Source organism: Sus scrofa, chromosome 2 (genome assembly GCF_000003025.6).
Source record: "Sus scrofa isolate TJ Tabasco breed Duroc chromosome 2, Sscrofa11.1, whole genome shotgun sequence".
Lineage (NCBI taxonomy): Eukaryota > Metazoa > Chordata > Mammalia > Artiodactyla > Suidae > Sus > Sus scrofa.
Genome location: NC_010444.4, coordinates 59,613,440 through 59,737,212, shown reverse-complemented (window position 1 = coordinate 59,737,212; position 123,773 = coordinate 59,613,440). Strand labels below are relative to the sequence as shown.

Below are 123,773 nucleotides of genomic sequence, written 5' to 3'. Positions count from 1 at the left end.
CCTGTCTACTTTGGGCCCTGCCACTGTCCAAGCCTCCTTCTCAGGCTGGCACCCAGCCCTAAGGAATGAGGAGGGCTGATCCTCAAGGGAGGGCTTATCTGGTGGAGGGTACGCCTTGAGCAAAAGCTGGGAGGTGACAAATCCAAGGGATGGAACACTCGCAGAACAGTGAGCAGCCACTGTAGCCGGGGCACTGGCCAAGTCTTTTGTTTCCCCATCTAGATGCATAGATGGGGAAACTGAGGGCCGCCCCCCCGCAAAGGGGAAGGGCCTTCCGGCCCTATTGCCTGCCAGACATCCCTCACTCTCATCGCCTTTCGCCACAAAATTCCGTGGTTCTGGGTTTTAATCCCCCGCCCTCATCTAAAACCGGAAAAGTCTGTTTTGCAAACTCCCTGGGAGGTGGGAGGGTGCTGGGCGGGCTGAGCCTGAGAGATACGCGCCGCTGCTGCCACCTGGTGGTCACGGGAGGAATCCGAGACAACACGTTTAAGCACGAAGGGCTGTCGGGGGAGGCGGGTAGAGGAAGCCCGTGGATTCAGGGTGTATCTGGGGGGGCAGAGGTCCTGCTGCGGGGTGTTGTGTGTTAGGACATGGGAAGAACCCCACGTCCCTACCTGAGCTTTGGGCGGAGGGGCGGGGCTGGGGGATAACCAAGCCTCCTGCTATGAGGGGACTCAGCCCCACTCCCCCTCTGGGCCTGTCCATTCTTCCAGTCCCCTACCCTTCGACATCGTATGCCCACCTCCCAGTCCTAACTTCGCAGAATTCTGAGTGATCATCCAGTTTTGTCTCCCTCCTATTGGGTGCTCCTGAGGGCACCCAAAGGCAGCGATTGGTAAATGTGTATGAAATGAGTTAATTTTCAGGCTCCTACAGGGGTGGGGGGCAGGGAGTTGTGGGTGGGTTGAGCAGCACATTCAGGCTTCAGTCAAGGGAAAGGTTTATTTGCTTTTTTTTCTTTCTTTTTTTTTAGGGCTACACCTGCAGCATGTGGAGGTTCCCTTGCTTGGGGTCGAATTGGAGCTACAACTGCTGGCCACAGCCACAGCCACAGCAATGTAGGATCCTAGCTGTGTCTTGCTCACAGCAACACCAGATCCTTAACCCACTGAGCAAGGCCAGGGGTCGAACCCGCAACCTCATGGTTCCTGTTGGATTCGTTTCTGCTGAGCCACAATGAGAACTCCAGGGGAAAAATTTATTAAGCCTTACATCTCCCCCATCTCTGTGAGGTCAACATTATCCTCAGGCCCATTTTACAGAGAAGGAGACTGAGGCCAGGGAGGAGCTATCACCTCCCTCAGAATGCTTTGAGCCCCACTTCTTTTCCCTAAACCTAGATCCTCCAAGCCTGGAGACCCTGCGATGTGGCCGAGGACGCTGTGCACCCAGATTCCCCATCCAGTGCTTCTGGTACAGGATGCCCAGCCCAGGACCACCATGAACCCCTTTGAGCCTCCCTCTAGTCTATCCCCATGGGTGCCAGGCCCTGGCTTGGGGTAGCAGCTTCCATTTCATGGTGGTTTCTAGGGTTCCCACCACAGGATGTGTGACAGCAGGACAGAGTAGGTGTGAATGGAAGCAGTGGCCAGGGTCGGAGTCACTCCGCCTAGGTTCGACTTATGCACCTGCTGTGTAGCCATAGGCAAGGCACTCACTCACCCTCTCTGAGCCTCGGTGAGACTCAGAGAAATAGGTAAATAGGACAGCCTCATACCTCAAGGCAGTTATGGGGATTCAGGGCATAACATGAGTGTCTGGGCGGCACAGGCTGGGTATGCAGTAAGTGCTTAATAACCAGCCATCGTGATTGCAATCATCAGTCTTCCTCTATGTAAGAGGAGGCAGATGTTCCCCTTTCTCCCTGGGAACCAAACCTGGGAGTCTGCCTTAGATCTCCCAGGAGCAGCAGGAGTCCAGCTGTCTGGGCAGGGCTGCCCTCCAGACCACCGTGCCACCCAGACCTCAGAGTCCCAGGCTCAGGGTGTCCTTGCGCCTGTCTCCTGTGCTCCAAGGGCAGCTCCATGTCTAGGGCCGGCTCAGGGGCATCCAGAGGCAGCTCCATCTTCTCCTTGAGAGGCCCAGGTGTGTCTGGGTCAACCCCCTCGCCTTTGTCCCAGGACATGTTCACCACCAGGGCTTCTTGGGGGGACACCTCCTCCGGGAAGTCTGCTGGGCTGGTCCACTGCCAAACCTGGAGAAGAAGGGCGGGGTCAAGGCTGTGGGTGGGGCCATATTTCTTTCTTTCTTTTTTTTTTCTGTCATTTTAGGGCGGAGCCCAAAGCATGTGGAAGTTCCTGGGCTAGGGGTCAAACTGGAGCTGAAGCTGCTGGCCTATGCCGCACTGGCTAAATTCTTTAAAAACCTGAGACCAATTTAAAAAGCAAGTGGAACGGCCACCATTTTTTTTCAGAAAATTCCCCTTCCTCTTCTCATAGTTGATGTGGTTGGGCAGGGAAGGAGCCCCGCGTCAGCTCTAGGATGGGCTTCTGATCCTGGCCCAGCCAATCAAAGCACTCCAGCTCCCTGGTTCCAGTGATAGGCTCAGGAATGGGCATGTGACCCAAGCTGGGCCAATCAGTGATGGCCCTGAGAATTTTGCCCCAGTTAATGGGAAAAACGGATACCCTGCTTCCACCGGCTGAAGGCTGAGACTGCCTGGGAGAGGAGCCTGCGGGAAGGATGGCATTGCAGAGAGATGGAATCCTAGTTCCTGGATCCAGCCATGTCTGAAGCCCAGCACCCCGGGATTTTTCTATCAGGTTCTTTTGTGGAAGTTACTTTCACTGTTTCTGCTACTAGGAAATGACACACACAAGGCTCCCCTTTGGGTTTCTGTTGTCTGTATGTAAAATAGGACAGGTTTTAGGAGTCCTTACATCAATTGGGGGGGGGATAAAATGAGTTAATGCATGGTCATTACTCTTCAGAGCCCTGGCCCAAATATGGACCCAATAAACAGGACCTGGAATTAGAAAAGGAGCCCTTACCTGCTTCCCCTGGCTGTCAGAGAACTCAACGGCAGTGCTGGCACAAGGTGTGGGCAGGGGCGGGCACAGATGCCTTACAACCCTGGGGGTGGGGTGGGGAGGAAAACCAGTCAGTGCTTCTGTGTGTTCTTCCTTTTTCCTTTTCTTCTTCTTTTTTTTTTTTAAGAGCCGAATCTGAGGCTTATGTAAGTTCCTAGGCTAGGGGTCGAATGGGAGCTGTAGCTGCCAGCCTACACCACAGCCACAGCAACACCAGATCTGAGCCACATCTGCAACCTACACCACAGCTCACGCAATGCCAGATTCCCCCACCCACTGAGCAAGGCTAGGGATCAAACCCACGTGCTCATGGATACTAGTCAGGTTTGTTACCACTGTGCCACCACAGGAAATCCTGTTCTTATTTTTTAATTGTTCTGAATAAGTCGTTGTTCTCACTTATTTTTTTCATCTCCGTTAGGTTATAAGGGGAGCAAGCATATGGATTAGGGGATGGGGTGTGGGAGTCTGACAGACCCAGGTTCACATCACAGCTCTGTTTTCACTGCCAGTTGCCCTGGGCCTGCCTCCCTGGGCCTCAGTTTCCTCATCTCTAAAGTAGACATCAAAACCTACTTGGGGAGTTCCCGCTATGACACAGTGGATTAAGAACCTGACTGCAGCAGCTTGGGTTGCTGCAGAGGTACAGTGGGTTAAAGGATCCAGGTGCAGCATAGGTTTCAGCTGTGGCTCAGATTCAATCCATGACCTGGGAACTTCCATGAGCTGCAGGTGTGACCATTAAAAAAACAAAACAGGGAGTTCCCGTTGTGGCGCAGTGGAAACAAATCCGACTAGTATCCCTGAGGATTCAGGTTTGATCCCTGGCCTCACTCAGTGGGCTGGGATCCAGCGTTGCTGTGAGCTGTGTTGTAGGCTGGCAGCTGTAGCTCCGATTTGAGCCCTCGCATGGGAACTTCCATACGCCTCGGGTAGGGCCCTAAAAAAGTCAAAACAAAACAAAAACAAAAAGCGAAACAAAACCAACAACCTGCTTGGTGTGAGTAATTATTACTATTCTTACTATCACTAGATCATCTTGGGGGAGAGGGTGCAAGTTACCTGTTCAAGCCAAGGTACCCAAAGACTCCCAGGAGAAGGATGCTCATGAAGCTCCCCAAAGATGCCAGGAAGATGGACAAATCGCGCAACTCAGAAACAGGGACTTCTGGGGGCAGAAGAGCTTGGGTTGGGGGAGGGGCACCTCCGGCCTCTCATAGAGGAGGGAGTTGGGAGGATCGGGCCCTCCACTGACTCCTGCTGCTGACCCTGGCACATCCTGGGTCCCTTGTGCCTCAGTTTTCTCCTCTGTAAAGTGGGAGACCAAGGACCTGCCTTTCTTGTGACTACGGGGTGAATCCCGGGTGCGCAACAAGTGCTCAGGACACTGGAGCTCCAAGCGCCTGCAGGTTAGGTACTTGTGGTTCCCCTGGACCCAGACCTGCTCCCTGCACACCCAGTCTGACCCATTGATTCTCTTGGGATCATATTTCACTGGTAGGACAACAGGCAGGGACAACTATGGCAGGAACAGGGATTATTTGGTCTCCAAATCTCTTTGCCACACACCCCAAGAGAACGGAGGCCGCCTCCTTATATTTGTGATGAGAGTTATTCATTCATTCATACACATTCATTGGCTCAGTAAGTAGCCATCCCTGCTCCCTCCCTTTCCCCAGGAACATCAAGGCTGGGGAAGACAGAGACCGAACAGACACTCCCACCCACTCTCAGGAGGTCAGGCCAGGTAGGCAGGACAGTCACTGCTAGGGGGAGGGGGCACCCAGGGAAGCCTGGAAGCCTTCCTGGAAGAGAGAGCTTTCGAGGTGAGTTTTGACGGATGAATAGGAGTTGGACAAGGAGACCAAACATTCCAGGCATAGAGGCCAAAGGAGTATGAGAGAAAGTTCATGAAGGGAGGAAACTACAGTGAGGAAGATAGCGAAGGAGGCGGGAGCTGGTCAGCCTGGGACTCTCCCCTGAGGCTGATGCACATGCACAGGAAGCCAGAAAGGATGGAGGGCTGGGGGGGGGCACTGCTGGCAGACGAGTGGGATGGGGCAGTGCATGCTGGGTAAATACATGGTGCTGCCCCCTCACTCACCGATGCTGAAGCGCAGGGGCTGGCTCCAGGAGCCCTGCCACTTGGCTGTGTCTGCTCGAACCTGCACCATGTAGGCTGCGCCAGCCCGCAGGCCTTGAAGGGTGACCCGGGTCTCTGTTGGCTTCACTGGCAGCTCTGTGGGTGGGAGGCAGCCATGCATCCCTGGACCCCCTTTACTCTGGGCTCATAGACATTTTGCTGAAAACTCTTCCCTAAATGTACCCATTCACCTCAAGCTTTTGTCAATTTTTATTTTTTGTCTTTCTGTCTTTTTAGGGCCACACCTGTGGCAAATGGAGGTTCTCAGGTTAGGGGTCTAATCAGAGCTATAGCTGCCGACTTACGCCACAGCCACAGCAATGCCAGATCTGAGCTGCATTTGTGACCAACACCACAGCTCAAGGCAATGCTGCATCCTTAACCCACTGAGCGAGGCCGGGGATCAAACCCGCAACCTCATGGTTCCTAGTCAGATTCATTTCCACTGTGCCACAATGGGAACTCCCACCTCAAGCTTATTTGGAAAAATATTCTTCATCAAACTATTCAGTGAATGATGCTGTTTTTCTCAAATTCTGACCAGTTTGTCCTCCACTGGCTCCTAGCCTACTCCCTTCTGGCCACATCTGCCTTCTTTTTTTTTTTTTTTTTTTTTGTCTTTTTGCTATTTCTTGGGCTGCTCCTGCAGCATATGGAGGTTCCCAGGCTAGGGGTCGAATCAGATCTGTAGCTGCCAGCCTACGCCAGAGCCACAGCAACTCGGGATCCGAGCCGCGTCTGCGACCTACACCACAGCTCACGGCAACGCCGGATCCTTAACCCACTGAGCAAGGCCAGGGACCGAACCTGCAACCTCATGGTTCCTAGTCGGATTCGTTAACCACTGTGCCACGACGGGAACTCCCCACATCTGCCTTCTCACACCCTAAAAGCACCAGGTTCAATCCCAGAACCTCAGGGCCTTTGCTCTGGCTATCCCCGCCACCCTCCCCCCACCTGGTTCAGACACACCTACATGGTTTCCTCCCTCACTTCTTTCCCATTTTTAAGGCCAAGGTCAAGGTTAACTTTGTCTAAGTTGTTCCCTCAGTGTGCCCAGCACCTCAGCACACAGTAGGACCTCAGAAAGTGTTTGTGGTATTGGATGACTTTAAAAAATAAAAGACCCCATGGAGTTCCCATCGTGGTGCAGCAGAAACAAATCCGACTAGGAACCATGAGGTTACCAGTTTGATCCCTGACCTCGCTCAGTGGGTTAAGAATCCATCGTTGCTGTGAGCTGTGGTGTAGGTTGCAGATGCAGCTCGAATCCCGCATTGCTGTGGCTCTGGTGTAGGCCAGAGGCTATGCTTCCAATTGGACCCCTAGCCTGGGAACCTCCATATATAGTGGGTGCGGCCCTAGAAAAGACAAAAAATAAAAAATAAAATAAAAAATAAAAGACCCCATAGGGAGTTCCCATTGTAGCTCAGTGGTAATGAATCGGGCTAGCATCCATGAGGATGTGGATTCCATCCCTGGGCCCACTCAGGGGGTTAAGGATACAGCATTGCCATGAGCTGTGGCATAGGTTGCAGGTGCAGTTCTGATCCTGTGTTGCTGTGGCTGTGGTTTAGGCCAGCATCTGCAGCTCCAATTCGACACCTAGCCTGCAGGAACTTCCATATGCCACAGGTGCAGGCCTAAAAAAAAAAAAGAATATAATTGAAGAGGAGGGAGGGATAAATTAGGAGTTTGGGACTAACAGATACACAACACTATACATAAAATAAACCACAGGAGTTCTCGTCATGGCGCAGTGGTTAATGAATCTGACTAGGAACCATGAGGTTGTGGGTTTGATCCCTGGCCTTGCTCAGTGGGTTAAGGATCCGGCATTGCCCTGAGCTGTGATGTAGGTGGTAGATGCAGCTCAGATCCCGCATTGCTGTGGCTCTGGCGTAGGCCGGTGGCTACAGCTCGGATTCGACCCCTAGCCTGGGAACCTCCATATGCCGCGGAAGTGGCACAAGAAGTGGCAAAAAGACAAATAAATAAATAAATAAATAAATTGAATGAAATAAAATAAACCACAAAAACTGACTGGATAGCACAGGGAACTATATTGAATATCTCAGGGTAATCTATATATTCTTTTACAGATTCTTTTCAGTTACATATATAATTATGTTATATACATTTACATGTTATATGTCATACATGTGTGTGTATATGTATATATATATAAAACTGAATCACTTTGCTGTATACCAGAAACTAATATAACATTGTTAATCAACCATATTTCAATTTAAAAAATGAGACACAGTTGTTGGTTGTTCACAAGAAGAAAAACATTCTGGAACCCCAAATCCATATTCTTTGTATCTATTCAAGAAGAATACTTTTCCAAAGAAATTTTAGGGAGATTGGTACATTTGGCTGAATGCAGAATGGGCATTTGGTGTTTTCATCTACAGCAATTTGACTTTTGGCAAATTGGTTTCCAGCAAATGGGCTGCTGCCAGCTGTGCCCCCCTGAATAAGTCACTATCTCCCACATGGCCTCATTCACCCCCTCTGAACAACATAGGGTGACCAAGCTGATGGCAGGACAGATCCCAACCCCCACCCCCTTGCCATCCGTACCCCTGTGCTGGGGGCATCCGGAGAGAAGGCAGGATGTAAACTCATGGTCTCATAGGCCTGGCCTGTTGCTACGGGAGGTGGGTGAGTGAGGCTGTGCCCACAAGGCTGTGTTAACTAGTGGGGAGGTCCCCAAACTGTGAAATGACAGGACATTCCAGCCCTGGTGAAACCTGCTCCTACATTTTCATTTCTTTCTCTCCTATGGGGGCAGGAAGGGGCACCTAACTGAGCTTAAGTGCAAGCTTGTTCAACCCTTGGGCAGGTGGCTCCCTCTCCAGGCCTCAGTTTCCCCATCTGTAGAATGTAGAGAGTCATCCATGCTGCATAGGGGTTGGGGTCTAGAGGCACAATCAGGAACCTTGAATCCAACTCTGTTGTTTTATGAGTGGAAAAACCAAGGCCCAGAGAGGGACAGCGAGGTGCCTGGGGTCACACAGCAAAGCAGAACCAAGCCCAGACACTTCCTCCCTCACCTACCGAATACTTGGTCGCTGTCCTCATCATGGCAGCGCACAATGTACTCCTTCAGGACGCCGGGGCAGGCACTCAGCAGAGATGGTGTCCAGTCCACAGACACGGAATCCTGGTTGAGTCTCTTCACCGACACATGCTGTGGGCTCCCGGCTCCTGAGGCTGCATTAATACCATTGCCACAGTCAACGCCAAGGGCACTGACTCAGCGCTTTCTGTCTGCTCAGCCCAGTGCTGTCCAGAGACCCAGGAACCGGGGTTCATATCCTGGTTCCACCACTCCGGTGCCATCACTTCCTCCCTCTGAGCCTCAGTTCTCCTATCTATAAAATGGGGCAATGCCTCTTGAGGTGTTTTAGGGGTTGACTAAGCTGACTGCTATGTGTTTGACTTCTGGACAGGGCCCGATATCCACTAGTTGCCTCTAAATAGAATATTCCCCCTACCTGACACTCAAGGACACTGCCCAGTCCCCTGAGGAGACCACCCTGCAGGTTTGGGCCACTCACCATTGCCTGCAAAGTAGTAGGTTGATGAGACTGTGGACCATGACGTGGGCTTCTCTGGACGTGCAGAGGCAAAGATGGTGATGCGATAACACACCTTCTGCCCCATTGCCCCAAGTGCTTGGCTCCAGCTGTAGGCTGCTAGAAGGATTAGCAAGGGCCAAACCAGTAAATAGATTCTGTCTGTCCACTTCCCCACCCCCTGCCCTGCACATGTGCCATCTTCCAGGAACTCCTAGAGAACTCCTACTCATGCTTCAAAGTCCTTGCCCCAATATCCCCTCCTTCAGGATTCCTTCTCTATGCACCCCGCAACCCATCCCCACCCCTTTCAGTCCAGCCCCTACTCCATGATGCTGGGGTGTCTGTATCCAGCTCTGTATCTCCTGGCTGGGAGCTCTCTGAGGGCCAGGCTGAGGCTTCCTGGGGTCCTGGCCAGGAGCAGGGCAGGAAATGGGAGACTGAGAGGCTGCCTGGGCCACTCGGTACCACCCCTTTTCCCTCCAGAGGCCTCATTAATTTGCCACCAGCATCTTGCTAGCTGCCACCTTTCTTGGCATGGGTGAATGTTTAACAAACACCCTGGGATGTGAGACTCATCACTCACTGGGGTGCAATCTGCCCAGGGATAAGCCCTGCCACCCCAGGATCCCTGTAGGAGGCTCCAGACCTGCATGGGTGGGAGAGTCTGAGTCTTGGCCTGTCCCCACCACTTTGTGGATGGGGACATCCACTTTGTGGATAACCCCCGATGGATGATGCCTGTAGGTCTGAGCTGACCAGGAGCTCTAATGAAGGAGGCAGAGGCAGAGACAGGGAAACTAATATTATGATACCCATTCCAGCAGGGTCCTGGTCCTTGGGTGTCATCAAGGTACAGTTGACAAGGCTGTCATCCTGGCCCTGGGGCTGCCACTCAATGCAGTACGTCAGGCCCTGGGCCAGGACTGGCCAATGCATGGTGGTCCTATTGGCTCCAACACTGATATTCAGAGTCCCTGGTCCTGGAAGGAGACAAGGGAAGAACATCAGGCTCACTGCCTCACTCTCACCACTACCCAAGGCTCCTACAGCCCCTGTCCCAGCCCGGGAGTGTCTGTGTCTGTCTCTGCCTCCCCACTCTGGGTACAATGGGGACAGGAGAGATGCAGTTTGAATGAAACTGCCTGACCCAGCCTGACTGCCGTGGTGTCCCCACTAGGCTTCCCACCATCAGTGCTTCCTATACTGCCCACCACTACCCTACCAGCCTGGTGGGCATCTCCTGCTCTGGCAGGTGCCTGGTCTTCTACCACTTGCCTCACTGTGGTGCAGGAGAGGCTTCTAGCCTGACTAGAGCTCAGAGGGCCAAGGACGCACCCACTCGGCCCCCTGGGCTCATCTCTCCCCTCACTATAACCAAGGCATTGGCAACAACCTCGGAGAGGTGGGTACTGCTTCCAGCTCTAGGGACATTGACTATCACTGGTTTTTTCTATTCTTCTGCCACTCCTGCAGCATGTGGAATTTCCCAGGCAGGGACTGAATCTGAGCCACAACTGCAACCTATGCCATGGCTGCCACAATACTAGATCCTTAACCCACTGTGCTGCAGTGGGAACTCCAACTCCAACTATCATTTATTTATTAAGTTCCCACTGTATGCGCCAAGCCAGTGCCAGGCATTTTACAAGTGCCACTTCCTATGAAGTGGGACCATGATCACCCCAGTGATTAAAAAATGAGGCTCATGGGAATTCCTAGAAGTTAGGGATCCATCATTGTCACTGCTGTGGGCTCTGGTCACTGTGGAGGCATAGGTTCGATCCCTGGCCTGGGAACTTCTACATACCAAAAACAAACAAACAAACCGAGGATCAAAGAGAGCCACCAGCCCAAGGTCACACAGAAAACCAGACCAAGAGCTGACAGACTCACTGCTCTGCCATCCTGGCAAGTGGCTTCATCTGTCTGAGCCTCAATTGTCTCATCTCTAAAATGGGCATCGTAGCAACAGCCCTGCTATGTGCTCAGCAGGACTGGGACTGAGGTGAAGCAAGCAGGGCGCTTATATTAGGCATGAAATTTAAAGAGGCACCAAAGAACTCAATCATCAAGACAAACCCCATTTTGGGGAGTTCCTGTCATTGCTCAGTGATAATGAACCTGACTAGGATCCAGGAGGATTCAGGTTCGAAACTTGGCCTCGCTCAGTGGGTTAAGGATCTGGTGTTGCCGTGAGCTGTGGTGTAGGTGGCAGATGCGACTCAGATTCCATGTTGCTGTGGCTGTGGAGTAGGCCAGTGGCTGCAGCTCCGATTCGACCCCTAGCCTGGGAACCTCCACATGCCACATGTGTGGCCCTAAAAAAAGACCAGAAAAAAAAAAAGATAAACCCTGTTTTACAACATTTTTTAAAAGTTGAAGTGAATGTAAAGATATGTACTGAGTGAAGTTCCCACTGTGGCTCAACAGGATCAACAGTCAGGAGTGCTGGGACACCAGTTGGATCCCTGGCCTGGTACAGTGGGTTAAGGATCCAGCATTGCTGCAGTGGCAGCCTAGGTGGCAACTACAGCTCAGATCTGATCCCTGGCCCAGAAACTCTATATGCTGTGGGGCGGGCAAAAAAGGAGGAAAAATGATATGTACTGAATAAAATTCATGGTCAACAGCTCAAATGGGTCCATCAGTGGATAAACAGACAAAATGTGGCCCATCCACCCAATGGAATATTACTCAGTCATAACAAGGAATGAAGTACTGACACATGCCTCGACATAGATGAACTCTGAAAACATCATACTGAGAGAAGCCAGACACAAAAGCCTACATAGTGTGTGACCATTGTCTATGAAATGTCCATAATAGGCAAATCCACAGAGACAGAAAGCAGATTGGTGGTTGTCAGGACCTGGGGAAGAGGGAGTGGGGAGTGACTGCTCATGGGGATGGGTCTCCCAGCGTGATGAAAATGTTCTGGAACTAGAGAAATGTGGCAAATGCACAACATTGTGAATGTACCAAATGCACCAAATTGTGCATGTTAAAATGATTTTTTTGTATGTTTGTTTGTTTGTTTGTTTGTTTAACGGCTGCAACCGCAGCATATGGAGTTTCTCAGGCTAAAGATGGTATCCAAGCAACAGCTGCGACCTACACCAGAGCTACAGCAATGCTAGATCCTTAACCTTCCTCACCACGGTGGGAACTCCAAAATGGTTCATTTTGCTATGTGAATTTTACCCCAATAAAATATATGTGGGGAGTTCCTGTTGTGCCTCATCGGTAACGAACCCAACCAGTATACATAAGGATGTGAGTTCGATCCCTGGACATATTTAGTGGGTTAAGGATCCGGCATTGCTGTGAGCTGTGGTGTAGGTCATGGACACGACTCAGATCTGGCATTGCTGTGGCTGTGGCATAGGCGGCAGCTGTAGCTCCAATTTGACCCCTACCTGGGAACTTCCATATGCTGAAGTTGTGGCTCTAAAAGGAAAACAAAAACAAAAACCAAAAAACAGTGTGTATATACCTACATAGAAATCTTAATTTAAAAAATTTTAGATTTATTTTTTATTGAGATAACATTGGCTTCTATTATGTTTCATGTATACATTACATTTTGACTCCTGAATATCCTACAATGGGCTCATCACCAAAAATGTAGTTTCCATCTATCACTGTGCAGTTGACTCCCTTTACGCATTTCACCCTCTCCTCCTCCTGCCCGCTCCTCTGGTAACCACTACTCTGTCCTCTCTATCTTTGTGTTCATTTTGGTTTGTCCATTTATTAATTTTGATTGTTTTTTGTCTGTTTCTTTGATTGGTTGCTTTGGTTTTTATATTCCACATATAAGTGAAATCATAGTATTTGTCTTTTTCTGTCTGACTTATTTCACTTAGCAGAACAACCTCAAGGTCATGCATGGTGTCTCAAATGGCAAAATTCTGTTCCTTTTTATAGCTGAGTAGTATTCCATTGTATATATACACCACGTCTTTTTTTATCCATTCATCCATTGATGGACATACATTTAGATTCTTTCGGTATCTTGGCTATTGTGACTAATGCTGCAATGAAGATAGGGGTGCATATATTTTTTCTAGTTTTGTTTTCCTTTTCTTTAGGTAAATACCCAGAAGTGGAATTGCTGAATGGTATGATAGTTCTATTCTTAATTTTTTGAGGAATCTCTATCCTAGTTTTCCATAGTCGCTCCACCAGTTTACAGTCCCACCAGGAGTATATGGGGGTTCCCTTTTCTCCACATCCTCACCATTGATTTTTTCATTACATATGAATATTTGTGTGTGTATATATATACATATATATATATATATACACATGTATAAAATGAGCAAAATATCCAGATTTTAAATGAAGAGAGGAGCAACCCTGTACTTGCACAACCCTGCCTCACTTGCCACACCCTGATCCTGGCCCTGGTCCCAATAAAACTTTATTTACAAAAACGGGTGTTCAGCCAGGACTGTAGTTTTTTCAGTGAGAATTTGTTGTAACTATTGCATTTTAACACTATGTATTTTGATTACTGACTTTTGATACACTCCTAAATTAGACACCCCCTTACATTTTTGTGCCTCACCCTAATCTAGCTGAGGCTCAGAGTACATACCCAGCTCTGAGGGGCCCTCCCACTGCCCTCCCCAGCTGGAGGCACCTGAATGGTTATAGGCAGGAAGGTGCCATGTCTGGTTGGGGCCAAGGCCAAAGCGATTCCGGGAAATGAGAGCCAGGTCATAGGCAGCGCCTGAGAGGACGAGCTTTTTCCTTAGGCGCAGAGTCCTTGTGGCCTTGGCCTTACAAGGGCAGGACAGCATGTGCAGGTGAACATGGTAGGTCATTTCCACTCCAGAGTTGTTCCCAAGGCAGCCTTCCGGAAGCTCAAGCTGGGGCAGCTGTCATGAGTGTGAGAGATGGTTTTTGAGGTTGTGAACATGCTCATTGTCCCCATGGGAACAGATGCAGCCCGTGAACACAGACACATCCACGGACCACAGCTGATGACATATGCAAAAAATTTAAAAAATAATAAACTTCAGTGCTAGCAAGGCTGCTGAGAAGATGACACATTCACTGCTCATTGGTTTCGGGGGAAAGGGAGAATAATTTGGCAAAACCCACAGAAAGCCAGAAAAAAAAATGTTTCCATCTTTCAGTTACCTCAAGCCTGAAAGTTTTTCTTAAGAAAAGGAATTCAGGGAGTTCCCGTCGTGGTGCAGTGGTTAACGAATCCGACTAGGAACCATGAGGTTGCGGGTTCGGTCCCTGCCCCTGCTCAGTGGGTTAACGATCCGGCGTTGCCGTGAGCTGTGGTGTAGGTTGCAGACTCGGCTCGGATCCCGCGTTGCAGTGGCTCTGGCGTAGGCCAGTGGCTACAGCTCCGATTCGACCCCTAGCCTGGGAACCTCCATATGCTGTGGGAGCGGCCCAACAAAATAGCAAAAAGACAAAAATAAATAAATAAATAAATAAATAAAATAAATAAAAAAGAAAAGGAATTCAGGAGTTCTCATAATGGCTCAGTGGTTAACAAATCCGACTAGGAACCATGAGATTGCAGGTTGAATCCCTGGCCTTGCTCAGTGGGCTAAGGATCCGGCATTGCCGTGAGCTGTGCTGTAGGTTGCAGATGTGGCTCGGATCCTGCGTTGCTGTGGCTCTGGTGTAGGCTGGTGGCTACAGCTCCAATTAGACCCCTAGCCTGGGAACTTCCATATACCGTGGGGGCGGCCCTAGAAAAGGCAAAAAGACAAAAAAAAAAAAAAAAAAAAAAAAAAAAAAAAAAGGAATTCAAATTACAAGAAACTTGGGAAGAGAAAGAGCTTCAATATAGCCCTTATTGCGATAGCCCATTGGGAACAGAGCTGAATCAATTATGGTGAAGCCAGTGGGGGAAATATTTAGTGATTTTGCTCCCAACTCAGGCAGGATATTTTCCCTCTCTGCCTCAGTTTCTTCCTCTGTCAAATGGATTCATTAGACTGTACTTAATGAGTTGTTTGGGGGGCTTGATAGAAATCATTTCCCACCCAAACCAACACAGTTGACCCCTTTCTAACCTTTCAGCTTCCACCTGAGCCCCACACAGTCTTCTCCCCCTAAGGCAGCAGAGGGATCCTATGAACACCTGAGTCCAGCCATATCCTTCCTCTGCTCACACACCATCCATGGCTCCCTATTACCTTCAGAGTTCAACTCACAGTCCTCCCAGTTCCTACCACCTCCATGGCTCATCTCCCTCCTTTTATGTACTTCCACTCTAACCTCTTGTCTCCTTTTCTCTGTCCCCAGGTCACCTCACAGCCCTGCAACAGTCCCGTTACCTGCTCATTCAAGGTCACCTGCCTCCTCCCATCTGAGCGGAGCTGCTCCACTGAGAAATTCGCCTTGGCCTGTGGGGGGTTTTCTGCAAAGAGACAGCAAGATGGTTATGATGGGGGTGGTACCCTTGCTGACAACATCCTGCGGATGTTGGGGACCTGGGACCTTTTCCTTCACTCCCATGAAACAAGATTCCATAGGCTGTTCAGTAGTTTTCAAAATCTGCAAACTTGGAGCTCCATTCCACAAGAGGGTGAATATACTTAATGCAATTGGCTAAAAATAGTAAAAATGGTAAATTTTATATTATGTCCTTTTTTTTGCCACTCCCACCACATTCCTGGGCCAGGGATTGAACCTATGACATAGCAGTGACCCAAGCCACAGCAGTGACAGCACCAGATCCTTAACCCATTGAACCACCTGGGAACTCCTGTTATGCCTTTTTTTTTTTTTTTTTTCACTACAATTAAAAAAAATCTGAAAACAACCATTGGGGTTGTTTCCCAGCAGATATGCATTTGGGCAGGGATGAGGAAACTTCAGCTCACAGGGTGGGGGGGACAAAAGTTGACAGTCATCCTATCTCTCTCTCCCATCCCTGGGCCACATCTCCACTCTGGAGCTGCCCAGGCTCCATCTTCCTGCGTCATGTGGCAAAATCTATCTTCATGACACAGTCACTTGCAACTCCTTGTTTAGCTTTAAAAGAACAAAACCAGGAGTTCCTGTCGTGGAACAGTGGTTAACGAATCCGATTAGGAACCATGAGGTTGAGAGTTAGATCCCTGACCTCGCTCAGTGGGTTAAGAATCCGGCATTGCCGTGAGCTGTGGTGTGGGTCATAGATGTGGCTCGGATCCCACATTGCTGTGGCTCTGGCGTAGGCCGGTGGCTATAGATCTGATTAGACCCCTAGCCTGGGAACCTCCATATGCCACGGGAGCAGCCCTAGAAAAGACAAATAAAAATAAATAAATAAATAAATAAAAGAACAAAACCAGGAGTTCCCGTCATGGCTCAGTGGTTAAGGAACCCGACTAGTATCCACGGGGATGTGGGTTCCATCCCTGGCCTTGCTCAGTGGGTTAAGTATCTAGCTGTGGTGTAGGTTGCAGACGCGGCTCAGATCCCATGTTGTTGTGGCTGTGGTGTAGGCTGGCAGCTGCAGCTCTGATTCAACCCCTAGCCTGGGAGCCTCTATATGCCACGGATGTAGCCTTAAAGAGAGCAAAAAAAAAAAAAAAAGAAAAGAACAAAACCAACCAAACTATTTGCAATGAGGGAAAGACTAAGAAATATCTTCTTTTTATTTTAATCCTTTAAAAAATTATTTATGTATATAAGGCCGTACTGCGGCATATGGAAGTTCACAGCCTAGGGGTTGGATCGGAACTGCAGCTGCTGGCCTACACCACAGCCACTGCAATGTGGGATCCAAGCCACATCTGAGACCTACACTGGATCCTTAATCCACTGAGTGAGGCCAGGGATTGAACCTGCACCTCATAGACACTATGTCGGGTTCTTAGCCCCCTGAGCCACAATGGGAATTCCAAAATGTCTTCTTTTTAGATTACATACTGGCCACATCTTACGAAATGAAACTCGATCCCTGTCCTGCCACATTTCTTTTTTTCTTTCTTTTTTTTTTTTGGCCACACTCATGGCATGAGGAAGCTCCCAGGCTGGGGATCTGAGTCACAGCAATGACAGCGCCAACTCCTTAGCCACTAGGCCACCAGGGAACTCCCTTGCCCTGCCACCTTGCACTAATTTTCCCTAATTTCTCCTCCCGCCTTATTTCTAACACCCATCACCTGATTGCTAATCCTCACCGCCTTATTTCTAATACCACCACCATCTTTCTAATGCCTATCTCCTTTCCTATGGCCCATGGTGCTCTTACCAGGGGGGATGCACACAGAGCTGCTCCAGCTGCTCCAGGGACCTCCTGGGACCCCTGGCCCCTGGTGTCGTCGTCGTCGCAGCTGGAATTCTTGGGCCATGTCCATCTCCAGGGGGCATAGGCATGACTCTGAGGAGAAGCAGATAAAACATCAAGATGAAGGCTGTCCCACACCTGGGAGTGCTCAGGGCTTTGCACTGGCCACTTAGCCATCATGCGCTTGTTGAGTGCCAACTGTGTGCATGCACTTATTGAGCGCCAAATGCATATGTGCACTTATTGAGAGTTGGTTGTGTGCTGGGCCCTGGGAATGTAGCCTGAATGGGCCAGGTCCTGTGCTCTTGAGTTTCAAGGATCACCCACTTCTACTGCTCTCTGGGGTTTGAGTCTCAGCAAGGCCATCTCCTGGGAATTGACCTTGGCCAATGGCGTCTTGACCCCAAGTCTTTGTTTCCTCACCTGCAAAATGGGAATAATCCAGTACTAAATTACAGGGAGGTGCAAACAAGCCTACGAAGAATTTAGCGTTGGGCCTGGCACACAGTTGGTGCTCAATTAATGCTAGCTTGCTGCTGTTGTCATTGTTGATATTATTCTTACCGAAGCCAGCGTCATCATCCTGACGTCCACAGTCGCCCTAAAATGAGACCATGTTTATATATTGTTTTATGTTTGGGTGTCAAAAATCTTAGCTTTGTTGAAATTTCCAACAATTATTTTGCTAACTGCAATGTGGAACCCTGGTTTGAGTTGTTGTGGTTTTTTTTTTTTTTTTTTTTTTTTTTTTGGCTGCATGTGGAAGTTCCCAGGCTAGGGAACCAACCCAAGCCACAACAGTTACCTAAGCTGCTGCAGTGACCACGCTGGATCCTTAACCCACTGAGCCACAGGATAACTCTGGAACCCTGGTTTGGATTTGAGAACAGAAAGAGGACATTCTTGAAAAAACAGGTGATAATCCAAATAAATTTTGGAGTTTAGTTTGCAGCAAGGGACCAGGGACATAAACTCAGAAACATAAGCCGTTAACCTGTGGGGAAACCAGGTGAAGGCTTTACAGGAACCCTCTGTACCTCTTTGTAACTTTTCTGAAAATCTAAGATTACTCCAAAATAAAAAGTTTTTTTTAAAGAATTATTTTAGGAGTTCCCATTGTGGCTCAGTGGTAACGAACCCGACTAGTATCCATAAGGATATGGGTTCAATCCCTGGTCCTGCTCAGTGGGTTAAGGATCTGGCATGGCTATGAAAACCTATATGGCTCAGATGTGGTATGGCTGTGGCTGTGGCAGAGGTCAGCAGCTACAGCTCCAATTCGACCCCTAGCCTGAGAACTTCCATATGCTCCAGGTGTAGCCCTAAAAAAATTTTTTTAAATTACTTTAGGAGACAAAATTATTGTATTTTCTTTAAAAATTATTATTATTAATTTTTGGCTGGGAGTTCCTGTCATGGCGCAGTGGAAACAAATCTGACTGGGAACCAAGAGGTTGCAGGTTCCATCCCTGGCCTCACTCAGTGGGTTAAGAATCCGGGATTGCTGTGAGCTATGGTGTAGGTTGCAGACGGGGCTCGGATGCAGCGTTGCTGTGGCTGTGGTGTAGGCCGGCAGCTGTAGCTCTGATTAACCCCTAGCCTGGGAACCTCCATAGGCCATGGATGTGGCCCTAAAAAGACAAAAAAAAAATTTTTTTTTTTGTTGCACCCACTGCATGGGGAAGTTCCTGGGCCAGGGATCAAACCCAAGCCACAATAGCAGCCTGGGCTGTTGCAGTGATGATGCTGGATCCTTAAACCTCTGAGCCACAAGAGAACTCCAATGTAATTTCCAAATAAATTATTTTTTCTTTTTTTTAGGTCCGTACCTGCGGCTTATGGAAGTTTCCGGGACTAGGAGTTGAATCAGAACTGCAGCTGTTGGCCTACACCACAGCCACAGCAATGCCAGATCCAAGCTGCATCTGGAACCTGCACGGTAGCTCACAGCAATACCAGACCCTTAACCCACTGAGCGAGGCCAGGGAAGGAATCAGAATCCTCCTGGATATTAGTCCGGTTCTTAACCAACTGAGCCACAACGATAACGTCCTAAACATTATTTTAAGGGATCAAACATCTCTGTCTGTGGTGTTAGGGGTCAGGAGAGCCAAGTTTAGGACTCAGCTAGCCCCACAGACTCCGGGTGACTCTAAGTCCCTGGACATTCTGAGCCTCGGTTTCCTCATCTGTAAAGGGGGCTGAGAGCATCCACTACAGAGTATGCTTAGGGGCTGGAGATGAAACATAAAGAGATGTCTCTCCCCAGCAATGGTCCCTCATCACCTGCCTCTGGCTGATCCAAATCCATTCACCTGATGGGGAAACTGAGACTCAAGGAGGGGCACAAACAACATTTGGAAGGAAGATGGGATTGAAGCTGAGGCAGCTCCCTGGCCTCAAGATGCCTTCAGTCTGAGGGAGGAAAAGACACCACTGTTCAGAAGCTAGAGGTCCCTGTCTCTCCCAAACAAGGGATTCCTTGGGGACTAGGTCAAGGCTGAGGTTTCTTACAAGCCTAGGCTTGCTCTGCCTGCGGGGGACAGAAGAGAGAAGAGAATAGCTAAAGAATGGATGAAGGGGTGTTCCCATTGTGGCTCAGCAGATTAAAAACCCAACTAGTATCCATGAGGATGCAGGTTCCATCCCTTGCCTCTTCAGTGAGTTGAGGATCTGGCATTGCCGCAAGTCGTAGCATTGGTTGCAGATGCGGCTTGCATGTGGCGTTTCTGCAGCTGTGGCATAAGTAGCAGCTGCAGCTCTGATTGGACCCCTGGCCTGGGTATTTCCATATGCCACAGGTGTGGCCATAAAAAGAAAAAAAAAAAAAAGAATGAATGACATTTCCAAGAAGACATACGGGTGACCAACATGTACGTGAAAATGTGCTCAGCATCACTAACAACCAGGAAAATGCAAATCAAAACCACAAAGAGAGCTTACCTCACACCTGTCAGAACACCTGTCAGAATGGCTATCATCAAAAAAGATGATAACAATTGTTGGCAAGGATGTAGGAAAAAGGGAACCTGGGCACTGTTGTTGGGAATGTAAATTGCTGCAGTCACTATGGAAAAACAGGGTGGAAGTTCCTCAAAATATTAAAAATAGAATTACTGGATGATCCGGTAATTCCACTTCTGAGTATGTATTTGAAGAAAACCAAAGCACTAAGTGGAAAAGATCCATACACATCCATTGCAGCATTTTTACAATAGCCAAGATATAAAAGCAGCTGAGTGTCCATCGATGGATAAAGCAAATGCGGTGTACGTATACAATAGACTATTATTCAGCCACAAAAAGAAGAATATCTGGAGTTCTCTTATGGTGCAGCGGGTTAAGGATCTGGCATTGTCACTGCTGTGGTGTGTGTTCGATCCTTGGCCTGGGAACTGCCACATGCTGTGGGCGTGCCCCCCCTCCCCCGCAAAAAAAGAAGAAGAAGGAAATTCTACCATTTGCAACAACATGGATGAAACTTGAGGTCATTATGTTAAGTGAAACAAGCCTGACAGAAAAAGATAAATACTGTATGATCTTTCTTACATGCAAATTTTTAACAAACAAAGTCATAGATACAGAGAAGAAATTGGTAGTTGCCAGAGGTGGGGGGTAGGGGGTGAGGTGAAATGGGTGAGGGTGGTCAAAAGGTACAAACTTCCAGTTATAAAATAGATCCTGGAGTTCCCATCATGGTGCAGCGGAAATGAATCCGACTAGGAACCATGAGGTTTTGGGTTTGATCCCTGGCCTTGTTCAGTGGGTTAAGGATCCGGCATTGCCATGAGCTGTGGTGTAGGCTGGTAGCTACAGCTCTGATTTGACCCCTAGCTTGAGAACCTCCATGTGCCACTGTTGCAACCCTAAAAAAAGGACTAAAATAAAATAAAATAAAATAAAATAAAATAAAATAAAAAGATCCCAAGGATGGTAATGTACTGCGTTGTGACTATAATTAACAATACTGAGGAGTTCCCATCGTGGCTCAGTGGTAACGAATTTGACTAGTATCCGTGAGGACACAGGTTTGATCCCTGGCCTTGCTCAGTGGGTTAAGGATCCTATGTTGCTGTGGCTGTGGTGTAGGCTAGCAGCTACAACTCCAATTCGACCCCTAGCCTGGGAACTTCCACATGCCATGGGTGCAGCCCTAAAAAAACAAAAAGAAAAAAAACTGAATTGTATATTTGAAAATTGCTAAGAGGGTAGATTTAAGAGTTCGCATTACAAGAAAAAAAAATCTGGATCCATGTGTAGTGATGGATGTTAAATAGATTTATTGTGGTGATCATCTCATCATGATACAAATATCAAATCATTATGTTGTACAACTGAAACTAATACAATGGGAGTTTTGTGGTTGTTTGTTTTTTTGCTTTTTAGGGCCACACTCATGGTGTACGGAGGTTCCCAGGCTAGGGGTCCAATCAGAGCTGCAGCTGCTGGCCTACACCACAGCTACAGCCACATGGGATCCGAGCCGTGTCTATGACCTACTCCATAGTTCACGGCAACGCCAGATCTTTAACCCACTGAGCGAGGCCAGGGATCGAATCCTCAACCTCGTGGTTCCTAGTCAGATTCATTTCCTCTGCACCATGACGGAAACACCTATAATGGGTTTTTTTTGATAGGCAAGGAATAGATTTATTAAGACAGGATGTTTGTGAGAGATGCAAGTGGGCAGGCACGGAGGCTCTGCCTTATAAATATTACATGTCAATTACATGTGAATAAAAAAAGGAAAGGAGGGAAGGAGGAATAAGTGGAAAGATAGCTTCTTGAAAAGGCAGCCCTTGAGCTGGACGCTGAAGGTGGGCTAGATTCACATGTGTTCAGGTGGAAAGGAGATTGTGCAGGTGGAGGGAACTGCACATGCAAAGGTGAAGAGGCTGGAAATCCAGGCAAAGAATAATGGCCTTTCAGAAAGGGACCAGAAGAAGCATGAGGCAAGTGAAGGGACCGAGGGCTGGCTGAGGACCAGGATGCCCTCCTGAGGGTGATGGGGAGCCATAGAGGGTGTGTGAGCAAGGGAGGTCACAGTCAGATCTTCATGTTGGAGTGACCCCAGAGGCTAAATACAGGGCAAGAGTGAAGGCCAGGTGGGAGAGGTGACAAACATAGAGATGGCCAAACTGATGGGGTGGGGTGAAGATGCCCTGTGCCTTGTGAAAACCCTTGATCTGGGAAACAAACTCACCAGCATCCACGGGCTTCCAGGTGTCCGGTGTCGGAACTGTATCTCAGCACCATCCTGGCGGGTTGGGGTCTCCCACTCCATGTGCAGCTGCCCTGCTGACCTTGATACCTTGATGTTTCCTGGGGGAGGGTCGTATTTAACTGGAAGCAGAGACGGGGGTTGGGGAGGGGAAGCCAGCATGAGTGTGAGTTGTTGGCCCCCAAAATTCTGGAAAATCTGCCCGTGATCCTCCTGGCTCAGAGTAATGAACTAAGCCCCCCAAATGTGAACCAGGAACACACTTGCAGGTCCCATCTAAGCCCAGGATTCTATGGGTCAAAGAGTCAAGATTTATACATACGATCCTATTAGTAAAATCTTTTTGAAATATTAATACTCATTGCTGGCAAAGCTGTGGTGAGATAGGCACTTTTGTAAATTGCTGATGAGAGAGTAATTAACTGATTCTAATTTTCTGGAGGACAGTTAGGGAAATCTTACTAACTTTTTTTTTTGGACCACCCCCAAGGCACATGGAGTGGGGCCCAGGGATCAGATCCAAGCTGCAGTTTTGACCTATACCACAGATGTGGCAACCTTAACCCACTGTGCTAGATGGCAATCGAACCTGCCTCCCAGCTCTCCACGATGCCACTGATCCTGTGGCACCTCAGCAGGAACTCCTCTTACTAACTTTTTAAACCCACCACAAGGAATCTGACCTAAGGAGAGACACTTATCATTCGCTCTGCATCTTGGTCATACTGTGCCTGATTCTACCTCAGGGCCTTTGCCCTTGCTGTAACCTCTGCCTGGACTATACCTCCTCACCTTTATTCCTGATGGATTCTTTTTTTTTTTTTTTTTTTTTTTTTGTCTTTTTGCCATTTCTTGGGCCGCTCCCACGGCATATGGAGGTTCCCAAGCTAGGGGTCCAATCGGAGCTGCAGCCCCCGGCCTACACCAGAGCCACAGCAACTCGGGATCCGAGCCGCGTCTGCGACCTACACTACAGCTCACAGCAATGCCAGATCGTTAACCCACTGAGCAAGGGCAGGGATCGAACCCGCTACCTCATGGTTCCTAGTTGGATTCGTTAACCACTGCGCCACAACGAGAACTCCTGATGGATTCTTTTTATCCTTCAGGGTTCAGCTTAAGCTAGAGGCCTCCCCGACCTCCCAACTGTGTCTCATCATGTGTAATGATCGTGCCTTGTCCATCATTACACTTGAATCTGGATTCCATGAGGGCAGGAACAGAGCTGGGACTAGGGTGAGGAGAGTGAGGCAAGATTGTACAAAAACAGGGTCATATTCTTTCTTCCTTCCTTTCTTTCCTCCTTTCTCCTTCCTTCCTTCCTTCCTTCCTTCCTTCCTTCCTTCCTTCCTTCCTTCTTTCTTTCTTTCTTGCCACGCCCATGGCATGTAGAAGTTCCTGGGCCAGGGATTGAACATACACCACAGCAGTGACCCAAGCCACTGCAGGGAGAACACCAGGTCCTTAACCCACTGCACCACAAGAGAACTCCCAGATCCTCTCTTTTTTTTTTCTCTCTCTCTCTCTTTATTTAAAATTTTGATACTTTGTCATGGCTATTTTTTTGGCATTAATATTGATTTTTTAAAAAAAATATTGCATTGTGATACTGTTTATATTGATTTCCGAGGTTTTTTAGCAACCCCCCCTTAAAACTTTGTGGCCAAGGAGGGCACGTCATTCACCTCACCCTAGTCCCAAGTCCTGGGCTGTAACCTCTACTGGTCTTGCTCATGTTCCCTATGACCGAGCATGGCATACAGTAGCAGGTCAGAGAGAACAAGCAAAGTGTATGTTGCTGATTCATGAAAAGAGATTTTTTTGGGGGGGTTGCTGTCCCCATGGCATGTGGAAGTTCCCAGGCCAGGGATCAAACCTGAGCCATAGCAGCGACTCAAGTCACAGTAGCGACAATGCTGGATCTGTAAACTGCTGAGCCACAGGGAACTCCATGAAAACAGATTATATATATATATTTTTTTTTTTCATCTTTTTGCCATTTTTTGGGCCGCTCCCGCAGCATATGGAGGTTCCCAGGCTAGGGGTCTAATTGGAGCTGTAGCCGCCGGCCTACGCTAGAGCCACAGCAACGCAGGATCCGAGCTGCATCTGCCACAGCTCACGGCAACACTGGATCGTCAACCCACTGAGCAAGGGCAGGGATGGAACCCGCAACCTCATGGTTCCTAGTCAGATTTGTCAACCACTGCGCCACGACGGGAACTCCTTATATTTTATATTATATTATATTATATTATATTTATTTATTTTATTCATTTTTGCTTTTTAGGGCTGCACCCACGGCATATGGAAGTTTCCAGGCTAGAGGTCGAATCGGAGCTCTAACTGCTGGCCTAGACCACAGCCACAGTAATGCAGGTTCCAAACTGTATCTGCAACCTACACCACAGCTCAAGGCAATGCTGCATCCTTAACCCACTGAATGAGGCCAGGGATTGAACCTGCATCCTTATGGGTCCTAATTGGGTTTGTTACGGCTGAGCCACAACAGGAACACCCAAAACAGATTTGAAAGACCCAACAGGGACTTGGCAGCATTACAGTATCAAGGAGAAACCAGAAGCTACCAAAGTGTCCAGCAGTAGGGGATCAGTAAGGGACCCATGGAAGAATCTGCCAAGTCACACAACAGTGTTGGGTGTGAAAATGGCTGACATTATCTAACCCCTTGCCAGGGTCCCAGAATCCTTACAGATCTGTCTAGGCTTAGAGACCCAGGCATCTCTGGGTTAGGAAGGGGTAGGGAGGAAGAGAACAGAATGCTGACCAGAGCTGTAGAGATTCAAGGTAACCATGGGGGACTTCTCCGTCTTGTTGGCAGCCCGGGATTCCACCCAGAGAGTGACAGCATTGAGCACGTCTACGCCATCCTGGTCGGAAAACTGCAGTGTGGTGGCTGAGCCTGTGGCAAAGTAGCAACAGCGCCCAGACTTGAGGCTGTGGGAAGGAGGGTGTTTGTGCTGAGTCTGGGATCCTAATGAACCCCAGAGCATCTCAGTGGCCATAGCAGATGATGTGCATCGCATCCCAGCATCATTTTCTGCCCCTTTGCCTCCCCCTCCCCACCCCAGGGGTTTCTTGGGAATCAGCCTGGGACTAAGGGGTTTGGAGGACCCCAGAATCTCCCAACATGGGCTGACACAGAGGGAAGAAAGAAATGAATAGATGGATGAATGTGTAGACAGATGGACGAATACGTGAGAGGTTGAGAATGAAGGAAGTACTAGAGGGATCTTAACTGCCACCCATATTGGATGCCCACCCAGGCTGACTGTCCCTCACCACAACACACAGCACAGATCCCCAATGCTTACTACTTTTTTTTTTTTTTTTTGCTTTTTAGAGCTGCACCTGAAGCACATGGAGGTTCTCAGGCTAGGGGTTGAATCGGGGCTGCATCTGCCAGCTTATGCCACAGCCACAGCCACTGGGGATCTGAGCTGCATTTGTGACCTACGCCACACCTCATGGCAATGCCAGATCCTTAACCCACTGAGCGAAGACAGGGATCAAACCCATATCCTCATGGATACTAGTAGTTGGGTTGGTACCCTGCTGAACCACAACAGGAACACTCCCCCCACCCTTTTTTTAATGGCTATGTTCTCAGCATGCAAAAATTCCCGGGCCAGGGATCAAACCCATACCACAGCAGAGACCTGAGTTGGCTCCTTGACCTGCTAGGCTCCCAGGGAACTCCCCCCAACCCTTCCTTCTGACATGAGAAAACTGAGGCCAAAGAAGGGACAAAGACGCTGTCAAGGCCATATATCTGAGAGCATGGGCGTGGGGTCAGGAGCAAGGGCAGGATCCTTACCAGCATCTCAGGAAGTGGCTGACCCCAGCTGTGGGGCCCTCATACTCCCAGGAACATTCATAACCAGCTCTGTTGAATATCCGGTAGCAGTTTAGGTCCCTGGGGCCAGAAGCTGAGCCTAAAGATCCCAGAGGTTTGAGACTAGATTAGAGTGAAAGGGTCCCCAAACTGACACACCCCAGGGAGGAATTTTTCTGACACTTATGTAATCCAGTGTCACTTCAGCCTAAACACGCTGTGGCTTCCAGCACCTACCTATGCCCTTCCCACCTGTCTCCTGCCATCTCCTCTGCACCTCCTGCTCCAGCCACTTCAGTCTCCTCACTGGTCCTCAAACACACCAGGCTCACTCCTACCTCAGGGTCTTTGTATGTGCTATGCCCTCTGCCTGGAATCCCCCAGATCCTGACATTCCCATTTCTCCTTCAGCGTTACCTCCTCAACCACTAGCCAACCAGAATCAGTCCCAGCCTCTCCATCCCTCACCCTGCTCTGATTTTTCATGGTTCCTCATTGTAGGCAGTGCATGCGTTTGTTTGCTTCCTGTCCAACTCCTGCATTTGGCTGTGATCCCAGGCTTGCAGCTGATTCCTTCATGGCTAAAACTGTGTCTGCAAGTATTAAGTGCTTGGTAAAAAAAAAAAAATTTTTTTTTTTTTGGCTGTGCCTGAAGCATGTGGAAGTTCTGGGACTAGGGAATCAAACCTTTGCCACAGCAGCGACCCAAGCCACTGTAGTGACAATGATGGATCCTTAACCTGATGTGCCACAAAGAAATTCCTTGGTAAATATTTCTTTTTTTTTTTTCTTTTTAGGGCCACAACTGTGGCACATGGAAGTTCCCAGGCTAGGGGTTGAATTGGAGCTGCAGCTGTTAGCCTACACCACAGCCACAGCAACACCAGATCCAAGCTGAGTCTGCAACCTACACTGCAGTTTATGGCAACACTGGATCCTTAACCCACTGAGCAAGGGCAGGGATCAAATCTGCATCCTCATAGATTCGAATCAGGTTCTTTCTTTCTTTATTTTGTTTTTAGGGCCGCATCTGCAGCATATGGAAGTTCCAGGATAGGGGTCTAATCAGAGCTGCAGTGGCTGGCCTATGCCACAGCTATAACAACGCCAGGTGTGAACCTCATATGCGACATATACCACAGCTCATGGCAGTGCTGGATCCTAACCCACTGATTAAGTTCAGGGATGGAACCTGCATCCTCATGGATACTAGTCAGGATCATTACCTCTGAGCCACAATGGGAACTCCAAAACAAACCCTTTTTTTTTTAAATTTTTTTTTTGGCCGAGCCCACAGCATGCACCAGGGATTGAACTCATGCCATAGCAGAGACAATGCCAAGTCCTTAACCACTAGGCCACCAAGGAACTCAATATTTCTTGAAACAAAGAATAGATGAAACATCTACCCAGTGGCAGATTAGTGAGTGTGTTACAAGCATGAATGTTGCAGCCATGCTTGACTCCTGGCAACTTCAAAATATTTGAATATGTGCTTAGCACCTCCATGCTGACTAATCATAACAGACACAGACACCTGCCTTGTGACCCTGTTAGGGAGGAGATGAGGCTTACAGAGGTGGGTGATTGCTCCAGAACACGAGTTTGGTGAGCACAGATGGTCAGGCTGTCTGGTAGGGCGTCCCTAGATCTCAGGTGGGTCTGAGTCTTGGGATAGGTAGGAGGGAGATGAGGGAGGGGCTGCTAGGGATGGGTTAATCAGAGCCCAGCACCTTCCCTCCCTCCCAAGATGGGAAACTGCCTCAGACCTGAGTCTGCATCCGGATATGGCGGGTCCTGGAAACAGCACCTGCTGGTACTGCAGGCTTCAGCTGCAAAGGCAATGAGGAGATAATGACAGTCTCAGCCTTTCACTACTTGGGGAGAGGGGCATGCCCAGTGACCATCCACACACTCGCCCACTTTTCCACTATGCACCCATCCACCTACCCATCATTCCACCAGTCCACCTATCCATCCTTCCACCCATCCACCTATCCATCCACCCATCCACCCATCCACCTATCCACCCATCCACTCATCCATCCATTGATCCATCCATCCACTCATGCATCCACCTATCCACCCATCCATCCATCCATCCATCCATCCACCTATCCATCCATCCACTCATCCATCCATCCACCTATCCATCCATCCATCCATCCACCTATCCAACCAGACATCCAGCCAGCCAGCCAGCCAGCCAGCCATCCACCCTCCTACTCATGCATGTATGTATGCATCCATCCAATCCATCCAACCATCCATCCATCCACCCATCCACTCATCTATCCATCCATCCATCCATGCATCCACCTACCCATTCTTGTCTCTAGCTGGCTCCTCTAAATCAACCCAGGGCTTCCAATCCCACTCCCTTTTGCTGTCCTGACCTTTGGAAACCCTGAAACATTGCTGATCCAGTTTACAGAAAAGGAAACTGAGGCATGGAGGGCAGAGAAGTTGCCCGAGGTCATGCATCAACTGAGCTGGAATTAGAGTCCAAAGCCAGTCATCCTCAGGTGGCTGGGCCCCTTTCCATTCAATTCTATAAGATGGAGAGAGTATGTAGATAGATAGAGAGATGGATAGATGGATGGATGGATAGATAGATAGATAGATAGATAGATAGATAGATAGAGAGAGAGAGAGAGAGATAAGATAGACATAGGACTATATTATATATATCTATCATATATCTATTTGTTATTTATCCCTTCCTTAGCTATTTCTCACTGAACTCTGGGAGACAGGAAACATTCAAAGCTTCAGCCAACTCCACGGAAGATAAAATCAAGATTGGAGAGGAGATACCCAAGTCTGACCCCAAAAGCCATGCTTACTGACCTCATATTTGACAAGAGGGAAAGACTAAGGCACAGAGACACAGAACCAACCCTGGAACCTGGGTCCCCAGCCCTCCACATACACTCACATAGCCCACCTCCCTGCCAAGAGAGCCACAGTGCCAGGGTAACAGACTCACCACCCTGCCTCGGGAACAGGAGGAGGAAGAGGGGGACCAGCCTGGTCACTCGTTGCCACATCCGGTCCTTGCAGAGATCAGCAGCTCCAGACAAGCTTCTGTGCTACCAGCAAGGCCCCCAGCCAACCAGTCCTCACCCAGGAACACGCTGAAGCTGTGCAAGAAAGACCGAAAAGATTAAAAAAAAAAAAAAAAAAAAAAGTAGGTGTCATGGCTCCTCCCAGGGCACGTCAAAGTGAAAGAGAAACCCAGGAAGTCAGCACGGTGGTGGTGACCTCACCCAGGCCTCAAACCCACCCAAGGGGCAAGTTGGACCCTGAGTTCCAGATCTGGGGATGGAGGGTCCTGCTCTGCTGGCTCCAGACTGCACCTGGACACTGGGTGTGAGTCCCTTGGGCGGCCTGGGGCTCTTCGCCCTTGGCCAGGTCTCTAGCCCTCTCTGGCCCACTTCTGAGACTCAGGAGCCTAATGGGAGGCCAGGGTCTTTGGATGTCAGAGTTCACTCTCCCAACAAATTGTCATGAAGCCCTCGCTGCATGCTGAGCCCCTCAAAAATGTCCACCTCCCCGCTTCCCAAACTCTAGCCTGAAGGCAACTTGTGTCTCAGGTCTGGAAGAGTCTCCTTGCTTTCTTTAGATTCAGCTTAGTCTTTTCTCTGTGTCTGTTTCTCGGCCAGAAATGGGGAGGGGGTCGGAGGGAGGAGTGTTCTTCAGTTTCTGTCTGATTTGTGGGAGTTCCTGTTGTGGTGCAGAGGTAATGAACCAGGCTAGTATCCATGAGGATGAGGGTTCAATCCCTGGCTTCGCTCAGTGGGTTGACGATCCGGTGTTGCCATGAGCTTCGGTGTAAGTCACAGAAGCGGCTTGGATCCTGTGTTGCTGTGGCTCTGGCATAGGCCGGCAGCTATAGCTTTGATTAGACCCCTAGCCTGGGAACCTCCATACGCCACGAGTGTGGCCCTAAAAACAACAACAACAACAACAACAAAGAAGAAGAAGAAGAAGAATTGATTCACGCTGTAAAGAGACTGGACCCCGAAACATCATGCTGAGCAAAAGAAGTTGGACCCAGCAGCCCACATGTTCTGTGATGATTCTATGTATATGAAACACAAATCCATAGAAACAGAAGGAAGATTAGTGGTTGCCAGGGGCTGGGGGAGGGAGCTGGGGAGTGACTGTTCATGGGGATGTGGTTGCCTTCTGGGGTGATGGAAATGTTCTAGAACTAGATAGAGGTGGTGGTTGTACAATATAGTGACTATTCTAAATGCCGCTGAATTGCGTACATTAAAATGGTTAATTTTATGTTATGTGATTTTCACCTAAAAAAAAAATTCTTGGCAGTTCTCGCTGTGGTGCAGTGGGTAAGGGGGCCAGCGCTGTCTCTGTGGCAGCGTAGATTTATCTCTGGCTAGGCACAGTGAGTTAAGGATCCAGCAGGGGCGTAGGTGGCAGCTGTGGCTGGGGTTCGATTTGATCCCTGGCTGGGAAATTCCATATGCGAAAAAAAATTTTTTTCTCAGATCGCAGGAGGGCAAAGGACAGGGGAACAGGGTAAGGGTGTCTCCAGGGGGAAACTTCTGGGGCCACTGAGGCCCCAGGGGCAGGGCGGGGGGGGGTGGGTTTGGTGGCGGAAGGAAGCCCCTTCTCTGAGAGCCAGCTGGTCCTGAAGGGCAGCTGGGCTGGCCAGGGTCAGGCGCCCAGCAGGCCATGAAGTCAGAGTCATGGGAACAAAGAGGCAGTGTTCCAGGCCTGGCACAGTGGGGACGGGGACCCTGTGACCCTGCACAGAGCAGCCTTCATGGGCAGCAGGGCCCCAACCAGGCCAGGAGTGGGGTGGGGTGGGTGGGAGTGGGTTTGAGGCCTGGGGGAGGGGCAGAGATAGAAAGACAGAGGAACAAATGGAGAGAAATAAAAAGATGAAAGCTATCATCAGAGATAGGTGCAAACCCATGGCCCCCCTCTCAATGGCAGAGTCTCCTGGTCTCCCTACCCCAGGTGCCCCATTTCACCGATGGAGAAACTGAGCCCAGAGACACCCAGACACCTCAGGGCCCTGGCTGGAGGTGAAGATATGGATGCAAACCCTGAGACGGAGCCCACCTCAGTGGGACTGAGCTTTGCACCTTCTGGAGCAAGGCCCATGCCCTAGGCTTCCCCCTACCTCCTGCGCTCACTAAAGTCAGCCCTCCCGGGGCCTCATTTTCCCCATCTGCAAAATGGGCTGTAGTGGGGATGAAAGAGGGTAGCTACCCACCAGAGAGTCGGTATGATTAGCCATTGTTTGGGGGGCCCCCAGTGGCCTCTGCTCTTTTGTGTTCGTGTGCGTATGTGTGTGTGTATGTCTTTTTAAGGCCGCACCTGTGGCACATGGAAGTTCCCAGGTTAGGGGCCAAATTGGAGCTACAGCTGCCAGCCTACTCCACAGCTGCAGAAATGCAGGATCCAAGCCACATCTGCAACCTACACCACAGCTCATGGTAACACCAGATCCTTAAGCCACTGAGCAAGGCCAGGGGTCGAACTCGCATCTTCTTGGATGCTAGTGGGGTTTGTTACCCCTGAGCAACAATGGGAACTCCTGGCCTCTGCTCTCATCATGCCATTCCCCTAAAGTGAGAGCAGCCACTGGAAAACCATCAAGGGAGGTGAGGGCAGAGCTAGACACAGATGCCCCCAGTTCTCTGGGGTCAGGGACTGGATGCAGGGAGGGGAAGAAGTTGGGAGGGTTCTTAGGGGAAGCAGGGAAGCCTGCCCAGAAAAGGGAGGTCTGGGACTGGGTTTATAGAATTAAAGGGCATTCCTGGCAGAGGTCACAGCAGAGGCAAAAGGTGGGGGGACACCAAGATGAACATGGCAGGTCTGGGGCTCCATGGGAGAGAAGACAGTGGGGTGGGCCACGGCCATGAGTGCTGGGCTGAAGGGCTGGGCTTTTCCCCAAGGGCACTGGGGAGCCACAGCAGGTGTGTGAGCAGGATTCTAGCCACACGTGAGATGGTGTTTCTACCCTTATTGGGGTCACAGTCTGAGACTCAACCTGAGGTTCACCACAGCCCACTTTCCCCATGTCAAATCTTCATATACCCAACTCTCTTCGCCTGCCTGCCACCTACTCCAGGAAGCCCTCCCAGCTGCCCCAGAAGCACAGCTGCACTATGTCCTCAGAGCTGTCCCACTTTCAGATACGCCACAACCTGGAGGGAGGGGGAGGCAGGAAGAGTTATAGGCCCCCCTCCCCAGGAAATGGTAACCACAGAACTTCCCCACCACTTCAGCTTCCGCCTTCTGTGGGGCGTGGGGCGGGGGGGGGGGGGGAGAGTGACCTTCAGCTCCGAAAGGGCTGAGCTTTCACCCATGTGGTCTGACCTGATGCCTCTGAGGGGCACCTAAGAAGGATGTTGAAGGGCGAGTAGGAGTTGGCAAGGAGAAAGTCCATTAGTTCATTTAACATGCGCATTTATAGGCATCATTCACATAAGAACATTGTTCATTCATTCAACCAGGACTTTCTGGTGCTTCGAAAGGATCACTGAGGATGTTTTAAAGAATATATAGTGGTGGAGTTCCCCTCTTGGCTCAGCGGAAACAAATATGACTAGCATCCATGAGGATGGAGGTTTGATCCCTGGCCTTGCTCAGTGGGTTAAGGATCCAGTGTTGCCGTGACCTGTGGTATAGCTCAAAGATGCGGCTCAGATCTGGCATTGCTGTGGCTGTGACATGGGACAGCAGCTACAGCTCTGATTCGGCCCCTAACCTGGGAAACTCCATATGCCACGGGTGTGGTCCTAAAAAGAAAAAAAAAAAAAGAATACATAGTGGTGATCGTTTTGTAAGGTATAGAAACATCTATCAAATCAATACATTGTGCACTTGGAAAAAACATAATGTCCTAGGTCAGTTATAATTCAATTTATAAAAAAAAGAATACGTAGGTTGCCAAGAAAAGAACTCATTCATTCACTCCCTGATGCCCCTCGTGGAGATATTTGAAGATGGTTTTTTTGCTGTTGTTTTTATTTGCTTTTTAGGGACGCACCTTCGGCATATGGAAGTTCCCAGACTAGGGGTCAAATCGGAGCTGTAGCTGCTGGCCTACGTCACAGCCACAGCATCTCAGGATCCGAGCCGCATCTGTGACCTACACCACAGCTCATGGCAACGCCAGATCCTTAACCCACTAAGCAAGGCCAGGGATCGAACCTGCAACCTCATGGTTCCTCGTTGGATTCGTTTCCACTGCACCATGACGGGAACTCCTTGAAGAGATTTTTGATGGATGTATAGGAGTACACAAGGAAAAAAATCTATTCACTCAGAAAATGTTCTCTGAAGCTTCTCAAAAATCTGAAATGGATTTTGAAGGATAGGTGTTCATCATAGAAAAACTACATTCAGAAAATTCCCTTGTGCCGCAGTGGGTTGAGGATCTGGCGTGGTCACTGCAGCAGCCTGGATTGCTGCTATGGGATGAATTTGATCTCTGGCCTAGGAACTTCCACATGCCATGGGCAGAGCCAAAAAAAAGGAAAAATTGCATTCAGTCAACCCATCCATTGGTCAGTCAATGAATGCTCCCTATTGCCCACTGAAGAGGCCATTTGGGAAGGAGTTCTGTGAAAGAGTTCTCTGGATGGATTGCAGTCATGTAAGATCACTCTAGTGGCTCCACTTCCAGTAGCTCACCATCTGCCCAGCCCAACCACCTCTGGTACAGGGAACCTCTCTTTCCCCAGGATTCTAGCCAAAGCCCCAGGGAAGACTCTGATTGGCTAGACCTGAGTCACATCTCCATTTTGAACCAATCACAGTGGCTGAGGTGGATGAAAGACTCTAGGTCACAAGTCCACCTCAGCCTCCAAGCTGAATAGAACTTTTAGGCAAAACTAGCCAGAGACAGAAAGTTGGCCATTGTAGGGCATGAGCTTACCATCATCTGGGGTATGCAAGCTCCAACTGAAGTCTTTTTAGTATAGGGTTGTCAGATAAAATACATGACACCAAGTTAAATCTGAATTTCAGATAAACGGCACATAGCTTTTTAGCTTATCTATGTTCCAATTATTACACGGGATATATACTGAAAAAATATTCATCCTTTAGCTGAAATTAAATTCAACCAGGTATCTGTATTACTTTGGTAGGCCTGCCATAACAAAGTATCATAGATGGTGGTTTCAACAACAGAAATTAATTTCCTTATAGTTCTGGAGGCTAGAAGTTGAAGATCAAGGTGTCAGCAGGTGTAATTTCCTCTGGGGTCTCTCAATGGCTTGAAGATAGTATCCCTTCCTGCGTCTTCACATGTCTTCCTTTACAGTGTTTGTGTGCTAATCTCTTCTTCTTATAAAGACACCAGTCATATTAGCTTAGGATCCACCCATATGACCTCATTTTACTTTAGTTACGTCTTTTTTTTTTTTTGTCTTTTTAGGGCCACACCCTTGGCATATGGAGGTTCCCAGGCTAGGGGTCAAGTTGGAGCTACAGCAGCTGGCCTACATCACAGCCACAGCCACAGCAGCACAGGATCTGAGCCGAATCTGTGACCCACACCACAGCTCACGGCAATGCCGGATCCTTAACCCACTGAGCAAGGCCAGGGATTGAGCCCTCGTTCTCATGGATCCTAGTCAGGTTCGTTAACCACTGAGCCATGATGAGAACTCTTACTTTACTTACTTATTTAAAGGCCTTGTGGGAGTTCCCATCGTGGCTCGGCATTTAACGAATCTGACTAGGATCCATGAGGATGAGGGTTCGATCCCTGGCCTCCTCAGTGGGTTAAGGATCCGCAGTTGCTGTGATCTGCGGTGGAGGTCACAGACATTACTCAGATCTGACGTTGCTGTGGCTGTGGTGTAGGCCAGCAGCTGTAGCTCCAATTCGACCCCCTAGTCTGGGAATTTCCATATGCAGAGGGTGTAGCCCTAAAAAGCAAAACATAAATAAATAAATAAATAAATAAATAAAGGCCTTGTCTCCAAAATTCAATTACATTCTGAGGTACTGAGGGTGGAGGATTTCACCTTATCAATTTTGGGAGAACACAATTCAACCCATAACAGTGGCTGCTTTGGAAAATAGTCTGGTAGTTTCTGAAAATATTAAAAACTCAGGAATTCCAGGAGTTCCCTTTGTGGCTCAGTAGTTAACAAGCTGACTAGGAACCATGAGGTTGTGGGTTCAATCCCTGGACTCACTCAGTGGGTTAAGGATCTGGCATTGCCATGAGCTGTGGTGTAGATCACAGACACAGCTTGGATCTGGCTTTGCTGTGGCTGTTGGTATAGACCGTCAGCTACAGCTCCGATTAAACCCCTAGCCTGGGAACTCTATATACTGCTGGTGCAGCCCTAGAAAAGGCAAAAAGACAAACAAAACAAAACAAAAAAACTCAGAAATTCCACTGCTAGGTATATACCCAAGAGAACTGGAAGTATATATCCACACAAAAACTTGCACATGAATGTTCGCAGAAGCACTATTCGCAACAGCCAAAAAGTGGAAAACTCAAATGTCTGTTAATGGATCACAAAACAGACAATAGACAAAACATGTCTATCCAGGCATTGAAATACTATTTAGCCATAAAAAAAAATGAAGTAGCGGCATTTGCTGCAATGTAAACAAATCTTGAAAACATCATGATGAGTGAAAAAAGCCAGACACAAAAGGCCACAGGTTTGCATGAGTCCATTTATGTGAAATGTCCAGCACTGGCGAATTCATAGAGAGAGAAATCAGATTGCTGGTTACCAGGGACTAGGGGAGGGACAGAATGGAGGAGTGGCTGCTCACCAGTATAGGGTTCTTTGTTTGTTTTGTTTTGCTTTGTTTTTGTTTTTTTAGGGCCACACCTGTAGCATATGGACATTCCCTGGCTAAGGGTCGAACTGGAGCTGCAGCTGCTGGCCTACACCACAGCCACAGCAATGCCAGATCTTTAACCCACTGAGCAAGGCTAGGGATCGAACCCACATTCTCATAGATACTAGTAGGGTTAGTTAACTGCTCAGCCACGAAAGCAAGTCACAGTATAGGTTTTCTTTAGGGGCTGATGAAAGTGTTCTAAATTTAGATGATTGCACAAGAGGGCTGTGAACATTAAAAACCACAGAACTGTGTACTTTAAAAAGGTGATTTTTTTTTTTTGGTCTCTTAGGGCCACAACCATGGCATAAGGAGGTTCCCAGGCTAGGGGTCTAACCAGAGCTGTAGCTGCCGGCCTACACCACAGCCAGAGCAACACCAGATCCTTAATCCACTGACCAAGGCCAGGGATCGAACCTACAACCTCATGGTTCCTAGTCGGTTTTGTTTCCACTGCGCCTCCCGAAACTCCCTAAAATGGTGAATTTTATGGTAGGTGAATTACAAGTCAATTTCATGGATGAGATAAACAAGTTTTGTCTTGAAGTCTTGATTTTGATGTCCTCAATCTGGCCACTATAACTTGGTGGGATCCTACAGTACCTCACAGGTCATTAGCCAGAGACCCTACCTAGGGTTCCCTCCAATGTAAGAACATTCTCTAATGTCTGGTCAGAACAGGGCGGTAAAGGAGGAAAATTGCAGCTGCAGAGACAGTGGGGCCCTAGTGAAAGAGAGAATGTGAGTGCCATCCTGGGACTTTGGACTTTTCCCAGCCTCCCTTTCCCTTCTGCCAAGTCAGACTGAACAATGATGGTCAAATACCTGTGAGAGGTCTTCATGAGGCACTTGGCTGGGTGCTCAGCTGGCACTCAGCAAAAGCAGTTATCCTCAAAACAAACAAACAAACAAACAAACAAACAAACAAACAAACAAAAAAAACCTAACAACTACAGTGGCAATCTATTCTTGTTAATAAAGATTTATTGGAACAAGGACCAGGATAGGGATGAGACAAGGGAGGCAAAGACATGCAAGGGCAGAGTCTGATCCTCTCATTTAATTAACTTGTTTATTTGGCCGTCGGGCTTATGGACTTCCCCAGGACAGGGATCAGATCCCAGCTGCAATAGCGACCTACCCAGATTAGGCAAGGATCCTATAACCCACTGTGCAGGGCGGGGATTGAACACGTGTCCTGGCATTACAGAGACATTCCTGATCTGGTTGCACCACAGCTAATCCGGTCGCGCCACAGCGGAACTCTTGATCCTGTCTTTACTTAAAATGTTGATGTTTAGCTCATTATGCATTTTTGCATTAGTTTTGATTCTTTAAAATGTTGTATTAAAATACTATATATCTTTTTTTTTTTTTTTTTTGGCCGCCCCTGGGGCATGTGGAAGTTCCTGGGGCCAAGGATAGAACCGTTGCCAAAGTTTGAGCGACCCATGCTGCTGCAGTGACAACGCCAGATCCTTAACCCGCTCCGCCACAAGAGAACTCCAAAATATTATATATCTTGATTACCGATTTATTTGCGGGCCCTTAAATATTGCATGGAGGTGAGTGCCCCACACTCTTCACCCTTGTTGCGGGCCCAGGGCACATGGATTAACTTCTCTGAACCTCAGTTTCCTCATTGGCAAAAGAGTTTTTTTTTTTTTAAATCAGGTGTTTACCTGGTAAAAAGATTTCTAAAATCTGGGAAGATTCATTGAAAAATGTTTACTTCTGGGCTGGAGGGGTGGGGAGGGGCCTGGAAGGGCGGGGCAGGCTCGCCCAAAGTGGGCGGACCTTTCGAGAAAAGCTCTCAAGGAGGGGCGGGGTCACAGCTCGTCAGCTGACCGGCTTGACCAATGGCGCGGGGTGGCGGGGCCTGGCAGGCTGAGGCGGGGCCGGGCGCCGGCCAGCAGTGCGGACTAGCGGGCCATGGACGAGCCAAGTCTCCTGCGACGCCGTGGGCTCCAGGTGAGGCACCAGCGCGGGCGGGAGGAGGGCGCTGGCGGAGTGAACCCAGCCTTCGTGTCGGGGTGGGGGCTTTGGCTGGCCAGGGGCAACTGAGGCAGAGGGCGGGAAGCGCTCTGGAGGCTCCCGCTCGCATCTCAAAGTGCTTTTCGTATGATGGGAAGAGGGTATGCCTATTTGACATACGGAGAAAGTGAGGCTCCGTTGGAGAAAGGGGCTGAGGGTTTCGCTCTCTCCACCAGCAGCATTTGAGCGCTCACCATATATTCATTGTTGTATTAATCATTTTACTAGTGATATATTAAGACTAATTAATGTTTATTAAAACTTGCCTCCTGCCTTCGCAGCGCCACCGCACCCTGCCTCAGCTCAACCCTTAACACAAGCTGGGGAGATTGGGGCTATCCAGACACCCATTCGTCAGTTAAGGAAACAGGCTCAAGTCTAGGAAAGTCACAAACCTTAGGTGGCCCAGCAGGGATTCAGTCCAGCGCCCTTAATCAGCTCTCTGGCGCACAAACCATTGCCAAGTGGCTGTGTGGCTTGGGAAGGGAGCGGCGTTGGCGGGAGGCCCTCTTGCTTCCTTGAACCTCAGTTTCCCCATTCACTATAAGGGCCTTTTCTGACCTGTAACCTCGGGTTTATGTTTGGGAGGCAGTGCCACCAGGAGATAAGAACATAGGCGTTAGGGCTAGCAGAGGCTGATATTCGAACCCACGTGACCGCGGGCGGCAACTTCTTTGACTTCACTGGGCCTCAGTTTTCCCATCTGTGCAATGGGAAGTTAGACATTCTAGCCATTTCCTTCTGAGGTTTAGACGACACTTAAGAAGCCACCATTTGCAAGCAGAGGGCATCCGGGATTCAACATTTACCCGACAAACATTTATTAAGTGCCTGCTGTATGCCCCCTCCCCTCACTCTGGAGAGGCAGGGCAGGGGAGGAGGGGTTCACCCTCTGGAACTCCCTTCCTGGATCCCCCAGCCTGTTGGGGGAGATGGTCCCCTGAGCAGCAGTGGCACTGTAGAGGATCTGCTGTGATGGGCACACTCAGGCACCCCTGGAGAAGGCACATGAACCAAGGGTTGCTGGGTAGCATTGGGACAGAAGAGGCAGCCACTGGTGGCAGGGCAGGGGATAGGTGTTTGGGGAAATGAAAGAGGCTGAAAAAAGCTAGAACCTAGTAAGGACAGGGGTGAAGCTGATGCGGGAGGGGAAAGGTGGCTTTTGAACCCGGGTTGTAGGACTGCAAACTTCTCCAGAGGTAAAGGGCAGCTGCATGTGTTTGGGTTCAAGGTCAGGGAGAATGAAGGTAGAGCTCCAAGGAAGAGACACACACACACACACACACACACACACACACACACACACACACACCACCAACCAGGACATTCGGCGCAGAAAGGGAGGGCTGGGTGTCAGAGACAGCAGTGGGGGCCTGAGCCTAGAGGAGGAGGTGCAGCAGGACTGGTGAGCAGTCGGGTGTTGTGGGGAAACAGGCCCCGCCTGGAGCCCCAGATAGACTTGAGCCCCGCCTGCAGCCTCTTAAAATAGAGAAACTGCCTTCGGGTAGGCGAATGGGGGTGCAGCTGACGTCAGAAAGTGGGGGCCGTTCCATGGCGAAGAGGCACCCATTCCTTAATGATGAGTCCCATGTTACAAAAGGGGAAACTGAGGCTCAGAATCATAGCCACTGTCTACACAGTTGTCACAGAGTATAGGTGACAGTCAGGATCTGGCTTTCCCTCCAGACCAACTCCACACTGGCAGGCCTCCATCCAGATGAATGAGGGCATTCTGGGCAGAAGGAACAGCATGTGCAAGTGCCCAGAGGTATGCAACCATATGTGTTTATGGGGAAGCCATTTCTTAGCAGCAGTAGAACTGGGAGTGTGAGATGGGACCTCCTGCTTTCAGGGCTTCCAGCGCTGATTTTGAAGAGGTCAGACTTTGTCCCAGGGTGATTGGGAGCTATGGAAGGTGCTGGAGCAGGGGAGGACATGTCAGATCTGAGGGCTTTGGAAGACTCCTCTGGAGCAGGTGGGGCCGAGAAGGGGGCCATAAACCAGGGAGGCACCTAGAGTAAAGGACCACATAAGAGACACAGTGAAAATATTTTAAAAATAACAGTAGAAGTACAAATAACTGCTCACATTAAGGAGCATCTACAAATACTAAGCACTGTATATACATCTAATTCTCCAATAGCCCATACGATTATTAGCCTCATTTTTCAAAGGGGGAAACTGAGGCTGAGAGACAGTAAGTGACAGCCAGAAAGTCGAAGGGTTGGAATTCTAACTGGCCTGGTGCTTGAGGGTGCAAAGATATTGAAGGCCTCTCTTTGGGGCATTAGCCACACCCTTCTTTAACTGGAGCCCCCAGGCGCCACCAGCCCATCAGGTGGCAGCCTGCTGGTCAGAGCCAATAAAATATCCTGGAAGCTGATCTTGTGGAAGATCAAAGAGTCAATTCTTGAAAGCTTGAGGAAACTAGGGAACTGGAGCCAGGTGCTGATTGGCTGGTCCAGACAATAGCTGGGGGTATCCTGGCCAATCTGATTATGGCAATGAAAAGTATACAGTTGGCCGAATACTAGGAGGACATAAACCAGACTTGGCTTGGCCGGCGGGCCACCAGTTTGCATTGGTAAGGGGAAGAGGTAGCAACTGGCTCTTCCTAGTTTGGGTTAAGCTCAGTCTTCCGTGTAGCATTTGTAGATGCCAGTTAATGAAAGCTGTCATTACTACAACTACTGCCACTATTATTTTATCATTATTTTTATCATCTCCCACTTGGACCCTTGCTTCACAAATGACAGAATTTTAAAACTCCAGATCCCCAAACAGCATCCAAAGACAGAGAAGGTGGCCAGTTTGTGTCTGGACTTTGTGTCCACTGCTGCTGGGGAGGCTCCCTGGAAAAGTCCATCTGGCATCCTTATGGCCCAGTTCCAACTATTCTCCTCCTCCAGGAAGCCCTCTGGCTGGTGCCATGTGGCTCCTGCTGACTTCTCTCTTCGCTCCAACTGCCAACATCCCACGAGGCTTGGTGCCCACCAGGCAAAGTCCTACCCCCACCCTACTGTTTCCCGCTAGCCTGCTGGCCCACCTGAAGCCCCCCCTCCAGGAAGTCTTTTGGTTCCCACCTCCCTCCAGCTCCTTCTCTCCCTCTGGGTTCCTGCTAATGCCTCTAGTACGGGGGTGTCCATGCCCTACCCTGTCTCCTCCAGACTGGATTCCTCAGAGCTGAGGCTTCTGGTGAAGAGGCAACATCACCCAGCCCTGTCAAACCTAAAAGAGGATGCCATAAATATTATCTTTAAAGGGCATTTACAGGGGGTCTGACCCACCCCCATCCCCACCCCACCCCCTTGCTAGGCAGGAGCCACTCCCTGTGGAACAGCTGGCAAAGAGGGGGCTGAAGGCGGATAAACAGATGGTGCAGGGAGCGGAGGGTCCGGGGGTGGTGCCGGGAGATTTCCATGTGGGCCCAGCTTTCCACCAAGCCTTTGCAGGGGACTGCTGACCTTCCCTCACCTCTCTGTGCCACTTTATATCTCTTTGTGTTTTGAAAGTAAATTAAAATTTGTGGTTAAATTGGTGGTTATTACCCTCACAGAATCATTCTCTTGGCTCCCATTCATCAAAGCATCCCCCAGCACCAGACCCTGCGCCTGCTACTTGATTCCCTCCAGGGCCCTATGTAACCGAACCATTTTCCAAAAGAGGAAACTGAAGCCCAGAGGGTGAAGTTGTTTGGCGAGGGTCACATAGCCCACATAGGGGGAGCTGGACTCTGAGATTGTCAGGGCTTTAGAAGGAAATGGCTGAGATGGTATGTGTGTGTATATGTGGTACCCCTGAGTTCAGATCCCAGCTCCTCACTGTTTCTCGGGTTCATAGGGGAGGAGGAAGCTGGCATAAGATCTCATAACAATTGGAGGGGGCCAAAAAAGACCATAGTGATGATGGTGGTGGCTTCTGAGTCTATGACTGCTTGCCCTGAATGATAGTGAGTTCTCCTCAAGCAAACCAGGAGACCTCACGGTGGAAGGTCAGCCTCCTCCCATCTCGAAGGGCTCTGACTCGATTTTCTGAGCTCAAGGTAGCTGGGGTCCAGCCTCAGGGCGACACCCCACCCCCGCAGATCTTCCGCTTCCCCTGCCTGGAGACCCTGTCAATCCTTCCCAGCCCTGTCATCCCGCACCCGCAGCTTCCGGCCCCCTCCAATTGGTTGCGGGGGCTGATGACGTCATTGGTTGCCATGACGAACGCCCAGCTCTGGATGTGGGCAGTCCTGAGCCCACCAAGGTAAAAATAGTCGTGTGTCCTCGACGCAACTGCCCCGGCCTGTGTGTGCGTGTGTGTGTGTGTGTGTGTGTGTGTGTGTGTGTGTGTGTGTGTGTGTGTGTGTGTGTGTCGTCCAGAGTCCTGGATTCCCGGGCTATCTCCGTCAAGAGATGCAGGCAGCTGCTGCCCTCTGGGCCTCAGTTTCCCCTGTGAAAAGACCTCTGCATAGTAGCAACTCAGTAAATGTGAGTAAAATTTAGCAAATACTGCAGTAATCTGCGTAGGCCTGTGCTGAGTTCAACAATAACACAAAAACACACAACAATAATGATTTCTGACCATTACGTTTTTTTCCAAGTTATAGATGGGGAAACTAAAGCACAGGCGTACCATTAGTCACTTGCTCAAGGCCCCAGGGCCATGAAGAAACAGATAATAGATCTGAACCCAGATCTGAGTGTCCTCAGATTCTAAACTTGTGCTGCATAGCTTTTGTTGTTGTTGTTGCTTTTTCACGGCCACACCTTGGGCATATGGAGTTCCCAGACTAGGGTTTGGAGCTGCAGTTGCCAGCCTGTACTACAGCCACAGCAACGCCAGATCTGAGCCGCATCTGCAATCTACCACAGCTCATGGCAAGGCCAGATCCTTAACCCACTGAGCGAGGCCAGGGATCAAACCCACATCCTCATGGATGTTCATTGGGTTCTTTACTGCTGAGCCACAATGGGAACTCCATGCTACACAGCCTTTTGAGAATTTAAGAATCCTCAGGGCAAGCCACATTTGAGGATGGACTCTGGGGTCACAGTGGACCCCAAGCACAAGGTTTTCTGCTTTATATGTGGTGAGGACATCCAGGGTTGGTGCAGAGCAGCTTGCTAAGCTCTAAAAGAGTCTTCAGTAGGGAGTCACTGGCGAGTGCCCCCATCCTCCACCAGTGCCCAGGACCCAAACCTACATGGATTCTGCAGAGTGAGTAGGGAGTGGCTTTCAGATCTGGGAGGAGACAGGGGGAGGATGATTCAGGAATCTCTCTTTCCTCAACAGATTATTAGTATTTCCCCACTATTGACATACTTCTTTTTAACATAACTAATTTATTTTAAATAATGAAATTAAAAAAAATCTTTTTAGGGCTGCACCTGAGGCATATGGAAATTGAAGGGGTCAAATTGATGCTGCAGCTGCCAGCCTACACCACAGCCACAGCAACAGCAGAACTGAGCCATGTCTGTGACATACACCATGGCTCATGGCAACACCAGATCCTTAACCCACTGAGTGAGGCCAGGGATCGAACCTGCATCCTCATGGATATTGGTTGAGTTCTGAACCCACTGAGCCACAATGGGTACTCCTGAAATTATATTATTATTATTTTTTTGTGTATGTCTTTTTGCCATTTCTTGGGCCACTCCCGTGGCATATGGAGGTTCCCAGGCTAGGGGTCCAATTGAAGCTGTAGCTGCCGGCCTACGCCAGAGCCACGGCAACATGGGATCTGAGCCACGTGTGCGACCTACACCCCAGCTCACGGCAATGCCGGATCATTAACCCACTGAGCAAGGCCAGGGCTTGAACCCACAACCTCATGGTTCCTAGTCAGATTCGTTAACCACTGAGCCACGACGGAAACTCCACTCCTGAAGTTATTTTTAATGTAAGCAGAAGAGCTGAGTGGGGTGGTGATTGGGAGTCTGAGAGGGCTTCCTGGAGGAAGGTTTGCTTGAGCTGAGAACTGAGGGATGGGAGGGAGGGAAAGTGGTCCTGGCAGAGGAGAGCTGGTGCAAAGGCCCTGAGGCAGGGCTGAATCCAGTGTGTGGCATGAGTGGAAAAGAAGCAATGTTCAAAACATGGTAAGCGGGGGCCAGCTGGGAGATGAGGTGGATGGAAGGCCAGTGATGATAAGGGCTTGTCTCTTTGGGAATGACCCCTGTTTTCTTCTCATTTCAGAAGGAGCTGAGCCTACCACGCCGGGGACGCGGGTGAGTTCACCTGTGGCCAGTGGGCTGGGTGGGGCCCTGAGGTCCTGAGCACAGATATTTCAGCAGCAGCCCCCAAATTGTGAATTTTTTAAATAATTACTACAAGAGTTCCCACTGTGGCGCAGTGGGATCAGCAACATCTCCGTAGCATCACAATGCAGATTCAATCCCTAGCCCCACACAGTGGGTTTAGGATCCAGCATTGCCACAGCTGCAGCCACCCAGATCTGATACCTGGTCTGGGAACTCCATATGCTGCAGGGTGGCCAAAAGAGGAAAAAAAATTACTACAAAGCTGCTCTCCTTTATCGTGCCCCTGGTGTTTGCAAAGGACTTCATAGGCACCTTACTTGTCCCTGACCGACAGGCTGGGAGATGAGGTACAAACCATGCCAGTTTGGGGAGTTCCTATTGTGGCTCAGCGGAAATGAATCTGACTAGCATCTGTGAGGACGCAGGTTCCGATCCCTGGCCTTGCTCCGTGGGTTAAGGATCCTGTGTTGCTATGAGCTGTGGTGTAGGTTGAAGACCAGCTTGGATCCTGTGTTGCTGTGGCTGTGGTGTAGGCCAGTGGCTACAGCTCCAATTAGACCCCTAGCCTGGGAACCTCCATATGCCATGGATGGGGCCCTAAAAAAAAAAAAGTACCAGTTTGCAAATGAGGAAACTGAGGTACATCACTGGCTCAAAGGCACTCAAGTTGGAAGGGTGGTATCCAGAATCCAGACTATAAAATTCCAACCAAGTATCCTAGAACTAGCTTGCATGCCTCCCATGACAGGAAGTTCACCCTCTTTCAGGGAACGCCAGTAGAAAATTGTGCCCTTCAGGGTCACATTAGTGTTCCTGGAAGTTGGCAGTTTGGGATCTCAACAGTTCAAAGAATATCTGTTCAGTTCTTTTACCAGTTTACAGATGGGGAATCCAAAGCCCAGGAAGGGATGGGGTTTGTCTTATGCTGATGGTCTGGGGGAGTGTTGAGTGCCACCCTCTTTGGGATTGCCTTTGCCTGAGTTAGGGGTGGGAATTCTCTTGCACCTCAGTGAAATCACTCACTCAGCAGACTTTATTTGAGGGCTTGCTGTGTGCTGGGCCCTGTCCCAGGCACAAGGGACAAGGTGACAAGTCAATGCTGGACCCTGCCCATGAAGCTCGTACTCTCTTGGGGAGAGTGATGAAGAGATGTCATACAGGGAGAAATTTAAACAATAGAGACAGGAGTTCCCATTGTGGCTCAGTGTTAATGAATCCCACTAGTATCCATGAGGATGTGGGTTCAATTCTTGGCCTCAGTGGGGTAAGGATCTGGCATTGCTGTGGCTGTGGTGTAGGTCACAGATGTGGCTTGGATCCCACGTTGCTGTAGCTGTGGTGTAGGCCAGTAGCTGCAGCTCCAATTCCACTCCTAGCCTGGGAACTTCCATATGCCATGGGTGAGGCCCTAAAAGACAGTAAACAAACAAACAGAGAGACAGAGGAGGCTGGAGGGTGGCTTTAGCCCTGAGGATGTGGGGTCTCTTAGAGGAGGTGACATTTGAGACTACATCTGGAAGAGGAGGAAGAGGCCAAGGAGAGTCTGGAGGGAACAGCCTTCCAGGCAGAGGAACATGGGCAAAGGTCCCAAGGTACAAACTAGCCTGGCATTGGGAGAACAGCATGGAGACAAGGGTAGCTGGGGTAAAGTGAGCATCGGAGAGCTGGAGGGAGAGGAGAAGGGGGAGGGCCTGAGGGTTGGATGAGAGTTTGAAATCTTATGGTGGGGCTGGGGTCGCAGTAGCCCCCAAGCCCAGATAACCTCCTTGTTGAACTAGGGATAGTATAGCTGGTGGGGTGGGGCCTGAGAGCCCCAGTAGGGGCGGAGCTTGGTCATTGCCTGGAAGGCGGCCACTGTCCCTAGCCTTTGCCCAGGCTGGGGGTGGGGTGGTGGACGGTGGAACAGAACAAACCATTGAGGGCAAAGTCCCGGGCCACAGAGTAGGACCAGGACACAGACACCCTGAAGCGAGTCTGCTCTTTGCTGCACCTGACTGCGTGCAAGCAGGGTTTCATGAGGCGATGGCCAAACACAGACAACCCCAGACCTTCAGGGTTTGAGCTGGGCAGGAGGGAGGGCGAGGCCCAGGGTGCCAGGGCTCGACGTGTAGGCTTCGGCTTCGTGGAGGAGGGCTGGCGAAGCTGAAGTAGGATATGAATGAGGGGGACGACGTTCCTGGCAGAGGGAACCCAGGGAAGCAAAGGCCTGGGGGCGTGGTCGGGGCTTCTGGTTTGCTCCGGGATGCTGACACCCGCCGCTGAGTGGCTGCGGTTCGAGAAAAGGGGCGGTCCGAGAGACCCCGGGGGCGGGGATGGGCCACAGATCCCCAGCCGAGGCCTGGAGGGAGCGGGGCCCGTTGATGGAGCAATAAAATGGGTCCAGAAGGCGGTGACCACCTTTTGGGCGGTACAAGTTAGGGGCTCGAGCCCCGGCACCCCGCCGCTCCCTCTTCAAGCAAACCGACCTTTCCTGCCCAGCTGGGCCTGCGCGCAGGTGCGGGGCTCAGAGCCCCGCCCCGAGGCGGAGAGAGCCCGCCCCCCTGCGCCCCCGGCGGCCCAGCCCCCACTCCGCGTCTGCCGCGCCTGCCGGGCGTGCTGTCCCAGAGTCCACGTCTGTCTGTGCGTCCGATTGCACCAAGATCAGGGCTTGGGGGCCTCGAAGGGGGCGTCAGTACCCGGCTGCGTAGACGTGGCCCCGGCCTCGGCATGAAGTCCCGCAGGGACAAGCTGCACATCCCGGCGCTGACCCTCGAGTGAGTGCTTCTTGGCCCCAGAAGGGGAGAGTTGGGGAGGGAGAGGGGCAAGCTGACAACCACCTTTCTTCTGTGTCACTCTTCAAGTCGCCCCGCCGCCTCCTCCGGGGAGCCCTCTTAGGTCATCAGTCTGGCCCCGCCCTCGCGGCCTGCCCGAGACCCAGTATCCCCAGCCCCGGCCCCTTCTCCCAAAGGAAACTTCAGCCCTGGTTCCATCTCCGGATATGGCCACGCGTAGAGGCCACTGCCAGGTTCACCGTCCCCGGCCTCTTTCTTTGCAGTCTGTCTCCAAGCAGCCAGAGCCCGTCCTTGCTGAGCCCCAGCAGCCCCTGCAGCCCCTGCAGCCCCTCGCTGGGCCTGCACCCCTGGAGGTAAGTGACAGTGCGAGGGGGCGGGGCACGGACATCGCCCTGGCACCCCAGAGACTTGGAAGCTGCCCAGACTCAGCTCCCTCCCCAAGGTACTGCGCGCTGGTGAAATCGCCTTTCTGAGTCTCAGTCTCTCCATAAAATGTCACTGTGATCCACACTAGAGCCTTGATGGGAAAACTCCATATTCAGTCATAGGCTGTAGGTCCCCCTTCTGACAGATGGCTAGGGCGAGACCAGAACTTGAGCTGTTGCCCAAGGACTTCCTTGAGACAGGTGCTGGGTTCCCAGCCTGCTCGGGGCCCTGCTGAATTGGCCTGGCCTCCTGGGCTGTGACCCAGCTCGGCTGGTGGGAAAGTTCCTCTCTCTGAATGTACACACACGAACACACAAACACAAGGCTGAGAGTCCACCATTAGGGCTCCATGTGCTGAGCTTGGCCAGGCAAAGTGGTATATAGAGAAAAGAACCAGCTTGACAGAGCATCAGCTCTCTATGAAGTGCCTTCTATTTCCCCTCCCCCCCCCCACAATCCTGGAGGAGGAACACCCTTCTTGACCCCATTTCCCAGTGGAGGAAACTGAGGCTCAGAGAGGAGATACCAGTTCTCCTGGATTAGTACATCTGGGACCCAAGTGTCAGAGCCAGCTTTACTGTCAGAGTCTATTGAGCGTTTAAGCCACCCTTGGTGACTGGGGAGTCTCAGGGTCTTGTCCCTTTATGGGAACATCAGAGTTTTAGTAGGCTCTTCACATAACTTGGGCAAAAGTTCAGGGAAGACAGATGTACAGGTCAGTGATGTTGAGAATTTGATGGCCCATCAACCATTTACACCTTAGTATGAATGAGCTGCTCAGACTTCCCACTGGCCTTTAATGGGAAGAAGAAAGAACAACTTGGAGCCCACGCCAGGTGCTGGGCAGCAGGCAATACTTTCATTAAGTAGGCATCTACTGGGTCCTAGGTGCTAAGGGCATAGCTGTGAACAAAATGAACATCGTTTCTCTCTCAGGCAGTTCTCAGAAAGTAAGCAATGAACAAGTGAATAGACAAACTAGATACATTCAGACAGGGACCTCTTAATGTGGTGTTTGATCCAAGGCCTGGGCAGAGCAAGGGGAAAGGAGGTACCAAGCAGTGGGAACTGTATGTGGAAAGGTCCTGAGGCAGGACCAAGATTTTTAAAGCCTCTGTGGCTCCTGTTGGGGAAGAAAGGGCTGCTGGGGACAGGGGACAGGAATGGAGGTGGCAATGGCAGGGAGGTGGCTAGGGCAACATCCAGGGAGGATATGGTGAGGCCTGGACCAGGCTAGGGTGTCCAATGGGAGTCAGAGACTGCTGTCACCCCCCCTTTGAGCAGAGGAGGAAACTAGGTCATAGGACCTCAGAGTGTATTGTCCAGGGGCACTGTGGGAGGGAGTGTCAGGCCAGATCTGACTCTGAGACCTTGGCCTCAACCCCAAATGAGGACAGGATGAGGGGAGGGACCTGTTGAGAGCAAATAAGCGGTTTTACTGGGAGGAAATGGAGGCAGAGTTTAGGGCTTTTGAGTCCTCTGACCCCCTTACATGCCACCAGGGGGCAGCAGAGCCACATTGCCTTGGGCCAGGTGAGGAAATGGGTCCCTGCCTCCCCTGCTCCAAGCACCTTAGGAATTGGTCCACATTTGTCCCCTCAGCTTCCAAGGCCCTGTGGGTCTAGCCTCTGGAACACCAGCCCCCCCACGCCTCCTCCCATCCAGCTCTCCAGTGTTCACCCTACTCTAGCCATGCACCTTCCTAGATTGCCAGAATACAAACTGGTCCCACCTGAGGCATTTGCACTTGCTGTCCCCTCTGCCCAGAGCTCTATTTTCCCCATTTGCTCCTTTATTTATTTTGTTATTTTTATTTTTGGCCACCTGTGGCATATAAAGTTCCCAGGCTAGGAATCAAATCCGAGCAGAGCTGCAACCTAGGCCACAGGTGTGGCAACACTGGATCCTTAACCCATTGCACCATTGATCCCGTTGCCCCACAGCAGGAACCCCTGCTCCTTTATTCATTTGTCAAGGCTCCATCAAGCCCTCAAATAGGAAGCCTTTCCTGACCAACGCTCCCGCCCCTACCCACCTCAGGGCTCCCAAGCCCCAGTATATCCATTATGTTCATCCGTTTCCCTTATTGTGACCCCATCATGGGTGTGACTTCCATATTTTCTTGTGTGATTTTTGGGCTGTTTTTCTTACCAGAGGTTTGGGAGCCCCTTGAGGGCCTGACTCGGATCTGTCCTGGTCATCTTATATCTTCAGGCAGGGCCTGGTATACAGCAGGTGCTCAGTTAATGCTTGTGGCACAGACAAATGGGAAACAGCTGGGAGGGCTCTACCGGTGGTGATGATGGGGAGGGGCTTGAAGAGAAGGGCATGAGTTGGGTCCATATGGAAAGGGGACAACAAAGAGGCTGTTCTAAGTGGGAATAGCATTGTCAGCGTGTTCCCTCTGGGGCTTTGGACAGAGAAAGGTAGAAAGAATTTCTGTTTTCTGCTGAGGACACTGGGAGCCACACCAGTATGGGCCTTGGAGGGGCGTGGACAGCTGATGGGCAGATAGAAAGGGCTGGGGTGGTCAGGCCAATGCAGGGTCAGCAGTGGGGGTGTGTATGTCCACATGGGGCTTTGCTTTTCACACAGACTCTGGCATGAGCAGAGCAAGACAAAGTCCGAGGCCCTGACAGAGTTAGCATCTGAACTCCAGGAAAGGGATTCACACAGGAATGTGCTTTTGCTGTAAAACCAGGAGCAGTGGAGGGTTGTGAGCGGGGGAGGGGTGTGACCTGGTGGGCAGTGGGCTGGCGCCAGAGGTTAGTAGCTCACCCAGCCTTTCACAAGACGTCTTTGCTATAGCCACAGGCCCTCTGGATTGTCAGCTGTAGCCCTGTTCTGCAGAGGAGAAAACTGAGGCCAGATGGGCGTGGGAGCAGCAGCTGCTGGGGATGCCAGCACACAGTGGGCATGATGGGAGGCATGTAGGCAGTGCAGGCTGGGAATGAGGGGCAGCTCCTTTACTGGGTGCTGAAGTGTCCCTGGCACACATGGTGGGAGGAGCCCATGGGCACAGCATGTCAGCATATGGTGACACGAGACCATGGCTTCATCCCTACTTGGGTCCCAGACCTGCGGGACTTCAAATTCCTCCCAGGCAGGAGGCTCTGTTCCCTGAATATGGTTTATAGGTGATTCTCAGGACCTGATGATCACAAGGACCACTATCTCTCTTTTTCTCTCTCTTTCTTTTTTACTCTTTTTTTTTTTTTTTTTTTTCTTGGCTGCCCCACAGTGTATGGAAGTTCCTGGACCAGGGATCAGACCTAAGCCACAGTTGTGACCTATGCCGCAGCTGTGGTAACGTCAGATTCTTAACCCACTCTGCCAGGCTGGGGATCGAACCTGTGTCCCAGCCCTCCAGAGACGCTGCTAAACCCATTGTGCCACAGCAGGAACTCCTCGTGAGGACCACTCTTATCCTCATCTCCACATCTGCCCCTGCAGCCGGACCTCAGAATAACTCTGGCCCCACTCTGGTCCAGGCCCCAGTGTCCCCCTCCTAGACCCAGTTATAACCCCTCACTAGCCTCCTGCCACCTCTACTCCTGCCCCCAACAGCTGCTGTTCCTCATGGCAGACCTGGGGAAGTGTTTTACAGGCATCGGCCAGATCACACCCTTCCCCTGCTCACACATCCTCCATGGCACCCTATTGCTCCTACAGTAAAACTGCTGTTATCCCTGCAGCCCACAAGGCCCGCATGGTGAGTCTTGCCAGCATCTTCCCCTCAGTCATACCTCAGGGCCTTTGCATGAGCTGTACTTTCTGCCTGGGATGCTCTTTCTCCATGGCTGGCTTCTCTTCCTTCTCACTATCTGGCTGAAATGTCACCTGCTAGAGGATTCCTGGCTAAAGTTGTCCTTTGCCAGTATTACTCCTGTTCTTTTCCTTCCCCGACTTCAGTGTTTGAAGTTAACTTGTTTATTTGGTTGTTTCTTGTTGACTTTCTGCCTCTCTCACTGGACTGGGGACCCCTGAGGGTAGGGATTATTTGTAGCTCATGTTCCTGGAGTTCAGTACAAGGGCAGGTACACAGTAGATGCTTAGTTTGTGGAGTGAATGAATAGCCAGATATGGGTGTTTGAGCCCCGTTCTGGGGGGCCTGGAGAGCAGACCTGGGGAGACACTCAGTAGATAAATGGGCTGCAGGGTGTAGGCCACCTGAAAGTGATACTGGGCTTGGAGAGGTCAAGGTGGGGAATCTGAGAGAGACTTGAGAAACAGAATCAGTGGCAAGGTAGATGGGCAGGGTTAGGGCCTACACATCCGTCAACAGCACCCCCTACATTCCCCAGTTTTCTCTTAGAGGTGAGGGCTGGGCTCCAGGTCAGGCCTGGGCAAGTTCCCATAGTGTCATGTGGCCTGTGAAGGGTCTATCCTCAGGGTGACAGTGTCCCCAACTTCCTAGGGCTGTCATGAGAGGAGGAAGCATTAATTCACAGTCTACTGTGTGAGGCATTCCTCCTTCCACAGTGGAGATGAACTGTGCCCTCTGCCCTGACCAGGCACTTTCTGTTCCTCCAATTTTATTCCACTTTCGCAAGGGGACATGTATAGATGGGCAAACAGAGGCTGGGAAGTTATTAAGACTAACATTTATCAAACATTTACCAGGCACTGTTGGAGGCACAGTGTAATTTTCACATTGGCCCCATTTGTCCTTCCATTCTACAGTTGAGAATTATGAGGCTTGAGAAGTTAAAGCAGGCATTTGATTCCTGATAGTAGACAGGCTGATGGCCTTTCCCATCACACAAACAGGAAGAGCATATCAGATGCCCTGACTCAGTTTGCTAAACATTCTGTGCTGGAAGATGCTAGGAAGATGCCAAGTCTGGGGAAAGTAGAGCTGGACAGACATAAGAGAAGGCTTCCTGGAGGAGGGAATGGTGGATTTTGCCAGGCAGGAAAGGCATTCCTAGGAGTGGAGCCAGCGTAGGCGCGATAGCTTGAGCCGGGCCAGGCCGCTGGATGGGACTTGAGTGCCGCTCTCAAAAGAGGTTACCGCCGAGTGAGGGGGGCAAAGGGGGCGTGATCTGATTTACATTTTGAGGGATGTGAGTCTAGTTCCCTTCCAGGTGCCGCCAACGCCCCGCCCCCGCCGCCCGCAACCCTGGCAACGCCCCGCCCCTCCGCCCGCGGCCCTGGAAACGTCCCGCCCTCCGCCCGCGGCCCTGGAAACGCCCCGCCCACTCGCCCGCACGCGGGTCCACCAGCCTTGCTTCCGCGTCGCTCGCCCCACCCCTCCAGGCCAGGCCCCGCCCCCGATCTGTCCTGGGCGGGGTTCCCGGCCTCGCTCCCTTGCGCGCGCTTCCTCCTCGCCCCCTACCCCTAGCCCGGCGAGGCTCCCACCTGCCCCTAGCTGCGGGGCTGCGGGGGCCGATCCCGCCGAGAAGGTTCGCGCCCCGCCGCCGCTGGTTGCCCCCCCGCGCCTCTCGGGCCTCTGGCGGCGGCGGCGGCACAAAGGGAAGCAGCATGTCCGACCCCAGCTACTGGACGGCGGTGGCGGCGCCCGGCCACCGGAGCCGCCTGGCCAAGGGCGCACTGCTGCAGCGCTCCAAGAGGTAGGGGGCTCCGCGTGGGCAAAGGTGCAGCGGCCGACCTGAGCAGACACGACTTTCCAGAAGTGTGTCTCGGCAGCGTGGCGAGGGCCACTGCGTGTGGCTGTAGGGGGAAGTGGGAGGATGCTTTGGCATCCAGGTATCCCCAGGGGTCCCAGGAACCCTCCTTTCACCGCTTCTCACCTGGACTTGGGGTCTGTCCGCCGGTGTCGCAGCTCCAGTGATGACAGGCAGCAGGGAGTTGGGACTGAAATCAGGATGCGAACCTGGGCCTGTCCTATGGACAGACACAGAGAGGACCTTCTTGGAAAAACTGAAGCTGTTCAGTCCCTGGGGCCCAGTCAGTGGAAATGTTGGTTCAGAAGCAAATATTTGCTGCTGGGGGCTGGTGTGCCTGTCGGGTATCAGAGGGGGAAATCACAGTGTTCCATCCAGAGTAAAGTAGAGTCTCATTTTACCCTTCTGAAAGACAGAGAAGCTTAGGGCTGTGGGCTCCACTGGACCTGCGTACAAATTCCATCTCAGCCACTTCCAGGCTGTGTGATCTCAGGCAGTTCCTTAACCTCTCTGAGCTTGGGTATCTCGTTAGTGCTTGGTTGGAGCATGCCCAGAGGGGAGTACAGGCAAACACTGGGCAGTGGGCAAAGACTGCTGGAGGACCTGGAATGCCTCATCCAAGGTTTCGGCTCTTCTGACAGAACCAGGGGAGCCCCAGAAGGCTTATGGGCACCTCAGGGATCAGCTGCAGTAAAGTGGGCTCAAGCCCCCCTTTTTTGACATAATTCTCACTCTGTTGTACCACAGGGGTGGTTATTGAAACACTGTCCTGGGCCTTCTCCAGGGAGGGCTGAGCAAATAGTTGGTGCTCAGTAAAGGCTCTGGAAGTGAGCAGATAATGCCCTGTTCCTCTTTGAGATCTCAGATGTGGAAATCAGGCAGGACCTGAGAGCGGGGTGGGGGGTGGGGGAAGAATGGGGGGAGGGAGTGCTTTTCCCAAATGCTGTTAGAAGTGAAAAATGATGTGTATGCAGGCTCAGCTGGGGAGTGAGGAGCCAGGTGAGGGGCTAGAAGAGGATGTGGGCTCTCAAATGTGTGTGTGTGTTGGGGGGGAGGACAGGAAGTTTTGCAGGAACCTGTGGGTTTCACTTTTGCTTTTGCACCCCAGGCTGGAGGACAGTCTTTGTGGCTGTTGACATCTGTGGCCTCAGTTTCCCTGGCTGGAAAATGGGTACAGCTGGTCTCTCCCTCCTCCAGGCTCGTTGGTATTGGCAAATGTTGGTGATTTAACTCACTGGAGAGGTGTTGCCTGCTCTCCCACCAGGCACCAAGCCCTGTCAACAATGGTGGGAGAAAGATGACAATATCCAAAGCCACCACCGTTTACTTGGTGCCAGGCCTGAAGCACTGTGTATGCACTTGCAAGGTCTACAGATGGGGAAACTGAGGCTCAGAGGAGCAGCTGTACATAAAACCATGGATAGGCTGAACCCCTCCTCCCTGCACACCTTGTCTCCTGCTGCTGACCATGCCCTCCTTGGCCTGCACTGTGCCCTCTGCCTAGGACACCATTCCTGGTCTTGTGAGGCCCTGAAGTTTCATCTCTCCCTCCGTGTGCAGTGCTCCCCGCCGAGGCTGGGCTGCGTCGGCGGCGGGCGGCTCGGGCTGTGTGGGCTGATGCTCTTGCCGAGCAAGCAGAGCCGTTGCTGGGCGACTGCTCTGGGGTTGGGGGGGGGTGTTGTTGCTCCCAACTTCCCTCTGCCAGGGCGGGGGCTGGGGCCAGGGCACAGATGGGAGAGACAGGGCAAGGGCGGCGAGCCTGGGCCAGGAGTCTGGCAGCCTGCAGGGAGCTGAGTTCGAGGGAGGGAAACATGTGGGAAAAAGTTCAGCAGAATGACAGGACCCAACTGTGCAAGATGCTGGCTTTAGGGTTTCTAAGGGTTAGATTGGTGTTCTGGGGGGATCCTGGGGTGGGGGCTTGCTAAGAGATTGGAGCAGTGGCCCTGGGCAAAGGTACAACCCACCTGTGGACTCACAGGGGCCTCTCCACCCTCTGCCCTATTTGCCAATGTGGTGACCACAACATGGGCAGCATTTGGGGGTGGGGGGAGTTCCCACTGTGGCACAACGGGATCAGCAGCATCTTGGGAGTGCTAGGATGCAGAATTGATCCCCAGCCCATCACAGTGGATTAAGGGTCTGGCCATTGCTGCAGCTATGGCTTAGGTTGCGAATGTGGTTCAGATCTGATCCCTGGCCTGGGAACTCCATATGCTGCAGGGTGACGAAAAAAGAACAAAAAAAAGATTGTGGGGGTGGGGTTATGAACTCAGAAGCCTACAAAACTGGGCCAGGGGCTCCTGGGCCGAGCTAAGGGCCGTGGGGGAGTCTGCCTGGGGAGCAGAGAGGGAAAAGGCATGCCCCCAAGCTGACACCCATTTGCCCCCAGATGGGCACATGGTCCTCTGCGCCAGGAGACCTGGACTTGACCTTGTCCCCACCTTCCTCTACAGTTGCCGCAGTGGGAACCGCAAGAGCCTAGTGGTAGGAACACCTTCACCGACCCTTTCCAGGCCCCTCTCGCCACTGTCAGTTCCAACGGGTGAGTGTGGGGGCAGTCCGGTGGGGTTGAGGCATCCTCGTGTCACCCCCGCCACCCCTGCCGACTCCATTTCTCCCACCTCCTCCCCAGCAGGCAGCAGCCCTCTAGACAGTCCTCGGAACTTCTCAGCTGCATCCGCTGTCAACTTCCCTTTTGCCAGGAGGTGAGCGGTCCCCGGCTTTGGGGGATGATGTTGGCATGATGGGCAAGGGGACAGGCAGGGGCATGCGCTTGGTGGCTGGACCTGCCTCCTCATTGGCCTTTTCCCCTCCCCGCCGGCCTCTGCCCTGTGGCCCCGTCTCTCCCTCTGGCTCCCACCCCTGGCAAATGCATGGCCTCCTGCAGTCACATCCCACGCACAGACAGGTAATTTCTCTGAGCCCTGAGGGAGGGGGAGGAGGCGGGGGTGGCATGGCCCTGTCCAAGAATGGTTCATTCGCTAAAAGTTATTAATTCACTTAACAAGAGCTGATGGAGGACCTGTTGTGTGCCAAGCACGTAAACATGGCTTTTTCATTCAACGTTGTTTATTGAGTGCCTGCTGGGTGCCGTGCCCTATGCTGGAGGCTAAGGAAAGGGAGGCTGGACTTTGGCCCTCAAGGGGATCTTCATTCTCGTGGGAGTGGCCAGCGTGTACCCCAGCAGCTGCAACTCCAAGAGTGGCTTTGACGGGGGACCGAACTGGCAGCTGGCATCAGGGAGGACATCCCGGAGGAGGCATCTGAAGAACAAGGAGAAAATACGCAGTGGACTTACTCAAACTGTATCCCCATTCTCGGCCTTTTCAGAAGGCCCTTCCTCCCATGGGGCCAGAATCTGCCAGCCACAGTGCCTGCCCTTGGTCCCCACAAACCGCAGGGGCCGTGCCTTCCTTCCAACTTGTCATTCTCCTCTCCAGGGCTGACGGCAGAAGATGGTCCCTTGCATCCCTCCCGTCTTCTGGCTATGGAACCAACACGCCCAGCTCTACTCTCTCGGTATCCGCAGTCCCACCTTGGCAGGCAGGCAGGGGAGTGCCGGGTTGGGGTGGGAGAGACCTGTCTTTGGATTTTTTTTTTTTTTTTTTTGTCCTTTTGCCATTTCTTGGGCCGCTCCTGTGGCATATGGAGGTACCCAGGCTAGGGGTCTAATCCTAGCTGTAGCCGCCAGCCTACACCACAGCCACAGCAATGCGGGATCCAAGCTGCGTCTACAACCTATGGCTCACGGCAACGCCAGATCCTTAACCCACTGAGCAAGGCCAGGGATCGAACTTGCAACCTAATAGTTCCTAGTTGGATTTGTTAACCACAGCCACGATGGGAACTCCTGGATTTTTTTTTAAGGTGTTAGATAGTTGTCTAGTCAGCAAACATTCTGGCTGCCCCCTCTGTGCCCATTTTGGGCAATGAGGGCATCCCTGAGGACCCAGCCTTGGCCCCAAGGAGCTCCCTGTCTGGGGTACACAGACCCTCATCTTTGTGTGGTTGAAGAGAGTCTTGAGGCTACCGAGGGAGCAGGTAGGGAGGGCTTCCTGGAGGAGGGGGCATCAAAGCTAGAGTTTTATTTTTATTTATTTATTTATTTATTTTTGTCTTTTTGCCATTTCTTGGGCTGCTCCTGCGGCATATGGAGGTTCCCAGGCTAGGGGTCGAATCAGAGCTATAGCCGCTGGCCTACACCAGAGCCACAGCAACACGGGATCCAAGCCGCGTCTGCAACCTACACCACAGCTCACAGCGACTCCAGATCCTTAACCCACTGAGCAAGGCTAGGGATCGAACCCACAACTTCATGGTTCCTAGTCAGATTCATTAACCACTGAATCACGTCGGGAACTCCAAAGCTGGAGTTTTAAATGATGTATAGGAGTCAGACAGGAGAGCTACCATCCAATGACCAGCAGACAGCCTGGGCCTTAAGGGTAATGCTGGGGTCCTGGCTGTAGCACTGACCGTGAACCCATGGCCCTAATACCCTTTCCTGCCAGTCGAGCTCATCCTCCCGGGAGCGGCTCCACCAGCTTCCTTTCCAACCGACGCCAGACGAACTGTGCTTCCTGTCCAAGCATTTCCGCAGCTCAGAGAGTGTGGCTGATGAGGAGGGCGGCCACCGCTCACCTCGCCTTCGCCCCCGCTCCCGCAGCCTCAGGTGGGCCTCGACCTCTAACCCCAGCTGCAGCCCTTCCCTGGGCTGCCATTGGGAACCACATCACAGCTCCCCCTCCCACCTTGGGTCCTGACCCTGCCCAAGCCCGGCCTCTGGCCCTGGGCCCTCAGTCCTGGCTCAGCCGCCCTTCCCTGGGCTGTGTTTTGGGTCCCATGTCACAAGCCAGTTGTCCCCTCCTTCAGCCCTGGACGCACAACAGGGACCTTCGACAATGAGATCGTCATGATGAATCATGTGTACCGGGAAAGATTCCCCAAGGTGGGCAACGCCTGGTGGCCGGACCAGCCCCAGCTCCCCTCCGTGTTGCCATCCCTCCATGGTCCTCTCTTTCTTCCTGGATGTGTCCTCTTATCTGTCCATTTCTGTTTTTCCCTCTCTATCTCTGTCTTGATGCCCTCCCCCTACCCACCTCTATACTCGTTGCTTCTTCCCCTTCAGTCCTTGGACCCCCTCTGTCTGCAAGACAGTCTCGCCCTCCCCCATCTGTGCATGTTGCTCCCGAGCCGCATCCAGTGACCAGGTCACCCTGTCTCCCCCATCTCCCCCTGCCCAGGCCACGGCACAGATGGAGGGCCGTCTGCAGGAGTTCCTGGCCACCTTCTCGCCTGGCGCCCGGCTGGCACTGGCTGATGGCGTGCTGGGTTTCATCCACCACCAAATCATCGAGCTGGCCCGCGACTGCCTAGCCAAGTCTGGAGAGGCGCTTGTCACCTCCCGCTACTTCCTGGAGATGCAGGAGAAGCTGGAGAGGCTGCTGCAGGATGTGCGTGATTGGCTGGGGAGCGGGGTAGACTTGGGGTTTGGGGGGCCCCAGGCAGGGCAAGGTGGGACCAAGGGCCTGTGTGTGATGCTACCACCCATCTGCCCCCAGGCCCACGAGCGCTCAGACAGTGAGGAAGTTGGCTTCATTGTCCAGCTTGTCCGGAAGCTGCTGATCATCATCTCAAGGCCGGCGAGGCTCCTTGAATGCCTGGTGAGTGTCTTGGCACACGGCGGGGTGCAAAGTCCTTGGCAGGGCTGAGACCAGGCCTCCAACAATCCTGCCGAGGTACAAGAGACAGTCCCCATGGCATAGGGCTTTGAGAGGGACACGTGGCTGCCAGGCTGGGATGGGCTTCCCAGAGAGGGAGCCAGGAGCTGAGATCCGGGGGACAAGTTGGAGCCACTGGTGAGGATGCTCCAGACGGGGAGCGGCAGGAGCAAAGGCCTCGGCTAACCAACCCCTCTGTACCCCCAGGAGTTTGACCCTGAGGAGTTTTACCACCTGCTGGAGGCTGCCGAGGGCCAGGCCCGCGAGGGCCAGGGCATCAAGACGGACCTGCCGCAGTACATCATTGGGCAGCTGGGCCTGGCTAAGGACCCCCTCCAGGGTGAGCTGGGGTGGGGGTGGGGCAGAAAGAGGAAACTGGGGTGAGACTAGGGTGGGGCGGAGATTCCAACCCACGCTCATCTGACTGTGGGGCCGCCACACAGTCCTTCCTCTCTCTTTGGCGGCCCTGTTCTCTGCCACCTGCAGGGTACATTATGGGGAAAGTGCCTGGGATTCTGGGGGAAAGTTGCCACAGACAGGTTGGACCCCCTGACCTCCCAGCTGCCTTGGAGCCTCAGTGTCCTCAAAGGCTAAATTGAGGGGTTCCCGCTGTGGCGTAGCAAAATCAAATCCTACTAGGAACCATGAGGTTGCGGGTTCGATCCCTGGCCTCACTCAGTGGGTTAAGAATCCAGCATTGGAGTTCCCTTTATGGTGCAGCGGAAATGAATCCGACTAGGAACCATGAGGTTGTGGGTTCGATCCCTGGCCTCGCTCAGTGGGTTAAAGATCTGGCGTAGCCTTGAGCTATGGTGTAGGTCACAGATGCGGCTCAAATCTGACATTGTTGCGACTGTGACATAGGCCAGTGACTACAACTCTGATTTGACCCCTAGCCTGGGACCCTCCATGTGCTGCAGTTATGGCCCTAAAAAGGAAAAAAAAAAAAAAAAAAAAAAAAAAACTAAATTAAGTTGAGTTGAGCCAGGGGACTAGGGGACCACGAACCCTTTCCCAGTTTCATCTGACTGGGACCCAGAGTCAGACAAGGCAAGCCATGGGCACTATCTAGGTGGTCAAGACAGCTGGGACATGGTGCTAGGGAGAGCATTGAACTTGAAGCTGGCCTGGTTCAGGGCTGGTTAAGGAAGCTCTGGGAAGAGAAGATGTTCAGGCTGTGGCCAGAAAGTGGAGAGGTGACCAGGCGCAGATCTGGGGGAGAGAGAAGGTGAGCCAGGCAGGGATAATGGCAAAGGCAGAGGTCCTGAGGTGGTTCTGTGCCTGGTGTGTTGGAAGAGCAGCAAGGAAGGTGTGTGGCTGAGGAAGGAGGGCAGCCGGGGGAGGCAATGGGGTCAGTATCATAGGCTATGCTAACCCTGGGACTGGGCTGTCATTGTCCTCATTCAAAGCTGGAGAGGCTGGAGTTCCCAGTGTGGTTCATTGGGTTAAGAACCCAACTAGTATCCATGAGGATGTGAGTTTGAACGCTAGCCTCTCGATCAGTGGGTTAAGGATCCAGCATTGCAAGGATCCTACCAAGCTTCCGCATAGGTCACAGATGCAGCTCAGATCTGGCATTGCCATGACTGTGGCACAGGCTGGCATTTGCAGCTCCGATTCGACCCCTACCTGGGAAATTCCATATGCTGCAGGTGCAGCCATTAAAATAAAAAGTCTGGAGGAGTTCCCATCGTGGCGCAGCAGAAACAAGTCAGACTAAGAACCATGAGGTTGCGAGTTTAATCCTGGCCTCGCTCAGTGGGTTAAGGATCTGGCATTGCCATGAGCTGTGGTGTAGGTCACAGACGCGGCTGGGATCTGATGTGGCTGTGGCATAGGCCAGCAGCTGTAGCTCCAATTTTATCCCTAGCCTGGGAATGTTCATATGCCATGGGTGTGGCCCTAAAAAGCCAAAAAAAAAAAAAAAAACAAACCTGGAGAGACTGAGGCTCCAGGTAGATGAGGTTGAGCTGAGGTTCAAGCCCAGATGTGCCTGAGACCACATCGCCCATGGACTGGCTGTGTGGCCACAGCCATCCTCCGGCCTGTCTGACGAAGATGGCGCAATTGGTACTGTGGGTGGGCCCGGGTGTCAGCGGAAGCAGGAAGTGGCCAGGCAGGCAGGTGGCAGCAGATCATCTCCCCAGCACTGTGTGGGGGTGGGGGCCACCAAGAGCAGGTGGGGCTGCATCTGAACCTGGCCCTCCCTCACCCTGAGGCTCACTGCCCCATCCCAGCCTCACTCTGTCACCACAGGACACTGTCTTCATTGCCACCATCACTGCTGACATTCGCCAACTGCTCACTCTCACTCTTAGCCACCCCCTCTGCCAAGCCCTGGGGCTGGAAACCAAAGGGGCTGCCCCTGGCCGTGCCCTGAACTGAGGAGGATGTTAGGAGCTGTCACCCGTAGGGCCATGTCACAGCTGGTGTTCATGGGCCCAAGGCTTGGAGCCAGGGTTGGATGAAGACTGAGCAGTCCTATCCTAGGCTTCCCACTGGCCCTTCTAGAAGATTCCTCAGTCGTCACTCAGTCCAGCCTCCTGGTTTAGACCAAGACCTGGACACAGGAGGGGCTCAGGGACAGTATCATGGGAGCTAATCAAGCCCCAGCCCAGGATGAGTCTTGAAGGCCTCAGGAAGTCTCTGGGTGATGGTGAGGCAGGGCTCAGAAACCCCATTTGAGGCTCCTCCCTCATCTTACAGAGATGGTGCCTCTGAGTCACCTTGATGACAGTGGAGGGCAGCCCCCAGCACCCGAGTCCCCAGAGGTAAGTTGAAGAGCTTTAGCGCCCCCACCTGTCTAGATCTTTAGATGGTAAACAAGGGGCTGCCTTTGCTCTTTGTTGAAGTTTTGCATGTAGTAGGTGCTTAATAAATGCCTATGACTTTGGGGGGAAGTGGGGGCAAGTGAGAGTGCTCTGTCCTCTTGGAGATTGGACAGGGAAGAGTTGGAGGGGGGCACTGGAAGGGGGGTTTTGCAGGATGTATAGGAGTTTTCTGGAAGGAGAGCACACACTGCTTGACCAAAACTTCAGAAACTTGGAAGCTGAGTTTAATAAGTTTATACAGGAGAGGAAGGAGCGTCAGGTGCCAGGGCCAGTGCCAGGACCAGTGGAACTTGGGGGCAGGACAAACCCAGCCTGCCCTGCCCTGAAGTGGGGCAGCACCCTGACTCACCCTCTCGCCCCCCAGAGTCGTGCCCTGGTCGGCCCTTCACGGAGGAAACCATGTGAGAGTGACTTTGAGACTATCAAACTGATTAGCAATGGAGCTTATGGGTGAGTCCTCGGGTCCCCTGTGGACCCATTTCTCAGATGCACAGAGAGCTGAAGCCCATGCGGGCCCTGAGGGTGCAGACAAGGAAAGTGAGGCCTGCAGAGAGAAGTGGAGACACCCGGCAGCAGACACCCAGGGCATGGCCTTGGAAGGGTTTGTCCATGATCTCGACCCTTACTTGCCCCAGAGGTAGGAGGTTCTAGAAATTTGGGGACTGATCAAGGAAAAAGGTGGCCACTGGATGGCAATAGCAGGCAGTGAGCATTGTTTAAGTACCACTTTGACAGATTTGCATTGGGGGGAGGGGGGAGGAGAGGGGAATCCCTTACAGCATAAGACCACGAGGGTGGTGAGGAGTTCCCTTCGTGGCATAGTGGAAACGAATCCAACTAGGAACCATGAGGTTGCGGGTTTGCTCCCTGGCCTCACTCAGTGGGTTAAGGATCCGGTATTGCCATGATCTGTGGTGTAGGTCGCAGATGCAACTCAGATCTGATGTTGCTGTGGCTGCGGCATAGGCTGGCAGCTGTAGCTCCAATTTGACCTCTAGCCTGGGACCTCCATATGCCCGGGTGTGGCCCTAAAAAGCAAAAAAAAAAAAGAAAGAAAGAAAAAGACAGAGACCATGGGGTGTGAGGGGATTGTGGAGGAGGCTTTTGTGTCAGCTGTACAGTGGGGATTCTTTGGGGCTGAGAGTTTGAGCAGCTTTGGGTCTTTATAGCCCCAGCGTTTATCTTATCTGCAGAGTATGCAAACCCTCAGGCTCTAAATGGCTAAAACTCTGCTTGTTTGAGCTATATTTAAAGCAATTTGAGTTCGAGCCAGAGGAGCTTTTGAGCTAATGGGTCTCAGCCAGCTGTGAAGAAATAACCTAGGGGACATCTTTGGCTCTTTATATGATACCAGGGAGGGTGGCTTAAGGCTTAAATCCAGGGGCTGGCTGCTTTGGGAGAAGGGCTAGGTAAGGAGAACAGGTGCCCTGGGTGGATGGCGCAGCACAGGCAGAGGCACAGGAGCTTGGGTTCTGGGTCCAGATCAGATCCCGGTGCTTGCCGGGCCCTGGATCTCCGGCTTCAAGGAGCCTGGCCCCCTCCAGGGCTGTCTACCTGGTGCGGCACCGGGACACCAGGCAGCGCTTCGCCATCAAGAAGATCAACAAGCAGAACCTGATCCTGCGCAACCAGATCCAGCAGGTCTTCGTGGAGCGCGACATCCTCACCTTTGCCGAGAATCCCTTTGTGGTCAGCATGTTCTGCTCCTTTGAGACCCGGCGCCACTTATGCATGGTCATGGAGTATGTGGAAGGTGCGGTCACTGGGGGCTTACATGCCTCCAGCAATGGAGAGCTCATCCCTTATCCAGGAAAAAGTCCCTCCTTTGACCAAGCTAGGGGCTGCTGGGGTCCTCCATGGGGTCCCAGCCTGCCGGGGGGGGCCTCAGTCTGTGGTGGGGGAGCTAGCCTGGGGGGACTGGAGCTGGGGGAGCCCAAAGAGTGCTCTAGGGGCAGGATGGACAGCCCAGGCAGAGGGGACTGGTAGGTAGAGGCTTGGAGGCTAGCATAAAAGCAGGCTAGGGAGGGAGGTACCGGTGGGAAGGGCCAGGTTGGGCTGGGGGCCAGGGTGAGGAGTTGTGGGATCGCATTTGTAGTTCAGGAAAGAGAAGAGCCTTCAGGTAAGTGTAGGGATGTTCATTTACCCAGGTGCTTCCAGGTAAGGAGAGGGAGGAGGCACTTAGGAGGCACCAGCTGTGTGCAGCGGGAGGGACTGTTTGCTTACAAAAGCTGCTGCCCTGCCAGGAGGAAATCAGAAGGCAGGGTGTGCCCACCCTCCCGCTCCCAGTTCCTGATTCAGGACAGATTGGGGCTGCTTTGCAGGAGGTCGGGAGGTCATGCAGGCACAGGTCTTGGGCACGCACAGCCAAGGGTCTCTCTAAGCACATCCGCCTCTCTGCAGGTGGGGACTGTGCCACCCTCCTAAAGAACATGGGCCCGCTGCCCGTGGACATGGCCCGCATGTACTTTGCGGAGACGGTGCTGGCGCTGGAGTACCTGCATAACTACGGGATTGTGCACCGGGACCTCAAGCCTGACAAGTGAGCCTCGCGGGGCGGGGCCTTGGGGGCGGGGCTCAGAGTGGCCTGGGGGCGGGGCCTCTGCGTGGGCCAGGAGCTGCTCAGGAGCACCCTCATCTGGATTCTGCTGGCATCTCGGGGCCCTTGCTGACTGAAGGCAAGGATCTTGGCAATGTTGAGCACCTGTTGTGTACAGAGGAAAGTAGGTACTTAGAGGCGCCTGCTATGTGCAGGGAAAGGACAGTGCACTTATGGAGGCGCTGCCAGGCAAAGAGGATGCACAGACTGGACGAGGGAGGGGACCAGGCACTCAGAGAGCTGCTGCCACACAAGGGAAGTGAACATGCACTTATGAGACAGCAGCTTTGGAAAAATTGATATGTGAGGAAAGGGACTATGCATGCCCTGAGCACCTACTATGTATTAGTGCAGGGAAGAAGGAGGGTGTTGGGATGTTTATTTCATCCTAGCATCTAGTAAGCACCTACTGGGTGCATGTCCTCTGTGGGTGGGTGGAAAACACAAGTGTGAGTTGAATAATCCCTCATGCTTTGTAACCCCTACATAATTTTCAAAGTACTCGCCCCGTGCATTAATTGAGCACCTACTGTGTACAGAGAATAGGCCCGCTCTTATATCAAGTCCTTCTGGATACCAGGCAAGAAGTGCGAGTTTCTCAGGTACTTGCCATGTGGAGGTATGGACATAAGCATTGAGTCTGCATGTTTTTGGGCATCTTGTAGTTTACAAGCGGCTGAGAAATCAAAGCACATTCATTTGGCATCTACTGTATACCTGAGCCTGTGCTCACCTTTTTTTTTTTTTTTTTTGGTTTTTTTCTAGGGCCACACCCACGGCATGTGGAGGTTCCCAGGCTAGGGATCTAATTGGCGCTGTAGCCACCAGCCTACGCCAGAGCCACAGCAACATGGCATCCAAGCCACGTCTGCAACTTACACCACAGCTCACGGCAACGCCGGATCCCCAACCGACTGAGCAAGGTCAGGGATCGAACCCTCAACCTCATGGTTCCTAGTCAGATTCATTAGCCACTGAGCCAGGCAGGAACTCCTGTACTCACCATTTTAAGGAACCTAGACAGTGGTAAAACTAACTCCTCACATACTGATGACCCTTTTGAGATTAAAAGTGCATTTTTTTTGCCACACCCTTGACATATGGAAATTCTCAGGCCAGGGATCAAATCTGAGCCGCAACTGTGAGCCACGCCACAGCTGTAGCAATGCCAAATCCTTGACCCACTTCTCTGGGCTGGGGATGGAATCTCTGCCTCAGCAGTGACCCAAACTGCTGCAGAGACAACACCAGATCCTTAACCCACTGCCCAACAGCAGGAACTCCTATAAAGCACTTTTTTTTTTTTTTTTTTAAGGGCTGCACCCTTAGCATATGGAGGTTCCCAGGCTAGGGATCCAGTTGGAGCCATAGCTGCCAGCCTATGCCACAGCCACAGCAACGCAGGATCCAAGCTGCATCTGCAACCTACACCACAGCTCACAGCAACGCCAGATCCTTAACCCACTCAGTGAGGCCAGGAATCCCCTCAACCGCATGGTTCCTAGTCAGATTCGTTTCCACTGTGCCACGATAGGAACTCCAAGCACATTTTGTAACTGTTATGTATTATTGGGTACCAGCTATATAAAGGTGATCAGATCAACAGTTACTAGGCAATGACTGTGTGTCAGGACCCAAATATTTCAACTGTCCTTATTTATAAAGTTTTTATTTTGAGATCAGCATCCATTGAGCACACTGTGTGCCAGGGACAGGTGTCCATTTCTCTGATAGAGGTGTTTGCCATGTGGAGGTATGAACATAAACCTTAAGAGCCCAGCATGGGAGTTCCCATTGTGGCTGAGTGGAATTGAATCTGACTAGTATCCATGAGGATGCAGGTTCGATCCTTGGCCACTCTTAGTGGGTTAAGGATCCGGTGTTGCTGTGAGCTGTGGTATAGGTTGCAGACGTGGCTCGGATCTGGTGTCGCTGTGCCTGTGGAATCACAGCTGCAGCTCTGATTCAACCCCTAGCCTGGGAACCTCCATACGTCATGGGTGTGGCCCTAAAAGACCAAAAAAAAGAGCCCAGCATGCTTTCAGGGTATCTTGTAGTTTGCACGTGGCTGAGAAAACAAAGCAGATGTATAGTTGTCATCCACTGTATCAAAGTACCACAGACCAGGGGGCTTAAACAGAAACTTATTCTCACAGTTCTGGAGGCCAGAAGTTCAAGATCAAGGTGTTGGTAGGGCCTCTGTGCTTGACGCTCTAAGGCTGCTTTGTGCCCATCAGGCCTTTGGGGGTTCATCCTGGAGTAGGGTCTTCCAAGTGTCCCCAAGGCAGGACCTGCCCCTCCCAAGCTTACCACCCTTGGCAAAACAACGTGGGAAGGTGCCCAGACCCAGAGCGTTCAGGGAGGGATAGGTCCACACAACAGGTGCCTGAGAAAGATATTTTTTACTTTTCACTTTGGAAAATTTCAAATACAACCCAGTCAGAAGAAGGTGCCTTAGTTTGCTAGGGCTGCCATAACAAAGTACCACAGACTAGGGGGCTTAAACAGAAATTTATTCTCACAGTTCTGGAGCCCAGAAGTTCAAGATCAAGGTGTGGGTAGGGCTGTGCACCCTCTGAAGGTGGCCAGGGGAGGATCTGTTCCAGGCCTCTCTCCCTCCTGTAGTTCCTAGGCTGTGGCAGCATAAGCCTTATCTTCACATGAAGTATCGCCTGTGTCCAAATTACCCTCCTTTTTTTTTTTTTTTTTTTGCTTTTTAGGGCCGCACTGGCGGCACATGGAGGTTCCCAAGCTACAGGTCGAATTGGAGCTGCAGCTGCCAGCCTACACCACAGCCATAACAATGCCAGATCCGAGCTGCGTCTGTGACCTACACCATAGCTCATGGCAACGTCGGATCCTTAACCCACTGAGTGAGGCCAGGAATTGAACCTGCATCCTTATGGATGCTAGTCAGATTCATTTCCACTGAGCCACAACAGGAACTCCCAAATTTCCCCCCTTTTTTTAATGACACCAGTCATATTGGAATTAGGGGCCACCATACCCCAGTATGACCTCAGCTAATCACCTCTGCAATGACCCTATCTCTTTATTTTATTTTATTTTATTTATTTATTTATTTTGCTTTTTAGGGCTGCACCCACAGCATATGGAGGTTCCCATATTAGGGGTCAAATTGGAGCTATTGCTGCCCACCTGCACCACAGCCACAGCAACAGCAACTCGGGATCCGAGCCACACCTATAACCTACACCACAGCTCACGGCAACGCCGGATCCTTAACCCACTGAGCTAGGTCAGGGATCGAACCCGAAACCTCAAGGTTCCTAGTCAGATGGTTTCTGCTGTGCCCCAACAGGAAGTCCAATACATTTTATTTTTTAATTTATTTTTTATTTTTATTTTTTGTCTTTTTAGGGCCACACCCACAGCATGTGGAGGTTCTCAAGCTAGGGGCTGAATCGGAGCTGTAGCCGCTGGCCTACACCACAGCCACAGCAACGCGGGATCTGAGCCATGTCTGCAACCTACACCACAGCTCACAGCAACGCCGTATCCTTAACCCACTGAGCAAGGGCAGGGATCGAACCCACAACCTCATGGTTCCTAGTAGGATTCGTTAACCACTGCGCCACGATGGGAACTCCCATTTTTTTTTTTTTATTTCAGGGCCGCACCTGCAGCATATGGAAGTTCTCAGGCCTACGCCACAGCCACAGTGACGCCATACCTGAGCTGCATCTGCAGCCTGTGCCACAGCTTGTGGCAACACTGGATCCTTAACCCACTAACTGAGGCCGGGGATTAAACCTGCATCCTCATGGATACTAGTCAGGTTTTTAATCCACTGAGCCACAACAGGAATTCCCTATATTCCCACTTCTTTTTTTTTCAATGTTTTCTTTTTTGGTTTCGGCTGCACACTCTCAGCATCTGAAAGTTCCCAGGCCAGGGATCAAATCTGTGCCACTTCTGTACCCTATGCCACAGATGGCAACACCAGATCCTTAACCCACTGCACTACCGCAAGAACTCCAAGGAAACAAATTTTAAAATATCAAATGGAGTTGGAGGTCCCGTCGTGGCTCAGTGGTTAACGAATCTGACTAGGAACCATGAGGTTACGGGTTCGATCCCTGGCCTTGCTCAGTGGGTTGGGGATCCGGCGTTGCCGTGAGCTGTGGTGTAGGTTGCAGACGTGGCTCGGATCCCAAGTTGCTGTGGCTCTGGCGTAGGCTTGTGGCTACAGCTCCAATTAGACCCCTAGCCTGGGAACCTCCATATGCCGCAGGACCTGCCCAAGGAAATGGCAAAAAGACAAAAAAAATTAAAAAAATCAAATGGAGTCAGTGTATGCAAGAAATGATCCTTTTTGGAGTCCCTGGTGGCTCCATGGGTTAAGGATCCAGCATTGTCACTGCTGTGGTTTAGGTCACTGCTGTGGCACAGGTTCAATCCTAGGCCTAGGAACTTCCACATGCTGCAGAAGTTGTTGGCTTACCTGGTAGCTACACCAAAGTGTTTTTTCCACAGCTGTTGTAGACAGTAGTTCAGGAAATGTCCCTGTTTTTGAAAAACACCAGAGGCACAGAATGGGTGCACCGAATTGTTTCTTTCTAGAGTCAGGTACACAGTAGGTACCAAATAAATGGCTCTTCAACTGACACAACATTGTAAGTCAACTATATTCCAATAAAATTTATGAAAAATAAAATAGGGGAGTTCCCATCATGGTGCAGCAGAAATGAATCCGACTAGGAACCATAGGTTGTAGGTTTGATCCCTGGTCTCACTCAGTGGGTTGAGGATCCGGCATTGCCATGAGCTGTGGTATAGGTCGCAGACACGGCTCGGATCTGGTGTTGCTGTGGCTGTGGTGTAGGCTGTCCTGTCAAACACCTTGGGTACACACCATGAATTCTCCAGAAATTTATTTTTAAACGATAGATGTACCTAGGAGGGATATGAAAATGTGACTTTATAAAGATGGTGCATATTATTTTATCACTTAAAATGTTTATATGTTTAAGCTTGCAAGAAAATGTGGACAGCAGCATACATGGCAAGCATGCAAGGTTTTCTTTTTGGTTGCACCCTCAGCATGTGGAAGTTCCTGGGCCAGGGATTGAACCTGAGCTGCAACTGTGGCAATACTGGATCCTTAACCCACTGCACCACAAGAGAACTTCCAAGTTTTTAAAGACTGGTGCATTCATGGAGTTCCTGTCATGGCTCAGTGGACATGAATCCAACCAGGAACCTTGAGGTTGTGGGTTTGATCCCTGGCCTCACTCGGTGGGTTAAGGATCTGGCGTTGCTGTGAGCTGTGGTGTAGGCCAACAGCTGTAGCTCCAATTTGACCCCTAGCCTGGGAACCTCCATATGCAGCCCTAAAAAGCAAAAAAAAAAAAAAAAAAAAAAAAAAAAAAAAAAAATACTGCTGCACTCATAAAGGGCACAAATATTTCTGTACATAGTAGTAGGTGCTAAAGACATGTTCATTTTTCTTTTTTCTTTTTTTTTTTTTTGGACATGTTCATTTTTCAACAGGACATAAATAGTAGGTGCTTGCAAAAGTATTTAGTTTGTTAAACTAATGGACACATGTACAAAATTATGCTGTAAATCCCCCCAGGAGGGGTTCAAGAGAGATGTCTTAATGCCCGAGGTAGAGATGCTGTGATTCTCAGGAACTTTAGTTTTGCACAGTGGAGTACACAGTAGGTGCTCAACAGCGACACCAGATGCACCCAGTTGGTGCACGGAGACATTTGCCAGATTTGCAATACTTCGAGACCCACTGGTTCTTTTGATAGTGTGGCCATGCACAGGAAGTGCTTTCTTCTCTTTTTCTTTCTTTTCTTTCTTTTTTTTTTTTTTTTTGGCTGCTCCCACAGTGTGCAGAAGTTCCCAGGCCAGGGGTGGAACCCACACCACATCAGTGACCCAAGCCATAGTAGTGACAATGCCAGATCCTTAACCCACTGAGCCACCAGGGAACTCCAGGAAGTGCTTTCTGCTGCATGGAGGGGTCGGGCTGCTGGGGGTGGAACTGAGTTCTGGGGTGGCAGGAGGGGAGTGGGCAGTAGCAGCCAAGCACTTTGGGCCCCCCAGCCTTGAGTGCAACACCCGCCTTCCCACAGCCTGCTCATCACCTCTCTTGGCCACATCAAGCTCACTGACTTCGGCCTGTCTAAGATCGGGCTCATGAGCATGGCCACCAACCTCTACGAGGGCCACATCGAGAAGGACACTCGGGAGTTCGTGGACAAGCAGGTGTGTGGACAGGCTGCCACCCTCTGCCTGGAGCTCAGCCTTGGGACGTGGGGAGACCTAGCAGAAAATAAATTGCCCCCATAATTCTTTCCACCCTTTCCTCCATGGCTGGGAGCCATCCTCAGTTTCCTGTCTCACCTGGCCCAGGTGTGTGGGACGCCTGAGTACATTGCCCCCGAGGTGATCTTCCGCCAGGGCTACGGGAAGCCAGTGGACTGGTGGGCCATGGGCGTCGTCCTCTACGAATTCCTGGTGGGCTGTGTGCCATTCTTTGGAGATACCCCCGAGGAGCTCTTTGGCCAGGTGGTCAGTGGTGCGTTTCCCCCGCCCCCCCAAATCGCAGCCCCAGGTTTAAGTCTAGGTCCCACCGGGGCTCTGGGGCAGCCATTCCCCTACCTGTGCCAGGGAGGGGAGCAGCCTCACGTATGGATTGGGCACCTATGGTGTGCCCAGCCCCAGCTGGACACTGGGGACACAGCCAAGGGCAAGATGATAACAGAGAGAAATCAGCAAGTTATGGAGCAATCGGGCAAAAAGGTGCCAAAGAAGAAAAGAATCAAGAAGGAGACAGGGTGGCAGGTGTGAGGGGTGGAGGGAGCCACCCTGATGGCAGAGGGGAAGGTGCTCCTGGCAGAGGGCAAAAGCAAAGGCTGCGCGTATGCAAAAGGAACAGGGGAGGCAGTGAGGAGAGGAGAGGAGAGGTGATGGGAGGTGCTAGGAAGGTCTGTCCCCACCCCCTCACTCCCTCCTGTCATTTTAGATGAGATCATGTGGCCAGAGGGGGACGAGGCCCTTCCAGCTGATGCCCAGGACCTCATCACCAGACTGCTTCGGCAGAGCCCACTGGACCGTCTGGGCACTGGTATGTAGGTGGGGGTAGGGCCCAGGTGGGTGGGATGAGGATTGGGGTAAATAAGAGTTCTATTTGAGAGGCTGCATGGAGGCAGAGGATTTTTTTTTTTTTTTTTTTTTTTTTTTTTGTCTTTTTGCTATTTCTTTGGGCCGCTCCCTCGGCATATGGAGGTTCCCAGGCTAGGGGTCGAATCGGAGCTGTAGCCTCTGGCCTATGCCAGAGCCACAGTAACGCGAGATCTGAGCCGTGTCTGCAACCTACACCACAGCAAACGGCAACGCCGGATCGTTAACCCACTGAGCAAGGGCAGGGACCGAACCCGCAACCTCATGGTTCCTAGTCAGATTCGTTAACCACTGCGCCACGACGGGAACTCCTATTTATTTATTTTATTTATTTATCTATTTTTTTTTTTTTTTTTTTGTCTTTTCTAGGGCCGCACCCGCAGCATATGGAAGTTTCCAGGCTAGGGGTCTAATCGGAGCTGTAGCCATCGGCCTATGCCAGAGCCACAGCAACACCAGATCCGAGCCACATCTGCGACCTACACCACAGCTCTTGGCAATGCCGGATCTTTAACCCACTGAGCAAGGCCAGGGATCGAACCCACAACCTCATAGTTCCTAGTCAGATTTGTTACCCACTGAGCCACGACGGGAACTCCTGGAGGATTTAGAACTGGGGTTTTGAAGGATGCATAGGAGCTTGCCAGGAGACTTTGAAGGAATAGCAGGCAGCTGGGTCTAGGGCAGACAAAGGTCACTTCCGAGTCACCATGTGCTGTATCCTAAGATCCCCAAAGACCCAGCCTAGCGGGTCTCACTTCAAGTTTTGCTAGCCACCTAGTTAGAAATTAAGGGATTAATTGATACTCATGCAGCCACCCATTACATGGCTGCTATGGATCATGTTCAGGAATGAAGCCTGGTAACTGGAGAGGACCATGGGGGCTGAGGTTGAAGAACAGGATTTCTTCAGCTGGTCAGTTCTGCTCCATGGGATAGAAATGTGTGAAAAGGCCCAGGAAGGAGGCCCTCCTAAGGGTTCTCCAGATGGTTGGATCTCAGGATCCTGCAGCGGGAAGAGCAGGGCCTGCGTTCTATCCCCAACTTGTCCCCTCCCTGAGCTCTTAAATGATGACTGCTTTCTCCTCCCATCTTTGTGGCTCTATGTTGGCCAAGTTTGGGTTCATAATTGACCTCAAGGGAGTTGGGGGTGGGGACCCACAGGGCTCAGCGGGGCATGTCTGCAGGTGGCACCCACGAAGTAAAGCAGCACCCCTTCTTCTGGACCCTGGACTGGGCGGGGCTTCTGCGACACAAAGCCGAGTTCGTGCCACAGCTTGAGGCCGAGGATGACACGAGCTACTTCGACAGTAAGTGGGGGTCCAGGAGGCCGTCTCTGCTGTCCTACAATCCCCTGGGGCGGGGAGGACGTGTCTGCCAAAGTCTCCGCCCCAGCTTGGCATCTTGCCCTGGGCCTGGAGCTTCTGACTTGCTGAGCTTTCCAAGAAGCTGGGGCACGTCTGCTGGCTGCCCTGACTGGGATTTCCTGTGCATCTGAGCTCAGGAGGTTATAGCACCGCCTTGGGTTACAGGAGAGGAAACCAAGGCACTGAGTGTGGCAGACCCTTGCATGGGATGCCCAGCAGGTTAGCCTCCTGAATGTCCACCCCAGCATGGACTGCGACCCGTCATAAAGGAAGGTGGCATGCCTCGCTCAGCTTTGGCAGAGGGAGTCCACTTGAGCATTTTGGGGGACCCAAACAAATCTCCCTCTCCCCAGTTGGGGCTCTGGCCAAACAGACAAAATGCCCTCAGCTTCCAGGGCCTACTCTGGAACTCAATGTGTGATGTGGAGCATGTCAGAGGTCCTCTCTGAGCATCTGTTTTCTTTTCTGTAAAATGAGAAACATCCTTTATGTTTGAGAGGCACAATTTTACCCAGTTTGGGGCAGCCCATCTCAAAAAGGAAGAAACTGAGGCTCAGACACAAGAATTCCCATCCCTGGTCCCATAGCTTTTAGGGATGCAACTGGGATTTTTTTTTTTTTTTTTTTTTACGGCCACCTTTGCAGCAAATGGATGTTCCCAGGCTAGGGATCAAATCAAAGCTGAAGCTGGGGCCTACACCACAGCCACAGTACCAGCAGATCCTCAACCCACTGAACGAGACCACGGATTGAACCCACATCCTCATGGACACTATGGTTGGGTTCTTAACCCACTGAGCCATAATGGGAACTCCCACAACTGGAATTTTTTATTCCTGGATACTAACTCTGCTTCCTCTGGTCCTTAAACATATCAGGCATGGTCCCACCTCAATGTCTTTGCCCTGACAGTGTCTCCCCGCCTGGGACCCCCTCCCACAGCCCTTGTACCCACCTTCCATGCCTTTCCCTCCCACAGCGCGCTCAGAGCGTTACCGCCACCTGGGCTCTGAGGACGATGAGACCAACGACGAGGAGTCATCCACGGAGATCCCCCAGTTCTCTTCCTGTTCCCACCGCTTTAGCAAGGTGAGCCTGGGGCTCTGGATGCAGCTAGGGCTCAGGAAATAGGGCAAGATGCTTGTTTTGAGGGTTTTTTTTTTTAACATTTGTTTTATTGTAGTAAAATACATACAGCATAAAATACACTATTTTAAGGAGTTCCCATCGTGGTGCAGTGGTTAACGAATCCAACTAGGAACCATGAGGTTGCGGGTTCGGTCCCTGGCCTTGCTTAGTGAGTTAAGGATCCGGCATTGACATGAGCTGTGGTGTAGGTGGCAGATGCCGCTCGGATCCCGCGTTGCTGTGGCTCTGGCATAGGCTGGTGGCTACAGCTCCGATTAGACCCCTAGCCTTGGAACCTCCATATGCTACAGGAGCAGCTCAAGAAAAAGGCAAAAAGAGAAAAAAAAAAAATAGAATATGCTATTTTAGTCTTTTGAAAAATTTCTTTAAAGTACAGTTCATTAACAGTGTTAGCAATTTCTGCTATATAGCAAAGTGACCCAGTCTTACATATATATACATTATTTTTTTCATGTTATCTTCTATTATGTTCTATCCCAAGAGACCAGATATAGTTCCCTGTGCTGTGCAGTAGGACCTCACTGCTTATCCATTCTAAGTGTAATAGTTTGCATCTACTAACCCCAAACTCCCTGGCCATCCCCCACCCTCCCCCTTGGCAACCACAAGTCTGTTCTCTAAGTCTGTGAGTCTGTTTCTATTCTTTTCCTTTTTCTTTTTTTTTTTTTTTTTTTTTTTTTTTGTCTTTTTGTCTTTTCTAGGGCCATACCCACGGCATATGGAGGTTCCCAGGCTAGGGGTCAAATTGGAACTGTAGCCACTGGCCTATGCCACAGCCACAATGCCAGATCCAAGCTGCATCTGTGACCTACACCACAGCTCATGGCAACGCTGGATCTTTAACCCCCGAGCGAGGCCAGGGATCAGAACTTGCATCCTCATGGATGCTAGTCAGATTCGTTTCCACTGAGCCACGACGGGAACTCCTGAGTCTGTTTCTATTCTGTAGATAGGTTCTTTTTTTTTTTTTGGCCTTTTAGGGCCGCACCCATGGCATATGGAGGTTCCAGGCTAGGAGTTGAATCAGACCTGTAGTTACCGGCCTACGCCAGAGCCACAACAATGCAGGATCTGAGTCGCGTCTGCAACCTACACTACAACCCACCACAATGCCAGATCCTTAACCCACTGAGCAAGGCCAGGGATCAAACCTGCAACCTCATGGTTCCTAGTCAGATTTGTTTCTGCTGCGCCATGATGGGAACTCCTGTAGATAGGTTCTTTTTTTTCCCCTTTTTATTAGCATTTTATTTTATTTTTTTTTCCCACTGTACAGCAAGGGGATCAAGTTATATACATTACATTTTTTTCTCCCCACCCTTTATTCTGTTGCAACATGAGAATCTAGACATAGTTCTCAATGCTACTCAGCAGGATCTCCTTGTAAATCTATTCTAAGTTGTGTCTGATAACCCCAAGCTCCCAATCCCTCCCACTCCCTCCCTCTCCCATCAGGCAGCCACAAGTCTATTTTCCAAGTCCATGATTTTCTTTTCTGTGGAGATGTTCATTTGTGCTGGATATTAGATTCCAGTTATAAGTGATATCATATGGTATTTGTCTTTGTCTTTCTGGCTCATTTCACTCAGTATGAGATTCTCTAGTTCCATCCATGTTGCTGCAAATGGCATTATGTCATTCTTTTTTATGGCTGAGTAGTATTCCATTGTGTATATATACCACATCTTCCAAATCCAATCATCTGTTGATGGACATTTGGGTTGTTCCCATGTCCTGGCTATTGTGAATAGTGCTGCAATGAACATGCGGGTGCATATGTCTCTTTTAAGTAGAGTTTTGTCCGGATACATGCCCAAGAGTGGGATTGTGGGGTCATATGGAAGTTCTGTAGATAGGTTCTTTTGTGCCACATTTTACATTCCACAAATAAGTGATATCATATGGTATTTGTCTTTCTCTTTCTGACTTATTTCACTTAGTATGAGATATTTTAGCCATTTTAAACTGTACAGTGACAGTTCAGTGTTGTGCAACCATCACTTCTATCTAGTTCACTTCTGTCACCCCAAAGGGAAATCTTGTATCCATCTGTAGTCACACTTCATTTCTCCCTCCCCCACCCCTGGCAACCATTAATCTGCTTTCTTTCTCCATGTATTTCCCTGTTCCGGACATTTCACATACGTAGAATCATACAGGAGTTCCTCAGTGGTAACAACCCTGACTAGTATCCATGAGGATGCAGGTTCAATCCCTGACCTCACTCAGTGGGTTAAGGATCCAGTGTTGCCATGAGCTGTGGTGTAGGTCGCAGACACAGCTCAGATACCATATTGCTGTGGCTGCAGCGTAGGCTGGCAGCTGCATCTCTGATTCGACCTCTGGCCTGGGAACTTCCATATGCCACAGGTGCAGCCCTAAGAAAGAAAGGCAAAAAAAAAAAAAAAAGAATCATGCACTTTGTGGGCTTTTGTTTCTGGCTCCTTAAGGTTGGCGCACATGGTAGCATGTGTCAGTGCTTCATTCTTTGTTATGGCTGAGTGATATTCCATTGTATAATTGGACCACATTTTGTTTATCCATTCCTCAGTTGATGAACATTTGGATTGATTCCACTTTGGGGCAATTGTAAATAGACCTGCTATGCTGGGTGTTATTTTCTAGCCTCACTAGCTGAAGTTCCTTCCTTTGATCAAAAAACTTGTACTGCTTGTGGGCCTGGGCAGGAAACCCCAGCTGTGGCTCACTTGGTAACCAGGCCCCTTGGAGCCTCAGTGTCTTCACCTATACAGTGGACTAAAGACTATGTCTTTTTTTTTTTTTTTTTTTTTGTCTTGTTGCCTTTTTCTAGGGTCGCTCCTGCAGCATATGGAGGTTCCCAGGCTAGGGGTTTAATCAGAGCTGTAGCCACCGACTTACACCAGAGCTACAGCAACGCGGGATCCAAGCTGCATCTGCAACCTACACCACAGCTCACAGCAATGCCGGATCCCCAACCCACTGAGCAAGGGCAGGGATCAAACCCACAACCTCATGGTTCCTAGCCGGACTCGTTAACCACTGTGCCACGACGGGAACTCCAAGACTCTATGTCTTTAGAGTGGTGGTGAGTAAGGATTTGAGGAAGTGACTCAGGAAAGCATTGGGCATGTGGGAAGCACTCAACTAAGCTGTCCCCACAGATACAGTCATTGTTACTGTTATCTCTAATTGCTTCCCAGGTCTACAGCAGCTCTGAGTTCTTGGCTGCCCAGCCCACCCCAACCTTTGCAGAACGAAGCTTCAGTGAGGACCGGGAAGAAGGGTGGGATCGGAGCAGCGAAGGGGACTATGGGCGCCGGCTGAGCACCGAGGTCCGGTAGGTGGGCTGGCCGGGGGTGGGGATATAAGTAGATCCAGCTTCCAAACCTGCTGGGAGTTGGAGCCACAAACTCTAACATTGGGAAGAGCTTCCCAGGGGCCCAGGAGAAAAGGGTCAAACATATTAACTACCCTGTCAGTCCCCTGCCAGCCTGGCCCTTATCATCACTCCCTTTGGTTTTACATTCCTAACCACTCCAAATGTAAAGCAGTTGTACACCATACACTGCTAGGCTTCTGCTTGTATTGTTTCCTTTTTGCTAATTAAATCCTGTTCATCTTTCAAAGTCTAGACTCAACAGAAAAAAATCAGGGTCTGCTAGAGGGTGGGTGTTGGAAGCTGGGTTTTAAAAGATGAATGGGAGTTCTCTGGGCAGTCACAGAGGATGGAGTAGGCAGAGGGAACTCGTCTTTGACCCTAGGCCGGGAGTTAAGATTGGCCTCTGGGGAGATTGGGTGTCCTTGAGTGGAAAAGTATGACTCTGGCTCTGCCCTGCTACAGGCTGAGGTCCTGCATGTCCTCCGGTTCCTCCTGCCACTCATCCTCCTCCCAGCCTGAGCGGGGCCCTAGCCCATCTCTCCTGAGCACCATCAGCCTGGATACAATGCCCAAGTTTGCCTTCTCATCAGAGGATGAGGGAGCCGGCCCAGCCCCTGTGGCCAAAAGGCCCATCTTCATTCTAGGGGAGCCTGACCCACCCCCAGCAGCCACCCCCGTGATGCCTAAGCCCTCTTCCAGCCTTTCTGGTAGGTGGAGTCCAGGATGGCAGGGGCAATGTCATGTCAGGTTTCCCATAGGAGGAACTGTTTGGGATGGGTTTTGAAGGATGAGTAGGAGTTCTCCAGCAAGCACATTCACTTGTCTAACAAAGGCCTCAGTTAGTCTACGGGTGCTACCCCAGCTTCACTGGATCAGGACAGGAAAGAGGAATTGAACCGGGACACTCCAGGAGTGGGAGCTAGGGGTCCAACCGGGGTGAAGGGAAGGTTTCTTGAAAGAGAAGGCTTTAAGAGTGGAGCTACCCAGGGAGAGCAGTGAAAGAAGAGGGAATTGCCTGAACAAAGGCCAGGAGGGTAGCCTGTGTACACACCAACCAGGGAGGAAGGGAGTTTGCCTCCTGAGAGCAGAGGGGCCAAGTGGTGAGGTGGGAGGGCCGGGCTGACCCCCTGACTTTGCCGACCCCTCCAGCTGACACAGCAGCCCTCAGCCATGCGCGCCTACGAAGCAACAGCACTGGCGCACGACACTCCACGCCACGGGCCCTGGATGCCGGTCGGGGCCGCCGCCTTGGGGGCCCAAGAGACTCAGCCCCTGAGAAATCCAGGACCTCCCCCAGCGGGGGCCGCGTGCCCAAGTCAGCCTCCGTGTCCGCCCTGTCGCTCATTATCACGGCAGGTAACACCCACGGCCCAGCTTTGTCTTTGCTTGTCTGTCCCCATCTATTTTCACCACAGGGTGGGGGCTGCTTTGGCCAGTGGGAACTGGAGGGGATCCCTCCCCGTGATGTTGGGGCTGCTGTTAGCGACTGAGCCTCAGGAGAGGGGAAGCAGCTGGGGCACTGGACTGGCATTCCTGCCAGTGGTCATTGGGTGTGCAAAGGCCTGGAGGGAAAGGGAGGGTATTTGGGGCATTGGAGCAGCAGCAAAGCAACCAGAATGGAAGGAGTTGGAAAAGTGCCTGGTGACCCCCTTTCTGAATCTCATCCCTACAGATGACGGCAGTGGCGGCCCCCTCATGAGTCCCCTGTCCCCACGCTCGCTGTCCTCGAACCCGTCGTCCCGTGACTCCTCTCCCAGCCGAGATCCTTCCCCCGTGTGTGGCAGCCTGCGGCCCCCCATTGTCATCCACAGCTCGGGCAAGAAGTATGGCTTCAGCCTGCGGGCAATCCGAGTCTACATGGGCGACAGTGATGTCTACACTGTGCACCACGTGGTGTGGGTGAGTTGGTCTCGGGCTGGGCAGGAACAGCTGGACCTGGTTTTTGAGTCCAGCTCTGCCCTGGCGAGGCACTTCCCTTTCAGAGCTGCATTTTTTAGTCTTGGAAAGCAAGCAAGTATGCATCGCCTGTGAGGTTTTGGAGCCCAGGACAAGGAACTGATGCCACCTACGTCTTTATGGTCCTTGTCAGTTATGGGGAGGGGACTGGGCAAGAGGATAGAGGAGTTCCCGTCATGGCTCAGCAATAGCGAACCCAGCTAGGATCCATGAGGATGCGGGTTCGATCCCTGGCCTTGCTCAGTGGGTTGAGGATCTGGTGTTGGAGTGAGCTGTGGTGTAGGTCGCAGACTCAGCTGGGGATCCTGTGTTGCTATGGCTGGGGTGTAGGTTGGCAGCTCCGGTTTGACCCCTATCCTAGGAACTTCCATATGCTGCAGATGTGGCCCTGAAAAAGCAAAAAAAATTAAATAAAAAAGATGGATGGAGACCCCAAGTGGGCACGAAGCTCCTGCACAATGGGTGCACTGTCTTCCCTCCCTTAGCCCAGGGCCTGACCCTTCCCCACTGCTCACTGTCTGATCAGCCCTCGAGGTCTGGGGAACCAGGCAGTATGAAAGGCAGCAGCTTGCTGGGGGGCCCACAGCTGACTCAGCTGGGTGGAAGTCTCCGGCTGTGGAACCCGGGCTGCTGACCACGCCGTCCACCCCCACTCCCATCCCCAGAGCGTGGAGGAGGGAAGCCCCGCCCAGGAGGCGGGCCTGCGAGCCGGAGACCTCATCACCCACATCAATGGGGAGTCGGTCCTGGGGCTGGTACACATGGACGTCGTGGAGCTGCTGCTGAAGGTGCAGCCCCTTCCCCACCCCGCTTGCCCTCAGGGCCCCCAGGTCCCCCTCCCCACCCAGCCTTTAGGCTGCTCCTGTGACCTCCATCCCCACCCCTTGGCCTCAGCCTCTGATTCTGGGTGGTTCTCCCGTTCTGACCACACTGCTCCACATTCACCCTTGCATCCCCTCGCCTCTGCTTCTTCCTTCTTTAGCCCCCTAATACCATCCCTCAGAGCCACTCCTCCAGGAAGCCCTTCCTGCCCCCTGGATGCCCCAACTCCTGGCCCCCCGCTCTGGCCCACTCTGACCCTGTGGGGCTGGGGGTATCTGTGCCATCTTTGCCTCCCTCAGTCCAAGGGTCTTCAGGGCGCAGGGAGGTGGGCACAAGTGAGGAGGCAGGTCCCCGGTTAAACAGCTCCTGGGACCAGTAGGTGGGTGGATGGCTCACTGGCTGGCTGGACAGATGGTGACACACAGCTTTAGCCCAATGAGTGGTGGGGTCATTTGTTAAGAAATGAGAGGATAGGATCTGCAGCTCTGAGGGATGTGTTGCAGAGGGGATGGGTGTGGCTCATTGGATGGGAGGCACACAGGCCACCCCTCCGCATCCTGCCTACAGAGTGGCAACAAGATTGCCCTTCGGACCACGGCCCTGGAGAACACCTCCATCAAGGTGGGCCCTGCACGGAAGAATGTGACCAAGGGCCGCATGGCGCGCAGGAGCAAGCGGAGCCGAAGGCGGGAGACACAGGACCGGTGAGGAGGGAGGGCTGGCCGCCAGGGAGGGCTAGTGCAGGACCTGTGGCATGCTTGGGTGGCCCGGCTGGCCGGGGGCAGGGCTTCTGAAGAATATGGGTTTCTAATCCCCCAGACGGAAGTCACTCTTCAAGAAGATCTCAAAACAGTCATCCGTGCTGCACACCAGCCGCAGCTTCTCCTCTGGCCTCCACCACTCCCTGTCATCCAGCGAGAGCCTCCCAGGCTCACCCACCCACAGCCTCTCCCCCAGCCCCACCACGCCCTGCCGCAGCCCGGCTCCTGATGCCCCAGCAGGTGGGTGTACTCCCAGGGCTACCCTGGGAAGAAGGGTGGCTCAGGGCTGCGGAAGTCAGCCCAGGGCAGGAGCGAGCAGAGTTGGGATGGGATGGATGGGATGACATGATGTATGACAGTCTGAGAGGCAGCCTGGTGGTCAGAGACAGGTGTGAGGGCAGGGAAGGGTATGCCCCAGCAAAGGGAACATCATGAGCAAAAGATGAGAAGAGATGTGAAAGCTGGTGGAGAGCAGGTAGGGAGGGGGTGGACCAAGCCAAAGAGCTGGTCTTAAATTGGGGGGCAGCAATAGGGAGCCATGGAGGATGTGTGAGACAGAGAGGGCATGGAAGCTCATTCTGGAGCAGGAAAGGATGGTGGCTTTGCCCAACCCTGAGGATCCCTAGTCTGTCAGCGGCAGCCAGAGACAGACACCCCTAGCCCCACTGGGTTAGCATCAGGCTAGAGAGAGGATGGCTGGGGCAATCCAGAAGAGAGGCGGCAAAGGCCTCCTGGAGGAGAGCCAAGATCTACTCTTCCAGGAAGCCCTCCCTGCCTTCTGTGGACCCCAAATGCTGTCTGTCCCTCTGGCCAACAGGCTGGGTGTATCTGCTATCTTTGCCTTCCTCAGACCAGGCGTCCTCTGGGGCTGAGGCCTAGGGGTAGGGAATGGACACGAGTAAAGAGGCAGGGCCCTTGTTGGATAACTTCTAGAACTAGTAGGTAGATGGCTTATTGCGTGGATGGACGGACAGAGGATGCATACCTTTGGTTCAATGATTTGATGGGTCATCAGGTGAGAAGTAAATGATTAGGAGCTAGGATTTTGATAGATGAGTAGGAGTTCACCAGATCTAAGCCACTGTGCAAAGAGAAAATCAGACATGATGGGTGGCCACAAGGAACAATATGGGCTTTGGCAGTCAGTCACAGGGCCCTACCTGGAGGCTGGGACATTGAGGCTGGTGGCCCTGACCCTCCCCTGTTACCCACAGACACAGCCTCTCCACCCAGTGCATCCCCAAGCTCCAGCAGCCCTGCATCTCCAGCTGCCGCTGGCCACACCCGCCCCAGCTCCTTGCATGGCCTGGCCGCCAAGCTTGGACCACCTCGCCCCAAAGCTGGCCGCCGCAAGTCCACCAGCAGCATCCCACCCTCCCCACTGGCCTGCCCGCCTGTGCCTCCGCCCCCACCCCGTTCACCTTCGCCCCTGCCAGGCCACCCGCCTGCACCTGCACGGTCCCCAAGGTTGCGCCGAGGCCAGTCAGCTGACAAGCTGGGTACAGGTGAGCGGCTGGACGGGGAGCTGGGGCGCCGCAGCCGCGGGCCGGACTCTGAGCTGGTGGTCATGCGGCGGCTGCATCTGTCTGAGCGCCGAGACTCCTTCAAGAAGCAGGAGGCTGTGCAGGAGGTGAGCTTTGATGAGCCACCTGAGGAGGCTGCAGGGCCACCCCCCTTAGTGCCGCAGATTGCCGTGGAGGGGGCTGAGGCCATTCCAGGAGCCCTTGGACCTGCTGGGAAAGACTAATCCGTCCTACCTGGCCTCTCCCTGGCCTGGAAGCTGTGCATTTTTCTGGAATGTTTTTTTCCATAAATTGACATCTGGATGGAGACTGAGCCTGTGACACCTGGAAGATGATGAGAAGCCATCACAGTTATTGCTGGAAGGTGTAGAAAGTGCCTCCTCCCTTGTGTTCTGGAGCCGATCAATCAGGGGGTCATAGGGGCAGGAATGGGAGACCAGGGTGTTATTGTAAATAGCAGCAAATCCCTGCAACTAATTTATTACTTTTTATAAGCGATAGCCAGACTGAGCCGCCACTGTTAAGGCGGCTGCCCAGGTCCTGCTCCATGCACCTGGGACCCATTTGTAGACCCTGCCCCCTGGGCTGAGAAGGAAGCACTTTGGACAAGTCACGTGTGTTCATGTTTTCTCGTTTTTCTGTACTTTTAAAGTTGTTTTGTGTTACTTGATCCCATCCCTGACTCAAGACCCACAGGTTTGAAGGGATACAGCCAAGCTTACCTGTCCAGGCCCAATTTGGGTGACTTGGAGAGTCCACAAACAGAGTTCCCCCTCCACGGCAAAGCAAAGTAATCCTGATGATGGACTGGATTCTGAAGGCTACTACCCATCATCATTGTCTCCATCCCTCAGCCAACTGTGCCTGAGTCTGCGTCCAATCCGATGGGCTTAAGGGGGTGTGGGCTGGGGCTTTGATGTATGTGTAGAAGTTCACCAGATTTAGGCAGAGGGGTTGCCCACTTCACAGCCAGACACTGGTGCCCTGGCAGGCAGAGGCCTCAAAGGGCACTTCAGGGTAGCATAAGGATGTCCACCCTGAACAAGATTTTTTTGTGTTTGATGCCCACCGGGGTGAACCCTTGACCATGATGTGTCTGAAACCCCTCCCCCCGCTAGGGGGTGCCCTCCATGTGTCAGAGCCTCCCCGGGATGAAATTTGAGTGAGAAAGTCCAACCAGGGGTCAGTGAGGCCAAAGTTTGAATCTTGGCTTCACATTTGGCTCTGGGAAAATGGCTTCCCAGCTCTGTGCCTCGGTTTCCTTGTGTTTACAAAGCTAATCCCAATGACTATTTATTAAGCACCTACTGTATGCCAAGCGCTTTTACTCGTGGCTTCTCCCTCAGCCAGCCTTAAGAAGGCTAGAAGTGGTGTTCTCATCCTCATTTTACAGACAAATAACTAAGGTCTGGGGAGAGGCAGAGATTTGTCCCATGATTGCCTGGTGAGAGTCATGCAGCCAGGCTCTGTCTCTCTGGAGCTTGGATCTAATGTCAGAGCAGATTCCAGCTCTCTCCCCTGTGATGCTAAGTGACCCACTGGGCACCTCAGAGCCTCCCTTTCTCCCATTTGTGGGTTGTTAGCAAGATCTCTGTGTCCTACGTGGTGAGGGCACTTTCCAGGCACTGCAGCCCAGTCTGCATTCCTTCTGGAGACACCCATGCAGCACCACCTAGTGTTGGAGCTAGACCAAGGCTGTGCATGACTTGCTCCCGCCTTCCACCCCGGAGCTGACAGTGAATAAAAGCCCACATTTACAAAAAGGAGGTCCAATGTCTGGATTTGTGAGGGGCCAAGAAAAGGGTAAGGGAAGAGTGGGGTGGAGGCGGGATGAAAACAGACCCGTGGCTCAAAGTCACTTGAAGTGGGTTTTGAAGGCTGCTGGGAGTTCATCATTGAGCTGCCCTCTCCGTGTACCCATCAGAGTACCCATCAGAGGCTCTGTCCTTCAGGGCTTCGTCTGGGGCCCCGAAGCTGTGGCAATAAATAAACCATCTGTGTCCTTTTTATATTAGTCTTTGCTTGGGCTGTCCCCTACAATTCTCCTCACCCCCTTCGGAACCCAGACCAGCCCGAGTGCCTTCGGTTACCTCCGAAGTAACCCGTAGGGTCGGAAACCCTTGGCCACGCCTCCCGATTCCGAGTGTCTTGGCTATTTCCGGAAACAGCCTGGGCATCTGGGCAGGCACTGGGTTAGTTATCCCTACCGGCGAGTTGATTCAGCTGTTCCCGGATCCTCTGGGCTACCGTGAAGACCTCAGATTTCAACCCCGGCTTCTTCTGGGCCATCAGCTTGTTTCCTGAAAAGCTCAGGTTTCTGTGGCTAGCCCCTTCCCCCATCTCCGCCACCTCCAGTTTCTTGAATTTGGGGCCACCTCACCCGCCCTTTGGAGATGTCCATGCTTCGACAGTTTCAGGAAGGTGCCTTTGGATCTAAGTTCCTAGGGCCTCATTTGGGACCGAACACACTTGGTTCTTGACAAACTTTCCGAAGTCTCCAGGCCCATCCCCTGTTCGGCTAGTCCAGCTAGAGCGCGCTCGGGCCATTTCCGGAATCGCTCGGTCTTCTCTGAGAGCAGCCGAGCCTAGCCAACCCGAGCTCGGGTCGCTCACCTGACCCGATTGTGCTCGGTTATTTCCGGAAGTGATCGGTTATCCCGGGGCAAACACCCCCGTACCCTCCAGTCCCGCGGGAGTACGTTCGGCTCTTTCCGGAAGCACTCGGGTGTCCCCAGCCTCCGCCTCCGCTTCGTTTCACCCGCCTTACCCGAATACACTCGGCTGTTTCCGCCGGAGGCGGGCCCGACCGATCGGAACCGCGGCGGCGGCGGCGGCGGCGGCGGCGGCGGCGGCGGCGGCGGCGGGGATCCCGCGGCTGCGGCGACGGCGGCCGCGGTGTAGCCACGGATCGGGCTCGGCTCGGCGTGACGGCTGCCGCGGCGGCGGCGGAGGCGGCCGCGACCAGGTAAGTCCAGGCTGGTCCGCGTGGCAGGCCGGGCAAAGGGTGCGCTTAAATGCAGGGCGCCCAAGCAGAGCGTGGGGCCACGGTTGAAGCCAGAACGCAAGCCGGGCTGCATCGGGCCCCGCGGGAACAGGGGGCCGCAGGGAGCGGGAGGCCTCAGGCTCGATCTGGCTGCGGTGCATCATCCGAGACAAGACGATGGGGGCAGTACGGGAGACCCTAGGCAGAGATAAAGGGTTGGAGCCGCGGCCCTGAATTGAGAGAGGCCCTGCCAGGAGTAGGGCGTCGAGTAGTAATGAGGGGCGCCCAGGCATTGTGTGGGGCATAGTAGGGTGCAAGACAGTAGAGGGTCGACTCCACTTCCGGCCCCTGGACTGGTCTGCGGGGTCCACGCAGGCTCAAAAGTGCGTCTTCACACGCATGAGCACGCAGGCCCTGTGTCCAGCCTCCAAGCCCCCAGCCAGGACTGTCCCCTCCACCCCGCCTCTTGGATTCGAGGTTCGAGGAGCGCTGGTTCCCAGGCGTGCTCACCGGGGCATGTGCAAACGTGTGCACGCCAGGGCGCGGAGGCGGGCAGACAAACGGATTCAGGAGGTTTCTTGGACGTCCCTCTCGCTGGGCCTCAGTTTCCCCACCTGTACAGTGGGGGCACAGGGGCCAGGGAACAGGTAAGTTGGAATGTAGAGCTTTTGCTCCGTGCTCAGATACCTCTTGCCGCTCCGCGTGATCGAAGAATAAAGCCTGACTCTCTGTCTGGCACTCGAGGCCTTGCGTGTTCTGAGGCTTCCTTAAGGCACCCTGAACTCTTGGCAAGCATTTCTTGCAGTCAAGCCTTTGCATGTACTGTTCCCTCTGGCTAATACCCCCTCCTGTCCTCTGTGAGGACCCGCCCTCCAGAAAACACCACCCCTCCCCACCACCATCCCCAACCTCTCAGGAGAACTCAACCTGCAGGGCTGAGATTGGATGTCTGTGCTGGGCTGTGTCTGCCTGAGACTGAGGGCTCTTGGGAGGTGATCATTGCCCTTCCAGCAGCCTCCCCCTTGGCAGCAGCCATGCCCCACCCCCATGTACCCCTTGCTGGCTCCATGGGGACAAGGTCCTCTGGGCCTCCTACCCATCCTCTCATGTGTTGAGTACCTCCTGTGGCCCCCAAACTGAGCCATGTCAGGACTCCTGTCCCCTTCTCTCCTGCAGATCCATTTGTTTGGACTCACCTCTAGGCCTTTGCCTGTGCGGGGCCTCTGCCTTGGACCTCTCCTACCCTCTTTCGCCCCTGCTGCCTCTTTCTGTGTCCAGCTGGCCCAACCTCTTAGAGCTCCCACAGCGCCATGAGCATCCTCCCCCTCACACCCTCCCCGCTCTGGGTATAACTGTTTGGCCACGTGGGTCTTGTGAGGTTGGGCGGATCTGAGTTGAGTCCTGGCTTCCTGGTCCATTGGCTGGTCCAACCAAGGCCTCCCTGCTCTGAGCCTCAGTTTCCCCATCTCTAACAAGGGCAAGGAAGAGCTTTTTTACTGAGCATACAGTGTGCCAGGGCAGATTCTTGGGAGCTCTGCTCCCAACCCCGAGGGAGGGCTATTATTGCAACCATTTTACAGCAGGGTAAACTGAGGCCCAGAGAGGGGCAGGGACTGGCCCAAGGTTAGCCGGTAAGTCAGAGAATTCTAAATTGGGATTTGGGCCCATCTCTGAGTTGAGGGCGGCAGGGCTGCAAACTGGCTGACACTGCCCTGCCCCTCTATCCCTAGGTCGGCATCCCAAGCCCAGCATGGTGACAGCCTGTGCCCTCGGCCCCCTCGCCTGGCGCAGCTGGAAGAGCCGCCAGCCTCGGGAGCCAATGGCCCCCTACGTGAGGGAGTGAGCGGCCTGGCGCAGCCCTACGGATTGAGGGGGGACGCAGCGGCTGAGTGACCTGAGATCACGCTGCCGACCCCCTCCCACCAGTTGACGAATGGTGGACGGAGCAACGAGTGACCCTTGTCAGGGTCGTAGAATAATGGTGGGAAGCAAGGCGTGAGCATCCCTGGTGGTCACCTGTAACTTCTTGGTGGGAGTAGAAGTCTGAGTCCCCAAGCCCATCCAGTGGACCCTCCCAGCGCCCCCCCCACCGGCTGATGGGGCCACTGGGGCCCCGAGCAGCCACCTGACCATCCAGACCCCACCCTGCCCAGCCATGGCTGGCGCCGAGGGCTTCCAGTACCGCGCGCTGTACCCATTTCACCGGGAGCGGCCGGAGGACCTGGAGCTGCTGCCGGGTGATGTGCTGGTGGTGAGCAGGGCAGCCCTGCAGGCACTAGGTGTGGCTGAGGGCAGCGAGCGCTGCCCACAGAGCGTGGGCTGGATGCCTGGCCTCAACGAGCGTACACGCCAGCGCGGTGACTTCCCTGGCACCTACGTGGAGTTCCTGGGGCCCGTGGCCCTGGCCCGGCCTGGCCCTCGCCCACGCGGCCCCCGCCCACTGCCTGCCAGGCCCCGAGATGGGCCCCCTGAGCCAGGTGAGTGACTGATAGGGGCCCTGGCAGGGGTGGGGGCAGGAGGGAGACCCTCGGACCCTCAGTTTCCTCTTCTTTCCAGTGAGGCAGTGATGCTTTTTCCAGGAGAGGAGGAATAAGAACATTGGTGGGTCGACAAGCATTGATTACACTGCTGTCAAGGGCCGGGTGCAGCTGGTGGAACAAGAATGTGATTAGGTGATGACAGATGCTGCGAGGCGGGAGCCTCTCCAGAGAGCTGAGGGCCAAGAGCTCTGGGCAGCAGGCAGTGAGGGCAAAGGCCCTGAGGTGGGAAGGTAATGGCAGGTTCAGGGAATAAGCCCGCAGGTGAGGAGGGGGAAGGGTCCTCACCTCAGGGACTTGGTGGGATTAATTTTGAAGACAATAGGCAGTGTCCAGTAGAATTCAGAGGCTCAGTTTAGGTTCATCTTGTGGTTTGCAGACAGAATCCCTTGAGGAACCCCCTTGGTAACCCTATTTGCCAGTTTCCAAAAAGAAGGGAGACAAAAAGCCCAGAGAAGGGCGGGACACTCAGCAGTTCCCATTGTGGCTCAGCAAGTTAAGAATCCAACTAGTGATCCATAAAGATGAGGGTTCTATCCCCAGCCTTGCTCAGTGGGTTAAGGATCCAGCGTCACTGTGAGCTGTGGTGTGGGTTGCAGACACGGCTCAGATCCGACGGGGCTGTGGCTGTGGTATAGGCTGGCAGCTGCAGCTCCGATTTGACCCCCTAGTCTGGGAACCTCCATATGCCTCAGGTGTGGGCTTCTCCCCGCCACAAAAAAAAGATGGTGGGGGGATACTCAGTCAAGGCCACGCAGCACAGTGGTGTGTGAGGACCCTCCACCCTTCCCCAGAGAGACCCTTGGCCATCGCTCCTTCCAGAGAATGTGCTGGGAGTGGAGACTCAAGGGCATTGAACCTACACTGACATTACTGCATGCTGGGCTGTATGCTAGGCAGGGTTACGTCGGTTCCAACCAGGGAAACTGAGGCTCAGGTTTGAGGCTGATGAGTGACGAACCCCCGGTGTGGCCTGTTGCCACCCTCCCAGCAGCCCAGTGAGGCCCTGTGTATAGATGGGGAGACCCAAGTGCAAGGGGGTTGTCCCATTCACTCAGGGGCAGTCACCCAGCTAAGGCCAAAGCCCTGGGAGGCACCGTGGCCCCACCCGGTGGCCTGCTTGGTTTTGTGCCAGAGAGGACCCTGATGCCCAAAGAGGGTCAGGCCAGAGTCCCCCAGCATGGGGGTGAAACAGTGAGGTGCTGAGGCAGTGGGATGCTGGCTTAGGCTTTGCAGCATCTGGCATCTCCAGGGCCCAGGCCTGCGTCCCGCCTCAGCCTGGAGGAGCAGGAGGCAGCCCCATCCGGGCTCCCAGCCAGAATCTGCCTCTCCCCCTGGTAACAGCTGCCTCCCTCCTCTGCCTGGCCTGGGTCCAGCCACCACACACATCCCCATTCTGGGCGGCCACCCGGCCCCGCCCTCCAAATCTTCCAGGGCTCTGTGACATTGGGGAGGGCCAATCCTCTCCAGGCCTCAGTTTCCTCATCTAGAAATGGGGATTGGTCCTTTTTTTCATGCCCTGCCCACTCCGGGATCCTGGGACCACTGGGCCATGTGCTGCCTCCCTTCCCTCCATTCAGCTCTATTCAGGAAGCTGCGTGCTGAACCCCAATGATGCCTGGGCTCCCTCCTGGCCATGCACCCAGGGAGAGGTTGCTTCCTCCCCAAGCCTCAGCTGCTCATCCGTAAAGTGGATGCTCTAATGGGGCCTCCCTCCCTGTTTTGCAAACTGTTTTGCAAATTTCAGAGGTGAATTTCAAGATCATGTCCAAACCATGTCTCTTCTTCCCGCCCCAGCCAGAATGTCACCCACCTCCTCTTCTTCGCTTTTTTTTTCTTTTCTTTTTTTCTTTTTTCCTTTTTTTTTTTTTTTTTTTTTTTTTTGCATTTTTCAACACAGCTGGGCCTTTCTTCAGCTCAAGGCACCACCTGGCCCATCACTCAGGAAGGCCCCGCAGGCCCCGGCTTGTCCCTGCTGTGTGCCAGGGCGTCCCCGCCAAGGGCCAAAGCTGCATCAAATGGTCGCGGTGCAGGCAGAGCGCGCCGGAGCACAAAAGGCTGGGTGGAGCGGAAACATGGGGCCAGGCGGGGCTGGGACGCAGCAGGGGCTCAGCATTTTTAAAAGGGGGAAGATCATTTATTTTAAAGCAAAATGGCTTAGAAAATGGACAAAGGTCCTTGGTATGAGGTTTTATGACCCAGACGGGGTATTTTCCTTTTATTCTTTTTTTTTTTTTTTTTGGTCTTTTTGTCTTTTTAGGGCCACACCAGCGGCATATGGAGGTTCCCAGGCTAGGGGTCCAATTGGAGCTACAGCTGCTGGCCTACACCACAGCCACAGCCACAGCAATGCCAGATCTGAGCCGTGTCTGTGACCCACATCACAGCTCATGGCAATGCCAGATCCTTAACCCACTGAGCGGGGCCAGGGATCGAACTCGCATCCTCATGGATGCTAGTCGGGTTCACTAACCCCTGAGCCACAATGGGAACTCCATTTTTCTTTTATTCTTTTCAACCACTCTGTTGTTCCCACTAAGAAGGGAGAGATGATACCTCAGAGGAAACTGAGATACAGAGAGGGCAAGTCTTGTGCCTGGGGTTGCACAGCAAAACAACGGCAGACCCCTGAACCTGTTGTGTGAGTGTCCTGTGGCTGCTGTAACTAACTACCACAAATGGGTAGCTTCAAACCATAGTTTATTCTCTCACGGTTCTGGAGGCCAGAAGTCCAAAATCAAGGTGTGGGCAGAGCTGCCCTCCCTCTGGAGGCTTTCGGGGAAGATCTTTTCTTTCTTCTTCCAGCTTCTGGGGGCTCCAGGCATACCTTGGCTTGTGGCCACATCGCCCCCGTCTCTGCTTTTGTCTTCATATGGCCTTCTCTTAAGAAGACACCAGTCCTTGGATTTAGGGCCCTAAATTCCAGATGATCTCATCTCGAAATCCTTACCTTAATTTAATTACATCTGCAAAAACCCTATTTCCAACTTAGGTCACAGTCACAGGTACCAGGGATTAGGAAGTAGACATAGCATTTGGGGGGAGGGAAGAGACACTAATCAACTGACTACATCTGGTCTCTGAACTTGTGTGAACTGATATTTTAACCCAGAAATTTTCTTCCCACCAACTCAGCCCTCCCAGGCCCACCAGCAGGACCTTCTGTCTTCCCGAGGACAGTGGTTCAGATGCCAGGCACTTGCCTGAGCTGGGTCCTGCCTGAAGCCACCCAAGCTGAGGTGCAGCAAGCAATGAAAGGGGCTGGGGTCCTGCTAGGGCCCCTGCCAACATTCTTTCCCCTCCTGCCAGGCCTTACACTCCCTGACCTACCCGAGCAGTTCTCCCCACCTGATGTGGCTCCCCCTATCCTGGTGAAGCTCGTGGAGGCCATTGAGCGGACAGGTGAGCCTCAGTCTGGCCGCAATCCCTGGATTCTGCTTGCTTACCTCTGGTGATGGGCACCTCATCCCCTTCACAGGGCTGCTGGGCCCTGTATGGAAGATGCTGAGTCAGGATGCTCCGGGGCTCCATGTTAACTTGGAGAAGGAGTAACTTCCAGGGGAATGTGGACACTGGACTCATCATTGCATGCGCTGTGTCCTCTGCCACCATCTTCCTCCCCTCCTGCTTTTATCTCTGGGAGGTTGAGGAGCCACCCCAGACCCCACATGGGGTTGGGGCAGCATTTGAGAGCTGGTCTTGCCACATGGGGTGAAGCTGACTTACCCACCCCATCCCCTTTCCTCCCAGGGCTAGACAGCTACAGGCCTGAGCCACCCGCTGCCCGCACAGGTGAGGGGAATCTTCAGTGGGTAAGAGAGGGAGAGGAACCTGCCCTAGACGATGTGCCTTGGACCCATGTATCCCCCTTGCACCTGCAGACTGGTCCCTGAGCGATGTGGAGCAGTGGGATGCTGCAGCCCTGTCAGATGGCGTGAAGGGCTTCCTGCTGGCGCTACCCGCTCCCCTCGTGACACCCGAGGCCGCGGCCGAAGCACACCGGGCCCTCCGGGGTGAGCCTGGCAGGAAGCCCAGACTGGGGAGGGCACTGGAGCGGGCACTGGCCTCGGCTCACCCTGCCCTGGCCATCTTCCGCAGAGGCCGCAGGGCCCGTGGGGCCGGCGCTGGAGCCCCCGACACTGCCGCTGCACCGTGCGCTCACGCTGCGCTTCCTGCTCCAGCACCTGGGCCGGGTGGCCCGACGCGCCCCAGCCCCGGGCCCCGCGGTGCGAGCTCTGAGTGCCACCTTCGGGCCGCTGCTGCTGCGCGCACCGCCACCGCCCTCGCCGCCACCAGGGGGCGCGCCCGACGGGTGAGAGGCCAGTGCTGGGGGCTGGGGCTTTAGACGGAGGAAGGGCTGGAGACTTAGCCAGGGAGGGGTCTGGACGGTGAAAAGAGGAGTGTGGACAGGACCCCAGGGAAAAGATCAGAGTTGTGATGGGGAAGCTAAGAAAAATAGCAAAGGGTAGGACCTGAGTTCCAGGAAGTCTCCAGCAGGACGGGGACAGGTGATGGTGCCTAGACCAGAAGGCAGGCATGTGGGTGGTGTCTGCATTCGCTTCTGCTCCCCCTTGATTGCTGAACTCCTGTTGTTTGTTGTATGAGCATTTATTGAGCGCTTACTATATATTCATAGACAGCAGCTAGTCCCCCATACCTGCCCGCGTCATCTACTCTTCCCCTCACAGGCTCTCTCAGTATGTCCCCTGCAAGGAGATCCCCTTGTGGCTTAGCAGTAACAAAGCCAACTAGTATCCATGAGGACGTGGATTTAATCTCTGGCCTCGCTCAGTGGGTTAAGGATCTGGCATTGCCATGAGCTGCGGCATAGGTCGCAGACGTGACTCAGATCTGGTGTGGCTGTGGCTGTGGCATAGGCCAGTGGCTGCACCTCCGATTCAATCCCTAGCCTGGGAACTTCCATGTGCCATGGGTGTGGCCCTAAAAAGACCATATATGTATATATAGGTGTATATGTACACATATATGTATATATACATACACACACACAAACACACCCAACCAAGCATGCAGGGCCACGTGCACACCAGGCCCTATCCAGCACTCACCACACTCCCCTTTCCCCCTAGGACTGAGCCCATCCCTGACTTCCCTGTACTGCTGATGGAGAAGTTACTTCAGGAACATCTGGAGGAGCAAGAGGTTGCACCCCCAGGTGACCCCCACCCCCTCATATTATTTCTTATTGTTGGGGACCAAAAATGCCAACTCTGGGCCCTGCCAGTATCAACAGACTTGGTTGCAGTGGGATCTGGCCACAGTATACAGTCAGTGCTCAGTGTGCCTTTGTTTTCCTGTCTCCCAGCACTGCCACCTAAACCCCCTAAGGCAAAGCCAGCGCCGACAGCCAATGGGGGGAGCCCACCCTCCCTGCAGGATGCTGAGTGGTACTGGGGTGACATCTCCAGGTAGGGCTGTGGGGCGGAGCCGCTTGGTGGGCAGGGCCTGAAGGGCAGGGTCTCAGGCTGGGCAGCCCCAATTCCTGGCTGTCTCTGCAGAGAGGAGGTAAACGAGAAGCTACGGGACACACCTGATGGAACCTTTCTGGTCCGAGATGCATCTAGCAAGATCCAGGGGGAGTACACGCTGACCCTCAGGTGGGGCCTTCAGGGAGACTAGGGGTGAGAGGACTCAGGGTGCCACTGGGCGCTGACACCTCCCTCTCACCCACACTTAGGAAAGGCGGGAACAACAAGCTGATCAAGGTCTTCCACCGAGACGGGCACTACGGCTTCTCGGAGCCTCTCACCTTCTGCTCTGTCGTGGACCTCATCACCCACTACCGCCATGAGTCCCTGGCCCAGTACAACGCCAAACTGGACACTCGGCTCCTCTACCCAGTGTCCAAGTACCAGCAGGTCCGGGGCTGGGGTGGGAGCTGGGGGCAGAGGTGGGTGCTGACCGGCTGACCCTGGGCCTGTTTACCTGGTAGCTTCCCTGATGGCACTGGGTATCTCTAGGACCAGATCGTCAAAGAGGACAGTGTGGAAGCAGTGGGCGCCCAGCTCAAAGTCTACCACCAGCAGTACCAGGACAAGAGCCGCGAGTATGACCAGCTCTATGAGGAGTACACACGCACCTCCCAGGTACTGCCGGCCAGTACACACTGGGAGACCGGGCCTGGAGGGGCAATGACAAGGCCAAAGGGACAGATGTCCACTTCTAGGTCCCAGAGCAGGCTCTTGGCAGCAGGGACTGCCCTAAAAACATAGAAATCAGAGTGTCCTGCTGGCTTAGTGAGTTAAAGATCCAACATTGTCACTGCTATGGCTCTGTTTACTGCCGTGGTGCAGGTTCTATCCCTGGCCTGGAAACTTCTGCATGCCTCAGGCACAGCCAAAAAAAAAAAAAAACGAGGAGTTCCCATTGTGGCTCAGCAAACCCAAGAAAGAAAAGTAATTCCCTGGTGGCCTAGTGGTTAAGGATCCAGTGTTGTCAGTCCCTGGATTGGGAACTTCTGCATGCCTCAAGTGTGGCCAAAAATAAATAAATAGAAATGTCATTACAGGAGTTCCCATCATGGCGCCATGGAAATGAATCCAACTAGGAACCATGAGGTTGTAGGTTCCCTGGCCTCGCTCGATGGGCTGAGGATCCGGCATTGCTGTGGTTGTGGTATAGGCTGGCAGTTGTAGCTCCTATTTGACCCCTAGCCTGGGAACTTCCATATGCCATGGGTGCAGCACTAAAAAGACCAAAAAAAAAGAAGAAGAAGGATGAGCCCTTGTGGCTCACTGGGTTAAAAGGATCTGACGTTGCCTCAGCTGTGACACAGGCTGCAACCGCAGGGCAAGTTTGACCCCCGGCCTGAGAACTCCCACATGCTGCAGGTGTGACATCCCACCCCCAACCAAGAAAAAAGAACATAGAAATTAGTGTACATGGTTTTTAAAAGAAATCACATGAGGAGTTCCTGTTGTGGCACAGCGAAAACAAATGCGACTAGGAACCATGAGATTGTAGATTTGATCCCTGGCTTTGCTCAGTGGGTTAAGGATCCGGCGTTGCCATGAGCTGTGGTGTAGGTCGTAGACGCAGCTCGGATCTGGCGTGGCTGTGGCTGTGGTGTAGGCTGGCGGCTACAGCTCCAATTAGACCCCTAGCTTGGGAACCTCCACATGCCACAGGTGCAGCCCTAAAAAGACGAAAGAAAAAAAGAAAGAAAAAAAATCAGGTGAGAAGGCAGCTGCCAGCTTCCCAGAAGCAGCCAAGCCATGGGAGATGTCTTGGTTGAGCCTTTGAGCCTCAGTTTCTCCATCTGGAAACTGGAACCATGAGTCTTAATTACTTTTCCATCCCCTTCAGCCTTAGTGTTGTTCAAAATGCTGATAACAACCTGACCAAGAGTTGCCTAAGAGAAAGGGTCAGGATATTATGGAAAAGAGCAGTATCTTTTTTTTTTTTTTTTTTTTTTTTTGCTTTTTAGAGCTGCATCTGTGGCATATGGAGGTTCCCAGGCTAGGGGTCGAATTGGAGCTGCAGCTTCTGGCCCACACCACAGCCACAGCAACTCGGGATCCAAGCCGCGTCTGCAACCTACACCAAGGCTCAGAGCAACGCCAGATCCTTAACCCACTAAGCAAGGCCAGGAATGGAACCCATGACCTCATGGTTCCTAGTCAGATTTGTTTCCACTGTGCCACAATGGACACTCCAAGCAGCACCTTTTAAAACAGGGAATCAGGGGGAGTTCCCGTTGTGGCTCAGTGGTTAACGAATCCGACTAGGAACCATGAGGTTGCAGGTTCGATCCCTGGCCTTGCTCAGTGGGTTAAGGATCCAGCGTTGCCGTGAGCTGTGGTGTAGGTCGAAGATGTGGCTTGGATCCCGTGTTGCTGTGGCTGTGGTATGGGCCAGCAGCTACAGCTCAAATTCGACCCCTAGCCTGGAAACCTCCATATGCCATGGGAGCGGCCCTAGAAATGGCAAAAAGACGAAAAAAAAATTTTAAAAATAAAAAAATAAAACAGGGAAGGGGGTGGTTATCATTCAAGGACTGTGTTAATGAACTTCTTTTGTCCATTGAGATGCAGCTTATTTAGACTGAACATTTCATCTCGAGCAGGGAATTTCTGTCTCCCCTGTAGTCCCTAAGTAATTTTTCTTGTCCCCTTTCTAGTGACGGGTCACCTGAGGTTTAGAGTGGACAAGACACCTGTCTAGGATCAGTTAGGGACATCGTGACCTTGGAAATGGCTTAGCCCCTCCCCCCAAGCCTCAGTTTCCCCATTAATAGTTCTGACTTTGGGAGTTCCTGTTGTAGCTCAGCTGAAGCTGTGACCCGAAATAAAAAAAAATAGTTATGACTTTATAGGAGGCTGTTGGCAGGTTCTAGGAGAACAGGTGTGGCACCTACTCTGAGAAGGAGCCCCACAAATTGTAGCACCCAGGATTATCATGAATTCTCAGCCATACTAACAGACCTAGGTGTTTGCAAGTGGCCCAAAGAAGGATCTAAAGGAAGAGTGGGTTTGAGGAGTATAGGGTTTGAAGACCGAATAGGAGTATGTTTGGTGCAGCAGGAGCTGGAGGAATGATGCTCCTGGTAGAGGGAACAGCTTGGGTAGAGTCTCCATCTCAGAGTTGGGGTCTGACTTTACCCCTCGTGAAGGACTTGCGGGGAGTCCCAGGAAGTGCTAAGATTTACCCCCTCCTCCAGGAACTCCAAATGAAGCGCACAGCCATTGAGGCCTTCAATGAGACCATCAAGATCTTTGAAGAGCAGGGCCAGACTCAAGAGAAGTGCAGCAAAGAATATCTGGAGCGCTTCCGGCGTGAGGGCAATGAGAAAGAGATGCAGAGGTGAGTCTGGCTCCTCTCCCTTGCCCTCCCACATCCTAATCTGACACATTACAAGTAGGAAAAGAAAGGAAACCGAGGGGGCAACCTGGGTTCAGGGGGTGGGGGGAGACAGGGTCAGTTAAAATGGGTTTTGAAGGATGAATAGGAGTTTGCCAGAAAGAGAGCTCAGGGAAACAGCATGTGCAAAGACTCGGAGCCATCTGAAGCCTCTGAGCCACTCCTCCCACAGGATCCTGCTTAACTCAGAGAGGCTCAAGTCTCGCATTGCCGAGATCCACGAGAGCCGCACAAAGCTGGAGCAGGAGCTGCGGGCACAGGCCTCTGACAACCGAGAGATTGACAAGCGCATGAATAGCCTCAAGCCAGACCTCATGCAGCTGCGCAAGATCCGAGACCAGTATCTTGTGTAAGTACCTGGCAAGGTGACCTCTGCAGGTATCTCACTCTTGTCTCCTCCACCAAGTAGCCCCACCTAGCCCCCTCATCTGTCTGCAGGCCCCCTCCCTCTTGATCAGGCCTCTCCTGGCTACCTGAGAAGGGCTCCCTATGCTGTGGCCTCAGCCTCAGTTGGGGAGTGGGAGCACTGGTCCCACAAGGCCAGCTCACTGGGAGCCTCCGACAGGACCCAGTCCACGAATGCTGACTACGTGAACCAGCAGGTGGTGCCCAGCCTGAGCCCCAAATCCCACTTCTGCCTGCTGATCCACTGAGGACTTCATCAAGGGACCCACCCTCCTCCCAACCTGGACCTTCGATGCTTACATGCACCTGCTGCGTGCCAGGTGCTGTGTGCTGAGCACCGTGCACACACTAGCTCACTTTGCGCTCTCGAAGTCCTTTGTAAAGTTTCCCCTTTACAGGCGGGAAACTGAGGTGCAGATCAAACAGCTGCCCTGTGTGGCACACCACCATGCAGCCCCCAGGACCAAGCCTCTGGTAGTGATAAGACCTTGCCATGATGGCACAATCCCAGGGGCTCAAAAGTGTTATCAGAAACATAATAAGTAGGAGCTGAACCCACCTGGGTTCAAGCTGTCCTTGGCCCCGCCAAGGCTGACCCCTTGTGGCAGCCGGGGGTATTGCACCCAGAACCTGTGTTTGTCAACCCTTGCCTCCAGCTAGGCTGGAGTGGCCCACTGTGGGCTCGCCCTGCCTGTGCCACAGCCTCCCTTCCCCTACCAGCAGAGCAGCACGAGCCCACCTTTCCTCTTCCCACCAGGTGGCTCACTCAGAAAGGTGCCCGGCAGAAGAAAATCAACGAGTGGTTGGGGATCAAAAACGAGACCGAGGAGTGAGTGACCACTTGCAAGGGGTGTATCCCAGGGGAGGGGTCATTTTTGGTGGGTTTTGCCAAACGAGTAGGAGTTCACCAGGGAGGAAGAGCTGTCCAGGTGGCAGAGGGGACCTTGGAGGCTAGCAGATAAGTGACCAGGTCTCCTCCCTGCCCTCCCCCACAGCCAGTACTCGCTGATGGAGGATGAGGATGACCTTCCCCACCATGAGGAACGCACATGGTATGTAGGCAAGATCAACCGCACACAAGCTGAAGAAATGCTGAGTGGCAAGCGGGATGGCACCTTCCTCATCCGTGAGAGCAGCCAGCGGGGCTGCTATGCCTGCTCTGTGGTGTGAGTGCCTGGCAGGGGAGCCCAAGAGTAGAGTGGGGAGGGGAGGAGAGGGGAGGGAGTCGGGAGGGAGTGGGGAGGGAACCCACCCATTCCTTCTGGGACCTCTCATTGAGCGCCAACTGTATGTTAGACCTTGCGAAGGCCAGGAAGAAGCCCCCAGATTCTTGGGAACCAGGGAGGAAGCAAGGACAGTATCAGAGCAGGGGATGGTAGGGTCTGGACCCTGTCAGCATCCTGGAAATTGAGAATTATGAGTCCCAGGCGGGGTCACTTGACAGGGGCCAAGGGGCAGACCTGGGAGAGCACGGTAGGGGCCCCACTGACCCAGCCCTTCATCCGCACCCGCAGGGTGGACGGCGACACCAAGCACTGCGTCATCTACCGCACGGCCACAGGCTTCGGCTTCGCGGAGCCCTACAACTTGTACGGGTCCCTGAAGGAGCTGGTGCTGCACTATCAGCACGCCTCGCTGGTGCAGCACAACGATGCGCTCACCGTCACCCTCGCCCACCCAGTGCGCGCCCCGGGCCCTGGGCCCCCACCTGCTGCCCGCTGAGCGCTGAGCAGGAGAACCGGCTCCGGATCAGAGCCACCCCCAGCGCCAGAGGCTAGGGTGGCAGCTGCATCCGGGATCTCTATCTTTCTGAATCTGTCTCTTCTTTCTTAGGTTTTCTCTGTCTGTCTCTTTGTGAATCTCTCCCAGTGAATCTCCATTTGCAGGTTCTATCAGTCTTTCCTCCAAGTCTGCCTGTCTCTCTGTCTCCCTCTGTCACTATTCTGTCTCTTTCTAGTTCCATCTGTCCTCTTTTTCTCTCTTGGTCTCTGTTCCTCTGTGTATCTGTGTTGGGGGTCCCGCCTCCCCCCACGCCCTATCCCCCTTCCCCACTGGCACCGCTCTCCCTACGGCTCTGGCCACCCACGATGACCCTGTGTCCTGCCCCGCCCCTGCAGGCCCCCGGGGTCCCCACAAGCCCCACCTGGCTGCACCTGCCATGTTTACAGAGGCCCCCTGGGCTGCGCAGCCCCAGCCTGGGTGCCCCGATTTTTTAAGCCATAGACCTGGGGTCGGGGCAGGAAGGAACTTCGCTCGGCCACTTCCAAGAACCTCAGCCGTGACATTTGGGGCCAGGCGGGACCTGCCCCACAGACCCCAACTTCCCCTTCCAACCCTGAAGTGAAACCCAGCACTGGGTTATCCCCACGATGGGGCTGCTGCCAAGAAGTAACCCCCCTGAAAAGAAAATAATTAAAAATAAACTCCTGAGCCGACCCCAGGCCTCCAAGGATTCGAGGCAGCCAGCACCTCTGGGGCGGCTGACACGCAAGGCTGCCCGCAGCACCTCCACTCGATGCAGACTCGAGGCTTCTCGATCATGTTGGGTTCTGATTTTATTTTTCCTCAACTATATGTAAAACCCTCTCTTCTCTCCTCTTTTGGGATGAGAGCCCTGGTTTTCTACACCACCCATGGACCCCCACCCCCCCTTCTGCCTGCCTGGCCAGGCTGGCAGGTGGGTTTTGTATGGTACGTTGATACTGATATGGATATAAAACATTGAACTCGGTGGATGCTTCTGTTTGGGGTGACAGGCTTCTTTAGCTCTGGGCTGCCAGCCGCTGCCTCCTCCCCACCTCCCTCCCCCACACCAGTTTAGGTGCTCATGTCCAGAAGGACAGAGAGGAGTTGCCATCGTTTCTCAGCGGTCAGCAAACCTGACTAGCATCCATGAAGATGCAGCTTGGTCTCCCTCAGTGGGTTAAGGACCCAGCGTCGCCGTGAGCTGTGGTGTAGGTGGCAGACGTAGCTCGGATCCTGCGTTGCTGTGGCTCTGGTGTAGGCCAGTGGCTACAGCTCCGATTGGACCCCTAGCCTGCGAACCTCCATATGCCGCAGGTGCGGTTCTAAAAAGACCAAAAAAAAGTGCAGACGCACAGAGAGGCCTGGGCTCCAGGCTCTGCCCCATGCTCTGGCCTACTTGGAGGACCCCAGACCCTGGCCCAGCTCCTCACTCCGACCCCCTACCACATTTGAGTTTGAGTTCTGACACTCAGCCACGAGCCCTGCCCTCCAGAAAGTCACCTCCCCACTAATGGGCAATGTCTTCCTTGCCAGCAGGATCAAGAATCACAACCCCTCCTGTGCCACCCAGAGGAGTCTCCCGTGTCCTTGATGCCCTCAATGCCAGCTCCTCCCTGCTGACCTTCCACTGACCCCTCTCCACACCAGCCCAGATGCTCAGGCTGCCATGTCTCAGAAGACACTAAGCTGGGTCCTCAGGGTGCCTTTGACCTGGACTCATGTTCACCACCATTCCCCCTTCCCCAATGTCCCTGTCCCTCAGCCTTCTCCCACACCCAGGGCTGGGAGCCTTCTGTCCTGCCCCCTCCTCCACCCGACATGCCTGAGGCAGCCCTGGGGGGATGGAGGGATGAGGCTGCCTCTGCCTCATCTCTTGTGATTCGCTCTCACAAGGACAGGAGCTGCTTCCCTTGGCCTCAGAGCTCTGAACTCTCCCAAGCACTGACCCCACTGAGTGGCCAGTCAGGAGGCACCATAAATAACTCCAACCTGGACTCTGCCCACCCCGCCCCTTCACCCACCATGTGGGTGAACATGCAGTACAAAGCTTACCTTCTTAGTCCTGTAGCCCAGCCTGGGGACCAAAGAGAACAGTCAGCCCACACAGCCTTAAGCTGGTACCCGCACTCAACCGTGTTTCCTCCCTTCTCTGCTCCTCAGTTTCCTCTTAACCAGAGTTCCTGTTATGTCTCAGTGGGTTAAGAATACAACCTAGTGGATTTCCTGCTGCGGCGCAGCAGAAGTGAATCCAACTAGTATCCATGAGAATGCAGGCTCGATCCCTGATCTCGCTCAGTGGGTTAAAGATCTGGCATTGCCAGGAGCTGTGGTGTAGGTCGCAGATGTGGCTCAGAACCCACATGGCTCTGGCTGTGGCGTAGGCTGGCAGCTGTAGCTCTGATTCAACCCCTTAGCATGGGAACTTCCATATGCTGAGGGTGCAGCCCTAAAAAAGCAAAAAAAAAGGTCCACAACATAGTGTCCTTGAGGATGCAGGTTTGATCCCTGTCCTTGCTCAGTGGGTTAAGGATCTGGCATTGCCGCAGTTGCAGCATAGGTCTCAGATCCAGTATTGCCGTGGCTGTGGTGCAGGCCGGCAGCTGCAGCTCCGATTTGATCCTTAGCCTGGAAATTTCCGTATGCCACAGGTGCGGCTGTAAAAAATAAATAAATAAATAACAATGTTTAAAAAAAATTTTTCCTCTTACCAAGTTGGGTCAATAGTTGCTTACCCCCACCTCCAATGGCTATCTCTGAGGGTTCCATGATCAAATGTGTGAGGTTTATGAATTCCTGCTATAGGGCTGGGGCTTAATAACCACTGGGAAAATCGTAGCAATTCTGTTTATTGTTATTTTTTCTGTCCTGCCCAGTACAGCATGGAGCGCCCACTAGTTGCCCCAAGCGGGGTTACTTAGTCTTGCAGAAGCTTCTACAAAGGAAATGGGTTTTGTGAATGGCTCCAAAAGGTCAGATGGGGGATTGTCCAGCTATTGGGGACTTCAGGGGAACCCCAGCTTCCATGAATGTGGCCATGCAGGCTGGGGTTTCCCCAGAACTGGAAGGGACCAGGCTAGGGAGGCTGGGGGACTGGGCTGTTTTCTGGGCCAGGGATGGGTGTTTCCTCCCGTGCAATCCAGACCCTTGTCCCGTCAAGGCCCTACAAAGTCTGAATGTCTCAGTTACTTCCCTGACACTCCCAGCCTTCTCGCCTTTATCTGGACTGTTTTTTTTTTGTTTGTTTTTTTTTTAATCTTTTTGTCTTTTTGCCATTTCTGGGGCTGCACCCACGGCATATGGAAGTTCCCAGGCTAGGGGTCTAATCGGAGCTGTAGCTGCCGGCCTGCGCCAGAGCCACAGCAACACCAGATCCAAGCCAGGTCTGCGACCTACACCACAGCTCATGGCAACGCTGGATCCTTAACCCACTGAGCAAGGCCAGGGATCGAATCCGCAACCTCATGGTTCCTAGTTGGATTTGTTAACCACTGAGCCACGATGGGAACTCCTATCTGGGCCATTCTTTCCTCCCTCCCACACTGCTGTCCTGTCCACACCTTCCCAGGCTTACAAACCCAGATGTGCCACCTCTACCCGCAGCCTGGGGCAACTCTCCCTCTGGTAGCTTTATTTCCCAAACCTCACTTCTCCCATTTTACAGAAGGGGAAGTTGAGGCTCCACCACTTGAGGTGCCCAGCACAGTCCCAGGGCAAACCTGGCTCTGGCTGATTCCTGCCATCCTGGGTCTTCCACGGGCTGATCCCTCACCCCCACCCCATGTACACACTATAGGCTTTCAGTTATGACTGCTCCGACTCGGCTTCTCCTCCAGCAAGGGAGCTGGCTGAAAGGAGGGATGGCCTGCTCTCCCCAAGCCCTGGAGGATAGAAAGAAGAAATGCCAGATTTTTTTCTCTCCCACCCCCAAGCCAGGAGTGGGGGACCAAGAGAAGGGAGGTGCCCCTCCCTGCTCTGGCTTCTGCTTTCTGGCCCAGCTGTGGCCAAGCCTGAGTCAGCCTCACGGGACCACGCTGTTGGATCTGGAGCTTCAGGGCTGGGGAGCCTGAGAGGGGGAGGGGGAGAAAGTTGGGAAGAAGGGTCCTGGGCCAGGCTAGAGGGAGGGAACGGGGATGCGGCAGCCCCTGCCCACTCTCAGGCAGAGGATCGGCCACCCCCACCCACATCAGAGCACAGGGTGGGAAGGCAGGGTCTCTGGGCTAGGGAGGCGGGGCGGGGCTAGGTCAACCTGGCCGCCCCCAAGAGGGATCCCTGGGCCCAGAGTGGCCCTCCTAACTCTCGGTCTTGCTGTGTCTCTGTCTCTAAGCCCCCACCTCACCTCTGCTCAAGATGCTCAAGCCTCACACGGCTGGTCGGGGCTGATTGCGGGAAAGGGACGGGGGAGATCGAAGAGCAGCTCATGGTCCATGCGACTGGGGGCCCAGCACCTGGTGGGGGTGGGGGTAGGGTGGAGCTCAGGTGGAAAAGGTACACCCAGAGAGGGAGAGAGAGGAGAGAAGAAAGAGAGAAAGAGAAAGAAGGAAAGAGAGAGAGAAGTCGAGATGCTTAGAGACGCCGCCCGGGCCCCCGAGGGGCGTGGGCACCAGGGGGCGGGTTCGGCAGGGGGGCTGGGCCACCGCCGGCTTAAAGGCGGCTCTTTCCCGGGGCAGCTGCTTCTGCCGTCGTACGTTGGCCCCTCCGTCGTGATGGCCTCGTCGCCTCTCCTGCCGTTCCTGCCTCTGCTGCTGCTGCTGCTGCTGGAGGTCCCCGCGGCAGCGCCGGCGTCCCCGCTGCAGTCACTCCTCCAGGGGGCGGCCCCCTGCAAGGTAGGGACGGCTACTCGGCGGGAGGGACAGCGGGGACTGGCGCCCCAGTAGGGGGCCGGCGGCTCCTCCCCTCTCCCCAGACTTCGGCGGAGTCGACCGGGCTCGGGAAGGTGCTTCTCGGATCGGTACTGACCCCCTCAAAAAACACCCCGCCTCGCTGGTCACACTTTCCTTTCTCTTTCGCTTCCTTCTGAAATCTGAGTCGCTCAGCTATCCCCCACCCATCCCCCCGCAATTCCCCCACCCACCCCCCGCAATTCCCCCACCCCATCCCAGGGTGCATTGAGCACCTACTGTGTACCTCTGGAGCGGGAATCAGAATCTCTCTTTCAGCCCAGGGGAAGCCCGGATTACCTAAGCGCCCACCCGCATTCGTCAGGGGCTCCCGGGAGGAGCTCGCGTGTTTCTGGTGCGGAGGAAGCAGATGCCCCGGAGTCTGAGCGACTTGCTCACAGACGCGGGCGACCGCCACCCCTCAGCTGTAGCCGGAAGTCAGCACCTATTAGGCGCCGCCTCTGCAGTAGCCTTGGGAGGGGTTCAGTGAGCCCGCTGAGAGGAAGAATTTAAAAAGGAGTCAGCGCGGGTATAGACGCTCGCTCAGCTCCCGGCCAGGGCTCTGGGGATGAAGTGACAAATGAGCATGCTTTCGCGGTACGCACCGCTCAGAAGGCAGGATTGACGGCAGGGATCAGAAGTGAGCATGCCTTGAATTCTTACTGCTTGCAGTCCCCCCGCGTGGGGAGTTTCACCTAACCTGGAGGAAAGCAAGACTTGTGCATACATGAACTGCCTACTGTTTTCGAATCTTTTTCACATCCATTTTGCAGACAGACTGAGATTTAGGAAGATTTAGGGATGCTGTGAAGCCTTTAAGTCAGGATTCCATCTGGCAAGGTCTGGAAGGAGTGTATCACTTCCTGTTTGCAGCTCTTTTTCTGCAAGAGAACCAAGCAGGACTTCGTTTGATTTCACACCCCTTTCTCCCACGCAGGCCGGTGAGCCATGCCTGCAGAGACCCGTGGGGAAGTCTGACCCTCCACCTGTCAACGTGAACCTCTACTATGAGTCGCTGTGCAATGGCTGCCGGTACTTCCTAGTCCGAGAGCTCTTCCCCACGTGGCTGATGGTCTGGGAAATCCTCAATGTCACACTGGTACCCTATGGAAACGCCCAGGTGTGTGGGCACCAGGGAAACTGGGGGCACTCGGCCAGGGGAAGGGAATGCGGCTGGTGGGGGGCAGCCAGCATTTACCCCATTGCCTTTCAGGAACGAAATGTCAGCGGCAGGTGGGAATTTACGTGCCAGCACGGCGAGCAGGAGTGCAAGATGAACAAGGTGGAGGTGAGCAGCCCCAGAGTTCCCGAGTGGGGGGCATAGAGGCTGAGGAGTCTACTGGTGATAAGGAAGGTGAAATCAAGACTCAGAAGGGATTGCCTTATGTCCTAAGGATACCCTCTTTGATATCACTAAGAAGATAACCTCAATCAATATTGCCTATGCCTGTTCCTGCCCACTAATCTTGCCACCTTCCTTAATCCCACTAATAATAATCTCATCACCTTCCTTAATAAAAGTCATGTGGGCTAAAGCCTAGGTGCCTTTGTTCTACGGAACAGAGGAACAGAGTACCTCCTGGTCCCCCACTTTCTAAATGTAAAAAAAAAAAAAAAAAGAAAAAGAAGGGATTGCCACAAGCGCCATTCTTTTTCCTGTGTGCCTCCATTTAATCACTTCTTCATTCTCTATGTTGGTTTTGTCTGTTCATTTGTTTGTTGATTGGTCTTTTTAGGGCCGCACTCTTAGTAGCATATGGAAGTTCCCAGGCTAGGGGTCGAATCGGAGCTACAGCTGCCAGCCTACACCACAGCCACAGCAACGCCAGATCTGAGCCTCATCTGTGGGCTACACTGAAGCTCATGGCAATGCCGGATCCTTAGCCTACTGAGCGAGGCCAGGGATCCGACCATGTCCTCATGGACACTAGTCGGGCTTGTTAGCGCTGAGCCACAAGGGGAATTTCCCTGTCTCCACTTTATTTATGGACACCCATGATTAATCCCAGAGTGGTCTTGGGGTACTCAGGTCCCCCCCTCATGTCCTCCCCCTCCCATCCCCACTCCCAGGCCTGCCTTTTGGACAAGCTGGAGAAGAACATGGCCTTTCTGACCATTGTCTGCATAGAGGAACTGGATGACATGGAGAAAAATCTGGAACCAGTGAGCAATGCCCCTCCTTCCACCTGAGTTGGGGGACCCTGGCCTCCCTACATCCAGACAAACCCAGGTTCAAGTCCTGGCCCCCAACTGCCGCTCTCTGAGTAGCCCCAGGAAAACTGCCTCCCCTCTCAAAGTCTCAATCTCTGAATCAAGAGAACAAAGATCTTCCGGGGACGTGGGTAGGTCCGAGAGGGCTTCCTGGACCAGGTGCCTCTGAGCTGGGCTTGAATGAATAGGAATGTGGAGGGACCCAGATGATGATCCTTCTCTAGGGTATGGGGCCCCCCTACCTCCCTGGAGGATTATGAAAAAGAACTCCCAAAGGAGTGACTCATCTGCCCCGATTGCTTATTCATTCATCAAACATCTGGGCTGCCCAAGAGACCTGAGCCACCCTGAGACACCTCCAGCTCTACAGAGTCATAGTGTGGCTGGAGGAGTGCAAAGGAGGAAGGAACACTCAGGAGACTCAGGGGAAGGAGGAGGAAAAGTGTTCCTGACAGAGGGAACAACATGTATGGATGCTCTGAGGAAACCGAAACACTCTAGGGGTCTGGTCTGGTCTTATTGGAAACAGGAGCAGCCTGAGCCCCTGCTCTCAGGCATGTATTAAGCACCTGATGTTTATGGGCTTTGCTGTACCCCTGTGAGTCCAACTGTCCCCTGTGAGGAAACAGAAACGGCTTGGAGGGGCAGGCAGTGCTGGTTGGGAGTTCCTGTTGGGGAGATAAGAGGGAGGAACCTGAGGCAACGCTCCAACTGACCAGCTCCCCCTCTGCCCTCAGTGCCTGCAGATCTATGCTCCAAAAGTATCCCCAGACTCTATCATGGAGTGTGCAATGGGGGACCGTGGCATGCAGCTCTTACACATTAATGCCCAACTCACAGATGCTCTGAAGCCACCCCATGAATATGTGCCCTGGGTCGTCGTCAATGGGGTAAGAACTATTGCAGCCCTCAGGTCAGCCTCCAGGCAGGGACCTGGGTGATGGATGTGCCCAATGGTCTGGGAGCAGCCGTCCGGGGCCACACTTGGGACAATTTGCAGCCCCTTCTGGGCTGAGCATGGGTTGATTGGGGTGGGTGGGACTTGTGACCTCCTGTCATGCTTGTGCAGAAACCTATGACAGAGAAGGACCAGCTCTTACGCCTCGTCTGCCAGTTGTACGAGGTAAGCCGGACAGGGAACAGAGGGATCCAGCTGGTGGGGATAAGGTCTCCTTTCAGGACCCCAACTCATGGCTATCTTCTCCAGGGTGAGAAGCCGGATGTCTGCCAAATCTTGGCCAGCTCCCACAAGGAAGTCTGCTTCAAGTGACAGCTGGTGCCCTGAGAGAGAGCTAATACAGGAAGAGCAAGATCCCACCTGCCCTCATTTTCTGATCCCTGACTCTCAGCAGCCACTACTCATCATGCAGATGATGTCTACACATTCCACAAAGCCCAGACTCAAAATTCTGCCCCAAGGTCAAGAATCTTGCCCACTGAGAATGGTGCTACATTGAAACTTGTTTAATAAACACTTTGAGATGTTGTGATTCATTTGATAAGACGGAAAACCCCCTTCTTCCAGATCTGTGCAATCCTGGGGCCCCTGTGAAGCCACCTGTCCAGGGGATGCAGAGCCAGCCAGATATCCCTAGCCCCATTGGGGGGGGGGAATGGGCCAGAGGGGGAGGCACCAGAGCTAGAGGAGCCCAGAAGAGAGAAGGTTCTTCATAGGTATGGGGGCTGAGGTTTTGAAGGGTGACTAGAAGTTCATCCAGCAGAAAATGTATTTATCAATTCAACAAACATCCCTATCTCCCCCCTTTTTGCTGACCCCACACTGGGTACTATGGGTTGAGCCAGAGGATGTTAACTAGGGCCAGGCAAGGCCAGAGGATGGGGCACAGACCTTGTCTGGGGAGTTTGAAAGAATGGTGTTCCAGGAAAGGGGAAAAGTATGCAAAGGCCCAGACAGCAGCAAAGTCGGGAGCTAGAATGCCAGGCTGAGGCACCTGAGAACAACTGGGTGTGTGATAGGATAATTGTGAAAAAAAGGAAAAACCATGATTCTCACACTGATGACAAAAGAATACACAACAAATATTTTATTTAATCATGTTTAATGAACCTGGGCAGATGTTCAAAAGACAGAGATTTAGAGATTAGAAATATTGAAATAATTGTGCAAAACTGACTTGTTCACAGGGGCAGGGGACAGGCACATTCTTCTTTCCACCTAGCTTTATTGCGTTTTTCTAACTTTAATACAATTGACCCTTGAACAACATGGGTATGAACTACATAGATCTACTTCCATGTGGTTTTTTTTTTTTCTGCTAAATACATACTACAGTCTTACATGATCCCAGGTGGCTCAGCGGTTAACAAATCCAACGAGGAACAATGAGGTTCCAGGTTCGATCCCTGGCCTTGCTCAGTGGGTTAAGGATCCTGTGTTGCCATGAGCTGTGTTGTAGGTTACAGATGTGGCTCAGATCCTATGTTGCTATGGCTGTGGTGTAGGCCTGTGGCTACAGCTCCAGTTCAACCCCTAGCCTGGGAACCTCCATATGCAGTGGGTGCGGCCCTAGAGAAGACAAAAAAAAAAAAAAAAAAAAAAAAAGGCTATTTTCTTGGCAAATTCCAATTATACCAAAAAGTACTGTTTGTTGGTGTGTTTGTTTTTGTTTGTTTCGTTTTTGCTTTTAGGGCCGCGTCTGTGGCATATGGAAGTTCCCAGGTTAGGGGTTGAATTGGAGCTACAGCTGCCTGTCTACTCCAGAGCCACAGCAACATAGGATCTGAGTCATGTCTGCAACATACGCTGCAGCTCACAGCAGCACCAGATCCTTAACCCACCAAGCGTGGCCAAGGATCGAACCCTCATCCTCATGGATACTAGTCAGGTTCTTAACCCACTGAGTCACAATGGGAACTCCTACCAGACAGTACTGTTAACATTAGTCACCATGCTGTACATTAGATCCTCAGGACTTACTCATCTTACAGTGAAAGTCTGTGCCCTTTGACCAACATGTCCCCATCTCCCCCACTCCTCAGCCCCTAACAACAAAGTTCTTCTGTTTCTATGAGTTTGGCTATTTTATTTATTTTATTTATTTTGATGGCTGCACCCACAGCATATGAAAGTTCCTGGGCTAGGGGTCAAATTGGAGCTGCAGCTGCAGTCTACACCACAGCCACAGCCACACCCGATCTGAGCTGCATCTGTGAACTATGCTGCAGCTTAAGGCAACAATGGATCCTTAACCCACGGAGCGAGGCCAGGGATTGAACCAGCATCCTCACAGAGACAATGTCAGGTCCTTAACCCACTGAGCCACATGGGACTCTGAGCCGACTATTGCATTTTTGTTTTTTGCTTTTTAGGGCCACACACTTGGCATATGGAAATTCCCAGGCTAGGGGTCAAATAGGAGCTACAGCTGCCAGCCTATACCACAGCCACAGCCACGCCCGATCTGAGCCTCAACTTCGGCCTACACTGCAGCTCACAGCAATGCTGGATTCTTAACCCACTGAGCAAGGCCAGGGATCAAACCTGTGTCCTCATGGATACTAGTCGGGTTCATTACCACTGAGCCACAACAGGAAATTCCAGAGTTTGGCTATTTTAGAATCCACATATAAGAGAAACCATACTATATTTGCTAATTTCACTTTGTATAACACCCTCCAGGTTCATCTCTGTTGCCACAAATAGCAGGATTTTCTTCTCTTTTTTTCATGGCTGAATAGAAGTTGGGTTGTCCCTTTTGTTAAAATTAATCTCTAAGCAAGACCTTCACTGGCTGGTCCCATTAGACTTGCCCTGATTATTTACGCAGGTGCAGCAGGTGCCTCTTTGCTTTACGGGAAGCTTCCATAAGGAATCTCAGAGTGGACTTCTCAAAGTCTCTATCATTTACTAACTGGAGACGAGAACTCAAGTTTCACCTGCAGTACCCATGATACCCATGACCTTTTTTTTTTTTTTTTTTTTTTTGGCCATGCCCTCGGCATGCAGAAGTTCCCAGGCCAGGGATCAAACCCGAGCCACAGCAGTGACAACACCACTTCCTTCACCTGCTGAGCTCCAAGGCAACTCCCCAATTTCTCTCTTATCTGAAGTTCCCCTGCTATGGCAAGGATCTGGATTGACCTCTAAGGCAAGCCAGATTTCCCATAAGGCTTTTGTAAACACTAGCTCCCAATAGTCTGACTTGGTTTCTTTTTTCTTTTTCTTTCTTTCTTTCTTATTTTTTATTTTTTATTTTATTTTTTGTTTTTTAGGGCGGCACCTACAGCATATGAAAGTTCCCAGGCTAAAGGTTGAATCGGAGCTGTAGCTGCCGGCCTATGCCAGAGTCACAGTAATGCCAGATCCAAGCTGTATCTGCAACCTACACCACAGCTCATGGCAACACCAGGTCCTTAACCCACTGAGCAGGGCCAGGGATCGAACCCGCATCCTCATGGATCTTAGCTGGGTTCATTAACCCCTGAGCCGCGAAGGGAGCTCCCGTGACTTACTTTCTTGAAACTGGCTGGTGAGGAGTTCCCGCTGTGGTGCACTGGGATTGGCAGTGTCTTGGGACCTCTGGATGCAGGTTCAATCCCTGGCCCGGTACAGTGGGTTAAGGACCCGGCATTGCCACAGCTGCAGCTTAGGCCACGACTGTGGCTCAGAACTGATCCCTGGCCCAGGAACTCCATATGCCATGGGGTTGCCAAAAATGGGGGAATAAAAATGGAAATTTGGAGTTTCCATTGTGGCTCAGCAGTAGCGATTCCAACTAGTATCCATGAGGATGAGGGTTCAATCCCTGGTCCTGCTCAGTGGGTTAAGGATCTCGTGTTGCTATGAGCTCTGGGGTAGGTTGCACATGAGGCTCAGATCTGGCATTGCTGTGGCTGTGGTGTAGGCCGGCAGCTGCAGCTGATTCGACCCCTAGCCTGGAAACTACTATAGGCCAACTGTGCAGCCCTAAAAAAACAAGCAACAAAAAAACAAACGAAAGGTAGAGAAAGTGAAAAATGGTAATTTGCCAATAAAGAAGAGACACCTGGAAGACATCCCCTTAACACTGTGATCTGAGTTCGTGTCACCAGGGTAAGTCATGTGGTATCACACACCCAAGTGACACAAGGAGGACATCACCTTTGTGGGATTCTCCCCAAGATCCAGAACCCCAGTCTAATCACGAGAACAGCACCAGAGCCCAGAGAGAGGGACATCCTACAATGCACAACTGATCCTCTTAATAGCATCAAGGTCATGAAAAATAAGAGAAAACTAGAAGGCTTCACAGACCAGAGGAGCCTAAGGAGAGGGGCTGACTAGTGTGCTGGGAGCCTGGCCAAGTTCACATTTGAATGAGGAACTGGAATGATGACTAATAAGGCTGTACTGTCGTTGCCTAATATTGTACCTTCAGGAATCTGACAAATGGAAATGTATCACAGAGCTAACAAGAAAGTACAAGCTACTACTGAGAATTACAAAAAAGAAGCAGACTCACAAATGTAGAGAATAAACTAGTGGTTACTAGTGGGGAGACGAGGGAGGAGGGATGACATAGGAGTAGGGGATTAAGAGGTACAAACTATTAGCCGAGTTCCCATCGTGGTGCAGCAGAAACGAATCGGACAAGGAACCATGAGGTTGCGGGTTGAATCCCTGGCCTTGCTCAGTGGGTTAAAGATCCAGCATTGCCTCGAGCTGTGGTGTAGGTCAAAGACGCAGCTCGGATCCCAAGTTACTGTGGCTGTGATGTAGGCCAGAGGCTACAGCTCCTATTACACCCCTGGCTTGGGAACCTCCATATGCCACAGGTGCGGCCCTAAAGAAAAGAACAACAACAAAAAAAAAAGTGGTGCAAACTATTAGGGATAAAATAAGCTACAAGGATTCACTGTACTACATGCGGAATATAACCAATATTTTATACTAACTATAAATGGAGCCTTTAAAACTATGAATTACTGTATTATACACCCATAACATATAATAGTATACATTGATTATATTTCTTTTGTGTTTTTAGGGCCACACCAGGGGCATATGGAGGTAGGTTCCCAGGCTAGGGATCTAATTGGAACTGTAGCCGCCAACCCACACCACTGCCACAACGATGGCAGATCCTTAACCCACTGAGCGAGGCCAGGAATCGAACCTGCAACCTCGTGTTTCCTAGTCGGATTTGTTTCTGCTGAGCCACAATGGGAACTCCCCAGAACAATTTTTTTTTTTTTTTTTTGTCTTTTTGTCTTTTGTTGTTGTTGCTATTTCTTGGGCCGCTCCCGCTGCATGTGGAGGTTCCCAGGCTAGGGGTTGAATCGGAGCTGTAGCCACCGGCCTACGCCAGAGCCACAGCAACGCGGGATCCGAGCCGCGTCTGCAACCTACACCACAGCTCACGGCAACGCCGGATCGTTAACCCACTGAGCAAGGGCAGGGACCGAACCCGCAACTTCATGGTTCCTAGTCAGATTCGTTAACCACTGCGCCACGACGGGAACTCCCTCCCAGAACAATTTTTTGATGTGGCAAAGGACATGTTTGTAAACCCAAACATTATAAGTCCCTCTTTAAAAATTAAGAAGCCAAAATGGAGAGTCTGGCCAGGGTTGGCAGCAGCACCTCCTCGTCCGGCCGGGCAGCAGTCATGGTGCATTGGGTCCCCAGGAGCCGGGAGGGAGCTCTCCTACTTCGGGGTGAAGGTGGCTATGAGTGAGCCTGGTTTCTTCATGACCAATATGACCAGCCCTAGGGTGTTTGATGGAAACCTCTAGGCAGCATGGAAACAGGCCAGCCCAGAGGTCAAGGATCTCTATGGAGTCACATTGGTGACTAACTTCATGAAGACGCCTGATCTGCTAAAGCCCTGATGGTCTGAGAATCTATCTTTGGTGACCACCTTCATGGGGCACGCCCCGATTGCCTGCCACCCCTGTACCTGATACTCACCTGGCTGGGATGCCGGGCTCTTCTACCTCCCCATGAACTATCTGCTCACCTTCCTGGTGGATCTCATGATGGTCCGTGGTGCCCCAAGACCTTCTAAGGCCCTGTAACCCAATACTGAGGTGCATGGTAGGGGCAGCTGGTACCATGTAAGGCGGGGATGCATCAGTAGGAGGGAAACAGAGTGGAGAGAGGGTTTCTCCCATCACTGGGGACACCCATGCACCTCTTCCCCAGGCTTCTCTGGGATATTCCTCAGGACTCTGGGGATATTAGGGAGAAAGGAACATGTTTTTTGGCTGAGGAACAGGGACAAGTAGCACAACCTGTGTCCTGTTCCTTGAGTGGCCTCTTAGTGCCTTCTGGCCCATGTGACACTGTTAAAAATCCACACTTTCAGGGAAGGTGTGGCTCCTACGAGTTTTCAGCCCCTTCTGCTCTGTCCCTCTCCACCACTTCAGATGTGTCTTTCCAGTGTCCAGTCTCCTTCTCCCAAAGGACAGAAATGTGTGGAGAAGTGGTGTAAAAACCCCTCTTCCATGAAGGTGCATGTTGAGCTAGAGGGTGACAACCAGCCTGCCCCATCCACGGAGGTGCCAACTCAGTAGACCTTGGCCTGAGTTGGGTGTCCTCAGTAGGGGCCCTGACAGAGGATCCGGAAACCAGTTTTTGATTTATCTTGGAACCAAAATTATTTTTTCCTTAAAATAGCAGTTGAAAAGATCACCCACTCGGGAGTTCCCTTGTGGTGCAGTGGGTTAAGGATCCGGCATTGTCACTGCAGTGGTTCAGGTCTCTGCTGTGGCTCAGGTTTGATTCCTGGCCCAGGAACTTCCACATGCCCAGGCAGGCACAGACAAAAAAAAAAAAAAGATCACCCACTCAGATGCATGCTAGAACTTCATAGTTAATCTGAAGACTCCTTTTTTTTTTTTTTTTTTGTCTTTTCTAGGGCCACACCTGCAGCATATGGAGGTTTCCAGGCTAGGGGTCTAATCGGAGCTGTAGCCACTGGCCTACGCTAGAGCCACAGCAGTGTGGGATCCAAGCTGTGTCTGCGACCTACACCACAGCTCACGGCAACGCCAGATCCTTAACCCACTGAGCAAGGGCAGGGATCGAACCCGCAACCTCATGGTTCCTAGTCGGATTCGTTAACCACTGCGCCACGACGGGAACTCCTCCATATTTTTAAATTATTATTTCACACACACACACATACATACAGCAAGCCCTAGACATAGTATACAAACTGAAATCAAATAAAGCATCATTGATTCACTTTAAAAAATAAAAATAAAAATTAAGAGGCCAAGAGGATAAACTTATATTTACTGATTAATATGTTTTAGTATTTTACCTTATTTGAAAATGATCTAGATATTCAATGACTATCCATCATTTCACTTAACTTAGTATAATTTTAAGGATTCAAGCTTCCAAAATGATTCTGGAAACTTTTTTTTTTTTTTTTTTTGGCTGCACCTGTGGCATGCTTATGTTCCTGGGCCAGGGCTCAAACCCATACCACAGTGGTGACCCGCTGCAGTGACAATGCGGGAAACTTAACCTGCTTTGTCACAAGAAAACTCCCACTGGAAACTACTTTTAAGCAGACATATTACGAAACATAATTGTGTTGAAAGGTTCACTTATAAACTTTCACGCAATTTACTTTTTTTTTTTTTTTTTTGGTCTTTTTGCCTTTTCTTGGGCCACTTCCGCTGCATGTGGAGGTTCCCAGGCTAGGGGTCCAATAGGAGCTGTAGCCACCGTCCTATGCTAGAGCCACAGCAACAAGGGATCCGAGCCGTGTCTGCGACCTACACCACAGCTCACAGCAATGCCGGATCGTTAACCCACTGAGCAAGGGCAGGGACCGAACCTGCAACCTCATGGTTCCTAGTCGGATTCGTTAACCACTGTGCCACGACGGGAACTCCTATCCAATTTACTTTTATTACTTAACTTGTTTTTAACAATGATGCTTAGAATAGTCATGAAAATTTCATGAGTCATTAAATAGCTAGCCATAATTCTTATTTGTCTCTCTCTTTCTTTTTTAAGGCCGCACCTGTGGCATGTGGAGGTTTCCAGGCTAAGGGTTGAATCGGAGCTGCTGGCCTACACCACAGCCACAGCAACATTGGATCCAAGTCACATCTGCGACCTACACCACAGCTCACAGCAACACCAGATCCTTAACCCACTGAGAAAGGCCAGGGATTGAACCTGCAACCTCATGGTTCCTAGTCAGATTCGTTAACCACTGTGCCACAGCAGGAACTGCAAGAACTCCTCTTTTTTTATTCTATTTTATTTATTTTTTATTTTTTTATTACTCAAATGAATTTATCACATCTGTAGTTGTATAATGATCATAACAATCTGATTTCTCAGGATTTCCATCCCACAGCCCAAGCACATCCCCCAACCCCCCAAACTGTCTCCTCCGGAGACCATAAGTTTTTCAATGTCTGTGAGTCAGCATCTGTTCTGCAAAGTTCAGTCTGTCCTTTTTTCAGATTCCACATGTCAGTGAAAGCATTTGATGTTGGTATTTCATTGTATGGCTGACTTCACTTAGCATGATAGTTTCTAAGTCCATCCATGTTGCAAAAAATGCCGGTATTTCGTTCTTTTTGATGGCTGAGTAATATTCCATTGTGTATATGTACCACTTCTTCTTGATCCACGCCTCTGTTGATGGACATTTAGGTTGTTTCCATGTCTTGGCTATTGTAAATAGAGCTGCAATGAACCTTGGAGTACATGTGTCTTTGTAAGTCATGGTTTTCTCTGGGTAGATGCCCAGGAGTGGGATTGCTGGATCAAATGGTAATTCTATGTTTAGTTTTCTGAGGAATCTCCATACTGCTTCCCACAGTGGTTGCAGCAATTTACAATCCCACCAACAGTGTACTAGTGTTCTTTTTTCTCCACACCCTCTCTAGCACTTATTGTTTGTAGACTTTTTGATGATGGCCATTCTGGCTGGTGTAAGGTGGTACCTCATAGTGGTTTGGATTTGCATCTCTCTAATAATGAGTGATGTTGAACATCTTTTCATGTGTTTTTTGGCCATCTGTATGTCTTCTTTGGAGAACTGTCCCTTTAGATCTTCTGCCCATTTTCTGATGGGGTTGTTTGTTTTTTTGGTATAGAACTGCAGAAGGTGTTTATAAATTTTGGAGATTAATCCCTTTTGAGTCGATTCACTTGCAAAGATTATCTCCCATTCTGTGGGTTGTCTTTTTGTGTTGTTTAGGGTTTCCTTTTCTGTGCAGAAACTTTGAAGTTTGATTAGGTCCCATTTGTTTATTTTTGTTTTTGTTGTCAATACTCTGAGAGGTGGATCTGAGAAGATGTTGCTGTCGTTTATGTCAGAGAGTGTTTGGCCTATGTTTTCCTCTAAGAGTTTTATAGTGTCTGGTCTCATATCTAGGTCTTTAATCCATTTGGAGTTTATTTTTCTGTATGGTGTTAGGAAGTGTTCTAATTTCATTCTTTTCCATGTGGCTGTCCAGTTTTCCCAGCACCACTTATTGAACAAGCTGTCCTTTCTCCATTGTATATCCATGCCTCCTTTGTCATAGATGAGTTGGCTGTAGGTGCGTGGGTTTAATACTCCTCTTTAAAAAAAAAAAAAAAGATTATATTTATTCCAAGTGATTCAAAACAAAAAACTATCAGCTTTCTATGACTTAACCATGGATGAAAGACAGCCCCCAAAGAGGGTGCAAAAAATGCAGCCGTCTCAAGATCCTGAACCACTCCCTAAGACAACCAAAAGAAAGACAGACTAAGGAGTTCCTGCTGCGGTGCAGTGGTTAAGAACCCTACTGCAGCTGCTTGGGCCTCTGCAGAAGTGCTGTTCAAGCCCCAGCCTGGGGCAGTAGCTTAAAGGACCCGTAGGTCATAGCTGCATCTCGGATTCAGTCCCGGGCCCACGAACTTCCATATGCCACACCCACGACCATAAAACAAAACAAACAAACAAAACCCTCCAAAACAGAAAGAAAGACTTAGACAATTCCCCTCAGAGGCTGGCAACAATTAGTAGAATCCCAGCCCCAAGTGGGGTGCAACTCACATTCCTGCCTGGCCATCTACATATTTCACGGCTCTCACCTGATGTTTGGACACACAGGACGAAAACCACCCCCACACACACACCCGCACCCAGCAGACAGAAAGCCAAGCCAAGTTCTCAGCACACAAAAGGAGACAGAGAGGAAACAGCTGTCCCTGGAGGGAAGGTTCAACAAGTGGGTACCCAAACCCAAATTTACAAGAGTTACTATCCAAAGAAGGAATTCTTCCGAATGCTTTTCTCTTGCTAATCAACCTGGAAAGAAAAGGACAGGGAGAAGCTGTTTACCATCTTCCTGCCACCAGGCATAACAGATGGAGATCTGGGAAGAGAGGGTTAGGATTCAACCTTCTCCTGACATAATCCGGTCCCCAGATCTCTCAGCTGCTGACACTGGAACGAACAGTGTCCCCGACGATGGTATTCCATCCTCATCGACAGAAACTGTAGTGGAAGTAAAAATTTCCCCCACCTGCTAGTGTCTCTGGCTGATACTGACACACAAGACAGATTAACAAGAGGAAAGCATACAAAATGTATTTACAAGTACATGGGAGTTGAGAATAAAAAACTACAACAAGGGTGTTCCCGTCATGGCTCAGTGGTTAACGAATCGGACTGGGAATCATGAGGTTGCGGTTTCAACCCCTGGCCTTCCTCAGTGGGTTAAAGATCTGGTGTTGCCGTGAGCTGTGGTGTAGGTTGCAGACTCGGCTCAAATCCTGAGTTGCTGTGTTTCTGGCGTAGGCAGGTGGCTACAGCTCCGATTAGACCCCTAGCCTGGGAATCTCCATGTGCCGAGGGAGTGGCCCTAGAAAAGGCAAAAAGACCAAAAAAAAAAAAAAAAAAACAACAACCTACAATGAGGTAACCTCACATTGGTCAGAATCTCCATCATCAAAAAGTCTACATTGGAGTTCCCACTGTGGCACAGCAGGTTAAGGATCCATTATCGCTTCAGCAGCTTGGATGGCTGTGGTGATGAAGGTTTGATCCCTGGCCCAGGAACCTCCAAATGCTATGGGTGCGGCCAAGGAAAATAGTCTACAAATAAAGGACCTACTGCATAGCACTAGGAACTCTACTCAATATTCTATAAAACGTATATGGGAAAAGAACCTGAAAAAGAATGAATATATATAATTGTATAACTTAAATCACTTTGTTGTACACCTGAAATTAATACAATGTTGCAAATCAACTCTATTTCAATTTTAAAAAAACTTGGCAGTAATGAATCCAACTAGTATCCATGAGGATGCGGGTTCAAACTCTGGCCTTGTTCTGGCCTTTTTTAGGGCTGCACACTTGGCATATGGAGGTTCCCAGACCAAGGGTCAAATCAGAGCTACAGCTGTTGGAGTTCCTGTCGTGGCGCAGTGGTTAACGAATCTGACTAGGAACCATGAAGTTGCGGGTTCGGTCCCTGCCCTTGCTCAGTGGGTTAACGATCCGCGTTGCCATGAGCTGTGGTGTAGGTTGCAGACGCGGCTCGGATCCCGGGTTGCTGTGGCTCTGGCGTAGGCTGGTGGCTACAACTCCGATTGGACCCCTAGCCTGGGAACCTCCATATGCCGCGGGAGCGGCCCAAGAAATAGCAACAACAACAACAACAACAAAAGACAAAAACAAAAACAAACAAACAAAAAAAACCAAAAAAAAAAAAAAAAGAGCTACAGCTGTTAAGGATCCAGCATCACCCTGAACTGTGGTATAAGTCACAGACACGGCTTGGATCCCAAGTTGCTGTGGCTGTGGTATAGGCTGGCAGCTGCAGCTTCAGTTAGACCTCTAGCCTGGGAACTTGCATATGCCACGAGTGTGGGCCTAAAAAGACAAAAACAAAAACAAAAACCCAAAAAACAGAACAAAATACAAAAAAGCTAAATTAAAAAAAAACAAGTACATGGGAGTCTTTGCAAGAAAAATGAGGACCGGGGGTTCCCATCATGGCTCAGTGGAAACGAGTCCAACTAATACTCATGAGGATGCAGGTTCGATCCCTGGCCTCGCTCAGTGGGTTAAGGATCTGGCGTTGCCGTGAGCTATGGTGTAGGTCGCAGATGTGGCTTGGATCCCCAAGTTGCTGTGGCTGCTGGCGTAGGCCAGCAGCTACAACTCTGATTTGACCCCTAGCCTGTGAACTTCCTTCCATATGCCAAGTGTGGGGCCCTAAAAAGAAAAAAGAAAAGGAAAAACGCGGACCAAAGACTTGTTATTTACTGGGTTGAACAGAGCATCAACTACAGAAAAGCACCTAAAATACATATGGAGACTAAAGGAAGATAAGTTACTTCAACAAGAGATATTTCTGTATTTGTATGGATTTCTCTCAGCCTCAACTCCCTGTCTCTGAAGATGAGTGCTTATTCCTTCTAGTGGGGGGCATCTTTCCCATGGGAATTTTATTTCTTGCTTTCAGGAAGAAAAAGGGAGGTTGAAGAGTCCTTCTTGCATCTTGCTGCTTTACAAATGGCCTTTAACCCAAGATAATCAATCTCAGAGTTCCTCTGTAGTTCAGTGAGTTATAAGACCCAGCGTTGTCACTGCTTTGTCTTGAGTCACTGCTGTGGTGCAGGTTAGATCCCTGGCCTGGGAACTTCAACATGCCATGAGCACACCCTCCCCTCAAAAAAATCAACTTGCCAGAGCAGCATATTTTGGGGTGGCATGTACTGAACTCCTTCAACAGAAACACACAAAAATCACAGGTCTAGGTATCAAAAGCTGTTCCTCCTGGTGGACACAAAATTTTTATTTTATTTTATTTTATTTTATTTTTATTTATTTCATTGTCTTTTTAGGGCCGCACACTTGGCATATGGAGGTTCCCAGGCTAGGACTCGAATCAGAGCTATAGCTGCCAGCCTACACCACAGCCACAGCAATGCAGGATCTGAGCCAAGTCTGTGACCTATACACAGCTCACAGCAATGCCAGATCCTTAACCCACTGAGCAAGGCCAGGGATCGAACCCGCAACCTCATGGTTCCTAGTCAGATTTGTTTCTGCAACACCACAACGGGAACTCCTTTTTTTGTCTTTTTAGGGCTGCACCCTAGGCATTGGAGGTTTCCAGGCTGGAGGTCAAATCAGAGCTGGAGCTGCTGCCCTATACCACAGCCACAGCAATGCAGGATCTGCCGCGTCTGTGACCTATACTACAGCTCACAACAACGCCAGGTCCTTAACCCACTGAGCGAGACCAGGGATTGAAACAATGTCTTCACAGATGCTAGTCGGATCTGTTAACCACTGAGCCACAATGGGAATTCCAAAATGCACTTCTCTGTTAATAAAGTTTATTTGGCTCTGTTCTGTTGATCATAATTTGACTTCGCCCCACTTTTAACCATTTTGGAGGTTTTCCACCAAAATGCAGTAACAATCTGGAGCCTGGAATACCAGGTTGAGGTACTTGACAGCAATAGGAAGTGCTGAAGGATAATTTTCCTCCCAAAAGGTAAAATCTCACAACTCTCATACAGATATAAAAATGAGCATGTGTTAAAAATAATTGTTGGGAGTTCCCGTTGTGGCCCAGGGGAAATGAATCCGACTAGTATCAATGAGGATGCAGGTTTGATCCCTGGCCTTGCTCAGTGGGTTAAGGATCCGGTGTTGCTGTGAGCTGTGGTGCCGGTCACAGATGCAGCTGGGATCCTGAGTTGCTCTGGCTGTAAAATAGGCTGGCAGCTATAGCTCCGATTTGACCCCTAGCCTGGGAACTTCCATATGCTACAGGTGCAGCACTAAAAAAAGAAAAAAAAAAATTATTGTTAACTCATTATTCATAAAGGGAACTGGTCAGGCATTAAAATCATTCCAAAGGAGATATAAAAAACAGACAAAACAAGAACTGTAAAATGAATGTTCAAATGAAGGCCAAAAAAAAAAAAAAAAAAAAAAAAAAAGAGGGGGAGGAGAGCTCCCTGGTGGCGTAGCAGTTAAGGACTCAGCATTGTCACAGCTGTGGCTCAGGTTCAATCCTGGTCCGGGGATTTCCGCATGCTGCGGGTGTGGCCTAAATAAATAAATACAATACAATACAACACAATACAGAATTTGGTTTGAAAAAAATTGGGGAGGGAATCTCTCTCTACTTGGGAGAGTTCATGTGCTTGTCTATTGGTAAGAATTATCTCCCATGATTATCACTGATAACCATAGAGTTTATAAAATATCTCACAGAGAGTCAAAATCAGAGAACACTGCAGGGTGGCCTCTAACAGAGAAAGAAAAAATTTCTTTTTGTAAAGACCCATATGGTAAATAGCTTTTTCAGACCATACAATCTTTGTTGCAACTACTCACTGGAGTGAGAGTAGATAATAAAAATAAAATAAAATAAATGGGCATGGCTGTGTTTCAGTATAGCTTTTTATTTGTTTATTTATTTATTTATTTGAGCATGCCCAAGACATGTGAAAGTTCCAGAGCCAAGTAAGACAGAATATTAACTCAGATAGTTAGTGTAGGAACATGGGCTCCGGATACATTCTTTTGATATGGATATTGATTAACATTTATGGCTTAAGGGTTTCAGGGAGTAACACTTCCATAGGACTTGCTTCATTATAGGAAATGCATGTTCCCCACGGACTTTGTTTACTATAGGAAATACACATCTCTAGCCCACTCCCCAACTGATAAAAAAGGAATGAGAGGGAGTTCCCGTCGTGGCACAGTGGTTAACGAATCCAACTAGGAACCATGAGGTAGCGGGTTCGATCCCCGCCCTTGCTCAGTGGGTTAACGATCTGGCGTTGCCGTGAGATGTGGTGTAGGTCGCAGACGTGGCTCGGATCCCGCGTTGCTGTGGCTCTGGCGTAGGCTGGCAGCTACAGCTCCGATTAGACCCCTAGCCTGGGAACCTCCCATGTGCCACAGGAGCGGCCCAAGAAATGGCAAAAAGACAAAAAAAAAAAAAAAAAAAAAAAAAGGAATGAGAGGAATGGTGACTTAATCTAGGGAAAGAAAAGGACAAAGAAACCATAAAACTTAAGGGACATTTCCAACCCTAAATCCCCTATTGGACAAGGACTGATATAAGTAATTGAGCAAGGTCAATGGGAGAAAACCACATCTTTCTGGACCCCACGTTGGTACAGCCCCATCTTTGAGGAATAAAAACCCCTAAAGGACAATGGGGGGGGGCTCTTCTCCCCAATCCCAGCAGCCCTGGGAGCCATCTGCTTTTCTTTAATGAAGACTTTGCTTGCTTGCTGCTCGTGTTTCCAGAGTTCTTTCTTCAACTGCCGAGAACAACCCGGATTCCGGTATCGTCTTTCCCAAATCACAGGGATTGAACAGCTCTACAGCAGTGACCCCAGACACAGCAGTGACAGCACCGGATCCTTAAACCACTGAACCACCAGGGAACTGCTAATATAGCTTTATTTATGGATTTAGAATTTTGATTTTTGTATAATTTTCACATGTCCTGGAATATTATTTTTATTCCCCCATCAATTAAAAAAGGTAAGAGCACTGAGAACTTGGGCGTTCCTGTCGTGGCTCAGTGGTTAACGAACCTGACTAGTAACCATGAGGTTGAGGGTTCAATCCCTGGCCTTGCTCGGTAGGTTAAGGATCCCGTGAGCTGTGGTGTAGATCGAAGACGCGGCTCGGATCAGACGTTGCTGTGGCTGTGGTGTAGGCCAGTAGCTGTAGCTCCAATTCGACCCCTAGCCTGGGAACCTCCATATGCCGTGGGTGCAGCTCTCAAAAGACCAAAAAAAAAAAAAACAAAAAAAACAAAAAGAGCACTGAGAACTATGTCTAGATACTTACATAGCAACAAGACAATGGGAGGAAAAATTATGTATATATGTATGTGCAACTTGATCCCCATGCTGTACAGTGTAAATAAATAAATAAATAAATAAATTTTTTTTTAAATGTAAGAAACAGTCTTAGCTCACGAGCCTGACCAAAACAGGAAGCAACATGATTTGGTTCACAGACCATAGCTTGCGACACCCCTATCCTATGCAGTTTTTCCATTTCCAAACACGAATTTTTCCCCTACAGGAACACAGGAGGCAAAATGGGGATGTAGGAGGTCCTACTGTGGCTCAGTGGTAACGAACCCGACTAGTATCCATGAAAATGCGGGTTGAATCCCTGTCCTCCATTAGTGGGTTAAGGATCCCGAGAGCGCGAGCTGTGGTGTAGGTCGCAGACAAGGCTTGGAGACAGCGTTGGGGCGGCTGTGGTGTAGGCTGGCAGCTGCAGCTCTGGTAGGATCTCTAGCCTGGGAACTTCCACAAGCTGCAAGCAAGGCCCTAAAAAGTACACACACACACACACGGGGGTGGGGCGGGGGGATGTAATTGTTCCTACAGCATCGCAAAGTTGATGTGAGGTGTCTTAACGAACGGCACGCCCCCAGAACTGTGCCGAATATTTATTATGCTGGAACTGAGGGCATAAGCCCCGCTACGTTCAGGTCTAAGACAAGAATGCCATTTTGCTTCCGCGCGCAGCAGAACTGTAGTCCCGCCCCCACTTTCCTGAGTCTTTCCAGCTTTGGACTTTAGCTCAAGTATCCGTCACGGCCACAGGTCCGAAGTCCCTTCTCAAGAATTCCGGGAGGGAGTTCCCGTCGTGGCGCAGTGGTTAACGAATCCGACTAGGAACCATGAGGTTGTGGGTTCGATCCCTGCCCTTGCTCAGTGGGTTAACGATCTGGCGTTGCCATGAGCTGTGGTGTAGGTCGCAGACATCTTGCGTTGCTGTGGCTCTGGTGTAGGCTGGCAGCTACAGCTCCGATTAGACCCCCTAGCCTTGGAACCTCCATATGCCGCGGGAGCGGCCCAAGA

General features: G+C 51.8%; 4 protein-coding genes and 3 long non-coding RNA genes across 31 annotated transcripts; 3 read left to right on the top strand and 4 right to left on the bottom strand.

The window, feature by feature from the left end:
- Window positions 931–29,255, bottom strand: IL12RB1 (interleukin 12 receptor subunit beta 1). 3 transcript variants are annotated; one of them, XM_013987467.2, is made up of 16 exons: window positions 29,086–29,255; window positions 27,866–27,928; window positions 26,079–26,196; window positions 25,029–25,198; window positions 22,223–22,362; window positions 17,584–17,620; window positions 16,984–17,112; window positions 15,077–15,159; window positions 13,411–13,648; window positions 9,578–9,745; window positions 8,745–8,879; window positions 8,242–8,397; window positions 5,137–5,271; window positions 4,095–4,200; window positions 2,994–3,075; window positions 931–2,197 (listed from the first exon to the last, which is right to left on the bottom strand). In XM_013987467.2, the coding sequence occupies exons 1-16, from the start codon at window positions 29,144–29,146 to the stop codon at window positions 1,823–1,825; spliced, it is 2,196 nt and encodes a 731-aa protein (XP_013842921.1). In that variant the 5' UTR covers window positions 29,147–29,255; the 3' UTR covers window positions 931–1,822.
- MAST3 (microtubule associated serine/threonine kinase 3) lies at window positions 37,841–84,313 on the top strand. Of its 23 annotated transcripts, none has more exons than XM_021083481.1 (29): window positions 37,845–37,931; window positions 44,178–44,209; window positions 47,277–47,366; window positions 55,520–55,608; window positions 55,699–55,771; window positions 55,954–55,974; window positions 56,507–56,585; window positions 57,578–57,738; window positions 57,939–58,014; window positions 58,310–58,519; window positions 58,628–58,729; window positions 58,994–59,126; window positions 61,493–61,557; window positions 61,982–62,067; window positions 63,162–63,370; window positions 64,018–64,156; window positions 70,321–70,453; window positions 70,601–70,766; window positions 71,214–71,315; window positions 72,559–72,681; window positions 73,718–73,827; window positions 77,070–77,206; window positions 77,711–77,955; window positions 78,398–78,604; window positions 78,921–79,147; window positions 79,870–79,992; window positions 80,594–80,730; window positions 80,846–81,027; window positions 82,002–84,076. In XM_021083481.1, the coding sequence occupies exons 1-29, from the start codon at window positions 37,893–37,895 to the stop codon at window positions 82,532–82,534; spliced, it is 4,029 nt and encodes a 1,342-aa protein (XP_020939140.1). In that variant the 5' UTR covers window positions 37,845–37,892; the 3' UTR covers window positions 82,535–84,076. The 23 variants fall into 23 exon arrangements, with proteins under 23 accessions (XP_020939146.1, XP_020939140.1, XP_020939154.1 ...); XM_021083482.1 differs by having other exon boundaries at window positions 37,846–37,931; window positions 55,702–55,771; XM_021083480.1 differs by lacking the exon at window positions 37,845–37,931 and adding an exon at window positions 37,956–39,762 and having other exon boundaries at window positions 55,702–55,771.
- Window positions 81,217–82,634, bottom strand: LOC110259319. Its single transcript, XR_002341593.1, has 3 exons — window positions 82,545–82,634; window positions 82,239–82,406; window positions 81,217–81,868 (listed from the first exon to the last, which is right to left on the bottom strand). It is a non-coding gene; the product is annotated as an uncharacterized LOC110259319 (long non-coding RNA).
- On the top strand, window positions 85,138–99,850 carry PIK3R2 (phosphoinositide-3-kinase regulatory subunit 2). Its single transcript, XM_021083506.1, has 16 exons — window positions 85,138–85,275; window positions 87,024–87,770; window positions 91,140–91,232; window positions 91,581–91,622; window positions 91,712–91,843; window positions 91,929–92,142; window positions 92,921–93,006; window positions 93,157–93,259; window positions 93,350–93,448; window positions 93,529–93,709; window positions 93,812–93,937; window positions 96,511–96,653; window positions 96,883–97,059; window positions 97,873–97,944; window positions 98,111–98,281; window positions 98,630–99,850. Exons 2-16 carry the CDS (start codon window positions 87,449–87,451, stop codon window positions 98,835–98,837), a joined length of 2,169 nt encoding a protein of 722 aa, XP_020939165.1. The 5' UTR covers window positions 85,138–85,275; window positions 87,024–87,448; the 3' UTR covers window positions 98,838–99,850.
- Window positions 90,239–101,118, bottom strand: LOC106507302. The gene is made up of 3 exons (XR_001303188.2): window positions 100,914–101,118; window positions 91,277–92,416; window positions 90,239–90,745 (listed from the first exon to the last, which is right to left on the bottom strand). It is a non-coding gene; the product is annotated as an uncharacterized LOC106507302 (long non-coding RNA).
- Window positions 101,692–104,438, bottom strand: LOC106507303. The gene is made up of 2 exons (XR_002341594.1): window positions 104,039–104,438; window positions 101,692–103,677 (listed from the first exon to the last, which is right to left on the bottom strand). It is a non-coding gene; the product is annotated as an uncharacterized LOC106507303 (long non-coding RNA).
- On the top strand, window positions 103,499–107,451 carry IFI30 (IFI30, lysosomal thiol reductase). Its single transcript, NM_001131046.1, is given in 7 exon segments — window positions 103,499–103,684; window positions 104,676–104,858; window positions 104,952–105,026; window positions 105,809–105,901; window positions 106,687–106,839; window positions 107,019–107,072; window positions 107,157–107,451. Coding segments are annotated over 7 exon segments (741 nt in total). The 5' UTR covers window positions 103,499–103,564; the 3' UTR covers window positions 107,220–107,451.

Coding starts and splice junctions, on each gene's coding strand:
- MAST3 (XM_021083479.1), top strand. CDS start 39,712: ATGAATGAGGGCATTCTGGGCAGAAGGAACAGCATGTGCAAGTGCCCA. Junction 55,975..56,506: donor CACATCCCACGCACAGACAG/GTAATTTCTCTG, acceptor TCTCCTCTCCAG/GGCTGACGGCAGAAGATGGT. Junction 63,371..64,017: donor GGTCATGGAGTATGTGGAAG/GTGCGGTCACTG, acceptor GCCTCTCTGCAG/GTGGGGACTGTGCCACCCTC.
- PIK3R2 (XM_021083506.1), top strand. CDS start 87,449: ATGGCTGGCGCCGAGGGCTTCCAGTACCGCGCGCTGTACCCATTTCAC. Junction 96,654..96,882: donor AATGAGAAAGAGATGCAGAG/GTGAGTCTGGCT, acceptor CTCCTCCCACAG/GATCCTGCTTAACTCAGAGA. Junction 97,945..98,110: donor ATCAAAAACGAGACCGAGGA/GTGAGTGACCAC, acceptor CCTCCCCCACAG/CCAGTACTCGCTGATGGAGG.
- IL12RB1 (XM_013987467.2), bottom strand. CDS start 29,146: ATGTGGCAACGAGTGACCAGGCTGGTCCCCCTCTTCCTCCTCCTGTTC. Junction 25,199..26,078: donor AGCCACTTCCTGAGATGCTG/GTAAGGATCCTG, acceptor TCCTTCCCACAG/CCTCAAGTCTGGGCGCTGTT. Junction 22,363..25,028: donor CTTGAATCTCTACAGCTCTG/GTCAGCATTCTG, acceptor CTCTGCTTCCAG/TTAAATACGACCCTCCCCCA.